Here is a 121896-nt window from a genome sequence, read left to right on the forward strand (position 1 = left end):
CCCAATCGGGATTTATAAAGTTGTCTGACCTTGTGGATCAAATATTCACGTGTTTTAATGTTTCCGACTCCATCAGAACCATTGTCACCGCAATGCTTCCAGTACTAAAGACAATTTTGCAGCAATTGATGCAAACATGGCCCCTCCTTGCAATGATTATCTCTCTTGATGTCTAATTTAAATAGAGAGGTCGGAGATATCACTGTTTTACAGTGGAATTGTCGTAGTCTTATGCCTAAATTGGATACATTCAAATTTCTAATTCATAAACTCAATTGTGATGTTTTTGCTCTATCCGAAACCTGGCTCTCTTCTCAAAATGATCTCTCTTTCCACGATTTTAATATAATATATGACAGATACGGAGGGGTACTATTGGGGATCAATAAGTGTCACTCATTTTTTAGAATTGACCTTCCACCTATTGGAGGGATCGAAGCTGTTGCTTGTCATGCAAACATCAGAGGCAAAGACCTCTGTATAGTCAGCTTGTATTGGCCTCCGAGAGCTGCGGTTAGCCGCAAGCAACTTGTTGTAATGTGCTCACTCCTTCCTGAGCCACGATTAATCTTGGGAGACTTCAACTCTCACGGAACTGCCTGGGGGGAACCGTACGACGATAATCGTTCATCGTTGATATATGACCTTTGTAACAGCTTCAAAATGACCGTTTTGAACACTGGGGAAACAACACGTGTACCTAAACCTCCTGCTAACCCAAGTGCTCTTGACCTCTCGCTTTGCTCGAATTCACTATCGTTAGATTGCAAGTGGAATGTAATCCAGGATCCCAACGGTAGTGACCACTTGCCAATCAAAATTTCTATCACCAATGGGTTGAATTCTTCTGAATCAATAAACATGGCATACGACCTCACAAGACACATTGACTGGAAAAAATATGCGGACGCGATTGCTCTAGCCATCAATTCCAGAGATGGTTTGCCTCCATTGGAGGAGTATAACTTCATTTCTCGTTTGATCTATGACAGCGCGGTTCGCGCTCAAACGAAACCCATCCCAGGTTCCACTATTCGTTGAAGGCCTCCCAATCCATGGTGGGATGGCCAGTGTTCCAAGCTTTATGGAGATATATCGAATGCATTTAAAGCTTTTCGGAAACGTGGAACCATTGAGAATTTTCAAACGTATTTAAAAACTTGATCAAAGGGAAAAAACGTGCTTATTGGCGAAATTTCGTGGGAGGTTTATCACGAGAAACGTCAATGAAAAAATTATGGAAAGTGGCTCGAAACATGAGAAATCGCTCTTCATCCAATGAAAGCGAGGAATATTCACATCGATGGATTTTTAATTTTGCACGAAAGGTTTGTCCCGATTCCGCTCCAGTGCAAAGAATTATTCGAGATATACCACAAGATAGGTGCGATCTTGATTCCGAGTTTTCGATGGTAGAATTCTCTCTTGCTCTCCTTTCATGTAACAATTCTGCTCCGGGATCGGATAGAATTAAGTTCAACTTGCTGAAAAATCTCCCTGATGTGGCGAAACATCAACAAGCGATGTTTCGCCACATCAGGGAGATTATTACTTATTCAATCGGTTTCTGGAGCATAATATTGTTCCAGATGATTGGAGACAAGTACGAGTTAGCAATGCTGTCTTGTATACGGAAATTGTTGGAGAAAATTATCTTGCTTCGCCTTGATCGATGGGTTGAAACGAATGGCCTACTCTCACATACACAATATGGGTGCCGCAGGGGCAAGGGGACGAGTGATTGTCTTGCGTTGCTTTCTTCAGAAATTCAAATGGCTTACGCCGAAAAAAAACAAATGGCTTCAGTAATCTTGGACATAAAGGGGGCCTTTGATTCTGTTTCAATAGAGGTTTTGTCAGACAAATTACAATCTCGGGGTCTGCCGCCTCTATTGAATAATATGTTATATAACTTGCTTTGTGAGAAACATTTGAACTTTTCTCACGGAGATTCGGCAGTAAGTCGGGTCTCTTACATGGGACTCCCCCAGGGCTCATGTTTAAGCCCCCTTTTGTACAACTTCTACGTAAGCGACATTGACAATTGCAGCCTAAGACAACTTGCAGATGATGGTGTGGTGTCTGTCGTAGGATCAAACGAATCCGACCTGCAAGAATCCTTACAAGATACTTTGAACAATTTTTCAACCTGGGCCATTGGGCTAGGGATCGAATTCTCCACGGAGAAAACAGAGATGGTGGTTTTTTCTAGGAAGCATAAACCAGCAAAACCAAAGCTTCAACTTTTGGGTAAACCGATCACTCATGCTATGTCATTGAAGTATCTTGGGGTTCGACTCTAAATGTACTTGGGGGGCCCATATTAGGTATCTGAGTAAAAAATGTCAACAAAGAATAAACTTTCTCCGTACAATTACCGGCACCTGGTGGGGAGTCCATCCCGAAGATCTTATAATGTTGTATCGAACAACTATTCTCTCAGTGATGGAGTATGGCAGTTTCTGTTTTCAATCAGTTGCCAAAACACACCTCATTAAACTCGAGCGAATTCAGTATCTTTGTCTCCGTATCGCGTTGGGATGTATGCCCTCAGCGCATACCATGAGTCTCGAGGTTTTGGCAGACCTACTCCCACTAAAAGATCGCTTCAATTTATTATCTCTTCGGTTCCTCATCCGGTGTAAGGTTATGAACCCATTGGTGATCGGAAATTTTGAGCAGCTGATCGAGCTAAATTTTCATTCTGGATTCATGAGCTCGTATCATGAATTCGTCTCCATGCAGGTTAATCCTTCTTCGTATATTCCCAACCGTGTTTGTTTTCCTGACTACATCAATTCCTCTGTGTATTTTGATCTGTCCATGAAGCAGGATATCCATGGAACATCAAATTATCTTCGATCGAGGATCGTTCCAACGATCTTCGATGCAAAGTATGGGGATATCAATTGTGATAATATGTACTTTACTGATGGGTCCTCTATGAATGAGTCCACAGGATTTGGAGTGTTCAACGAATTTTTTAGCACCTCACACAGTCTTCAGAATCCTTGCTCAGTGTATATTGCTGAATTGGCAGCGATACACAGCGCGCTGGACAGCGTCGCCTCACGACCTGTTGAACACTATTACATTGTAACGGATAGTCTTAGCTCTGTCGAAGCTATCCGTTCAGTGAGGCCGGAAAAGCACTCGCCGTACTTCCTTGAGAGAATACGAGAAATTTTGAGTGCTTTATCCAGACGCTGTTATGTCATTACCTTTGTCTGGGTCCCTTCACATTGCTCAATTCTGGGTAATGAGAGGGCTGACTCATTAGCAAAGGTAGGTGCAATTGAAGGCGATATTTATCAGCGTCAAATCGCCTTCAATGAATTTTATTCTTTAGTCCGCAAAAATACCATAGTTAACTGGCAACGCAAATGGAACGAAGATGAATTGGGCCGGTGGCTCCACTCGATTATCCCTAAGGTTAGCCTCAAACCATGGTTCAAAAGTCTGGACTTGAGTCGGGACTTTATTCGCACCTTCTCCCGACTCATGTCCAATCACTGTTCGTTAGATGCACTACTCTTTCGTATTAATCTTGCCGACAACAATCTTTGTGTTTGTGGCCAAGGTTACCACGACATCGAGCACGTTGTTTGGTCGTGCGAGCTGTATCTTGTCGCCAGATCGAATTTAGTAGTCACCCTTCGGGCCCGAGGAAGGCAGCCCATGATGCCGGTGAGAGACGTATTGGCTCGGTTAGACCTTGATTACATGTCCCAAATATATGTATTCCTTAAAGCTATCGATCTTCGTGTGTGATTGTCCTTATACCCTTAGTTTTTCCTTTTCCTTTTCCTTTGTGAGAGATCGGATCCCTTCTTAAGAGTAAGATGAAATGTAAATACATATTAGATATAAGATAGGTTTAAGAATTGAGTGTGATGAGTGTGATTGAGAGTGTGAGTGTGATCATTGTCAACATATCCTCATATCCCCTCCTTTTCCTGAAGAAAATATGTCACCCTTCTAAACTCGAGTTGACCGCGAGTAATCGGTTTCCTATATTATTAACATTAGAATTAAGGAAAAATGTATATATACTAGTAACAATACAGTAAGGAGTTCGGCTCCTTTAAACCTATGTAACTGGGCCTGTAAAAATAAACGATTTAAATAAAAAAAAAAAGTGATAACACAGTAAGCTAAGTTATATCTGAGTCACTCAATTTTTGCTCCATTAGATTCGTCTTGAGTGGCCTGAATTAGTTATACAAACCATATCCATTACCTGCTTCAACGAATTGAGGAAATTGGCGTATCAAATCATTAAAGTTTGGTAGCTTGACGAAAAATTGAGGGTTTATCAAGGCCGCAGTTCTGATAACTGAAGTCAAATCGCATTGAAATCTGTTTCACGAGTTCAATATAATGTCACAACAAGTCGATTTGAAGGTCAGCTTCCTATCTGTATCAAATACTTTTTCAGCTTCTTCTTCTCGGTACCAACCTAAACATCCTCAGGCTTCTTCGGAATGTCTTCAAAATCTCACAGTCAGCATCACAGTCAGCATCAGCGAATCGTTGCACGTAGCTCTCAAAACATAAGTTACCCAACATGATCAGATACTTGTCTTATTATAATGTTCGCAAAATTGAGAGCTTTCTGATTGAAAGTGCAATTGACTTTATTGTTGAGCGGTATAACAAAGTTTAGGTACAGCATAATCGGTTTAGGAACGAAAAGAATAATTTAAGCTCTTCAAATCGCTCAAGATATTGCTTAACAACTGCCATTTTGTTGCGTTACGTTCACCTTTTTTAAAACTAAGGTATCTATGTATGCGCTGTAATAAATTCAATATTGAAAATTGAATTAAAAAAAAAATCTGTAAATTCTGTATTTTTGCTGAAAATCTCTAATTCTGTATATATAAATTCTGTATCCGAAATTTGGCGAAAAATCTGTAAAATACAGAATATTCTGTATATGTGGCAACCCTGGATGAGGCTCATTTCTGGCTGAATGGCTTCGTCAATAAGCAAAATATGCGTCATTGATCAGGCAGCAATCCACACGTACTCCATGAGTCACCATTGCATCCCGAAAAAAGTACGGTTTGGTGCGGTTTATGGTCCGGCGGCGTCATTGAACCGTACTTCTTCCGTTATGATCAAGACCGGCACGTTACTGTGAATGGGAGTCGCTACCGCTTAATGATAACCGAATATGTTTGGCCCGCATTGGATGATATGTACTTGGACAATATGTGGTTTCAACTGGACGGCGCCACAAGCCACACAGTGAATTTCACAATCGATTTATTGAAAACCAAGTTTGGTGAGCGTGTTATCTCACTAAATGGCCCAGGCAATTGGCCGCCTCGGTCGTGTGATTTGACGCCGTTAGACTATTTCCTGTAGGGCTACGTCAAGTCTATGGTCTATGTCAACAAGCCAGGAACGATTGATGAACTTCATATGAATATCGATCGTGAAATTGCAGCAGTATCGGCCAATTTATGCTTCAAAATCGTCGAAAGTTGGGTTCAACGTCTGGACTTCTGCGGCCATGCAAAAGAAATCTTCTGTCTGGACTTCTGTGGCCATGCAAAAGAAATCAAGTTCCTTACATAATGGTATCAAATGTACTTTCACATGAATAAAGAATTTCATGGATATCCAAAACCGTTTTTATTAAAAAAAAAAATCTTTGTAGCGCTCTTATTGAAAACCCCCGATACTTGATATATTTGAGACACAACTGGAAAGAATCATCCTCAATAGGCTATCTAAATGCATGAAACATGATCAGGGTTTACCCCAAATTTTGACAAGTAACAGCTATATCGACGTGTAGAAAAAAAAAGATAATTGAAAATTAGATATTCCGAGATTTTTCTGATGCAAAGCTATTGTTAATATAAAAAATGAACCTGTATAGTTACGTAGAACTAACGCTGATAAATCTTACCAATGTACAAATGAAAATGTATTTTCATCTCGCAGCAATGGCCTTGACTCCCGCGTGTGGTGCAATTCGTTCTGATGTATCCAACTGTGGATTGGTTCTTTCAAACCTAGCTGCCTGACAGTCGACATTGGTCATTGTTGAAGGTTTTCGAACAATTAAAGCACATGAACTCTTTCAGATATCCGCAATAAAAAAATTATATATTTTGAACAATAATGACTGTGACTGACGTCTGCTTCCAACTCGAACTCGTTGACAGCGCGCGGCTATTTGTTCAGCTCACCTTGGGTGGAAAATGCAAAACTGTTTGTCATAGCTTGAAATTCTATTGTCGATTTGCTCATTGTTTCACATTTGTCATAAAGAAGCGATTTTTTCGGGACATTACACTGACCATGGTTGGCTAGTTTGGACTTTCCCCCCCTTTCGTTTCATGATGTGGCTGATGTGGTTTATCATAATAATGTAGGCTATGGCAATACACGGTCACCACATGACCTTCTCTGACACTTGATGGGGACTTTTTGCTGATTTGACATGCAGCTTCAATTCCAGCGAATGATACCATTTGCGACGCTAATGAGACCAATGCGAAAATAATATCCAAAAATTCAAAAGTGTAATTTTCCTAAGTTCATAAATCAATGTTGCTTATTGTGCAGAATATTCGAAAAATGTTATCAATTCTTAACTTCCCAGGTTTGTTCACAACGGCTATTAAATATTCATTGTGCTCGATAGACACTGGTTGGCCACTATTTATTTGCAATTTTTCTTCTTATCACCTTCCGTTTTCTAAGATAACCAATGAACTATTTTATGTGGCGTGTATCTCGAACACCGCGGGCAGCATCAGAAGGATTCGGACCGGTACAGTTTTGCAAACTGCGACCAAAACTAGTTTACTTCAATGAATATAAGACCTATCTTCAACGTCGATATGAATGAACATATGAATTCCTTCAACTCAACAAAGTGTCTTCTGCTATAACAAGCCACTCAAAGTGTTGAGGACGAATGAAGTTGAACGAACGATACATATATTCTAACACAAATCCATCAATCATTTCTGGTTTTTAAAAAGTGTGCCATTAATTAAGATAAAAGCACACTCCCAATTCGTTCCTCCAAATTAAGTTCGGCCGTGCAAATGCAATGAAGTTGAAGTTTAAACATTGTTTCAACTCGCTTGCTAGCTTGATTGATACAGTGAAAGTAACCCACGTACGACTGATGTAATATAATATTATCACCAGCTGAAGTGGGTGTTGCTACATCGTGACAACACCGTAATACAATTTTGTTTACAGATGACGAAACAAAAAAATTATTCAATCCGTTACAGCTAAATTATTACACAATATTATATTTTCACCTGTTTAATTACTGATTTGAACAAATATATTGTGTATTATTGAAGACGGATGCACCACAGTTACTTTTAAATTTTCACTGAATGTTCCATTGCGAGGGTCCCATTCTCTATCTTCACTCTACTCCAGCATTCATTTAGCCAAACCTGATATTCTTGACACTAATGCATCCCTGTTTAGCTTTATCGCGGCGTGTATTGAGTTAAAACCCAAATCTCTTCACTTTCTGTCTTATTATTATGTTGAATTTTGCTCCAGCTTTTCTAAGACTCAAATATGTTTTTTTTTCAACAAGGTCGATTTTGTTAGGAAATTACAACAGATCGACATGACTGATGTGTTTCGCTGTTGTGATCCTATATTTCGATTGTGAATTCCAGGGCAAGATGTAAGGGAGGGGCCCCGAACGTACACGTGCTCGAGATCAAACAAGACGAACTGTCACTTTCGCATTGGTTGAGTTGTTTAACCTAATTTCGTTCAGTTCAGCACGAGCTTCTCGGTAGGATTCGAGGCGCATGTTTTTTTTTTGCGCTGTGGACTCCGGTGGTTGACCTCGTGATCCGTCATTTAAAAAGTCACAGGAGGGTTGTGTCCGAGACACGACCGCATGGTTGACGTAGGATTCTGTTGATTTTGGATATGTTTGAAGAATTACATCGTTAAACTATTTGATAATGATTTGGTGACCCTGAAAAGGGCAATTTTGTTTGGTTGTTGGGTATTGTTTGTTCACTCCACCAGTGTTTACTGAGTGATGATGACAAAAAGATGGTAAACAGTCGATGGGTGGTGCGTATCAGATAGAAGATGCCGAAGTGGAATGAGATATGATGAAACCCACCTCCGTGACCCTAGACGAGATGCTCCCTGTGTAATGTATGGGTAAATAAAGAAAAAAAACACACCAATGTAAAATAAGATAATTACCAATACCGAATTATTATCAATAACAGTTGCCAATTTTTCTCATCAGTAAAAACATGTTACTATTCAACAATTTTAATTAGATCAACAACACCTAATACTATATGTAAAGCGTATGGGAAATCACTTTTTAGAATATTCCTTCATTTTTCCAATTTTTTCTCGCCGCATGAACTTTGCTTACCGTTTCCTTGGGTGGAAATGAACACAACAAAACAGACAGCTTAAACCGAACGACCCATTCTCGAGCGGAAACACACCTTGGTTTGTATTTATGAAAATTGAAATAAATCGTTTCATATATGAAGTCATTTTTAACACAACTGCTACCATATACAATTTTACAGTTACACTTGTGCTAAATTTTTCACAATACTCGATCGATCATTGATATTAAATGTCACGAAGCAACCAACATGAAAGTTCCAAATTTAAATTTTATTTGCTAGAATTAATCGTATCACTCACGCTAATGTGACTATCTACTGTGTCTACCCGGAAAAAGCTCAGTAGCAAGAGACTCCTCGAACTGGGTCTCAGGGCCGGCTTACTACTGGGTAATTGGAAGGGCTTCGCGATCAAAATGAAAGAAATACTCTCACCTTCTTTTTCTACAAATTCTTCTCTCTCTCTCTTTCTCTCTCTCTCTCTCTCTCTTTTTTTTATAGAGGTGAGGAACGCTCTACCAGCCTTATCTGGGAAGGGTTAACCCAGACGTCGAGTGGGGATCGCACCCACAAAAACCAAGCCCTCTACTCGTTGCCTTATTCCCCCTGGGACCACATCTAGGCGACTACTTCAGGGGGCGGCTGTGCTCATGCACTCTTCGAGTTTTCAACGCTGACTAACGTTGTCCTTCCCTTTTTCTCAACATTTTTTCTCTCTATTCGCTTTTCATTCCACTGCGCTTATGTCCTCTTCGCAGGCATCCATTTACCCGTCGAGACGTGTATCGATTAGGAATTGCCCTCCAACTTGACGCGCAACCCGTCACAGTCACCCTCGCGGGATTTCTCACCTGTCGAGACGTGCACCGATTAGGAAGCGCCCTCCAACTTGACGCGCGCCCCGTCACAATCACCCTCGCAGGATTTCTCTTCCCAGCGGAGTGCCGATTAGGTAGTGCCCTCCTACATGACGCGCACTCCGTCACAGCTACTCTCGTGGGGTATACACCATTTTGATCATGGCTTCATCCTTCGCGGTGTTTCTCCATCCAGGCCACGATCAGGCGTTGCCAGGCAGGCATTTTTGCTGTTCTCCGCGGCAGTATCCGGTTACCTGTCGAGACGTGCACCGATTAGGAAGCGCCCTCCAACTTGACGCGCGCCCCGTCACAGTCACCCTCGCAGGATTTCTCTTCCAGCGGAGCGCCGATTAGGTAGTGCCCTCCAACATGACGCGCACTCCGTCACAGCTACTCTCGTGGGGTATGCACCATTTTGATCATGGTTTCATCCTTGATGCTCGCTCCTTCGAGCGTTCGCGGTGTTCTTCCATCCAGGCCACGATCGGGCGTTGTCAGGCAGGCATTTTTCAGTCATTCGCGGCAGTATCCGATTACCTGTCGAGACGTGCACCGATTAGGAAGCGCCCTCCAACTTGACACGCGCCCCGTCACAGTCACCCTCGCAGGATTTCTCTTCCCAGCGGAGCGCCGATTAGGTAGTGCCCTCCAACATGACGCGCACTCCGTCACAGCTACTCTCGTGGGGTATGCACCATTTTGATCATGGTTTCATCCTTGATGCTCGCTCCTTCGAAACGTTCGCGGTGTTTCTCCATCCAGGCCATGATCAGGCGTTGCCAGGCAGGCATTTTTGCTCTTCTCCGTGGCAGTATCCGGTTACCTGTCGAGACGTGCACCGATTAGGAAGCGCCCTCCAACTTGACGCGCGCCCCGTCACAGTCACCCTCGCAGGATTTCTCTTCCCAGCGGAGCGCCGATTAGGTAGTGTCCTCCAACATGACGCGCACTCCGTCACGGCGGCTCTCGGGGGAGGGACTATCCGGTACTACAGCCGTCTCGATTGTTCATCTCTTATGGTCAGGCGTTATCCGCATGCTGGTCGGTCCTCCACTTCCGCTGTAGCTCGGACATGATATGTACGATTGCACTGTTTACTGCGTTCCAGGTGCCCTCGTCACGACACATTTCCTCCACGATGTTCCCAGCATGAAGGGTAGGCAGCCCCTCGCGCACTGTGGTGAATCTGGGACATTCGAATACGATGTGTTCCGGTGTTTCCTCCACATTTCCACACTCCGGACAAAGAGGCGATCTTGCGTGTCCGAACCGGTGCAGATACTGCCTGAAGCAGCCATGACCAGACAAAAACTGCGTTAGATGGAAATTTACCTCTCCGTGTTTCCTGTTCACCCAGCCCATTAGTGTCGGTATGAGCCTGTGCGTCCACCTGCCGTTTTGCGCCGCACTCCACTCTTGCTGCCACCTAGCCATCGACTCCGCCCTCATTAGCTTCCGGATTCCTCTGGTTCCCCTCCTCCTATAGCACTCGCTGTCCTCCGCCAAGATGATGTCTATGGGGACCAACCTGGCTATGACGTAGACCGCTTCTGTTGACACGGTTCTGTACGCACTCGCGACTCGCATCGCCATGAGCCGGTACGTACTATCCAGCCTCTTCGTGTTCCGCTGAGTTTCTAACGCCGCGATCCAGGCTGGACCACCGTAACGTAGTGTCGATGAGGAGACACTAGCCAAGAGGTGCCTCTTGCTGCTGCTTGGGCCAAAGTTGTTGGGCATGATTCGTGTCAGTGCATTGATTGCCTTCGTTGCTTTTTTACAAGCGTAGTCGACGTGACTGTTGAAGTTCAGTCGATCGTCGATCTGCACCCCCAGGTATTTTAGGTCTCGCTTCGAGGTTATCGAGTGCTCTCCAATTGTGATTTCTGCACGTTGCACCGCCCTGCGGTTGCTGACAATCAGCATTTCCGTCTTGTGGTGGGCTATCTGCAGTTTCACACTTTGCATCCACCTTCCGATCATGTCTATCGACTCGGTCGCGAGCATTTCGACCCGTTCCAAAGATTCCCCTGTCGCGAGAATAACGATGTCATCCGCGAAACCAATGATCTCCACACCTCTGGGCAGATTCAGTTTTAGTACACCATCGTACATACTGTTCCAGAGCGATGGGCTCAGGATAGAGCCCTGCGGAACTCCCGCCGTAGTTTTAATCTGCGCCTGGCCCGTGTTTGTCTCGTACACCAGCACACGGTTCTCGAAGTAGCTTCTCAGTATTCTACACAGGTAGTCTGGGACTTTCATCGTGTGGAGCGCAGTCGCGATGGCCTCCCAGCTGGCACTATTGAACGCGTTCTAAACGTCGATCGTTATCACTGCGCAGTATCGATTTCCTCTGAGCTTCTGTTTGGATGCTCTGTTGGCTCTTTCGACCACTATGCGAATGGCATCTACCGTGGAGCTCCTTTTCCGAAATCCGAATTGATTATCGGACAGTCCACGAACTCCCTCCGTGCATTCCGTCAGCCTATTAAGGATGATTGAAAGTTTCCCAAGAGTGTCCAACAGGCATATGGGTCTATACGATGCTGGACCACCCGGCGTCTTTCCTGGCTTGGGCAGTAGTACTAGCTGTTGTACCTTCCATCGATCCGGAAAGTAGCATTCGTCTAGACACTTCTGCATGGCTGTCCTGAACATATCAGGGAATGCTAGGACTGCCGCTTTCAAAGCTACGTTGGGGATTCCATCTGGGCCAGGCGCTTTCTTCGTTTTTAGGCGTTTGATAGCTGCAACTAGCTCATCGTTCGTCACATCTCTGCGTTCGATGCTATCCTCATCCTCTCCATATGGCGTGGGTGGCCAGGTCGTTGGGTCGTGCTGCGGAAATAACCCTTCCACGATAATTTTTAATTTTTCGGGACACATTTCGGAAGTATCGTTGAGCCCCTGAGTTTCGCCATCACCATTCGGTAAGCATTGCCCCATGGATTGACGTCCACGTCCCGACATAACTCCCTGAAGCAATTAGATTTGCTCCGCTTAATCGCCCGTTTAAGAGTGGATCTAGCCTCTCTGAATTCCACTCTCCGCTCTTCTCTGGTGTCTATGCTTGACCGTTGGAAACGTCTTCTGGCGCTAAGGCAGTTGGCCCGAAGCACGCCAAGTGCCTCGTTCCACCAATAGGCTGGAGGTCGCTTATACCTGGGTTCCCTTTTTCTTGGCATTGTTATATCACATGCTGTTGCTAGCGTTTCCGTCAGTTCATCCGCGTTCATGTTCAAGACGTCGCTTTCCACGCGTAGTGCTTCGATGAAAAGGTCCTTGTCAAAGGTTTTTGTCTTCCACCTGCGCGGGCATGTCCTATTTATCCGTACTGCCACGGAGTTTCGTTGGCCAATGGTATAACGGATGGCTTGATGATCACTGTGGGTGTATACTTCACATACCCTCCACCTCATTTTCGCCACTAACGACGGACTGCAGAAAGTCAAGTCGATGATGACTCTCGACCCTCTCGGCGGAAGGTACTAGTGGTGCCCTCGTTGCACAGGGTAACATCCAACTTGGCTAGAGCTTCTAGTAAACTAGTCCCTCTCGCGTTGGTGCATCTTCTTCCCCACTCTACTGCCCAAGCATTGAAATCCCCTCCTATAACGACTGGTTTTCGTTCGGCGAGCTCCTCGGTGAGGACATCCAGCATATAGTGGAACTGGTCCATCGTCCATCTGGGAGGTGCGTAGCAACTGCAGATATAAATTCCGTTGATCTTTGTGATCACGAAACCTTCGCGAGATCTCGAGACTACCTCCTGAATGGGATATCGGCCCATGACCTGGATGGCGGCCATTCGCACTTTATCCGTCACCCAATTGCCGTTACCGGGGGGAACGCGATACGGCTCCGCGATAATTGCGACATCACATTTTGTTTCTGTTGTTGACTGCCACAACAGTTGCTGTGCGATGTCACAATGGTTGAGATTAATTTGGGTTATCTCCATCACTGTTGGCTTGCCCTCGCCTGTTTGTACACAGGGCAATTAAAGCCTCCCGTCATATGGTCATTACTGTCCTCTTTTTCGCAGAGCATACACCTTGGTTTTCCCTTGCAGTCGCTGGCAAAGTGTCCCTCTATTCCGCATTTCCTGCACAGTTTGGATCTATCTGGCCCCAAGCAGCCTTTCGCCAGGTGGCCGAAGTTTAAACACTTGAAACATCGCTCCAGTTGCTTGGGAACAGGCGAAATGATTCTAAATGATTCTAAATGATTCTAAATTCTCTCTCTCTCTCTCTCTCTCTCCCTCTCTCTCTCTCCTTCTCTCCAGTTCGACAAATGTTCTTTTTTTTTTTATATCTGTATATTATACTGATTTTCAACTCATTTGGCTGGTTCGTCACTTTTACTTCCATTTTTGGAAGAATGTCGGGAGTGAGATTTGAACTCGTGACCTTCAGCGTGAGAGGCATGGATGTTACCACTACGCCAGATCGCCTCCAAATGTTCTTTTAAAAATTGTACAAATAATGTTATCTCAAGTCGCATTTCGAAGTTATTTTTCGATATAACTTCTGTCAAGTTTTTGCTTGTTACACCTATGCAGATGCGTTAACTGTTATGCAGACGCTACACGATTCGTCCAACGTTCCACTCGAATGTTGGAATCAAACATTTGACTGGATGCATCGTCAAATATTGTGACGAATGTGCTGCTACACGGTGAAGTCAATGTTCGATTCAATGCAATCGGTCCAAACAATCGGCGAGTATTTTGATCGAATGTTTATAATTTTTATTTACCATCAATCACGCTTGGAAACATGATGACGATGCGAGTGTTGAAATTGCTACCGTAGCAAAGGTACTGATATCGGGCTGTAAATTAAAAATGCTTGAAATCAACATTATTAAACTGCAAGATTTTGCCGAATATTTTGATTTCTATGAATCAATTTCATAGTTCCTTCATCTGTAACTTGTAAACAAACCAATCTGTCAACGATAGATTCGGACGAATTGTGTTGTGGTGTTCGTAGCATCGTGTGGCACTGGCCTAAGTCTGGTTGAATGAGTTCAGAACCCAGATGTCTCAGACGAAGGAAACAGTACGGAGGGTTCCATCATTCAGTTTAACTCTAAAGGTGGCCGTACACTGTTTGCCCGGAGGTCAAATATTTGACATTTTTTGACAGATAAGGTTTGATTTGATATTTGTACAAACACTATTTTGTTTGCCACTCTTCAATTTTCAACAGTAGTAAACAATATCAAACACCGAACATGGAAAAAATCAACTGACATATTCAAGGTAACCTAACCATGTACCGACAGGTTCAAAGAACAGACTGAAAAAATATTTTAGGCATCCAATAATTGAATATTTGCTTGTCGTGTTTTGTGTAGAATATATTTGATCAGTACACGTTGACCAAATTTTATCTGTCAAAAAGAGTCAAATATTTGGCTTCGGTCAAACAGTGTATGAGCACCCTAAACAATGTTTCATTCCTTCGACCAAAGCAGTATACTCGCTTTATATCTGGCCTCCAGAGAGTAACAGCTTGGCTGCCAGAGATGCTATAGTTCTGACGTAGGATAACATCCAAAAAAAAGAAAATATTGTGCTTATTAAATAATATTGAAAATAGATTTTGGCATTCGCCTGAATGTTACAGATACCCGAATGCAACATATACTCGAACGAACAATTACCCGAATGCGATAAATACCCGAATGCGACATTTACTCGAATGGAACAAATACCCGAGTGCGACATTTACTCGAATGCTACATTTACCCGAATGGAACATTTACCCGAGTGAGGAAATAAAAATTCCGACAAATCAGATTGTGAGTTTTATCGAATCGAGTAAATCAAAACAACATGAAAAATTAATAAAATAACGAAGTAAAATGAGAAATTGTATTAAGAAATTCGAAAAAGATGTTGAAGACTTCGCTGTGTCATTTTTAGAAATTAGCGTAGGCACAATTGACATGCCGTCTTCTTTTCTTTCTGTATTGCTCTTTGGGGCCAATGGATCATTCAGGAACGAGCATGGGGTATGGAATGTTTCGCAAATTAAGTAAGTAATTTTAACAAAAAAAAATAATGTGAATGTAAAAATATGAAAAGAATTGATAAGAAAAAAAAGATACTTACGTATTTACCACCGCAGCGCAGTTTTTATCATGAATTTATTATTTTGTGATGAAATTTATTCTGAGGTCAATGTAATGGGGCGAAGTCCTCATTTAACGAGGATAAGGAACCGAGGCGGTACCAAGCCGTGAAGGTGACGCTTTCCGAGCCGGCCGCCGACCCGCCGCACAGTGGTCCCTGAGAAAATTTTGGGGGCCAAAAGTCAGATTTTTGACATAGAACTACGTCTTTCATTAAGGGTGCCAAATCAGAAAACAGGTCACGTTTTTATGAAATAAAGTTAACCTTAATAACTATTTTTGCCGTGAACGGATTCTGGCGATTTACATGCCAAGCGAATCGTAAATTTCCTAAGATTTGTTTGATATGCTATACATTACCATACCATAGTCTGTATATGGTTTAAATTGATGAAAATTCGAAGCATTCCCATTTCCTCATACATTTGTTCTGTCCATTTGTGTGTGTGATTTCCCGAACAGAACTGTCAATAACGGGCAACTCATCGACGAGCAACGAAGGGAAACCCATAAGATGTATAGTCTTCGTGAACAAAGGAAAAGAAGAAGATTGAAGGGGAATATTTGCCTAGAGTGTAAACAGTGGATCTCACTGAGGCAAACTTCACTCTTCGTGAGGACATCGACTGGATAACACCGTTGCTGGGCGAGCTGGACGGCGAGGGACCGAATGGTTTTCTCAATGGGGGTGGAGGAGTAATATGAGAAAAGAGTAGAGTTTTCCAAGTGCCTTTTTGAAGGCTAGAGACGAATGAAGTGAAGAAGTTTGAAATCTCTTTAATTCAACAAAGAAAGGAAGGAAAGGCAAACTTTCAGTAACGTTCTAGATACAAAACAATGAACATCGCTTGTTCTTCCTTGTTTTGCGCCATCACATGTCTTCGTTTCGGACTGAGCTGTGGACGCGATCAAATTACTCACTCGTTGATGTCTCTGACATTGCAATCATTGCATCAAACTGTTTTGAGCTACACAATTGTGTGGGGAATCATCAAGCCAGGCTATCGTCGGCCTACCAAGAAAATAAATGTTCTGGAATTTTGCCTGTGATTTGGTTTCGCATGTCGGTAGGAAAACTCTCTCCACAAAGGATGACAGCTAAGCTAATCTAGACTAGCAATATTAACAGAAAGGGTGTTCGATATTGTATTAACCACACGATAGATAATAAGTTTAAATTGTCAGTGATACACGCAACAACAAACCTTTATAACACAACGCTCTTGTGAGCCACATCATTATATGCTTTGAAAGCTAACTATCGTCATCACACCTACCATCGTCACGCTAACAAAGCTCATCTAGCCACATCATTGTCAGCGTAGAAAGCTAAAACCATCATCGCGATGACCCGTTTCGAACAATAATCCCACTTATTACGCTACACAAATGTCCTAACGCAACACAATCCTCATTGTAACGCGACACAAAAGGTTTTGTTCTCGCCTTTATCATGCCAAGCTTATAAAACTGACCGAATGACCAAATAAAATCACTCCAAAAGTAGACTCGAGAGAGCTCAGTTGTGCTAAATTCAAACACGTTTCTCTATTCATCCGAAAAACGGCACGGTCGGTTCGGTTCATCTATGTGCCGAGCAGTAAAGCCTTCGACGTCCGGTGTTCATTCAAGCACCCAGCCGGTGCGTTATCAAAGGGCTTCTGTTGAGAAGAGCGCAAAACAGAGATAAGTGTGTGTATATTTAGTTGCTTCAAGCCATCGATATATGGATATTTGTGTGCGTACGAGCGTGCTTCATAACCCATACGTAAAAATAGTGCATCTTCGCTACACTGAAACCTCATTTATAATGATAAATATAAACAAGGAGGGGAGAGAGCGGGAGGGAATTATTTACGCTAGGGTATTAGTAATGAATCTCTGCTGAGGCAAATATTCATCCTTTTTCAAAGCAGTTAACATTGTTTGTTTTCTGTCATCATAGAGGCTTTGTTGGTGCCTTTGACATTCCATCAATGCATTGAACTGATGCTATGGTGAAGCAGGTGTTGAGGTTGTGCACCAAAAAAATATTTGGGGAATACCAAGTTATTCAATAAGTTATAATAAGTCATTTTTTTTTTTTCTGTATTATAGTGACTTTCAACGCTTCTGGCTGGTTCGTCACTTTTACCTTCCATTTTGGAAGAATGTCGGGAGTGAGAATTGAACTCGTGATCTTGAGCGTGAGAAGTATGGATGTTACCTCCACGCCAGATCGGCTCCACATAATAAGTCATTAATTTATTTGGGTTCGCGTGCAGATAGAGTTTATTTGGTTTATTTAGTCACCAAGAAAGTAAATGTCGTTCTGAGATGTTCTATGTGATTTGGTTTCGCTTGCCAGTAGCAAAACCTTCTCCACTAAGGATGCCAGCTGAGCTTGTATAGAGCATGTATTGTTCTGCGAGCACAAGAATGAATCATCGAAAAATTATCATCAAAGTATTCTACAATCAAAAAAACATTTCAGGTCGACCAAACTGGTAGAATGATTATTTCAAAATTTTCGTAGCATTATAAAATAATATCCGCAGTTATAAACAAGTGACTTGAATTAAACTACAGCGTAGTTCTACGTCAACAATGCGGTCGTGTCTTGCATTCTTTGTAAAACAAGCTTGACTTATTTCCAAGCGTCCGGTTTCCGTTGTTCGTCAAAAATTAGTTGAGTTTGTGTGAATATGTGGATGTTGGGTAAGATTTAGTTTAAGTATCTATGTAAAACTGTTAATGAAAAACTTCATATTTTAGAAGACATACTTGAGATCAAAGAGATTCAAATTGCAAACCTGTTATAACAAAAATTCTGCATACGTTGACAAGTTACAGAATGACCCTGAATCAGATATTCTCAATGGCAGTAGATAACGGTGTCAATATGTTGTCAGAAAGCTGAACATAAGTCATTGGCAAAATTGTACTGATGCATTCGATAATTCTAGGGTTTCATTATAGAAACCTGAAACCGCATATGTCGACTAAACAGTACTGACGGTAATACTGCCTCGTCAACCATTAGGTCATCATCATCTAACGCCATGAGTGAAGATGATGGCTACAATACCGAGCTATTCGGGGGTTCAATTGCTACTGAAATAGATACAAATCAATCTGTGTTCAATCTTCAGCTCAAAGCGCTGGATATCGAGCCTCGCCAGAAGCCTAACTTTGATTCTCATCCTGACCTATACGCAGGTTTTATTTGCTATTCCTTCGCGTCGGATATGAGTGAGGAGAACATTTAGCATTTACTGAACATGCTTGAGAGAAGAGACTCTAGTCAGTATTATCATCATTGAGCTGAATTGAGATGTCTTCGATTAGACACTGCCAACACTATATAAGTGGATGGATGTCACCACTCGGGTGACATACAATACAATAGATTTTCATTTAATTGCTTCGCAAATATTTAAATTTCAACTGTAACTGAATTATTTTTTTGTTTAGTTACGCGATCTTGCACCTCTGGTCTTTTTAAAACTAATTTGAATTTGATGTTTATTTTTCATCATAGAACTTAAAAAAATATAATTTTTCACATCGGAATTGGAGTGTTTTAAAGGATTCCTGACTAGTGGATATTCACTATGAGGATATTCACTATAATGGAAGCATTTTAACTGAAACGGAAATCTTGCTTGCTTGAACTGTTTAAAAAGTCTCTTGAAAAGTGTCCGAGAACGATGTTGATATAGAATGCACTTATGAAATAATATGAATGAATGACAAAACTATGGATATTTCCTTTTGTTTACATTCTGTGAACGCAGAGCAGAACAATAGTCAATAGTCAATGAATTAACTGTCAGTTGCTTGTTGTGATTGTGAAACTTGGCGTTGGTTCATTTTCGGTATCCCGAACAGTGTTGCCACACGTACAGATTTATCTGGAAAGATACAGATTTTTTCGTTATTTTTGGTACAGATTCTGTACGGTACAGGGTACAGATTTTCGTCAAAAAGATTGATTGGTACAGATTGGTACAGATTTTTTTCCACGTGTGAAGTTTCTTACATTCTAACAAAGAAAATTTTTTGTTGCTGATCATAAAAGTATTTACAATGCAATAATTGATCAGCTTAATAAGTACAGAATCCCGTAAATAGATCATCTGAAAGGATTCGTGTGGGACGGTGCGACCGTGGTGATGGGGATTTCAAATTCCGTAATGCGGCTAACTAACGAGTTCAAGGTAATACAGGAAATTTTGGAACTCAAGCCAGAGTTTCCAGGGTTCTTCAATAGGAATATACAAGATCTGGAGAATGAATTCCGTACCCTAAAAATAAAATTACTCCTTAAGTTTCAGGAAACGAGCATATCCAGAATTGGTGAACAAAAATTGGATGTCTAAAAAGAATTGACGGTTCGTTCGCATTTTCGGCGCTCCGATGCCATGTTTGTAACGTTTTCACTGTACCTCACTCCGATTTTTTTCTGAATATAATCAGAACAAAAATAATCTTCGAAATCAGCTCAGCAACGATACGATGAACGTTATTTTACGATCAAAAGATTTGACCAAACATCGTTGTGGCAGCTCTAAAATATTAATAAATGATAGTATGCAATCTAGATCCAGAGAAACTATGTATAAGCATCATCAAACACACGAATGACTTCCAAAGGTAAATGTAGTATTTGTGGTAAATAAATGAGTATCTTTTTCATGCTAATAAAATACATTTTTCTCTACAACGATGTAGCGGACCGGGTTTTAAAAGACAACCCGGAACCTACGGCCAGCTCGAAGAAGGCTAACAGCTCAGCTTTCCCACCCGACCTCTCTTAAGCGATTGGCTTAAGCGCCACCTCTTTCGAGGACCAATCGCCGCGTTAGTTGCCCAGCTAGAGGCCTGACAGGCAGGCCTAAATTGTATCCTTTTATCAGGATCGGGGGACGATCGAGCTGTACCAATTCCAACCAGCGAAGACTTCTAGAAGACACCCGTAGGGTACTCCGAGAGAACCATCAAACGACCAAGAATCACCCTAAAAGCACAGAATACCACAACAGGGGTTTCTCATCACAGGCAACGTTACTCTAACAAATTACCAGACTGGCACGGCCATCTGGGAAACAAAGGAGGACCACAAACAACTCCAGACATCAACTACGAAACACGGATAACGTGAAACCTTAATAAAAATAAATTGAATGTTCACAGGACATGTATTATAGCGACTTTTACTCCTAGACAACACTAGAAAACTTTCTGCATTTGGGTAGACTATGGTTTTACATATTTCTACATTTATTTGTACATTTACTTTTGCTTAAACTATGGGGACATCACATGTGCACATGGACAAACAGGGTACCTGGGGAGTGCGGTGAGGACACAAATTTCCTCACCGACTCCTTCTGCTTCTTTGCGGCGGATTCTCCACCGGTTGATAGCTTCCAGCGGGTCTGTTGAAGGCGCGATGGTAACGGCGCAGCCTTTTCTCCGACGCGTTTTGGTTCGTCGGGTTTAGCCAAGAGGAATTTCCCTATTTTAGCAAATTGTTCACAGTTAGAAAAATGTCCCTAAATTATACAATATATGTACCTGTTGTAGTCGCTTTTTTTTTGCTCGTTAAATTTTATTGAGCGTTTGTTTGCTAACTAGGGACAAATGATGGCACTGAAACAATTCAACTTTATCACCACAAAGACTTCACGTTATATAAAAAAAACTTACAATTAGCGATCGCGAACAAAACACACAATGGTTCCGCGATGTCGGACAGTTCTTGGCAAAATGGTCGAAGAACATTGTAGTCCTCAGATAAACCGCAGGGTATCTCTCGATTCAGAGCTCAAGCTCAGCCGAAGACAATTTCCCCAAAGCATCCCCTTGTGTGCATCTTGCTTCAACTAACCGTCCTTAGATACAGCCTTCTCATTTCCCTCCCCAAACTCAAGGCCACGAAAGTAAGCGCTGCGCGAACAGACACTCATTGGCCGAACAACTTTGGCGATTGAGCTTTCGCCCAGCTCCAGGGAGGTGGGATGGGAAATCTAAGCTCTTAAGTATACTTTCTGGAGTATCTTTTAGTTTACTTTCGGTTGTGACTTAGTACAGGTACACTCCAAATGTTTCAGTGTGAGTTTTTGAATTTAAATTTTTATATTTGAATAATTACTAACTATCCTAACCAATAAATAAATAAATAAGTATATAAATAAATGAATAAATAAATAAATAAATAAATAAATAAATAAATAAATAAATAAATAAATAAATAAACAATACTCAATAAATATGCACACCAATAATAAATAAGTAAATAAATAATCCAAAAATATCACATGATGAAAACAGTTGTGGCAACTGTTACATCACTCCATGCTTTAGTTACGAAAATTTAGTTGAATTGATTCAACTAAATTTTCGTAAGGGGATTCCTTACTTCCAAAATATTGTAAGAAACAAAACCGAATTATAGATTAACTATTGTCATCACAAATATTGATGCGATTCGGGGTCATATGTGTTCATCATCAGCAAGCTGACTCCTCCTCTGTTTACAGTCTACGTCCCATCATAGGTCGTATCTGCCACTGACCTTCACCGTCGTAAGACTCAGGTCTCCAGCGAATGCATATTAAATTTGATTCGACTATGTGTAATCTTTACGAAAATAAATCTGATCATCGTTCCATCCCATTATGTGTAGCACTAGCAACTCTTCGACAACTGCTTAATGAAGCTCCTCAACAAAACGTCCATTCCCAACTCAATATTTTTTCAATATTGTGTGAATGACGAGCCTAAATATCCCAATTCCCCATTTCCCAAAACAGGTTCATTCAGTCATAATACTAATTCCAAAATCATTGGACACGAGAATATTCCCGAACTCACCGCAAACTAAACTATTGTGAATAGATTTGGATACTCCGAGTTTTACTCGAGCACTCAACCATTTCCCACCCACAATGCACCCCAACCCACTGTACTGAATGTTTACACCAGAAAAACTGGTCACCATACATTCACAATGATATACCGAAACTGTTATACAACATTCACAGTATATTTTTACATCGAAGAGTTAATTGTGCCTGTGCTTTAACACTGGGTTAAATATCGAATCTCGAAACAAAGTAAGTGTGATCTGCAGTTCTATTGTGCACGCTGAATCAAAGAGATCAGAAGCTGGATCATCCGTTGGAAATTTTCCTTGGCCGGAAAATAAACGGGGGGAGTATTAATATATTTCTTTAATATCTTGAATTGTTGTGCTTTGTGTGTTTTTCCTTTCCTTTTTCCCAGATAAACTTTCGAATTTATTCTAAATTTCGACGGATATGGAATGATGAATGACGAACAATGAGGACAATGTGGACCACAAGGATCACATTTCAAAGATGGACGAAATTTTTCAAGGATAATGGAGACAATTACTTAACTAAATATTCTGGAATTGATGATGGAAGAACTACTGAAGGACATTCATTGGATTTGAAGGATGGACGGAAATACTTACATACCTAAAAGGACATCCATCTAATCATAAGGGAAGGACCTTATATACTTAAATTGATGAAGGAAGAACTACAATAAACGTACGTGGGAAATACCATGAAGAACAGGAATAATACGGTATACAATTCGAATATTGCTAATCTAAATACTATCTTATTCTACAGTTATGGTTACTATTCGTGGAAATGTGTCGAGTTAGGGATGTCTATTTTTCCTATTTCTTCACTCCCTGACATAGTCCTATAAGGATTTCTTTGATCCTTTCTATCCCATGTCGTTGGGGTAAAATGCTAAATGCTCATTCATAACGTCACCAGTAGATTGTAGATTTTGTGGGACGGCTCGACTCAGTATTTGAGGAGGCTTGGAATGGCTATTTAGATTTTTGTGCAAGCTGTTTGCTGCGTGGTCCACTAAAAGTATACATAGCTGAAATATTTTGAGGCATGGCTATTTTTCTCCTATTCTTTCATTCTTAGACATTGTCCTGGAAGGATTTATTTTATCCTTTTTCTCCCAGGTTGTTTGATTTTGATACTAAATGCTCATTCACCAGTAGATTGCTTATTTTGTGGGACGGCTCGACTCAATAGCTGAGGAGACTTTGAATGGCTATTTATATTTTTGTGCAAACTAATTGCTGCGTGGTCAACTAAAAAAAAGTCTACATAGCTGAATATTTATTTCTGTTAAGAATTTGGAAGTGTAAGTTTTTTGAGATATTTGCAATGAAATACACCAAGTCTTTTCCCATTTTCATCATCTACTTCGTAGCAATGATCACCTATGCGCCTTTTGATTTGCGCCCGAACATATTTCGGTGCCAATTTCGCACAGTATCCTTTCCCTTTGTCCGATAACTCCGTGTTCTTTTTAAGGACTTTTTCACCCACAGAATATGTTGGACAGTTGGCGTTCGATCTCAAATTGTAATATCGAGAGTGTTTTTCAAAAGCTTTCTTGATGTTTTCTCTAATTTGCTGGTATAATTCATTTCTTTCTAGAACACCTAAACCGTGAGTTTCGGAGGAATTGTCTCTCATATGACGATACTCTCTTCCGTCGGAGATCATATTCCTTCCGAACATCACAAAATATGGTGAATATTGGGTCGCCTCATGGACTGAATTTCTCATGGCACTCGCAATTGTTTGGATGTTATTAGCCCAATCTTTATGCCTGTTTTTGATTGTGGCTCTTATTGCTGTAGTCATCACTCTATTCACCCTTTCAGAGTCATTTATTTGGGGGTGGTAACTAGGAGTTTTCCAGTGCGTAACATGGTATCGGTTCAAAAGATCTTCAAACAATTTTGACGTAAATTGAGTCCCATTGTCGGTCAGGATCACTTCCGGAACCCCAAATAACAGAAAAATCATGTTTTCCACGAATGGAACAAGAGACTCTGCTGTTGCTTGCCTGAATGGCTGGATTAACACGAATTTGCTGAACACATCCGTGACAACCAGTAAACAGGTGTTTTTACCCTTCCCCGAAGCGGGTAGGGGCCCAACATAATCCATCGTTAGAAACTGCCATGGATGGTCAGCTATTTTTTTCTGCGTTACTAGAGGAGTTGTTGTATTGACATTGGTCGCTTTGCTAGTTTGACAAGTTAGACATTGCTTACAATATTTTTTTATTTCCGAGTTCATTGATGGCCAGTAATATTTTCCCTTAATTGCATTTAGGGTTTTCTCGAAACATAATGCGCTCTTTCGTGAATTTCTTTCATAATTTCGGTCCTTTGAGGTTTGGGTGGATATTGCTTCCATTGAAACCTGTGATCTTCTAGTTTACTCCTATGTTTTACAAGTTTGTAGATTTGGTTATCAACCACGCGAAAGTCGGAAAATTTTTGAGGATCACTAGAAATTTTCTTTATGAGATCCTGATAATCTGGATCAATTTGGATTGTGGAAATTGTTTCTAATGAACGTGACAAGCAGTCAGCCGTAATGTTTTGTTTCCCTTTTCTGTACTCCAGCTCGATATCATATGCTTGTATCTTTAGAGCCCATCTCATTAGTTTCGAATTTCCGGACTCGACTCCAATGGTAAAGAGCCATAATAAGCTTCTCGCATCTGTGATAACCTTGAACTTTGTACCTTCGACGAAATGTCTGAAGTGCTCAATCGCGAGTAACACACCCAAACACTCCTTTTCTACGCTCGCATATTTCCTTTGTGTGCTATTCAGTTTTTTGCTGAAATAGCCAATAATTCGAGCTTCGCCCTCAATATGTTGAATGAGCGCTGCTCCAACAGCGTTATCGGATGCGTCTGACTCGATCACAAACGGCAGGCTAAAATCCGGATTGGCTAGAATTGGGGCAGAGATTAGAGCAGTCTTTAGCTTTTGGAATCCTCGTTCTGCTGCTTCTGTCCAAACGATTTTCTTTGGTCCCTTTTTGAGCAGATCAGAAATGGGAGACACGATCTCGCTATAATCGCGAATAAATCGCTGGTAGAAACCCGCGAGACCAAGAAGTCGTCGTATGTCCTTCACATTTTTCGGTCTGTGATAATTTAATATTGGCTCTATTCTTGTGTTGTCAATGGCAACACCCTCACTTGTCAGTAGGTAGCCTAGGTAGTTAACCTGCTTTCTACAAAACCGCGATTTATCCAGTGAAATGGTTAAATTTGCCTTGGTTAGTTTTCTGGCAACTATTTCCAGTAGTTTAAGATGCTCTTCTAAAGTCATTGTCGCTATCACAATGTCGTCGAGGTATACAAATACCTGTGGCTCAAGGTCAAACCCAATGACCTTGTCCATAAGTCGACACATTGTAAAAGGGGCATTCGTCAGGCCAAAGGGACACACTTTAAATCTGTACAGACCCTTCGATGTTCTAAAAGCTGTGTAGTCTCGGCACTCCTCTTTAAGAGGAATTTGAAAGTACGCATCCTTCAAATCTATCACGGAGAAAAATCTAGCGCTACCTAGTCTATGAAAAATACCTCTCATGTCCCGCATTGGGTATGAGTCTTTTTTAGTTACTGCGTTGATGCGCCTCGAGTCCAAGCATACCCTTAGTTTGCCGTTCGATTTCCGAACCGGAACAAGGGGATTGGCCCATTCGCTTGCGCATTCTTCGATAGCGTCTAGTTGTTTATACCGTTCAATTTCTTCATTCATCTCTGCTTGTATTTTTGGAGAACATCGATACAGTGCTTGTCGTCTCGGCAATGCACCCTCTTGAAGAACGATCTCGTGCTCGATCAACGACGTGCGTCCTAAATGGTTCTTTGATGTACACGGGAATTGTTTAATGACTTCGGTTAATGCATTTTTCTCTTCTATCGTTAAATCGTGCTCAGTTTCTAATGACTCAGGGCTTACCTCTGAAGCTTCAGGGAGATCTAAACCAGGAATATCGAGTGTTTCGTATGGTTCTTGTTTTAGAGTTACAGGTATAGTCTCAATGGGATGGACGTAAAAATGGTGAGACTCAATAGTTGATTTCCTATTAATTCCTATTTGGTTTATTTCCTCTATACCATCGACTCCTCGTATCATTGGTTCTATTCTAAACGCTTTCCAGAAATTTATGCCCAAGATTAAATTGCGACTAATTTCTGGAACTATTGCTATTGGGATTATTTTGGTTACTCCCCGGAAAGTAACAGGAATGTTCGCGTAGCCTTCGCATGAATATTCCGTTTCATCAGCAGTGCAAATGCGAATCGGAGACGGTAAAACTTTGAGACCATATTGCTCGATTAAATTTTTGGAATTTGTGACGCTTATGCTCGCACCAGAATCCAATAATGCTTCTATTTCCGTTTCAAAAATTTTAATTTTAACATGAGGACACTGGCTTGGTTGAATGTGAATCTCGTGTATGGTTCTAAAAGGATTAAAAAATAATTCTGATTTTCTGGGAATCTTTTTCATAACAGGGCTGCTAGACTTCCCATTTCTGCATCCCGATTTCAGTTTCCCGAGGTCGGAAATGTAGAATGCCGTTCAGTCGTAGGCCTTCTTGGATGAGCATTGCAATTCATTGTTGTTTTCCCTTGGTTTCCGCAGATGTAACAAAAAATCACCTTCGCTTCCCTACACTGTCTCCAAAAATGCCCTTGACCTCTACAATTCCAACATAGCGGTAATCTGATCATTTCAACTTGACTATTCTTCTGTTCTTGCTGTGGTGGCCCTTCTTGGTTTGTTATTAGGTTTCTTCGCTGCCTACTCGTTAGAACATTCAATTCTTCTTCAATAGACCCCTCATCACCTGATTCTGCTTCAATATGGTGAATCGCATGCCTTGTTCCTATGGGATGTAATGATGGATCACTGGCATCGATTCGGTAATTGTATTGCATTAGTTCTTCTAACGTATTTACAGCGAAACATGCCAATTTCGACCGGTAATGTTGACGCATGTTTTCCCAGATCACTTCGAATTTCCTTCTTGGTGACATGGGTTTCGTCAAAAGTTTGTTCAGTCGTTCGATATCCGTAACGAATGCGATAAACGTTTCACCTTTTTGCTGTTTCCTATCGTAGATTTTCTGCCTATTTCCCTGATCCTGATTGGGATTTCCAAACCTGTACCGAATATTCGTTTCGAAAATATCCCAGTTCCAAAATGCTTCGTAATAAGTGAAGAACCAATTAGATGCTTCACCACGTAACAACAAGTGGATATGGCTGAAAAGATTATCCCTTGAAATCCCATTCATGCTGGCGAGAACTTTAGCTTTATAAATGAAGTCTTCCAGTGTTGTCGAACGTGTATCTCCCGAAAACGAAAGATTCCATTTTTCAATTCTTCTGTCGTAATTATTTCGATCTTCCCTGTAACCGTGTTGCATTGGTCTAGGTGGCATTTCCCTACTAACCTCTTCTTCATCACTTCTCAAATCATTTTGCTGCCCATTCGGAATGAATGGACGAAATTGTTGATTGAGCTCTATCCTATGCTGATTTGAATTAGTGATCCCAACAGGTTTTAGTATCGGTCCAGCATTTGAAGAACGAATTTGTTCCAAACAGTTTACTTCAGTTTTTCCTCGCGGCATTTCTCTTTTCGTTTCGCCTACCATGCTAGTGGTCAACTGTTGCACCATCCCTATCAGTTGTTGCATTTGAGTTTCTAAATTCTGTACCTTCAACTTCAAATCTTCGTTCGAGGGACCAACGTCACCTTCTTCCCTAGTCACACTATCAGTTTTTTCCAGTAATTTTCCCAATGGATTGCTTTTCGGAATTGCTCCTAAGCTGTCATATGTTTTCGCGGATACATTTTCTTCGATGTTTGTATTTATTATTTTGGGACTCACAACTGTTACTTCTCTATCATCTCTTTCAGGCGATCCGATTTGTTCTGGATCCTCGGCTGTGAAATGTGTCTCTTTAAGATTTTGTGCTAATAAAATATCTTTGATATTCTTACATAATGATTCCTTCATACTAATTGATCCTTCATCCGGAGCATTGCTACGTTCTGCCCTCAAGTAATAATGCTTGAGGCGCGAAACGTATCGTGCATCCGGAGCTTTATCTAATGCATTCCTAATGCTTTCGACACGCGCTGTAATTAAATCGAATTCCTGCTCTATCGTATAAGGAGAACGATATTGTCGATTTTCTTTTGCATCTTTATGGAAAAGTCTCCTCAGTAATCTTTGTTTATCATGTAATTCTTTATCCAATTCGTCACCATAATTTCTTAATTTTAATTCGTAATTTACTTCATCGTCAAGTAAATGTGACGCATACGGAAATTTAGAAGACATATTTTAATATTTAAATAACACACAATAAGCAACAACAATATAGTATAAATAGTAATAAATAACAAATAATTGTAAATATAATTTATAAATAAATAGGGAATATATAATTTGTAAATATGAAAAAATATAAATAATTCAGCACAATATTTTGCACATGCAACTCTAGAACAAACACAGCACAAATACTTTCAGAAAATACTTCAAAAATATTCCAACACTCCAGAGACTATAATAATTCTATGTACAACTATATTACCAAAATTAACCAAAAAAAAATTTATAAATATCACTAGAAATATCACGAAAAAGAAAAATTCTCTCCTCAAAAAAAACCTAAGTCACAACGAAAAAATACTAAATTTGAATTTATTTTTTTCCAGGTTCGTACTTGTCGTTGGGCGCCAAATGTAGCGGACCGGGTTTTAAAAGACAACCCGGAACCTACGGCCAGCTCGAAGAAGGCTAACAGCTCAGCTTTCCCACCCGACCTCTCTTAAGCGATTGGCTTAAGCGCCACCTCTTTCGAGGACCAATCGCCGCGTTAGTTGCCCAGCTAGAGGCCTGACAGGCAGGCCTAAATTGTATCCTTTTATCAGGATCGGGGGACGATCGAGCTGTACCAATTCCAACCAGCGAAGACTTCTAGAAGACACCCGTAGGGTACTCCGAGAGAACCATCAAACGACCAAGAATCACCCTAAAAGCACAGAATACCACAACAGGGGTTTCTCATCACAGGCAACGTTACTCTAACAAATTACCAGACTGGCACGGCCATCTGGGAAACAAAGGAGGACCACAAACAACTCCAGACATCAACTACGAAACACGGATAACGTGAAACCTTAATAAAAATAAATTGAATGTTCACAGGACATGTATTATAGCGACTTTTACTCCTAGACAACACTAGAAAACTTTCTGCATTTGGGTAGACTATGGTTTTACATATTTCTACATTTATTTGTACATTTACTTTTGCTTAAACTATGGGGACATCACATGTGCACATGGACAAACAGGGTACCTGGGGAGTGCGGTGAGGACACAAATTTCCTCACCGACTCCTTCTGCTTCTTTGCGGCGGATTCTCCACCGGTTGATAGCTTCCAGCGGGTCTGTTGAAGGCGCGATGGTAACGGCGCAGCCTTTTCTCCGACGCGTTTTGGTTCGTCGGGTTTAGCCAAGAGGAATTTCCCTATTTTAGCAAATTGTTCACAGTTAGAAAAATGTCCCTAAATTATACAATATATGTACCTGTTGTAGTCGCTTTTTTTTTGCTCGTTAAATTTTATTGAGCGTTTGTTTGCTAACTAGGGACAAATGATGGCACTGAAACAATTCAACTTTATCACCACAAAGACTTCACGTTATATAAAAAAAACTTACAATTAGCGATCGCGAACAAAACACACAATGGTTCCGCGATGTCGGACAGTTCTTGGCAAAATGGTCGAAGAACATTGTAGTCCTCAGATAAACCGCAGGGTATCTCTCGATTCAGAGCTCAAGCTCAGCCGAAGACAATTTCCCCAAAGCATCCCCTTGTGTGCATCTTGCTTCAACTAACCGTCCTTAGATACAGCCTTCTCATTTCCCTCCCCAAACTCAAGGCCACGAAAGTAAGCGCTGCGCGAACAGACACTCATTGGCCGAACAACTTTGGCGATTGAGCTTTCGCCCAGCTCCAGGGAGGTGGGATGGGAAATCTAAGCTCTTAAGTATACTTTCTGGAGTATCTTTTAGTTTACTTTCGGTTGTGACTTAGTACAGGTACACTCCAAATGTTTCAGTGTGAGTTTTTGAATTTAAATTTTTATATTTGAATAATTACTAACTATCCTAACCAATAAATAAATAAATAAGTATATAAATAAATGAATAAATAAATAAATAAATAAATAAATAAATAAATAAATAAATAAATAAATAAATAAATAAATAAATAAATAAATAAACAATACTCAATAAATATGCACACCAATAATAAATAAGTAAATAAATAATCCAAAAATATCACATGATGAAAACAGTTGTGGCAACTGTTACAACGAATGTTTTCGATGGTACAGATTTTTGGAAGAAAAAGAACAGAAATTTTTTTCACCCCTCTGGTACAGATGAAAATGCGGTAACACTGGTCTGAAATTCAACTTAAAAGATTGATGTGAAATTGATATTTCCAAGCACTGATTGTGTTATGCATCATCAAACGACTAATCACCATACTTCTGTCATCGCTTGATTGTACCACTGGTGGAGTGAACAAACAATCAAACTCAACTTTGTTTACTTTGTCAAACATATCCAAAATCAATATGCAAAAAATAACCTAACGTAATCCCACGTTAACTATGCGGTCGATTCTCGGACACAACTCTCCTGTAACTTTTTTTTTCCAAATGTCTTCACATGTCATCATACAGCCATTCCATGCCAAACCGATATAGTTGTTCTCAAATTTTTGTTATAATTGACAGTTTTGTCCCTTATCAACAAATACTAGACCCATATTTGCTTATATTTTTTTTTATTGTGGTGCCCATTTCCATTTTAGAGTGGTCCGAAAAATAATTTTTTCCAATTTTTTTCAAAAAATTACTTTTTTCAAACATTCATAACTTTTAAAATACTATATCGATTCAGATGACCGACATATCAAATTAATGCCAATTAACTGACCTTTAAAAAAAATACTACATTTGCAAAATGAATTTTGTTTTCGTAATTGATGATTTATTTGTTTTTTTTTTTCTATTATTTACATGGTTGCATATTGCATATTTTTTATATTTTTTCTTGAAAACTAAGGATTTTTTATATAACATATCCAACAATCAAAGATGTGTTCTTTTTCTATTTCAAGTTATGATTTTTCAAAGTTAATCGATGGTTCGAAACATATTTTTCCCCCTTTTCCAAAAATGACTATTTTTTAGTTTATAACTTTCGAACTACTGTACCGATTCAGATGATCGACATATCAAATTAAAGCCAACTAACCAGTTTTCTCATCACTCAAGATGGATTTTGTTATCGTGATTATTGATTGCATTTGCTTTCTGTTGTTTACATGGCTTCTAAGCTTGCCGGTTATCCGACATCGAATTTTTTTTGGTCAAAAATCGACACTCTCGGTATTTTTTTTTCCGAATACGAAGCACGAATACGTATGGTTAAGGAATTTCCTGCGAAATGTTGATTTACACGATAAAACGCCCAATGCGAAATCTTAGCTCAATCGGACTTCATTTACTAGTGTCGAAGACGTTAGAAATTTTTCATTTTTTTTTTTATTTTTCAAATAACTCAAACTTTGACCGCTTTGCGTCACTTTCCCGTAAGTCCGATTGAGCTGATATTTTACATTGGTTGTTTTTTCGAGGTATTGAACATTTTTTATGGGGCAACTTTTTGAAATTCGAGATGACCATTTTCATTGTCACCCTAGTGTACAGCAGCAAAGATGAACAGGTCAATACCCCGCCATGGTGGTGTTCGCATCGAATCCGGTGGGGTAAAGAAAAAGAGGAGTCCAGCGAGCGAGATGGTTGGACCAGATGGATCAGGTCCTTGCAAGGATCGGCGCGCCCGGTATTGAAGAAGTGCATCTATGGACCGGGTTTATTTGCGAAACAATATTGTGAATGAGATCCATCTTTATAGGATATAACATCATTGTAAATAAATAAGTAAATAAATGAATAAACAGAGACATCGGTTGAAATAGCTAGTTGTCCTGTTTGTACAAGGAAACATACGCTGAGAATTACGGTTAATCGGTTAATCATACGTTGTTTTTCAAAACGATTGCTTTGCCTCAAAATCCGAAATCAAGTGAAAATTAGGCTTTGATTCAAGCTCCTGAACCATTCTGCCATGGTTGTGAGGATGTGATTTATTTAAATGCCTGACCTGCGCTTTTACAGAAAGACCGTTAAATATGGTGGAAGAATATTGACGTTTTGGGGATGCTTCTCTATTATTGAAAATGGTATGCTACCTTATATATATATATATATATATATATATATATATATATATATATATATATATATATATATATATATATATATATATATATATATATATATATATATATATATATTTATATATATGTTGGAATGTTTCACAAGGTCAACTTTCAAAATCTCTCGTAGTCCAACTTTTCCGAAGCCGTTATTGAAAACCAAAGTTACATAAACTGATCTTCCAGTCGCTTTAGAAATCAACGTTCTACAATATTTTACGCTCCGTTACCTGCGCAACAAGCTTCGTAAATCCCGCAACCGACACTTTGGAGCCAGATCTGAACAAAATAGCAACGCCGTACGACTAATCGAAAGTGAATATAATCTCCTGGGGACAACATATGCAGCGTACGTAGATAGACTTCAAGCAGCTTTGAAGCTGAACCCGTCATCATCTTGGGCTGTTGTTAGATCTTAAAAATCATCGAAACGCATTCCATGCAATGTAGAATACGAAGGACGCAGAGCAAGCACAGCCAAGGAAGCTGCAAATTTGTTTGCTGAATTCTTCAAAAGTGTTTTCCGCATCACCTCTCCTGTATCCAATTCGGAAACATGTCGTCTTACACCTTTACAAGATGTGCACCTACCACATTTTCGTTTTTCTGCCAGAGACGATTTTGGAGCGCTGAACGATCTGGACGCCGGTGTGGATGGATTGGCGCCGTTCATTGTCAAGAGGTGTGCAGCCGAACTGGTTGCACCTATAGTGTTAATTTTTAATCGCTCATTAGCCGAGTGTACGTTCCCGTCGATGTGGAAAACTGCAAAGATGGTCCCAATCCACAAAGCAGGAAGCATAAATCTCGTTGAAAACTACCGTGGAATATCGATACTTTGTTGTCTGGGCAAAGTTTTCGAAACAGTCGTCCATCGTTTTCTGAACAATGCTGCTAAACCTCTAATTAGCGAGTTTCAGCATGGTTTCGTCGAGCGTCGTTCAACAACGTACAATCTGATGGAATATTGTAACATACTATTCCCTGCAGTAGAATCCCGTTGTCAAGTAGATTCGATCTACCTAGACTTCTCGAAGGCTTTTGACGTGGTTCCGCATACCCTTGTAGTCAACAAACTTTTAGTTCTGGGCTTCCCAAGTTGGTTAGTTGATTGGTTAAGGTCCTATCTTACTGGACGGTTAGCTTTCGTACAAGTGGATCAAAAAGTCTCTGCACCATTCGACGTTACATCTGGAGTTCCTCAAGGAAGCGTACTCGGGCCTCTGTGATGTAAACGATCACGCCCACCGTCTGTCATCGTGAAAATTATTCTTCGCAGACGATCTGAAAGTCTTCAGGGTGATTACATCAGTCCTGGATTGTGAAGTTTTGCAAACTGACATAGATCAACTTTTGTTGTGGTGCAATGAAAATGGTATGAACGTGAATATCATGTAATGCAAATTAATCTCTTTCACCCGCTGCCAAACTGCTGTTGAATTCAGTTACCATATCGATTCGACAGCTCTTAATCGGGTCAATTCCATACCTGACCTAGATGTAATAATGGACAGTAAGCTGGGGTTCAGTGAACATGTTGTGGTAACTGCAGCCAAGACATTCTCTGCACTGGGATTCATCCGCCGCCATACAGCATTCATCACAGATGTGTATGTTCTCAAATCACTACACTGCTCGGTAGTGCGCAGTGTTATGGAATATGCAGCGCCAGTTTGGGCACCGTATCACGTCTCACATTGTCTGAAACTTGAACGAGTACAGAAGCACTTCATCCAATTCGCTCTTCGCCAGCTTCCCTGGGCTAACCGTGCAGAGTTGCCACCGTACACATCACGTTGCCTTCTGATTGGTTTGGAATCATTATCGGCCAGACGTCTTAAGCTGCAGCGAGTCTTCATTTTTGACGTTCTCACAAATCGTATGGATTGTTCGGCATTACTTCAGAGTATCAACATAAACGTCCTCTCTCGCACTCTTCGTCATCATAATGCTCTTCGGCTGCATTATCAAACTATGGATACAACAATCCTTTTAGTGCATGTATCCGTGCTTTTAACGCTGTTTATGAGAATTTTGATTTTTGTATCAGCAAGGATGTCTTTGTTAATAGAATTAGGCATTTAGATTAATTTAAGTTACAGTCTGTACGTTATAATTTCGAAGACGAAGAATAAATAAATAAATAAATATATAAAATTTATGTATTTATTTATTCATAAAATAACATTACCTATGGACAGTGGCGTCGGGAAGCCTTTGCACACGTGGTGGAAGAGTTGATTTGCACCCCCACTTAAAAAGTTTTTTTTATTTATTTTATTTTCTAGTTTTTAGTACATTATCTGTTTCATTAGAATATTTATCTACAATAAAACCATTGTACTGTATTCTATCAATCAAAATATTTCATTTGATACCGATATTGAGTGGATTGCATAAAATACATAGTGTGGTCCTCAAGTCAAGTTCGTTAGTTTGATACACATATCTCAATCAACCTTTTTTTTGAGATGATATGGAATCAGCTATTTTGTAGCGGCGTCCAAATTGGATTTTTCAAGATAAACAGTTTTAAAATGACAGCAGAGATAAAGGTATGTTATAAATTCGGTCAGTTCCTATTGGTCAAATTTCTATTAATGTGGGACAACCCTACAGACATACAAACATACATACGAACAGTTTAAGCTAAATAAAACCGTTTAATAAAGTAATTTGCTATTTTGGATTTGGTTTTTGCATAATCTACTGTGACCTTCTATTCAAGCCCTTTCATTTGATGCCCATATTAATCGGGTTTTGAGAAAATATGCAGCCCGCCATTTGATAGTGGCCCACATTAATGGGGTTTTGACATGCTATGTATTCAGCCATTTGGTAGGATTTTGATGGATTTGCATTTTTCATAAATAACCGTGTTCTACTAGTTAAGCAATTTCAATTGATACCCATAATAATAGGAAAATATGTGGTCCGCCATTTGGTAGTGGCAGCCATCTTTGATTTGCATTTTCCATGAATAACTGTGTTCTACTAGTTAAGCCCTTTCATTTGATACCCATATTAACGGGGGTTTGACATAATATGTAGTTCGCCATTTGGTAGTGAAAGCTATCTTTGATTTGCATTTTCATACATAACTGTTCTACTAGTGAAGCCCTTTCATTTGATACCCATATTGATAGAGTTTTGAAGAAAATATATATATGGCGCCATTTTCTGATGGCGACCATTTTGGATTTACATTTTTCATAAATAACTTTGTTCTACTAGTCAAGCCCTTTCCTTTGATACCCATATTGATGGGGCTTTGAAAAACCCATATCGATGAGGTTTTGAGAAAATATGTGATCCGCCATTTTGTAGCTATCGCAATCTTGGATTTTCAAGATAATTAAATAAGCAGTTTTATAATGACTACAGAGATAAAGGTGTGTACCAAATTTCAGATCAATCGGTCTACAGAAAGGGGGTCAAATTTCTATTAATGTGGGTCAGCGCTACAGACAAACATGTTACAAACATACAAACAGATTACAGGGCAAGCTAAATAAAACCATTTAAAAAAATGGGTGGGTTATAACTATGATATAATCGCAAAGTTGACGTGGAACTACCTTAGCTTAGCAATCATTTGTTTGTACTGATTGAGTTTTTGATTGAAAGAAACAATTTCCGAATTCAACTGAATTCAATTTAATTGCTGTGTGAGTAAAAAGACTGAATAAATGCCATGTAAAGTCAATTCATACATTGTTATAGATTATGTTCTCCGCTACAAGTAAATTTAATGACAGTCCTTTTACGTTTGGTATGATTCCAAGGACAAAATATATGAACGGAAGAATTATCAAACGATTATTTTATTTTACATTTCCCTCTGAAGTTTGCATCTCTCAAGTTTACGTACTTCTCGAACCGCTTATTTGCTGGATTTGATGAGCTTTAGGCACTCAGTTTCGATTTTGACATGTACGTCGAACGCATATTGTTTAATCAATAGGCGTTATCGCAGCAAATGGTTATCAACATTTTGCCTAATCATCAAATGGTATGCGTAGAAATTCAGTGAGTAGAGGATATGAAGGCATATCCTTCAATGCAATCTTTAATAACCGAACCGAAGCGTTGGGTTCGTAGCCGCTTTTGTAATCTGTGTTAGTAGAACGTTTTTTGGAGTGCAAAACAAAACATACGTGTGCAGAAGTATCCCCGGCTTGCATGAATCAATAACTTCTACTTTTCATACTACAAATGCTTTAAACTTGAATGTTCATTCGCCTCTAGTGTCTGCACGGTTTTCCCAGATTCTTAAGTCTAGAAGACCGTATTACAGAAACATATTCTAAACTGTACAAAGGCAAGCGAGTATAAAAGTGCTCGCATTGTGCATTTAAAGACGATTTCCCCGGACACCTTGCCAATTTCCACAAGCTCCATGGATTTGAAGTCTGTGTTAGGGAAACACATTTCAAACGGAACAAAAATATCCCCGACATGCATGAATTTGCAACGGCAATTTCCACACGCTCCATGGATTTGAAGTATGTGTCAGGGAAACACATTTCAGTCGGAACAAAAATACCCCCGAATTGCATGTATTTGCAATGCCGATTCCCCCCCAGGCACCTTAGTTTAGAAAATTCTGTTAGAGAACAAAAGCTCTCCCTACTTCCTTGTATTTGCAATACCGATTTCTCCAACGCTGCTTGGTTTTGAAGTCTGTGTTAGGGAACATATTTCGGTGAGAACAAAAGTCCCCATACTTCCATGTATTTGCAATGCCGATTTCCCCAAGGCTGCTTGGTTTTGATGGCTGTGCTGAGGAAACAGTAAATCGGGCCAATCAAAACGAGGCAGTTAGGGCGTTTAGATAACGCTGAACATTTTACAATTATTCAATTGTTTATCTAATGAAAAATAACATTTTATTGACTGCGATAGATGCGTAGAAATATTCCCTATCGATTGATGCAAACATCTTTCCGATCCAGTAAGAAATGTTTGAGTTGTAAGCATTCGAAATCTTGCATTTTTTTCCTGTATGTTCTGTGTTTAGGTTTTCATTTTACCCCCTATATATTCCGGTTAGACGTAGTCCCACGTCAAAATAGTTGACGTTATGCTGTGTTATATGAAAACATTATAAAAGTTAGTCAATACGTCAATATGTTACAGAAATTTCGATCTAACCACGAAGCTTTTGTATGGTCATCTACTGAAATCATAAATCCAGACACCGAGCATTTAGGACAGTGTGACTGCCAATTGGAGAGTCAGGAGAAAACATATCGTAATACAGGGTTTCAAATGACAAGATTAAGACTATTACCTATATACAGCCATTCCATACCAAACCGATATAGTGGTTCTCAGATTTTCGTGAAAAGTGGTAGTTTTGTTCCTTATCGCAAAATGTTAGACCCTTTTTTGACATAGGACTATGTCTTTGATTTCTATATAGGGGGGTAACTCTACGGAAAATGTAACGATTTATTAAGAGTTTTCTAACGCATACTACTCAAAATGGTTATTGCGACATATAGGGTTGGGGAAAAAGAAATGTCGTATTTCTGATCCAAATTTGACGCTTTATTTAACATACTTTAAATTATCCAATTTAAGCCATATATGCGCCGTTTTAACAATTTGACGATTTAATTTGGTATTTTTTTTTCGATTGCACTATCCACTCGCTTCCTCCCCGACGCAACGAGCATCTTTTTGCCTGAATTCGGGCGTTAGCTCATAATGTGAGTTGGTGCGTAAAATGAATTATTCTCCATTTACCGAAAATAGGCATTAATTTTATATTATATTTTATGTTGTCCAATCAATTTGTGCTCAATTCATGTTTTTATCGTGTAGGCCTCACTACAAACAGTTTGTGTAATTGTGGCCCAGGATGTCATAATATTGAGTATGCTCTTTGGTTATGTGAAAATGCAATAAATGCATTTAAAAGGCTGCTGATTTAGTAGATCGAAAGGGTATACCCACGTAAATCAGATTATGATAGCTTGAGTAGTCGCGATCTTACAGGGCTATAGAGTTATTACAAACAATGTTCCGGACAACGTGGTAACGAAGGAGATAATGCTATTTTTATCTATAATATATTTTTGTAGTCATAGATTGATTTGACTCAGGCTTATATATATGTAGGTCTTAACTATTTAGACTTGTGTTTGAAAATGATACATGACGACTCTTTGTCTTCTTCTGCATGATTGAATGGCTTTAATGGTATTTTTGTGTACATTTTTGAACAGAACGCGGTACCGAATTCTACCACGTTATGTCATCTAACCCGTTTAAAGGATACAAGTTTATACAGGAAACGGTTTTTCCAGGGCATCCATTTGATGTATCAAAAGAGAAAAAAATACATATTTCGAACAATGAAAAACTCAATTTAAATGCAATTACTACACACAATCACAGTCCTATGTCAAGACCCCGTCCGTGCCCCTAGGCTCAGACCCATCAACTTTTTTTAATTTTTCTTAGTGGTGCACATTTCTAGCACATTTAGGGTTGTTTTAGGGGTAGGCTTTTTTCCAAAAATGATTTCTTTCAAAAATTAAAAAAAATAATTTTATTCGCATAGATCTAGTCTACTCGCAAATGAATATTGAACGAAGACTGAAAACATGTTAACTTTGAAATCATGAAATCAAAAAAGAAATAAAATAAACCTTCCGATCTTTGAATTGTAGCGGACCGGGTTTAAAAAGACAACCCGGAACCTACGGCCAGCTCGAAGAAGGCTAAATAGTTAGCTTTCCCACTCGACCACTCGGCGATTGGCTTAAGCGCCACCTCTTTCGAGGACGAATCGCCGTGTTCGATTTCCCAGCTAGAGGGCTGCCACGCAGGCCTTAATTATGTCCTTTTATAAGGATCGGGGAACGATCGAGCTGTACCAATTCCAGCAAGTGAAGGCTGATGGAAGACACCCCCAGAAACACCAGAGGAAACGTCAAACGCCTGAGAATCCCTCCCAATACGACGGAAAACCTCTACAGGGTTTTCTCATCACTGGAAATGTTCAACAACAACCCACCAGACTGGCACGGCCATCTGGGAAACAAAATGATATGCAAAGAAAAAAAAACTAAATCAACATTTAATCGATAACACAGATAACGTGAAACTCCACTGATAAATAAATTGAACGTTCGCAGGATCACATATTAGGCTGTCAAAAAAGTGCTGCGGTATTTTTTTTGAATTTTCATTTGTTCATAAAATTAGTTACAATCATCTGTTTTAAGTCAAATATGCGCCGTTTTGTTCGATGACTTGTTCCCAACGAGATGCCAACTTCATAATACCCCTGTTATAGAAGCTCGCTTCCTTATTGGCAAAAAAACTCGGATAGCCAATTTTCACAGGCCTCTTTTGTGGCTAACTTCTGACTACCTAGCTCGTTCGCCATGGACAAAAACAGGTGGTAGTCACTTGGTGCAAGGTCCGGACTATACGGCGGATGCAAAAGAACCTCCCGTCCGAGCTCCCGGAGCTTCTGGCGCGTCACCAAAGAAGTGTGTGGCCTGGCATTGTCCTGATGGAAGACAATGCGGCCTCTGTTTATCAAAGATGGCCTCTTCTTCATGAGTTCTACCTTCAAGCGTTGTTGGTTGGTTGGTTGTTGGCAGTACAGGTTGGCAGGGATTGAGCGTTTGGCCATAGGGAAGCAGCTCATAATAGATTATTCCTTGACAATCCCACCAAACACACAACAGAACCTTCCTGGTCGTTAATGAGGGCTTGGCCACCGTCTGAGCCGCTTCAGCGGGCTTCGACCACGACCGTTTGCGCTTCACGTTGTCGTAAGTGATCCACTTTTCATCGCCAGTCACCATCCGCTTCAGAAACGGGTCGATTTTGTTGCGATTCAGCAGCGATTCACATGCGTCGATACGGTCAAAGATGTTTTTTGCGTCAACGTGTGTGGCACCCATACATCGAGCTTCTTTGTGAATCCAAGCTTCTTCAAATGGTTAATAACGGTTTGATGACTTATCCTCAGCTCTTGGTCGATGCTACGGCTGCTACTATGCCGGTCTTTCTCGGCTAATTCAGCGATTTTGTCGCAATTTTCGACGACAGGCCTTCCGGAGCGTGGCGCATCTTCGACGACCTCTACACCAGAACGAAAACGTTGAAACCATCGTTGTGCGGTGGAAATGGAAACTGTATCGGGTCCATAAACTGCACAAATTTTATTGGCAGCTTGAGATGCATTTTTGCCTTTGTCATAGTAGTACTGTAAAATATGTCGGATTTTCTCTTTATTTTGCTCCATATTTGCGACACTATAACTCACGAACGACTTAACCAAACAAAACACTGTTAAGGACTTATTATAGCGCGCAAAAATACCTTTCCAACAAGCTATAGTATGACTCGATACAATGAATACAACTAGAACTACGCGCTTACAACGACACCTCGCGGAAATACCGCAGGACTTTTTTGACAGCCTTATATATATATATATATATATATATATATATATATATATATATATATATATATATATATATATATATATATATATATATATATATATATATATATATATATATATATATATATATATATATATATATATATATATATATATATATATATATATATATATATATATATAAGGATATATATATATATTCCACACTTTTACTCCTAACATAACATTTTACTGACTTTACTGACTATGGTTTTACATATTTATTTGTAAATTAATCTTTTCTTAAACTAAGGGGACATCACATGTACACATGGACAATAACTATACAATACAGGGTATCTGGGGAGTGCGGTGAGGACACAAGGCACACAAGGACTAACCACTCCTTCTGCTTTTTCGCGTATGATTCTTAGCCGGTGGGTATCGCCCAGCGGATCCTTGGAAGGCGCGATGGTGACGACGCCGCCTTTGCTTGGCGTGATTGGTTCGCCAGGTTTTTGCCAATGACGTATTTCCCAGTTCTGAATAATTAATTCACATTTAGAATGAGTCCCTAAACAACACAATGTATGTACCTCTAGTCGCTTGGTTTCACGCTTGAATAATTAAGCGGTTCTTTGGAATCTAGGAACAATGCTAACACTGAAACAATTCAAATTATAGTCACGAAAACTTCACGTTATACAAAGAAAATCTTACAAATCACGATCGCGAACAAAAAGCACAATGCCTTGCGAAGTCGGACAGTTCAAAGCAAAATCTCGCGATTCAGAGCTCAAACTCAGCCGAAAACAATTTCCCCAAAGCATCCCCTTGTGTGCATCTTGCTTCAACTAACCGTCCTTGAATATGACCTTCTCATTCCCCTCCCCAAACTCAAGGCCACTGAAGTAAGCGCTGCGCGAACAGACACTCATTGGCCGAACAACTTTGGCGATTGAGCTTTCGCCCTGTTCCAGGGAGGAGGGATGCTCTTAAGCTCTTGTAACGTTTTTCCGCTGTCAATATTTAAAAAAAAAGATTCATTGCTGAATATTTAAAAAAAACCACAACAACGACATCTATTAGGGGTCCAGTTTTCCTCAGGTATCCATTATCGATAATGACTATCGATAAGGGAACGTCGTACAGTTTCACGACGAAATCGTTTGCAAGCAACTTTCGGGCGGAAATAAGTCGCCATTTGGCATACTACGGCTTCGGCCTTCTATCTTCAGAAACTCTCGGCCATTTCGTTTGTGGAGCGGTCAGAGAGTGGAACATATTTTTTAATAGTGCGCGAAAGTACAAAAAGGTACTAGGTCAAATATACTCTCAGTAGATAGTAGAAGTGACAGAAGTAATAAAGAAAAGAGTTATTAATTCAGTTAACTTTCAGTTTGAAAAAAATCCAGTTATTAGATTAAATAAATATTTATTGTTCCGCTAAATTTAAGATATCGAAAATAACAGGTAACTACGTTCCTCTCATTCCTAATCAAAATAATCAGAAATCAGAAAGCCTGTTCAACAGGCGGCGTATGTGGGATAAACGATTTCCCAGGCTTGAATTTGTGGGATGCGAGATTCCCCAACATTTTACGTCGAAGCTCGACAGGGATTGTAAACCGCAACGAAACGGACTGACCTGACCCCAAGATCCCGTGCGGTAGCCACTCGAAGATACGGTGGTTAACCGATACCAAACCGAGCATCAACTGTATTCAGTCGGCGCACACAGCATTTTACGCAGCTAATCATTATCAGTCCGGTAAAACCCTGCGCGCAGGTAGGTGACCATTATTCGCATGGACATGACGTAACCCGTTATCACGTTACACTATTGTTCGTTATATTTGAAGTGGGGAAACAGAAGAGAGGGTGCTCCCTTGGCCGAGTGGTTAGCGTCATAACTAACATGCCGGGTGTTCGGATTCGATTCCCGTTCTGGTCGGGGGAATTTTTCGTCAAAGAAATTTCCTCCGACTTGCACTGTGATCACGCGTATTCTAGAGCTTGCCACTCAGAATGCATTCAAGGCGTGTTATTTGGCATAGAAATCTCAACTAAGTACTAATAAAAATGACGCAAGTAATACTACGTTGAGACGGCGAGGTTCCTCTAGGAACGTTAGTGCCATTGAAGAAGAAGAAGAAGAAACAGAAGAGAGAAGGATAATGTGGATTGTTACAATAGGGGAAGAGAGTAGAACGAAATAGAGGAAAAGAAGAGGGGAATAAATGTAGGAAATAAAATTATAAATAGGACTCTAAATACATTTTGCTTCTTTCATTGAGACAACATTTCAAATTAGCTTTTATTTCTTTTGAGATTTAGATATCTTCGCTCTCCTAAAGTTCTCATTCGACTTGGTGAGGTTTTTGAAAATAATTCTTTGCGCGTTCGCGAAATCCGTGCATTAGCCGGATAAGGTTTCTCGCAGGAGAGTTCACCTGTAATTGTGTGTCCTCTTCCTGACTTTCTGGAGTATCTTTTAGATTACTCTCAGTCGTGACTTAGTGGAGGTACACTGTTAATGTTTCAGTGTGAATATTTGAACTTGAATATTTTGATGTGATTTTACGAATGACTACTGATTATACTACTAAATTAATAAATGTATGTATAAATAAATAAATAAATATATCCAATATCCAAAAAGACTGTAAATAAATAGATTCCAAGATAAATATACACAACTAAATAAATATGCACACAAATAATAAAAAGGTAAATAAATAATCTAAAAACATCACATGACGATAACAGTTGTGCCAACTGTTACAGGGTATGTTATGTAAAAAAATCACTGCTTTCAACAAACAAAATTAAAAAAGTAAAAAAGTGTGGCGCACTTCGTCCCGAATCCACGTGAAATATATGAAACAAATACAATCAATAATTAAGAAAATATATTATACTATAAGAAGAGTAGCCTATTGGCTTCAATTTGATATATTGGGTTGGGGAAAAAGAAATGTCGTATATTGTCAATATATAGCAACACTTAAACATAGCTTGTGTTGTACTTATCGCATCGGGTCATACTATACGGCTATTTAAAGACGACAATCTGTGCTACAAGTGCCGTTTTGACAGTGTCGTGATTGTCCTTTTCAGTCTCAAGAAAGAAAATTCGCCATATTTTACGTTAAACGTAAAATATGGCAAGAAATTCGCCATATTTTACGTTTTTACTACCTGCGAGGTAAAACTGCAACGAAGGCGGCCGAAAAAATTCGTGTAGTTCATGGACCCGATACTGTAACGATACACCCCGTACTGGTAGGCCAATCGTCGTGGAAACCGTTAAAATCGTTGAATGTGAGCACTCGCTCGATTGGCCAGGAACTGGGTATAGACCATAAAACCGTTTGGAACCATTTGCAGAAGATTGGATTCCAAAAAAAGCTGGATGTATGGGTGCCACACGAGTTGACGAAAAAAAACCTTTTAGACCGAATTAACGCCTGCGATGCACTGATGAAACGGAAGGAACTCGACCCATTTTTGAAGAAGATGGTGACTGGTGATGAAAAGCGGTGAGCCGGTTCAAACCTTCGCCAAGCCCAAGGAAGGTTTCGCTGTGTGTTTGGTGGGATTGGAATGGAATCATCCACTATGAGCTGCTCAACTATGGCCAGACCCTCAACTCGATTCTCTACTGTGAGCAGCTTGACCGTTTGAAGCAGGCGATTGACCAGAAGCGGCCAGAAATGATCAATAGGAATGGTGTTGTTTTCCACCAGGACAACGCTCGGCCTCACACATCTTTGATGACCCGCCAGAAGCTATGGGAGCTCGGATGGGATGTCCTATTGCACCCACCGTATAGTCCGGACCTGGCTTCAAGTGATTTTCATCTCTTCCGGTCCATGCAAAACGCTCTTGGTGATACTAAGTTGGCCTCAAAAGAGGCTTGCGAAAACTGGCTATGGGTTTTATAAGGGGGGGATAATGAAGTTGCCTTCTAAACAAAACGGCACATATTTGACTTAAATTGGATAATTTTAAGTATGTTAAATAAAGCGTCAGATTTCGATCAGAAATACGACATTTCTTTTTCCCCAACCCTATGTTATGATGTTTGGAAAAAAAATATTTTTTGGAAAAAAGGGAAAAAAGTTGATTTTTGGACCACCCTAAATGGTAAGGGGCACCCTAATGAAAAAATAAAAAAAATACAGGTGTAATATTTTGCGACAAGGAACAAAACTACAACTACGAAAATCCGAGAACCACAATATATCGGTTCGGCACGGAATGGCTGTAGAAAAATTCTACTGATCACGACGAATTCCTTTCAAAATTCCGGAGCATAACATCGTTGATAATTCAACTGCTTGTCCCACAGCAAGTAAATGCCCCATCATCAATGACCCTATGAAAATAACCATCCCACGATTTTTTGGTGAATTCAATAGCAATGCCAAGCCTCGTCCCAAATATTTACATGCAATAAAATCAAACACATAAAATCGGAACTAAACACAGACAATTGTGGTCAATCAAAATGCCACTATCCGAAAAAAAGATGATTCAAATAATGTCACAGGTAAAAGTGGTATGCGGCTGCGCGGTGTTAATTTTGAGCACATGCAGCCGCCCCCAACACAGCGCGCGTAATTGATTCTGCTGAGAAGAGCAATAAACCATTCGGTTCGTCGCTCATGGGAGTGTAATCTGTGGTCATTAGGGCATTCGCATCGATTCCCATAGTGTTTAGAAATCTCGTCCAGCCTTAGTCATTCAAATGATTGGCTTGGTGCTTGGTGATGTTCTTGCACCTGCGATGGCTCGTTGCGTTGTGCATTCATCATCCATTGAACCACTCTATCGTTCACCGTGATTTTTCGTTTTTTTTTTTTTGCAGATCCACCTTTCGTGCGTGTTGGTGTGCAGATGAAAAATTCTCCGGATATGAACAACAATGGAGCTTCCGCTTTCGAGCGAGATTCTAACGTGGTAAAATGCAAACGATCATTAGCCGGTGCGCTGGGCGATGAAAGCGAACAAGTTCAAACACTCCAATGACTCCCTCGTCGAAACCCGACGGAATGATGCTACCCGTTTCATTATGATGAACGAGTCACCCTCTAGATATACACGCAATGTACGCGATTTTCCCTCCCACTTTGTCGACAATCATTTCGATTGGGGGAAAATCAGAACATCGGAATGATCTCACAGGTAAACTGACCAACACAGCGGGACAAGTGACAAGTGACAACAGGTTGTCATACATACAGATGTGTGAAAACGACACACACAAGCGCGAGAAAATCTCCAACAATAAATAGAAATCATATGCTAATACCGTGGGTTTAAAATGTGTTCTTTCACTTCATCAAATAATGGAACAAACTCATTATAGGCAGAATACTGCCATTTTTGGAATTCAGTATTTCACGAGAACTCTCAGCGGCCAGACGAACATTTCAATTGTGGCGAATAGTTTGTGCTAAAACTACAAAACTCTCCCCCCTTATAAGCGGATCACAGTGTTATACAATAAGTCTCTGCCAAGTTTACATAAGTTTTGTAACAATCTATCTGAACCATCGACTGCGTCACTAACTGGATTCTGCGCAATTGAGCAAGCACTAAATGGAATATTGTTCATGTGTTCTTCCGGAATAAAGAAAAATATATAATATGAAATTTTGTTCTGTGAGATTCAATTATAAGTGATAATCGTGACAGGTGAACATATATAGTTATTTTTGTGAAGAGATTTGAAGGTGTCGAACACAGAAGAAAAAAAATCACTGTGACAGAAAGTAAAAAAAAATTATCATTTTTTTCATCACTGCCCAAACTGTGAACATTGGATGCCCTATCGGTGTAAGTATTCATTAATTGTTATTGAAATTTTATGGTATATTGTAGAAACTCATGGAATACAACACGTTACGCGGTGTTAGCCATCACCGTAGCTTTCACCCTTATTAGAATTCATTCTACCTATCGGTCGTGTGCATACATTGAATAACACGAACGAAATGTGTGGTTTTTTGAGCAAATACATTCTGTCGAGATTAACTGTTGATTTATACAGAAGCACACGTGACTACATAACAGGAAGCAACTTGCAAGTTGTACAATCATAATATCATTTGTGTTAAAATGTTGGAAGTGCACTCTGGGCACATGAGGAAATTGAAATAATCAAATTTCAAAGACACAACTAATGTTGAACGAAAATCAAGCTCACAGTAAAGATATTTACAAACGTTTGAAAATACTGAAAACGAAAAAAAACAATGAAAATATTAGATTATAAAGAAGTACACATCTAAAAAAAAACAATGCAACGATCGAAATTCAGTCAACCTTAATTGGTTGAGCATTTTAAAACCCTGAACACCCCTGAACATCTTTTAGGTGTGTGAACATAGAATGACTCCTCTATTTTGATTTTGACGCTTGTTTTTCAGTTCTCAAAATGGCGTCCAAGAAAAAGAAGCATTGCTTGATTTTTTTTTCAGTATTTTCCTATTTGCGCTGTTATACACGCGTATACTGTCACTCAGAATACATCTAATAACAGTTCGGCTGAAAAATTTATAAGGTAACATAGTAAAACAATTTTTTTGCAAAATTCAATATTATCATTCAAAATAATTGCCTTCAAAGGCGATACAGCGATTATAGCGATCTTGCAAATATGGTATCTTTTCGATACCATATTTTCAGTACTCTTTCATTTTTTCCAAAATAAGCCTCAGTTTCGGTAATCACTTCATCATCGGTCTTGAATTTCTTGCCAGTGAGCATTCTCTCCGGGTCTGCGAACAGAAAACAGTCGCTGGGGGCCAGATCTGGAGGATACGGTGGATGCGGAAGCAATTCGAAGCCCAATTCATGCAATTTTGCCATCGTTTTCATTGATTTGTGATTTTTCCATTTTTTTTTCACAATAACGAAAGTTGCTTCACTCTCAATGGTGTAACTCACGAACCAATCAACCAATTGCTGTCAAATTTTGACACGTATCCATTGAAAGATGGTACTTTGTGATAATCAAGTAGAGTTTTGCAAGGGGCGCCATCTAGACGTCAACCTTATGAACTTTTCAACCGAACTGTTAATAAGTTATTTGGAACGAAAATCTAAACTAAGTAGTTGTTACGAAAATGATGCCAGTAACTACGGTGAGACGGTGTTCCTCCAGGAACGTTGAGGTCATTGGAGAAGAATAATAATCATAGAAATAAAACTATAAAAACAGATTCGTTTCAAGCCGACATTTATGGTTTTCATTTTTTGCTTCTACTTTTCGCCGAATAATCTCTTGGTTTTCTATAACTTGACCTAGCATAATACAAAACGTCTGAAGAAATTGGCACATGGAATATATGCAGAAAATGCAAATGGTTCAGAAAAATTTTAGAGATAAAAAATAACCTCAGACACCAAATTTCTACGAAACAAGAAACGACGAGCCCCCGTTACGTACCACCAAATGCATCATATCATAGTCCTTCTCAAAACCGGTGTTGTTGAATATTGAAAGAATATTTGGTTTCAGTTTCTATCCAAGCTTCTGCTCGCGAAAACTTGTTCGAAACGGTTTTTAGTCTTCTTTAATTCATTCGCTCCATTAGTGCACCAAGCTAGTCGGCTTAGCCTGCTCGACATTGTCTTATGTCAATCCAACATTAACATTTCTTATGCAGCAAAAAAAAACACCGGTAATCCTGAATGCTAAAGGAGCCTTTTGGTCAGTTTCTATTCAAGTTTCATCTTTCGAAAACTTGTTTCACATGGCGTTCAACCTTTCTTTATTTCATCTTATTTAACGCATCGACTCTCAGCCGGTTAAGTCTGCATGACAATTGTCTTATGTCAACTTAGCATTGTTCTGTGTGAGGAGCGGCACACGACATCGGTATTCCTGCTTGATGCCTATTGAAGGAACATTTGGTTGAGTTTCTTCTATCAAACTGGTGTCATTCTGTTATCAACCTAAATTGATCAATGTACTGATCATATCAATCCTTGTTTTCAAACGTCTTTATTGAATCACTTTTCTAAGCTATGGTAGGGTAGTGCGACATATTGCGGTATGCGGTATAAGAATGATTTGAAATTTGGGTCCTTAAGATGTTTACTCGCAATGCACAACACGATCAATTTGTCTAGTCTCTCGATTTGTATGGTACCGTAAACCGGAAGCAAATTGATCACGATTTTCAGAAACATGTAAATGTTTCCGAAATGTTCTATTTAATCTATACCCAATCATTTTTTAAATCAGTACTGGTAGTAAAGTCACAAAACGCTATAAAAAGTTTCATTGAAAAATTTCGGTAAAAGTTTTTTAGCGGAAAATTTTATAACATTCCTTCGGGGTCAAATTGATCAAACTATTGGTTTTCATTATTTCACATTTCATATGCACGAACATGAATAGAAATTCACTGATTTCTTTACCTATGATAATGTAAATGATAATTCAAGGGTTTGAGGATACCAAATCTGAATTAATGCACCTGAAGATGTAGTCGCGCCTTTCTCATATTTCGATATAAAGTAGGAGCTGTAGATCATCCAGAGATCGTCCGGGCTATGCTAATGTAGCCATAAACCCTTGAAATTGTCACCAATGAGCTAGTATTGACAAACCATTTAGTTCGATATGCGCATGATGGGATTTGGTTCTGGTGACCTGCCTCGGAAACGTTTTGATGTGATGAAAATATGTTTCGTTACCATGCTTAACACTAGAAACACCGAAACTTAGTGTATACCTATATTGCCCAAAAGCAGTCAAAATGATTGCTTCGTGAAAGAATATGTGATGTGTAAAGAAATTTATTTAAAATTATTTTTCAATAATTTTTATATCATTTACAGTTACATAACAAGTTATTAGTGAATATTAACAATAAATATAATATTTTACTTAAAAAAATCATTTTTGGACTATTTATGTATTTTTTTTTTAAATGAAGGTGGAAATCTTTTCATGTGTTTTTCAATCTATATAAATAAAAATGTAAGGCAAAATCTGTTGGTAAGCGGAACACCCGAAGAAGGGATGGTCCGATTTTAGCCTCCTGTATTTTGTTGTATTCGTCTCTTCCCGTAGATCAATATAGTGGAGAGAAAAATCGGAAAATTTTCGGAAAATCCTGAAGGAAGGTCGGAAAATTCGGAAAATTGAATTCCCACATGTTCGAAATTACATCATAATAAGCGTTGTTAGTCCATTCGATATTTGCGCTATCGAAATTGACCTTTGTTCGTAAGTGGAAATGGATTTTCAGGCGAAATAACACATTTCCATATCTTATATCTATAAATAAAATGGAAGGCCAAATGTGTTGGTAAGCGCAAAACCCGAGGAAGGAATGGTTCAATTTCAGTCATCTATATTTCGTTGTATTCGTCTCTTTCCGTAGAGTTATAAAGCGGAGAGAGAAATCGGAAAATTGAATTCCCATATGTTCTACAATTAGCTAAGCGTTGTTAGTCCATTTCATGTTGGTGCTAACGAAATTGATTTTTGTTCGAAAGTGGAAAAGGATTTTCAGACGGAATAACGCATTCCTGTATCTTCTATCTATATAAACAAAAATGGAAGGCCAAATGTGTTGGTGTGCCCTAAACCCGAGGAAGGAATGGTCCGATTTGAGCTGTCTTTATTTTGTAATATTCTCTGTATCAAACATGTATTCCATGCAACGGAGAAACATGTTATTTCCAAATGCTCGAAGAATCTTGAACAAAAATTGTGTCTGAAAATAATTTTATATTATAAGGACGAATTTTTGTAGAAGTACTAGACAATTTATAGTAAAAGGAAATTGTAAAGGGACAAAGGGTAATCCATCAATGAAGAGTTCAATGATTGGACTCACTAACGTTCACTTAGTAAGAAAACGTGGATGTTTGAAAGTATTCAAATCAAAAAATCTATTTTGGGCGGGATGAAATTCATCGGGTCTGCTAGTTCTTTTATAAATTTTCACATATTCATGCTTAGAATCTAGAACAACTACTCTTTTATTTAGTCCTCTTTTATATACTGTAAGAACATTTACAGAGTTGGAAAACGGACATGTTATCTTCCGTTTGATAAGCTGATTTGGATAGTTCCCTTTTTCATTTCCTCTAATGGTTCCAACTAGAATTGTTTTCTTTGGTCAATAATTTTGTCGCGAGTGACATGCTAGGGAAAATCGGTGGTGATATTTCTTGAACATTTTGGAAACACGTGAACATCTCAGAACAACGTGTTCACTGAGAAGCATTGATGATATTTCCCCAAATAAGAAAAACCATTCAAAACATTCATTCCAATTGTATGTCAAGTTTATTGAGTTTATTAGATTTTTACAGTATATCTGCATTTGGTTTTCGTCGAAAATAATTGCTCGTCAACTGTAATATTTTGACCTAGTTGATAGCAAGCTTGACTATTCTCAATTATCACAAAGCATATGTGGAATATTATCAAGCAAAGCATTATATGCATATAAAATTTCAATAAATGCACATATTTTAGATAATTCGATTGTTCAATCATTCCTCAAAATTCAGCAGTCTACTTTTGTGCGTTTTTTTATGCTTGATAATATTGTTATCTATTATCAACGAGATAAGACCATTTGCCATAATGCTCGTTTTTGCGTAACCTGCTGGCCCTGTAACACCCTTGAAAATACAAGTAAATGGTAACCTTCCAGGAGACCAGTTTCGTCAAATCTTGACCACACAGTACAATCGACAACTTTTCCGGTCTCCTGGAAAGTGTTTTCTAATTCTTCATCAGAGTCTGCACTGTTTAGCACCCTACACCTCTTCCTGGATATATTGATGACATTTTCATTTTCATCATTGGTGATCGATGCCTCATCGTTATCTTCAGTGTCAGATGTTTCCCTTTGAATACAATCTGCCTCATCTCCACATGATAGTTTAGAATTTATTGTATCTGATTCTACAGTATATCGAATCACCCTTCACTTATGTTCGTTCACTTTTCTAATAACTCATTTTTATTCAACATTTATTTCCTGCATTTAGGCCTCAAGAGAAATGAAATAAACAACTTGTTAGAACAAGTTTTAATGCATAAAAATTCGAATAACAATTACTACTTTACATTTTTGAGAAACTGCAACTTATCAAGTATACGCCCAAAGTGACAATTTATCATGTACTTGTATGTTATCATGTGACGGTAATCGAAAAAAATGAAAACTGGCTTCCAATACAATGCCGAAACTGGTCACATAAGAAATTTACTGAATACAGTAATAAAAGTCATTTTATTATTAAAATTCCTCAAGCAGTCAAAATGACTGCTTTTGAGCTATATAGATATAATATATATATATCTCCAGAAATGAAGGAGGGGGGAGGTAACTACAATTATTAATAAACACAGTTATATGTTGTGTAAAAAGTCACAGCATTCTAAGAAACTGTGCCATTATATACATAACAGCTTTCCTAATTGAAATTGAAAAGCAGTCAAAATGACTGCTTTTCAATTTCTTTGAATGCTTGGGCAATCTAAACAGTGTTAAAAATGGAAACGAAAATGCGGTTCAGAAAAAGATAAATTTTATGCAAGAACCATCGACGAAAAGAACCTACAGATGATTATTGAATGTAAAAAAAGTTTTAGATTTAATTGATGGATACCTTCAAAACTTTCAGTTTGTTTTCATTAGTACTTTTGATCAATTTCACCCCGGTAATCAATTTACCCCCGGATGACGGGAATTTGTGGGAATTTCAAAAGTTTTAATAGTTAGCTCTCGTTATAACTCAGATAGACCGGGATTTCCGCATCGAGCATGCAGAATGGAATAGCGACACGCTTGCCACGGTTTGTGCATCAACGTTACCGAAAATTTCCAGTGAATCCGTGCGGGAACTTCTATGGACTCTGGAATTTCGAAAACATTGTCTTCACGGTTTATCCCCTTAGTATCAGCCAATTATTCATATTTGTGAAAGAAAAAGGAAAAAAGAAAAATAGCAACTCAAGCTTCGCCTAATGACAACTTGCTCAAACGGTCAGAGCGCAAAAGCAGAATATTTGAAATTTCCTATAACCGGTCTTGCTCCTGCCAGCGAGTCTTGAACAACACGCAATTCCCTTCGAATAACAGACGCTCAATGTCCATCGTGGAACATCGCTGTTCTCACTCTAGATTGTCGCCTGTTTCAAGAGGGTCTTTCACTAAAGGTGACAAAATCCCATTTTCTCTTGCATTTGTTCTGAACATTTCTGTTCTCTTACCCGTACTGTCAATAACGAACAACTAATGTTTGTTATAAATAATGCAAATCAGGTGCTCGTAAAACGATCGCTCGAAAGGAAGCTTGCTTTGGCGTTGGAAAGAAATACAATTTCGTAACAGCTGCGAGCAGTGTTGCCACATTTGCCACACCGATGTTCAATCAAATATTTTGATTTCAAAATTGCTTTACTTGTGTTGTTTTTTAACTCAAGTTCGAAATTTATTTTTGTTCTGGTCATATTCAGAAGAAAAAAAAACTATGCCTCACTCTTCGACATATGACGAGGAGTGAGGCATAGTGGGATCGTTAGAAAAAAACGCCATCGAAGCACCGCAAATGCGAGCGAAACGTTAATCCTTTTGCGTGTCCAACGTTTGTCCACTTTCTAGACGAATTTCTGGCTAACGGGTGTTCAATAAAATATGAGAATGATTTCAATACCTTTCTGTAAAAAAAAAGAAAGAGCGTATTTTTTTTTGTCACCGAGAGAATTGCTCTCTGGGTTCCTTAGAAACGGGTTGCTCGTTTCTTTTCACTCAGGTGCGGTCAGTTCGTTCTAAGATGACGTCAAAACAACCGTCGACGCGAGCGCGTCGTAGGGTTCATCGAAACGCGTGAAAGTCAAGGAAAAAAGTTCACAGTAGACCACTTTCGGGATGAAAATGTACCGGTGAGCACTGTTCACCAAATCTTGGCATCCCGGAACGTCGATCGAAAGACCGGTAGTGGCCGTCCGGCGTTGATCATGACGAAAAAGAAGAAGGAATCTCTGAAAATCATCCCGATTTGTCATCCCGATTTATTACATTAAATGAGCGTAAAAATTACAGAAATTGCCAAGACTCACAAATACTGGTAAGCATTTGTACAATATATGGGACGGCAATATAAGGTACGGCAATATAAGATTAATACGAGCGAGCGAAACAAAAGACACGTTTCCAATAAGCAATTACTTCGCCACATATGTACACGGCCCAGACCAAGATGGATATAGTTCTCCTTCATTCTGGAAAGTGTTTTCTAAGAGTAAAATTAGAAAACACTTTCCAAATTCAATTTGTAATGAGATGTTACATCAGCACGCTTCTGCGTAACAGCATCATTAGCTATGTGGGTAGCGTGGTCATGTAAAACAGTATATCATTCTAGCCGGCCTTGGTTCGATCCCCATTGACGCCGTTTGAACTTTTTTTTGTGTGCAATCCCAAAAAAGATGAAAAACGAAAAAAGAAAAAGATGTCTGCTTTCATACATACAAACATTTTAAAGCGTTGGGGGACATATGACATTATTTTCCTTTTTGACGCTTCAATGCAGGAAATGACATGTTTTATGTCGAAAATGAAATGCTTTCTGGCAACACTAGTTTGGGTGTACAGACTCAGGGCACGTATATGACATGGTAGTCTGGACTGACTAGTGCATCAGTAAGACTAGGCGCAAATTGAGAAGCGTATAGCGCTCGTAAGCGAACGTGAGACTACCAACACGACTCATACGTGCCACAAACGTAGCGTGGTGGAGCGCATATTGAGTCGCGGTTTGGTGTAAATAACATGCCACTCGCATACAATGACTGATTAACACAGAGTTGCGCGATATACTTATTTACTAACACAATCACCCGACCAGTACAGCCATCCAGTGTCAAACCCACGGCGCTATATGATTGTTCACCAACACAACTACCACAACCGGCATGACCAGCACGAGAAACTGTGGTTCAGCCACAGCATCGCGCGAGTCGTGTCTCACGAGCGCTCCACCATCTCGCGTCATCTGGCCAATTTGCGCCGTTCTATCTGTTTTCATTAGCCACAAAAACAGGTGCTATATCGCGCCTAGTTACTCGCGCTATATGCGTCTCAATTTGCGCCTTGCCTAACAGTGAGACTGTGACGTGTTAGCTTTGCAAATATCATGGATCGGTATAATAAACTGACCAGACGTCCCGCATTTCACCAAAATGTCCCGCGTAAGATTCCGTCCCGCGAAACGTCCCGCATTTGGCAAAAGAAACGAAAATGTCCCGCGATATCAATATATTTAAATATCACAATTTGATCATGTTGATTTTCTTAAATGGATGAACCTCAAAAAAAACTTTCATTTGGCAGACTGTTCAAGAGCGCTTCTAATGCATCAAAAGATTAATACGTTGAGCTGGTTTCATCGCACCGACATTAGGCATTTTGTTTAGAGAGTGTCAACTGGAAGCGACAGCAACAAAATTGGAAAATGATTTTTATAAAAGTCCCCTATTGATCCGCAGGGACCAACTTGAGTCAGACGAAAAGTTCATCTTTGGTCCCCTAGCTTGGTCAGGGCTTAACGTTTTAAATAAGCCGGAAGAACTAATGTATACTCGACAAGAAGAGGCAGAGTTGTTTGATGAAGTATCGTAAATGAAGCGCTGGGCGGTCTTACGGAAGTTGGTCGGAACCTGAACCATGGCCGATGAAAAGATGTATGTCGGCGTGTTATTGTACCTTTTCGTGGCTTTGGTGGTCGTCTGTCTCTCCATTTTGGCCATTCACCCAAAAGTTTTCTATCGGGCGCAGCTGGGGAATGTTGGGAAGGTTGATGGTCTTCGCGACAATGTTTATCTCCAGCCGATCCATCCTCCAGTGTTCTTTTGGCATAATGGGCTGATCCCAGGTTTGACATAAAGACCACATCACCTTCCCAACTCCGGCAAGCACTTCGTACTATATATCTCCCCGTTCACTCGAAAGAAGAGCGGCTTGGACATTCCCTTCACGTCTGTCAGAGAAGGACCTTCTCCGAGAACTTGATGTGAATGATATCTTCGACGTCATCGCTTACCTGGGAAACGTAAAGTACCCGTGCTTGCCAGCCGTAAATGCTCTGATTGAGCGAATGATTTTTGGGCGTACACAAAATCTAAACCACCGAAAAATCACAACTGAGTGCCGATACTCAGAAAGAAATAATACTGATCAGTTGGACTCGCTAAACTATGGTTTATGTTCACATAACATATATACCGTTTTGTCTCATATTCCGAACACTTAAGCCATCATGGCCATCAACCAGTGTCTCAATTAATTTGATTTTTGGATACAATAGAGCCATCTTTTTCATTTGACTACAAGAAAATTGATATATAAATACATATTCATGGGAAAAACTAAAAATATGTTTAATCACTTTTGTCTCAAATCCCGAACACCATTTTTGTCACTGACTCATATTTCGAACACTTTTGTCTCAAATTCCGAACAGCAAAAATGCATTTTTTTTTAAATCATAACTTTTAAACTACTGGACCGATTTATATGATCGATATATCTAATTGAAGTCAATTAGTTAGTCTTTATTGAAAAATTTTTGTATTTATTGATTGTATTTGTTTCTTATAGTTTTCATGGTTTCGGGACCAAGGGCGCAATAACGGTATCGATACCTGTAAATGATGTTAAAATGAAGTCTATAACCCAAAGAATGTAATGATTTTGAATATTAAATTATTTATAACATTAAAGTTCAGTAAATTCACATTTAAAAATAAAGTGTTCGCAATTTGAAGCATGCTTAGAAACTTGATTCATATTCCGAACACTACTTCAATATTAATTTTAATGAAGATTTCTGCATAAAAAATCTTTTTTTTTCACATATTTATTGTAGGTTCATTCATTCTCTAACATGAAAACAACAAACAAAATAGTTGAAAAAACTACAAAAAACTTAAAAATGAACGATGCTTGTTTTTTACGGAATTTGCTAACGCAAACATTTTATCATTGGTTTTGACTGTCAATTTGTTGCAAATGTCTAATATTATAAATTATAGGCTGTATCGATACCTGTAAATTAACTATTTATAACATAAATATTTAGTGAATTTACATTTAAAAATGAAGTGTTCGGAATTTGAGACTGTTCGGAATATGAGACAAAACGGTATATAACGTTTTGTTTCTTGTGTCCCGCGTTAGACCTCTGACCATCTGGTCACTTTAGATATAATGAATTTGTCTAAATAAGTTTATTTATTTTGTATTTTAACAAAATGTATACATTTATTCATTGCTGCGTAAAGATAATCTATTTAGATTTTTTTTCTAATCAAAACCTAGGGGAAATTGTGGTTCGGTTATTCAGAGTTTACCTTCTTGAAGCTCTTTGTAGCTCTCCGATACCTCCTACTGCAGTGCTTGAATTAAGCTATCAGAACTAGCAGAATCACTAGGTTTTTCATTAGAGATATTGATAGTGCTGCTCCCGATTTCATTTGACGGAATATCCCTCTTGGGATAGTCATGTTTCGTCCCATTAGAAAACTGGACCAATTCTGCGGATGTTATGGATGATTTATGATCTTTTACTCTTGCTTGATGTCAATCAAGATCTTTCGGCGAGCCGTCTGGTTTTGATTTTCCGAGGCATTAGAATCGTTGGCCTTTCTGACAGTAGGAACAGCTAAACATAAACAGTTGTGTGTAATAATTGTAACTATAATAATGATTTGTTCAAATTTACCTGTTTGTATCAGTTTTCGACGATATTGTACTTCCAAGTCATCGATATGAATGAAACAATCTGGACTGAAGTGAAGCGAGCAAATGTACATGTTTTTAGTATTGCTGTTTGGGTCCTGTCCAAAGAATCGAAGCCATTTCTTCCGAATAGTCACATCCCTTGGGGATCGATGGAAAGATAATTTGTGGGATACGTTTTCATAATTCGAGTTGGACTCGAGCCCGGGTATCAATGACCGAACGCTCACGCATCTGGGTGTCACAAATCGAGCCAAAGAGTTGTCTGAAAATTCGCCGTCGAGCCACCGTCAAAATACCACTTTGAAAAGCAACACAGAAACAACGCATCCTGGGTACTAGTTCCATTATTTTAACTTTGATGGTTAACTAACTCCTCTATCTCACGTATTGATTTTCAAAATCATACCAAAGTAGCCGGAAATCCTTTTCAAATAAAAATGGCAAAGAATTATTTTTCGAATAGTGAATTCAATCGCAACGAATGGGAAGAAGGTGGTCCCAAAACTCGTCTAGGATCACTCGTGTTTTATACCGATAGATCTAAAATTGGTAAATCTACGGGAGCTGGGGTTACTGGACCAGGAACCGACATGTCAATTCCAATGGGACAGTGGCCTACAGTTTTTCAAGCAGAAATACAACCTATTCTAACATGTACAAATATTTGTTTGGCTAGAAAATACAGGTATGCCAATATCAGTATCTTGTCAGATAGCAAAGCAGCTCTTAATGCAGTAAAAGCATACACATGTCAGTCAAAGCTAGTTTGGGAATGTATTCTATCCTTAAAACAACTAGCTACTACTAACGAAGTTGATCTTTACTGAGTGCCTGGTCACTGCGGTATAGAAACTAATGAAAAAGCCGATCTCTTAGCAAGATTAGGATCTTCAACTAAATTCGTCGCCATTTTGTGGATTATCTACATCATGCATGAAATCTGAGCTCAAAATCTGGGAAAAAATCAAAGCCAACTGGAGGGCTCTCTCAACACCAAGACAATCCAAATTATTCATCACATCTTGTAACAGAATAACACGCAACCTACTCAGCTTGAATAAGGCAGATTTGAGTACATTAACCGGTCTGTTGACCGGACATTGTCCGAGCAGGTATCACCTTAAAAAAATTGGAAAACTGGCAGATGATAACAATGTGTCAATGCAGTACACTAATTCAGCGGAGACTGCGGATTCTTGGAAAGGGCATTCTTATGCCTAACGAGATTTGGTCTGCTGAACCAAAACAGGTAAGGAACTTCATAAAGGAAGTCATACCTTCGTGAGGAGATATACAAAGTCCTGGTGCGACTATCACTTATTCCCTGAGCGATAGAACGAACTGACACTGCATACATAGCAAACTGGAGTGCTCTACAATAGATCAAACTAATGGTCGCAGTGGTACAATGCTCCAACAGAAGAAGAAGAACATCCATACCTCTCACGCTAAAGGTCACGAGTTCAATTCTCACTCCCGACATTCTTCCGAAATATGGACGGTGAAAGTGACGAACCAGCCAAAAGTATTGAAAGTCACTATAATACAGAAAAAAATGGTGTAGCATTTTACTGCACTACTTTATTCGAACCATTTTTTCGAGCGTCTACACCAATCTTTACAACCTGTATTTTACAGAACACGGGCGTCTAAATAAGAATTATGTTCAGCTACAACTATGGTGAACACAATTTCCATTGAGACTTACGGTATCCGTGTTCTGTCAGAAACAACCTTTGAAGACTGGTGAAGACACTCCAAATAATCAGAGTCTACACCAAGGGTAAACAATCAACTGTCCGGAAAAAAAACAGAGTGAAGAGAAAATTAGTTCTTGGTGGTTGACTTTTTGAATAAAACCATAACTAAAGTTTGAGCTGTGACTAAAACCTTGGTTATTTGTCCACAGCTTCAAATCCCTTGTCGAATCACGATCTTCCTGGCGAATTTGTCTGCGAAAAAGAACATAAATTTGATGGGGAAACTCCTCAGGCCTTATAGAATTTATGTCCTGGGAGCTGTCCAAAGTCCATCTTCACGTACGATTCGTTCCGACAGTTCCGTGTTTGCCTTAATTGCTCTGAATACCTTCAACCTCAGTCAACCTCACAAAAACAGTTATACGTTCATGGAAACATTTCGGCACATCATACACGGTCTATTTAGCCACTTCCAGCGATTTCGCGATTTTAGTACCTGGTCACGCCGTATTTTCAATGTTTTCGATATTTTCAATGTTAAAATTTTTTTTGTTCTCTCTCGGCTTACATTCTGCAAAACTTTTTCGATACAAACAGGATAAGCTTGAAATTCATACCGTCGAAAGATACAGGGATTTCAAACAATTTGCTGTCGAAAGATTTCAAATACGCCTACTACGACCGCTGTTATAAAATGAACAGTGACTCCGGATTCTAACTGAATCAAATCTTAGCGAGAGCTTATTCAAGGTCCCACTACAATTCTGCTCACTCTGTAGAGCAAATGGGATGTGTTTATGAACGCTGACCTATTCCATGAAACTGCAAAAATAAATAGAATCTTTCGTCGGAACCCTCTCATTTGGATACCTTAGTTCCGCTTTCAGATTTAAACAAAGAAAAAATGTCAAACTAAGCGGAAGTGACAAGTAGGTGTTCAACAGTTCTATTACGTAGAACACTGGTACCCGAAATTAGTCTGCGAATAACAGACAACACTACTTACATTGATGTTTCCCAGCATTTACTGGTCTAGGAGGTACGCAGATACTATTGAATCATATGAGATTTAGAAAACTGCCAAGAGAGAATCAGAGGCGAGTGTGGGATTTTCTGTTCCTGATAGCGTTTTTTCGGTATTCAACAAACCATCAATTTTGGAGAGCAAAGACCACAAAGAGAGGGGAAAACCGGAACCAACTTCCGCTGATTGGAACTGTTAATTTGTTACGCTTTGTGGTTTCCTGCCTACAAGTACCAACATGCCGACAGGGGGAAGGAATGCGTGATGCCATTAAATAGAATATAATTATATCATTTCAATGTACGCTTCTGACTGGGCTTTTGGTCTGGTGGTTCAGGTGGGTGTTCCGAGAGTCATCTCTTGATTCTGCGAGCCATGGCGCTTTCATTCGGTCCGTTCTGGAACATCTCTTTGTTTGGTTATCTCTCTGTCGTGTCGTGTACGTGATATGGTGTTGGGGGAACCAACGGGCGGTGGTAATTCATAGTTGATTGAGGTCAAAAACATTTCGGTTCTGTGACAGACCATAACATGATTCTCTGCTGTAGTTGAACACAGTTGGAATCAACACCAGACTTATTACTGTTTGGTCATAAATGTCGCCTCGCGTGAGGCAGGCTTCGTCTGAACGCCATTGTGTGGTTTCCAAAATGTTCATCAGAATAGTCAATTAATGCATTCAAATTGGCCTTTTCACTCTTGTGATCATTATTGAAGGGAAAATTTATGAACGTGTCACCGCAACGTGGAAGTGTTGCTGTGGGAAAATCGCGCTTGCGTTTGATTTTTTATTGTAGTGAGATGTTTTCTACACGTGAAGTATTTAAGGGAGTATTCTAGTCTGGAAATTTGAAAAAAAAATCAATTTATTTTTCTTCATATTTCAGTAGTTTAGGCATACAAGAATATACCCTAGAGAAGACTTATCGAAAATCCTATTATTTACCGAGCTAGAGCCATTTTAGTGATGCGGTATCTAACTTGGTACGGCCATAACAATGAACTTCAAACGCGTTTTTCTCGAAACTAGTTTTTTCAAACTGGCGAACACGATATCTCAAGTTCTACTTAACCGATTCATGTCAAATTTATATGGGTACAATCTGCAGGCATCTCCCTATCTTTATGAAACTCTAAAAAAAATTTCTATTTTTAAAAAATCGGAAAACGTAAGAAAAAACGTTTTAAACCGCATCAAACGGCCACCATTTTGCCAAAAAAGATATTTCTGACTTGTCCGAGGTTCATGCGATAGCGACATCTTTACTGATTCAGAATCTGTTCGATTTTTATGTCTCAGGTAACCAGACGGGCTGGAATCGTGTACGCCAAGACACAATTTTTTTTAACCCTCTCACTTCATCAGCTCTTAACTATTCTAGTTAGGAAGGTTTTTCTCCGTTCAATTTTTTTTTTATTTTTTGACCCCATTTATTTATTTATAAGGCTCATTAGCATTTTAGCTGTAACAGAGCCGGGTTTTAATCGTGTACATGTACATATGTTTTTTATGTTTCTATAAACTGTAAATTACACAGTAGTTAGTAGTAGCCATTTAGGCGTTAAGTTTTCTGTTCCATTACATTATGGTAAATTACACTGTAGTAGCCATTTAGGCGTAAGGGTATTCTATCTGTTCTTCCATTGTTCAGCAGACCGGACAGCGGAGACAGTTGATATTGATCATTGCTGGGCTATTTATAGAACAGCAGCCGGATGTTTCTTGCAGATCTGAGCAGTTCTATGGATGAATCGATCTAATTTCGGCCGTGGATCGATCTCCATCGCTGATGATGTTTTCGTGGACGTAGTTATTCTATAACAACACAAAGATGGTCAATTGAGGGTCTTGAGTTTGAACTCACGACCGATCGCTTAGTAAGCAAACGCGTAACCAAGTGGCTACGAAGACCCCCCTGATAGTCACCTTATGTGTGAAGAATTTAATGACTTTTGAGTCACCCTGTACTTCAGTAGAGCTGTCGCATGTCAAAATAAAAATAAAAACAGAAATTACTCTCTCGATAGCCATTCGGCCGTAGTTCTGTGCGCATGGTATCTAAGGAATTTTCGTGAAATTTAGTTTATTTAATCTGATAAAGGGTGTTTCACATCAAATTGCATCACGGAAAAAACGCTGTAGAAATTTAATTTTTAGGAATTATATCTTCAGCTTTCGCTTATAATCAGATAAGAGTGTATAGTTCACGTTGGCCTTGCTTCACTGTCAATTTTTCTTAAATTTGGAAAAATGTCGTCGAACGAAAAAGAGCGTCGTGAATTAATCCTGCGCACTCATTTCGAGAATCCGGAGTTGTCACATCGGGACATCGGTAAGATGCTGGGAATCGTCCAATCCACGGTCAGCAGAGTACTAAAACGATACTTCGAGAACCTAACCATCAACCGGAAGGTGAAGAACGGCAAAAATGGATGCTCCGTCAGTGAAAAAGATCACAAGCGCGTAGTTAAGCAGTTTAGACGTGATTCGAGAAGTTCGGTCCGGGATGTCGCCAATAAGCTGAATTTGTCAAGTTCATTCGTCCAACGGACCAAGCAGCGGGAGGGCCTGCGTACATACAGGGTTCAGAAGGCTACTAACCGCGACGAAAGGCAAAACATGGTGGGGAAGACGCGAGCCCGGAAGCTGTACACCGAAATGCTGACGAAGCCGCATTGCCTGGTAATGGACGACGAAACCTACGTCAAAGCGGACTTTCTTCAGCTGCCGGGCCTGTTGTTCTTCTCCGCAGAGGACAAATTCAGCGTTCCGGAGGAGATTCGCAAGCAGAAACTATCCAAGTTTGCCAAAAAGTACATGGTGTGGCAAGCGATCTGCTCTTGCGGAAAGCGGAGCGCCCCCTTCGTGATGACCGGCACGATAAACGGGCAGGTTTACCTTAAGGAGTGCCTACAGAAGCGCTTACTACCACTACTACCACTATTGACGCAGCACGAGGGCCCGACCATCTTCTGGCCGGATCTCGCTTCGTGCCACTATTCAAAGGACGTGTTGGAGTGGTACGAAGCCAACGGGGTCACCATCGTGCCAAAGGAAATGAACCCGCCCAATAGAGAAATATTGGGCGATTATGAAGCAGGCCCTCCGGAAGAACCCAAAAGTTGTCAAATCGGAGGCGGACTTCGAGAGAAAATGGATTTCTGTTCAAAAAAAACTACAACCTGACGTTGTACAGAACCTTATGGACGGGGTAAAGAGGAAGGTGCGAGCATACGGGCTTGGGCTCGAAGTATGAATAAAAAGAAAATGCCAAAAGTTGTTTAATAGTTTTTATTTTACTGTCTAAAATTTTCAAAAGGATCGGTCCACTGGGCGAATTTCTACAGCGTTTTTTCCGTGATGCAATTTGATGTGACACACCCTTTATGTTGGACAAATCATCAGTTTAGACGACTGTTCACATATTCTAGGAGAGGTGAACAGATATTTTGTTTAAACTCAGCGATTAATTAGACATTATTTTCATGTTTGGGGGCAAAGTGGTCATAGGTGAATAACAACTTACAATGTTCTGTTTACTAAAGCTGATATACCTCATCACATGCTGTTCTTGAAGAAGATCCTTTTGTTTTTGACCCTGGATAAATATGCCATTCCAACTAAACCAAGCCTTATTATGCGGAACGTTATGTGTTTCTTACTACGTTTTTGTATGCAAGATAAAATTTAAATTGTGGCTCTAGGTGAATAGGCCAAGCTTATTCCATGCATGTACCTACTATAACAAATGTGATTTGAACAAATTTGGACGAAAAAAACGCATAAATCTATCCCATTTAGCTTGATATATACGGGTGACCACTTCCAAGCACAAAAAAATGTTCAATTTTTCACCTTTTTTCCTAATGATGTAAAGTGTACTATTTTGAATTTTTATAATGAAAGCCGTTTGCTATCTTGAAGAACAATGAGTTGAACTATAATATTCTTCGAGAAACGGGAATTAAATCGGTATGTGGGTGCTGAAAATGGGCATAATCCTTAGGATGACCACTATGCCCCCACTTCCCCTACACCTTTTATTGGTGTCATACGCCCCTCATTCGAGCTAGCTTTTAATCGATCGCCAGATGATTATTTGGCACGTATTCGAACCTCTGGATTATAACACTTACAAATATTGTAAACATCATGCTTATACACTATTTGAGTCAGATTTACATAGCTAAACCATTAAATTAACGCATTTCGATGAACTCAATTCTGATCATGAGTTGTCCAATTCAATTATGATGTTTTATCCACATGATTTCTATGGCAACCGCTTGGCGCGTTGCAGTTTGTTTATTGTGTCCTTCGCGCATAGCAGAAATAAAGTTTCTCTGTGTTGAGCGTGTTGAGGGTAACACTTTTAAAATGCCCAAGGAGAGGCAATATTCTAAAGAAAGCCTAAATTATGAATGGATCAAACAAGTAAACTGAAGCAATGATGAATGCAACATTCACTTGAGAATTCGAATGTATTCATTCAAAAATTGTGATTTCTAAAACCGGACAAACCATAATCATTTTTTGGACAAACTATGATCAGAGGTGTTCAAACCATAATCATAATTTCTCTTTGAAGAAAGTCGTTAAAAAACATAAAAATTTGAGTATAGTATTAGCAACTAGAGACTTGTGACTTTTCAAGAAACCCAAACTCGTATCGATTATATGTGATTTTCATGAAGAAAAATCGATTTCTTCTTCTTCTTCTTCAATGGCACTAACGTTCCTAGAGGAACTTCGCCGTCTCAACGTAGTATTACTTGCGTCATTTTTATTAGTACTTAGTTGAGATTTCTATGCCAAATAACACGCCTTGAATGCATTGTGAGTGGCAAGCTCTAGAATACGCGTGACCACAATGCAAGTCGGAGGAAATTTCTTTGACGAAAAATTCCCCCGACCAGAACGGGAATCGAACCCGAACACCCGGCATGTTAGTTATGACGCTAACCACTCGGCCACGGGAGCACAAAATCGATTTACATTTACTAGTTGCGGAAAAACACCCCAAATCGGACAAACCAAGATCATTTACCTTAGAAATGTGAGGGATTTATACACATGATGTTTTTCCCGCGCCACAATATGTCTAGCCTACTAAACTTTTTTTGGGTGGTTGTTTCTGTAGCTGTTGTTTACTGTGACGATTTATTCCGGTCACGATTCAATCGGGCCCGTACCTCTGGAGTGTGTTCTTTCCATCCGCGATCTCGGTGTGATTATCGACAACAAACTTCAATTCAACCAACACATCAATGTAACTACCACCAAAGCGTTCGCAGCCCTAACATTTGTTGACGTATTACCAGCAACTTCCAGGATAATTACCCGTGACCGGAATAAATCGCCCCAGAAAACGCCAACAGGAACAACCGCTCAGAAAAAAAATTAGTTGGCTACAAATATTGTGGCGCGGGAAAAACGTCATGGGTATAAAGCCCTCCAGAAAAGGCGTAATTTCTATTTCAAATTTATTCTGGGGCGAAGTCCCCATTTAACGAGGATAAGAAATCGAGGCGGCCAAGATGACGCCAAGACGACTCGCATCGACCACCGACCGCCTTCGGAAGCGGCGATCTTTCACACACAAATCTGTGTTTCACTGATTGCCCGGTTAGTTTGAAACACAGGATTCGATCCTTTAACAATGTCAGACCGAGCTTTAGCGAGCGTCGGAGGGCGTACGATTGCCCGGGGCTTTACCTTTGCCCATTAATGTTTTGTTTTGAAAAACAATACCCTGCCACAATATTCCTAGCCTACTACTCTTTTTCTGAGTGGTTGTTTTCTGCAGCGATTTATTCCGGGAACCGATTAATTCGTCTATTGTTCTCGCAAAGGCAAGAAAGGATCACTGCTTCTAGAACTGCTTCTACAAAGTCAAGGGTTAATGATTTACCCTTTTCAGGCTCACCGAAACCTTCTAATAAAGAATGATTTATGAAATTTCTTTGCCTACATAAATAATATCCGAAATTATACGAAATGAAACGACAAGCAAATTAAATTAAATAAAATTAAAAAAAAAATAAAATTAAAAATGCGTAGGAAACATCTGTTTCTCTAAGACTGAACGTCAGCGTGGGATTGTACCCGAAGAAATAATCCAAACGATGTCAACTGGGATCGAACCTTGACCGGCTGAAATGCAAGGCTGTTTTACACGACCACGGCATCCCGATTTATCACAGAGAATGTGCTACTCCCCAGCAGCGACATAGTGAGGGTAGACAGCGCGATTTCTTCACTAACTATGGGTTTCTGATATTCTGAGAAAGCTGCTCACTTATACAAAAGTTCACTTTGAGCAGTTTATCCGTATTTAGAAGGTTAGGAACAATCTCTACCAGCTTCGCTTATTCGCTAGTCCAATCTCTGCATTGCGTGCTTTAACTGAAGCAAAATGATCCTCAATTGCATTTGAATTATTTAAGATGTGCTAGCGATTCATTTTCGATTGAAAAAATTGCCAAGCCATTGAGTCGGTCTTGGTTCATTCTATAACGCAGACAATTTTCAATCAATTTACGATTGCTGAAACTATGTTCGCACGATGCGCGGTCTATGCCATTTTTTCTTTAGTGTAAACCAGACTAGCAAACTCTTTCATTCCAGCAAAAAATTGCTCAAAAATTGAAGACGTATGAAGAAGTATGCGTTCTTATAATGCAGCTTAAGAAATATAGTGTGTTTCAGTTAGAATTTGGTCGCTTATTTTTATTCACTTCAGCGACCCTAGTTGTCACATTGAGAAACTATTGACAGCGTTTTGACCCGGGCGGTTTGTTTTTTCAGTAGTACAGAATTCGTCAAGGTTGAAGGATACACCCAAAAGTTATCGACGATGGAACGCGAAAGGCAAAAAAAAAACGCACAATCACATTGAGAACCCGAAGTGGTCGGGAGGAAAGATTGCAAAATTCCTCAAGTTTCCAAAACCGACTGTAAATACCGTACTCAAACGTTACCGGGAGACGTCGAACACCGATGAAAACTTGAAGAAAATGAAAGAAATTGTGCTTGAAAATCGGCATACCAACTTGAGAGAGATGTCTAGTGAATTTGGCATTGCATATGGAACGGCACAGGATATTGTTTTGGGTATGAGGCACGTGGTAGGCTCGTTCCAAAGGACCTGAATTTCGTGCAAAAACATCAACAAACAGTTGCTGAAGAGATGATTTCTCGCGTAACTTTTGAAAAGGTCCAATGTAATATTTTCGTCAACTCGAGAAAAACGAAGTTGAAGACCCGAACATTATTCCGCGAATTGTCTTAAAAGTTATCGATCTTTATCGCTCCTCTCACCACTAGCGATCAAGAATAGCTCTCCAAAACCAATTGTAGCTGTTGTTCCGTGATTTGAGTTTAAAGTTGGAGCCAAGGAGCGAAAAATGTTACATTGGACGTTTTGACTGGCCGCGTTTGCACATTGGACATATTACGTTGCACGATAAGAATTTGAAACTCACTACTAAACAACAATCCAAAAATCAGCATTTCGTTCTAAAGACAGATTATTATTGTTATCACCCGTTGAATTGAACTGAAATCGATAACAACTACTGTAAGAAACAAAAACTCAAAACGACCGAAGTACGACTTCGTGTTGTTTTGACTGCTTTGTTACTTCGGACGTTTCGGGCATCGGAGGAAAGTGGCGTCCGAAGTAACAGCCGGGTGCTTAAAATCCGAATCTGTACATTGGATATTTTTTGTATCGGCGATAAAAAGATGAAGAAAATAGATACGTGAACGATTGTTTTTGTAATGCATTCAATGATTGAAGACTAATAGCGTGCATCTATTAACTCGATTTGTTTACATTTGTTACATAGGACCTTTTCAAAAGTTACGCGAGATTTCTCAAGCCCAAAGTGATCCAACCTTCGTGAAACGGATAATTACGGACGACGAGACATGGGTCTATGAATTTGACATAGAAACAAAGCAAGAATCGTCCGAGTAGTGCTTCGAAGACGAGAAAAAACCGCGTCAAATCCACTCAAAAGTGAAGGTAATGCTGACTGTTTTCTTCGATTGTCAACGCGCAGTGCACTATGTGCACCGAGCTAGAAAGTCAACAAAGAATATTATTTTTCCGTTTTGAAGCGTTTGAGAGATGCTGTACATTGCAAACGACCAGAAATGTGGGCCGACAATTCTTGGATTTTGCATGATGATAACGCGCCATCGCACCGAGCCAGAATTGTACTGAATTATTTAACCAAACATCAAGTAGAAACCACCGAGTAAGCACCGTATTCACCTGATGGCCCCGTGCGACCTCTTTTTGTTTCCCCAGTTGAAGTTGCCACTTCGTGGAAAAAGATTTCAGTCGATCGATGAGTTCAAACAGAATACGACGTGGGAACTAAAAGCCATCCTTTCGTTGGCCTACCAGGGATGCATGGAGGCTGGGTCAAGCGTTGACACATGTGTGTTGCATCAGATGAATAGTATTTTGAAAGAGATAAAATAAATTTGCCTGAAATTTAACTCTATTTTGTTTTATTTAAAAAATCCCGGTACTTTCAAATAGTCGGTAACAAATTTTACCTTGTCAAGGGTGGGGTAGGTTCAAATTTGTCTACGCAGATAAATTTGCCAATAAGTTGATGATTTGGCGAGAGATCTGTAGTTGTGGAACGAAGACAATGGTTGTCATCACTGGGGTAACTATTACAAGGAGGAGTGTCTTCAGAACAGCATTTTGCCATTCATTCTATCACACAATGGTCCTGTGAAGTTCTGGCCTGATTTGAAAAGCTGCCATTACAGCCGGGATGGCATCAAGTGGTATATGGAGAACAAAATCGACTTCATTGAAAAAACTATCAATCCACCAAATTGTTCGGGTTTTCGAGAGATATTGGACAAAATCAAAAGCAAATTGAAGGCAGAACCATAAAAAAAAATTAACTGCACCACTTTTCCAAGAAGATATCAAAAACAGTTACCAGCAGTACTGTGCAGAAAATGATGGGTGGTATCACACGAAATGTTCGAAAAGTCATCCGAACAGATGACGAAAAATTTTCATGTTTTTAAACTTAAATTTGATAAACCTTCAAAATAACATCCTTCCCTTTTTTGTATGTTATTTCTATGCTGAGCAATGTCCTACATTATGCGACCAAATTCTAACTGAAACAGGCTTTAACTGCAAATCTTCGCACGGCTATTCGCGGTCTATTTCGGCGCCCCTCTGTATTGGCTCCATGCATCTGTTTTGCATTGCATGGAGAGGCGCCCAGGTATGCGTAGCGAATAATCAAAAGGGTATTGATGTAATGTGGTGTTGGGTGTTTCATGTACGTGTATTAATGTACGGACAGAAGCAACTACTCATGATGGGTGTTTTTTTCTCAATTGAAAGATGAAATATAATAATTGGGAAATATAATTGTAGGAAAAAATGCTATTCAAAATTCATGGATTTTGGCGCCCAAAGGGCCAGCGCCCCCGGCTAAAGCCGGGTTTGCCGCCCCCACACTACGCCACTGCTCCCCAATACTGATATATCATTTGTGTAATATATATGCTATAGCAATATAAAAGCAATCTAAACGAGCGAAATAAGAGACGCATTGCTAATAAGCCCGCATTAAAGCTTTTCGAATACTTTGCCACTTACACGGCCAGGACCGAGAAATATATAGATTCACGTTTATGCTCTTCTTTTTACTCTTAGAAAACACTTTCCAGCTTCATTTTATAATGAAGTGTAATATTATAACACATTCATATGCCTATGGCTATGTGGATAACGGGGTCGTGTAGAACAGTCTTGCATTCCAGCTGGCCTTGGTTTGATCCCCGTCAACATCGTTTGGACTTTTTTTGGGTACAATCCCAAGCTGACATTCAGTCTGAGAGAAAGAGATGTCTGCTCCCATTCATACAAACATTTTAAAACTTTTGAAAAAGGTGGCGTTATGGCGTTATCTGCCATGAATTTTGCTGTATTCGAATGACAATTCTTTGTCATTTTCATTTTAATGTGATTCCCAACGTATGGCTACCTCGAATGGCTCGGAGGAAGCCTTAAATAGGACCAATTTTCGTAGCAATATAAGCGTATATCAGTGAGAACGTGGCGTTGTCTTCCAAGGCGTCAATCGTCTGCAGTTTATCGGCTTAGACCAGAGACTTCGCATAAGAACTGTATCGGAATGTAATTAGCAACATTAATAATGATTCTATTCAAAAATGGATGAACTTGTTTTAGTGTGCATGAAAGAAAAAGTTTGTTTACATGTCAACAAAAGTTTGTGCAATCGATTCATTCCGTTTAAGTTGTTCGTTTTCGATATGACTAGATCATGAGACAAGAAAGAAAATTCTGCACAATTGATGTACTCAAAAGTGTACTACCTTCAACCAAATCGCAAAACGATCTAAAGTGCACCACACAAGTGTGAAAATATCATCCACAAGTGTGACAACGAGTTCTCCTTGAATGATATGCCTAGATCTGGTAGAAAACCTGGTTCCAGTCAGACCATGTTGGACCGTACAGTAGTGACTTACATCAAACGACACCAACCACCAGTATTCAAGAACGCTTCCAAGGCCGCAATTCTGCACAAAATCGACGGAGGAGGAGGTAAACGATGCTGAATGCACGATTGCGCTAGGAAAATTTGGAGAGAAGGTTCTAATATGGCAAGCTATTTGTACTTGCAGTCTGCGGTCTCCAATCTTCTTCACAAAAGGTACAATCAATGGTCAAATTTACAAAGATGAATGCTTGAAGAAAAATTGCTGCCCCTCTATAAAAAGCATCAGTCTCCTCCTCTCTTCTGGCCAGATTTGGCATATGTACATTACGCTAAGTCAATATTACAGTGACTCTCAGACAACAATATCCAATTCGTTTAGATAAACATCAATCCACCAAATTGTCCAGAGATCCAACCATATGACGATACTGGGCGATTGTGACTGGGAAATCTCCAAGGAGGAGGTTTCCCAGTTTCCCAAACCATGGAGGAAATCAGAAAAACGGCAGCATCCAGGAAATGCACAATAGCTACTGTGCAAAATTTGATGAAAGGTCTTTCGTCAAAAGCGCGTTCGTTCTATAGAGCATAATATTTTGATTTATGTCAGCTGATCTTCAATAAACCAAAAACAAAAGTTTAAATAATAATCGAGTTTTATTTTTATTCACGATATGGTATATTTTTTTCAAGACTTTTCGATACAGTCCCTACCTAATCTCATTATATTGAAGTCTAATTCAAGGGTCCATTGTGCGAATAACTGTACGCTCGATGTGGCAAGTTGCATCCTTTTGTTGAAACCTAAGAGATTCCCCATTAAGGGTGCACAATTATGATACAAAAAAATCCCCTGAACATGGCCGGTAGCGGTGTGAAGGTGTAGTGGTCACTGTTACGTTCAGAATGGCATTACTTTTAGACCAACGATTCCGCCGGATCATAAAGCGCACGAAGTATTGTCACGCGCTGTCCGTCGATTCTGACAATGCGTGTGGATTAAAAGTGACCCACGAACTGTTTATGGTTGTCCGAAATAATTGCTCTGATGCACGATTTGTTTCGACCGTAAAATAGACGAGAACAATGATGAGGTTTTTGAAGAAATCTGCATGAAAACTTATTTATGAGCGTCAGTTGTCAAAATGGCACATATAAAAAAATCTTGCAAGCTGTCGGGCTGGTCGGGATAATTGAGAGTGGTTTCGAGCTGCCCATTCATTCTCAGTCCAAACCTCGGAATTAACGTCTTTCTGGGAGCCAACCTATTTTCGTTTTTTTTTCTAAGGCTCCTGTGGGAAAACCATGTACCTTATTAATTGCGCATTTACGCATTCCTTAAAATTTCGGTTTTCTTCTGCTTCTCCTGAAATATTTTTCATGCAGGTCTTTGGATCTACACTTCATCATAACTATGCAAAAATAATGTTGTAGCAATACGCTAATCTGTATATTAAATATTCCAGATTACTGACTGCCTAGCCGAGAGGTAATGAAATGGTTGAACAGTGCAAGAATCGCTCTACCCGTTGGATAACCACTGCCTTGATAAGCTCAAAATATCACGGTTGAACAAAAGTATGCAATTCTTGCAACCAATCACGACAAAATACGTAAATAATGAACAGCAGACAAAATAGAAAAAATACCATGCGTAAAAAACAAAAACTACTGCCGGGGGCATCCGACATCGTCGTGATTACATTGATAGCTAGGTTAGCGTTAGTATTAGGCCAGACCACCTGTAACAACGGCCAGGGCCGGGTGTTGTACGAAAGACTGCCAAATCAACAGTTGCAAGGATTCGATGACGATGTCGTTCGAGATTCGGCTCCGCCGTTCCGAGTGCTGGAGAAATGTCAGGATCTCTGTTTGCGAGATCGTACGGCGTCCACCAATTTGGGCCGTGCGTGTACGAGTTTCGACTTTCAGCCCGGAAGCAGAATTGCTTCGTTCAGTGGAAGCGCAGAGTACGAGGAATCTACGTGCTATCTGACGCGAGAACAGGCCGCTCCCGAGGGGATCGGAAATCTCATGCTGGTCCCGAACAGTGTCCACTTCACGGAAGTTTGTTTGACATGTAAGTGTTCGCTGGTCTCTCGAAAGATCCAAGCTGTTATTGATGGTTGGTATTTTGTGTTGCAGCAAGTCGACCCGATCGTGAGTGTCCCAGTCGACGATATGTATTCGAGAGACACCCGAGGAAAAAACTCAAACTGCCAGTCTCCGATATCAAAGAAGTTACAGCCGCAAATCGCTCCGATTGCGAGGATAAGTGCCTCAACGAATTCTCCTTCGTTTGTAGATCGGCAAATTATGACTCAACGCTCCGAAGCTGCTCAATGAGTCGTTTCACTCGACGCACACACCCCGAGTTGTTGGAGGATGATCCGAACTCGGATTATCTGGAAAACACATGTTTGAATGCCGAGCGGCGTTGTGATGGACTGGTGGTCTACGTTAAGGAGGAGAACAAACGTCTGGGAGGTCCCTTCGAAGTGGAAATTTTCAACAATATGACACTGGAGGAGTGTCAATCGCTATGTTTAAGGGCTGAAAAGTATGTGATGTTGTCGGTACATATTGACATTTGCTAACTTATTGATTTATTTAGATATTTTTGTCGATCGATCGAATTTGACGATCAAACCAAACAGTGTATCCTATCGGAGGAAGACTCAGTCTCGCAGAAGGATGATCTCAGCATCAGTTCCAGTCCCACACATCATTTCTATGATCTAGTGTGTTTGGACAATCGTAAGTATTGCTTGAATCATGCTTTCGCTTGTATGTTCTATCAGAAATAACTGTAAGATCACTCCCCATCAAAGAACCCCCCGGGTCGTCAGAAGAACTTCATTCATCTCCAGATTCATTCAGTATCCTTTCGTTGACGCATACTAGACGCAGGCATTATCGCACGCCAATTGCATTTACCAATAAACGCTATCAGCACGCCATGAATGATTTCGCTTTTGCTGTTTCAATATTTTGTATCTAAACCCTTCCGTTGATGTTCTGAGTCGGATTCGAAAGCGTGGGAGCTGAAGTGTCCAAGAGGCTCTATTCAACCTGACATGCACTTTGTGTTAACCCCCTGTTTTCTAGATGGATTCTCCACCTCTTCTGACGATTCTTGAATTTGAGTTGATTGTTGTGTTGTTTACATCTTGCACGAGTTTTGTTGGAGTTCAACACGAACACGCCGGGGGGTTCGGGGTTAGATTGAATGACGTGAAGTATTGTAACGCACTGCCTTCCCATTGTTGTGTCATAATTTAGAGCGCGGGTCCGACTATCCGGACAATTCGGTAACATCGCATTTGTTCGCTAGCGGCAGACGTCCAGATACCGCCTTTCAGAGGTATCGTAACTCTAGATTAGGTGGAGAGTTCCATTCGGAAATAACTGGTAGGTCGTTGAGTGAGTGTCTGGACGAGTGCCTTCGGCAGACCAGCTTCCAGTGCCGTTCGGCAGTTTACAGTGACCGCTTTCGAACCTGCCGGCTCAGTCGATACAATCAACGGGATGGAATGCGCATCATCTACGATGCAGATTATGATTACTATGAAAACCTAATGCGTAAGTATCGGGTAGTTGGCATAGTCTCAAAATATGAATATTTTTTATTAATTTGCTTAAAGCACATTTAGTCGGCGGCGACACTGACACAACCAACGGAAGACCTGATCCAACAGACTGGAGACCACCTTACGGCGGTATTTTGACTCCGATTGTATGAAAAAAGCCATTCCTTCCTCATGGTTTAACTTTTTACCCCATTAGATCGCGACTCCGATCGTCCTCCAAATGACAGGATGCCAGGGAGGTTTCCTCCAGGTGATCGATTCCCGCCAGGTGACCGCTTTCCTCCAGGTGACCGCTTCCCTCCAGGACCAAGACCCGATTATGGTGGTAGGTTTTTTTTTTTAATTTTGTTCAAAATTAAGTAAATAACACAAAACATCGAACATACACAACACTAGACACATTACATACTTAACCTGAAAAAGCACTAAGAATCGTGCCAACATTGTAAAGCACCCCGCATTTGTCACACTTACAGGTGATCCTTTCCCTGGTAGCTATCCACCGACGGATAGGTACCCTGGACCGACTGAACGTTATCCAATGGGCCCTGTTACAGATCGGTATCCTCCCGATTTTGATAGTAGATACCCACCAGTATACGACAACAGATTTCCAGGAAATCGCTACGGGCCAACAGATCGGTACCCGGATCGTGAACCTGACATGTTCCCTGGCCATCCCATGCGCTATCCTCCTCCGCCTCCTCCAGATTCTAGATATCCTCCCGATTCCAGATACCCTCCTACACCCGATTCAAGATACCCTTCTGACCCAAGGTATCCCGTAGATTCCAGATACCCCACAGACACGCGCTACCCATCCGATCCTCGGTATCCACCCGATTCACGATACCCACCTGACTCACGCTACCCATCCGATTCACGATACCCACCTGCTGACTCTCGCTATCCCCCTGTTCCAACTCCCGACTCGAGATATCCGCCACCGGTTCGACCAGATTCGCGCTATCCCAGCGGTCCTCCACCCGACTCTCGATATCCATTGGCACCTACCGGCACACGCTATCCCCCTGCCCAGTACATGCCCCATATGTATCCCGACTACCAACCGGGATATCCACCTCCACCGAGAACCCCTCCAAACCGTGGTTACACCACTGACCGCTATCCACCACCATTGATACCGATCGAAAACAATCGTTATCCAGCACCAGAAACACGATATCCCATGGAACCCATACCAGCACAGGGTCGGTATCCGACCTCACCAAACGTGTCACCATTCCACAAGTACATGAATCGTCGACCCGGTAATGAATCGTTCTCTATGTTATAGTAACTAATTAAATGTGTACCATTGTTGTAACCAAATAAGTCCAAACTAATCAAATACATAATTCAACAATTGTCAGAATACGACCCTTACATGCCCTCCTACGGCCCCGATCATGGCTACGCCCCGTACTACCCACCGTCAGGCTCGGGACGCATCCCACCCCCGATGCCAGTGCCAGCGTTCCCAGAGCGCGATCGAGGCTACCGACGGCCGGGAATGCCGGACACCCCTAGCTATCCGTTCGAGGTTCCCTACGGACCGTCCAGCTCCGGATACGATAACACCCTCGGTGGAGGCGACGGATTTGGTGGCTTTGGTCCGCAGCGTCCGTACGAAACCCGCTGCGATGGATCGGACAGCTTCAAGCAGATGGCTTCCAAGCGCAAGATGCGAAAACAGTACATCCGACGGGTCATCAACGCACCCTCACTTGGCATCTGCCAGCAGGAGTGTGTCTCGGCGCGGGACTTCATGTGCCGTAGTTTCAACTACCGCGACTCGGCTCCCTACGAGACGGAGGGCAACTGCGAGATGAGTGATCGCGACTCGCGGGATTTGGATATTCCCACCAGTCAGATGTTCGAATCGGACAGTTCGGATTATTACGAGCGATCTGTCGGCCGAGCGGGTGGTCAGGACGAGTGCTTAGATGGTACGTTTTAGATGAACTTGTTGGGGAGGCTTTGTGTGTAGACGCTTTTGGTTTTGCAGTTGGACAAATATGTAACGAGGATGGAATGGAATTCACGCTGAGAACGCCTGAGGGATTTGTGGGTCGCATCTATGCGTACGGATTCTATGATCGATGTTTCTTCCGTGGAAATGGAGGCACAGTCAACGTTCTGAGAATAAGTGGCCCCCAGGGCTACCCCGAGTGTGGCACCCAAAGGGTACTATTGCGCATTCCTATATAGGGTGAAATAAGATGGAATAAATCGTATCAATACATTTCAGTACGGAGATACCATGACCAACATTATCGTGGTGCAGTTCTCAGATAATGTGCAAACGGGTAGGGATAAACGATTCAATTTGACGTGTATGTTCCGCGGTCCTGGAGAGGCTGTGGTTACTTCCGGATATATTGGAGCCGGGTAAGTTGAATGTTCTCCAGACAGGAAGTAATGATCACACAATGCATGTAAATAGTACAAAACAATGCATGCAAAATATCATAGTAAACTTACATTAGCGATAGTAGCATAGCTACTAACAACTTCCAAGCCACAAACCTTTGGCTATTTAATTTTGTAACGCACGACGAATCGATCACTCGAATCCCTCACTTGCGCTACAAGATCGAATACGGCAAAGGAACTTGATTTCCCTATTCTGAAACATAGTTTCAACGAAATTGACAGATCTGGCAGTCCAATACCGATCGAGTATCTTCCGGCCGAGAATTCAATGAGCAACAAAGTACGGCTTATGATTCTCTACCAAGGACGACCCACGACGACGATCGCCGTTGGCGATCCGCTAACCTTCCGACTAGAGTCGCAAGATGGCTACAGCCATGCGACAGATATCTTTGCTACGAACGTTGTCGCTCGCGATCCCTACTCGGGAAGAAGTGTTCAGTTGATCGATAATTACGGGTAACCTCTAATCGCGTAAGTAGTGTTGGGTTATGGTGCCTTATTTCTTCGGTACTTGTAGGTGTCCGGTGGACAATTTGGTTTTCCCAGAACTGGGAAGATCGCGTGACAATGACGCACTAGAGGCCAGGTTTAATGCCTTCAAAATACCGGAATCAAACTTTTTGGTATTTGAAGCAACCGTGCGAACTTGTCGTGGAGGTTGCCAGCCGGTAACAGTTTGTTCGATAATTCCCTTGAAAGCCATCCTTCACGCTGATTTGTTTCTAGGCTTACTGCCCAGGACCGAGCGGACGCTCGGAACCATCGTTCGGAAGGCGGAAACGATCTGTTTCTGAAGAGTCTACCGAGTTCGATGGAACTGCAGAACCTTTGGTTGGAGATAGCATAGAAAATGATGATGAAGTTGCTATTGTCAATGGTACTCTTATGAACGATAACAGGACTGATAAAAATAGCACAAACGCAGGAGACGAGACTAGCGCGAACGATCTTGATTCCAACGGCAATGAGATGCCGGAACATGTACGGGAAATGATTGAGGTAAACTATTCATTGAACTCATTTCCTAGCTTCCGATCAAAAAGTAATTAAAAGTCCCGTGCCCTTCATACGCTACAGGTATTCCAGTCACGCGAAGAAATGCAGCAGGATACAGTGGCTAGGAAGATGGTAGCCCCACAGGAAGCCGTCTGTCTGACCAACTCGGAATATTACGGCCTGCTGAGCGCGCTTATTCTGCTTATGATTCTGTTAGTTAGTATCACATTCGCATCGGGGCTGGCCTATCGACGCTACTGGAAAATATTTTTGAAAAATCGATCGCTAGATCGAACATCCCCAGTTAATTCATTCACACCTTCGGCTTTGCACAACGTTTCCGGGAGTCAGTTCCACGCATCGGGTAGAGGTAATTCAACCTCTTCACGATGCGATGCTCGGACGCCCGGATTATCCCTCTTTGGCACCGGACTGCAGAAAACCTTCGCCACGGGGTAAGTCATTGTGTTTCGAAACAATCCCAAATTCTGAACATCACCCCACTTCCAGCAACTTATCTCGGATGTGTCAAATTCCTGTGATGAATCCAATGTCGAGATCGAATGGCTCCAAAAATGAATTTGATGACCCCAGCGAACCGATTTACACTGACCCGTCCCTCTTCGAACGCTCCAGGTAAGTTGAGAGAGTAATCCTTCATTCAAAATTTTGGCCCAAAAACAACTGCATTCTAAAATCTTCCCTCCTTCCGCTTTTATAATTGCAGAATATAAACCACTTTGAACCCCTTTTTCAGATCACTGCGCAGCATCGCTGTTGACCAAACAGACGCCCACAATGTTTGAAAATGAAATGGAAAAAATATCTAGTGATGTAAACAAAAAAAAACAGTAATGACGATGTCTCTGATGATAGTTTCTAGGCTAATATTTTAGAAGAATAAACAGCAACAATAAAACATTAATAAGACAAGTGAGAGGGGGCTCATACATAGAAAAACTGTGATGGCTACGATAATAGCAAGGGACCAAAGAAATTGGTTGAATTGAAAAATTTGCTCTGCCCAATTTGTGAATACACTTTCCGATCGCCCCCATGAAGGGCGAAAGGTCAATTTTGAAACAGTTAGAAACCAAAGACAAGACAAGTTTGGTTTGACATCTCTGGCGTGTGTGTGTCTGTACAATCGTCGAATCTCTTCTTAATTTATTCGCTAAAGTTTAAGTAATTAGGGCGCATCTAGTGGTAAGATAATCATTTAGAGTTATAATGCTGAACAATTTACACTATGAGACCATAACGTACGAATCTAATCTAAACAGTTAGCAGTAATAGTAATATTTTTCGCCCGATACACGGCTGAGATAGATGAGTGTTGAAGAATATATTACTCGTAAGACAATTATATCTAATCAAATTGAATTTTTCCCATAAGCGATGGCAATCACACGATGCTTACTGTCGCGTGTCTGGGTGATTAGGACTACTCTAAAATAAAACATGCATATCAAATAGCATTGAACTTTGAACGTGTTTCATAACTGAAAGAAATGTAAATCATCGCTCATCTCCAAAGATGCACGTTTGATAGCTAATCGTTGAACAAGAAGCTAATTTGTAGCAGAACTTTCTTCGCGTATATTTCATAATGTCACGAACGAACGTTCCGCGGTCCTGGAGAGGCTGTGGTTACTTCCGGATATATTGGAGCCGGGTAAGTTGAATGTTCTCCAGACAGGAAGTAATGATCACACAATGCATGTAAATAGTACAAAACAATGCATGCAAAATATCATAGTAAACTTACATTAGCGATAGTAGCATAGCTACTAACAACTTCCAAGCCACAAACCTTTGGCTATTTAATTTTGTAACGCACGACGAATCGATCACTCGAATCCCTCACTTGCGCTACAAGATCGAATACGGCAAAGGAACTTGATTTCCCTATTCTGAAACATAGTTTCAACGAAATTGACAGATCTGGCAGTCCAATACCGATCGAGTATCTTCCGGCCGAGAATTCAATGAGCAACAAAGTACGGCTTATGATTCTCTACCAAGGACGACCCACGACGACGATCGCCGTTGGCGATCCGCTAACCTTCCGACTAGAGTCGCAAGATGGCTACAGCCATGCGACAGATATCTTTGCTACGAACGTTGTCGCTCGCGATCCCTACTCGGGAAGAAGTGTTCAGTTGATCGATAATTACGGGTAACCTCTAATCGCGTAAGTAGTGTTGGGTTATGGTGCCTTATTTCTTCGGTACTTGTAGGTGTCCGGTGGACAATTTGGTTTTCCCAGAACTGGGAAGATCGCGTGACAATGACGCACTAGAGGCCAGGTTTAATGCCTTCAAAATACCGGAATCAAACTTTTTGGTATTTGAAGCAACCGTGCGAACTTGTCGTGGAGGTTGCCAGCCGGTAACAGTTTGTTCGATAATTCCCTTGAAAGCCATCCTTCACGCTGATTTGTTTCTAGGCTTACTGCCCAGGACCGAGCGGACGCTCGGAACCATCGTTCGGAAGGCGGAAACGATCTGTTTCTGAAGAGTCTACCGAGTTCGATGGAACTGCAGAACCTTTGGTTGGAGATAGCATAGAAAATGATGATGAAGTTGCTATTGTCAATGGTACTCTTATGAACGATAACAGGACTGATAAAAATAGCACAAACGCAGGAGACGAGACTAGCGCGAACGATCTTGATTCCAACGGCAATGAGATGCCGGAACATGTACGGGAAATGATTGAGGTAAACTATTCATTGAACTCATTTCCTAGCTTCGGATCAAAAAGTAATTAAAAGTCCCGTGCCCTTCATACGCTACAGGTATTCCAGTCACGCGAAGAAATGCAGCAGGATACAGTGGCTAGGAAGATGGTAGCCCCACAGGAAGCCGTCTGTCTGACCAACTCGGAATATTACGGCCTGCTGAGCGCGCTTATTCTGCTTATGATTCTGTTAGTTAGTATCACATTCGCATCGGGGCTGGCCTATCGACGCTACTGGAAAATATTTTTGAAAAATCGATCGCTAGATCGAACATCCCCAGTTAATTCATTCACACCTTCGGCTTTGCACAACGTTTCCGGGAGTCAGTTCCACGCATCGGGTAGAGGTAATTCAACCTCTTCACGATGCGATGCTCGGACGCCCGGATTATCCCTCTTTGGCACCGGACTGCAGAAAACCTTCGCCACGGGGTAAGTCATTGTGTTTCGAAACAATCCCAAATTCTGAACATCACCCCACTTCCAGCAACTTATCTCGGATGTGTCAAATTCCTGTGATGAATCCAATGTCGAGATCGAATGGCTCCAAAAATGAATTTGATGACCCCAGCGAACCGATTTACACTGACCCGTCCCTCTTCGAACGCTCCAGGTAAGTTGAGAGAGTAATCCTTCATTCAAAATTTTGGCCCAAAAACAACTGCATTCTAAAATCTTCCCTCCTTCCGCTTTTATAATTGCAGAATATAAACCACTTTGAACCCCTTTTTCAGATCACTGCGCAGCATCGCTGTTGACCAAACAGACGCCCACAATGTTTGAAAATGAAATGGAAAAAATATCTAGTGATGTAAACAAAAAAAAACAGTAATGACGATGTCTCTGATGATAGTTTCTAGGCTAATATTTTAGAAGAATAAACAGCAACAATAAAACATTAATAAGACAAGTGAGAGGGGGCTCATACATAGAAAAACTGTGATGGCTACGATAATAGCAAGGGACCAAAGAAATTGGTTGAATTGAAAAATTTGCTCTGCCCAATTTGTGAATACACTTTCCGATCGCCCCCATGAAGGGCGAAAGGTCAATTTTGAAACAGTTAGAAACCAAAGACAAGACAAGTTTGGTTTGACATCTCTGGCGTGTGTGTGTCTGTACAATCGTCGAATCTCTTCTTAATTTATTCGCTAAAGTTTAAGTAATTAGGGCGCATCTAGTGGTAAGATAATCATTTAGAGTTATAATGCTGAACAATTTACACTATGAGACCATAACGTACGAATCTAATCTAAACAGTTAGCAGTAATAGTAATATTTTTCGCCCGATACACGGCTGAGATAGATGAGTGTTGAAGAATATATTACTCGTAAGACAATTATATCTAATCAAATTGAATTTTTCCCATAAGCGATGGCAATCACACGATGCTTACTGTCGCGTGTCTGGGTGATTAGGACTACTCTAAAATAAAACATGCATATCAAATAGCATTGAACTTTGAACGTGTTTCATAACTGAAAGAAATGTAAATCATCGCTCATCTCCAAAGATGCACGTTTGATAGCTAATCGTTGAACAAGAAGCTAATTTGTAGCAGAACTTTCTTCGCGTATATTTCATAATGTCACGAACGTCACGCAGCAGAAATTGCTCTCTCCACTGCCTGGCATCATAATGTGCAAATCGATATCATTTGTCGGTCTCAAGTGAAGTAAGAAACTAGTGCTTGGTGGATTACTTTTCGGAAAAGTAATTGTTGTAACGGAATGAACTTCAAGATACTATCTATTTTTCTGATGGTGAATTATGCCGTTTCGATTGAACCGGTCGATTCCCTTATTGTGCGGAATGCGAAGGTGAGTATTTTGTTTTCCAATGATGCATTGACGCACAAAAAGAGTACTGTACAATTGAACTTTCGTGAGAAAATACTAAGTTAACGTTGTCGAGAAATCAACAAATGTGTATGTTAAAATGTGTTAGATTTAGTTCAAATATGTTCCGTTTCGTTAGATTTTATTAATATAAACCCTTTCTTATGGAAACTGTCGTGTTGTGTAGTCTAGCGTTGTCCTGATGGAACACATTTCTTCCATTGATATACAGGGTCTTTCAGATGAAACGCTCACGCAAAAAAATCGAACAGCGCCTTATTTTTTTTTCGCTCCGTCGATGGTAACATTGCATGCCCCACTTTAGGACGATTATATTCGGCTACTCGTTCAGTCTGCTCGGATGGTTTTTAATGACAAGATGTATAATTAACAAGAACGTATATTTTTAGTGAAATCGTATTACTCGAGCAACCGAAGCCTTAATAAAACTTTGTCATCTTATGGTAAGAATTTCAACATTTCTCTGCGTCGATTACTACCTCTGGCGGTACGTGAAGGACCGTTGCAATGTTAAAAAGGCCACAAAATTTGGAGGAACTTAAAGAGGAAATAAATCGGATTTTGAATAGCTTCGATGTCGTGATGTTAGAGTTGTGCATGAAGAATTTTGTTCACCGTTTAAAACTCGTTATCGAAAAAGGGGTGGTCACATCGAAAATGTCCTAAAATAAGCTTTATTTCTGGTTTTAAAAATAAAAATCGGGTAGAAAACATTCTAATCTACAATTGTTATGTATCGGCTGTATTATTTCGTGAGGCTTACTGACCAATTCAATACTTTGATTGATCAATTGAACACTGTTCACAAAATAATTCTTGAATTTTTCCGCTATCATTTGTTCTGAATGTTCTTCTGAACCTTCGAAAGTTTTGGACCGCGATAAACTATTCTTAGTGTTAAGTAAATTTTTCAATATTTTCCATAACTCCTTACTGTTATTCTGATGTTGATCGATTTTCCTCTGAATATATTCACATCTAGTCTTTTTCAAGGCTTGTGAATACATGTTCCTCGCGGAGGTGCACCTATACCAATAATTCTCTAAATTACTTCTACGAAACTTCACGTACTGTTTATCTCTTTTACGTTTGAGACGTGAGAGTGATAAAGAGTACCAGCTGTTCGTATTTTTCAAATCGATTTGTTTTTCAATAACTAAGCAATGTTAATGTACACACTTTCAATAAATTAGTGAGAACAGCTGCCTTCAAATCCAAATTGTCAGTTATTGCAAAAGAATCGAGATTACTCGCGACTAGATGAGACAGTGCTTCTTTTGAATATTTGTTCCAGCACTTGATTTTAACATTATTTTCTTCACGTTCACTCTGTTCATTCTCAATATAAACGAAAATTGTCTCATGTTCCTTAATTTTAAATTTGGTCTCTATCAAAGAATGAACTGTGTTAAAATTAGTGAAAATTTGATCTATCAAAGTTCTACTGTGTCTAGTAATTCTAGGTTCATCGGAAACAGTCTGTTTCAAGAAAATCAGAGAGTTGTTTCAGTTGTTTCGAGTTCTGCACGTTGAGCCAATCAATGTTGAAATCACCAGCAGTAATATTTAATTTGCTACTATCGAGGAAATTTTCCCACCAGTTTTCCAAAATTTCAAAAAATCGCAGGTCACTAGAACTGGTGAATGATATAAAATTCCAAAATTTCCCATCTGCAAACCCCTTTCAACTGAAATTGCCAAGAACCAATTATTTTCAACAGATTCGTTTATCCGAAAATTGAATTTAATCGATTCTTTTGCGTAAATAGCAACTCCTCCAGTATGTCTGGAGTGTGATAGGCAAAAAGCAACTTTGTAACCCGGGATATTATATTGATGAATTCTCTTCAACAATATGAGTTTCTGAGAGAAAGACTAACCGTGGACGGAAGTTTTCTACGACATGTCGCATTGCAACGTAATTCGTAGAAAGTCCAGCTATATTGAAGTATATTAATTCTAGCTTCCTGTCACATTTTCTTTTCTTGAGTTGCTATTTAGTAGGAAAAATGTTGCTTTTATTTTATCTGCCGTTGGCTTAGTAATCATTCGTTTATATTGATTAAATTATTGATTGAATGAAACAATTTCCGAATTCCATTGAATTAAACATATTAGCTTTATAAGTAAAAAATTTGAACAAATACCATGGGTAGGGGGAAATCAAGGTAAAACCGACACCCTAAGGATTTCCACATATTTCCGAGACCTCCCTTGTTTCTCCAAATCGTTACAGAACTTTCTTCAAATGTACATGAACCATTCTACAGTATCTGTTGATCAATTTTTGAGTGGAACTCGAATTTTGATAAAAAAAAACAAAAATTGATGTTTTTAGGTGACATAAATGGGAGTGCGGTTGAGATCGACACTCTGTCGGGTAAAACCGACACCTTTAAATAAACGAATGAAAACATGTTACAATAATTTCAAACCATTAAGAGGGTATCTATATATTATGTGGACACTTTAAGTGAAGAGTGGGGAAATAGTTGCAAATTGTATGTGATTGGATTGTTCAACTTCAAATGATGAAAAAGCAAACAAATTCATGTAATTTAACTGCAAGAAAAAGATGTTCTGCTTCTGGTCCAGAGTACACACGAGATTTTTGATCCCAGCGTAGATGAGCATCCACGTGAGATGTGCCGATGGGCGATGAACGAAGGGATACCATGAGTTCTGTCAGACCTTTTTGTTGGCATGCCCGATTCAACGTTGGTTTTGGCTGTTTTATCAGTCCAGTTCTGTCGTTTTTTCTTCCAAATATATACACGAGGCATCTTCAAAAGTAAGAACGCATTTTTCCTGTCAGTGAAACACAAACCGGGCGTCGGTATTACCCTTACTGAAGGTGTTGGTGTTACCCCGAATGGAATCGAAATTTCAAAACAATGGTTTCGAGCATCGACAAGCAACAAAACCACCTACCGTCTCACAAAATGCACTGAACAATGATCTAAGATAAATTAAGCTCAATAAAGTTCCGACTAAAACACTTAAATTCCTCTGGCTAAATTTTACACGGACTTACTCCTGTTTGCTAACCGGTTCTGTATTGTTGTTTGTTTTGACAGCAAAGCGACTTCCGTAGCTGCAGGGTGACTAGAAACAAAAGAAATGACAAGTGTGTACAGGGGACATCGGAAAATTTTCAAAAAATTGCTTCTAACTGAAGAAAACAGGAGTGTCGGTTTAGTATCTAAATTATGGTTTTCCCAGGCTCCTCAGTTTAGAAGTACGTGTTAGGGAAACATATTCCGGTCTGCACAAAAACAAGCGAGTACAAAAGTACTCGCCATTCGCTTGTATTTGCAAAGCGGATTTTCCCAGACACCTTGGTTTTGTAGCACGTGTTAAGGAAACATATTTCGGCGTGAACAAAAGCTCCACCAACTTGCATGTATTTGCAATGTCGATTTCCTCAGGCTCCTTGGTTTTGAAGTCTGTGTTGGGGAAGGCGTAAATCGGGCCAATCAAAACTTGGCAGTTAGGGCGTTTAGATAACGCTTGAAATTTTACAGTTATTCAATTGTTTATCTCATGAAAAATAACATTTTATGCATTGTGATAGATGAGTAGAAACATATCCTATCAATTGATGCAAACATCTTTCCAACCTATTGAGAAATGTTCGAGTAATAAGCATTCGAAATCTTTCATTTTTTACTGCATGTTTTGTATTTAGGTTTACATTTTATTCCTCATATTTTCCGATTAGACGTAGCCCCACGTCAAAAACGAGAGAGCGGAAAAGCATAAACGAAACTTCCTGGCTTCCGTTAGAATAATTTACCGTTTTACCGTCCATCCTAACTTCCCAATCGAGATTTATAAAGTCGTAGTCTTATTTCTAAATAGAATACAGTACTCGTACGGTAAGTGCGCCGGGAAATCAACCCAATTTTGGAGCTAACTGAGCTGCAAATGCAAAACTGCAAATTGAATAAAACGTCTATTATTAATAGATAAAAGGGATACAGTCCAGTTAACGCACGTCCATTTAAACATAAGTCCAGTTAACGAATGAGTCTTGTACGCTTAAATTTTGAATTCAGGAAAATTAATTGTAATCGTCCGAAACCCGGCTTTCTCCACGAATTGATCGCTCTTCCCGCGTGAGATTCATATTATACACTTGGTTGATGATAACGTGCTATTGGGGATCAAAAAATGTCACTAATTGACCTTCGACCTTCTACTTATTGGCCGTTGCTTCTCACCTCTACTTTGTCAGCATGTATTATACTCCGGGAGCTCCGGTACATCGCAAACAGTTTACTGACATGTGCTCACTCCTTCGTGAGTCACGATTGATCTAGGAACTGTCGCGGAATCGCTTTAGGAGAACAGTACAACGGCAAACGTTCATCTTTGATGTATAACTTGCGTGACATTCTTCCAAAAATGGAAGTAAAAGTGACGAACCTGTTAAATGTGTTGAAAGTCACTATAATAGGGAAAAAAATTGAAGAAATGGCGACATTTTTTGTAAAAAAGTTGCGTTTTGTCTCAAAAATCGAGACAAAAACATTCACGAAATTTTTATTTTTATCAAACGGTTTTATTTAGCTTGCCCTGTAATCTGTTTGTATGTTTGTAAGTTTGCAACAAGTTTGTCTGTAGCGCTGACCCACATCAATAGAAATTTGACCCCCTTCCTGTTGACCGATTGATCTGAAATTTGGAACACACCTTTATCTTTGTAGTCATTATAAAACTGCGTATTTCATTATCTTGAAATTCAAGATGGCGGCCGCTACAAAATGGCGGATCACATATTTTCTCAAAACCTCGTCAATATGGGTTTTCCAAAACCCCATCAATATGGGTATCAAATTGAATAATGTACTAAAAGCTAGAAAATAATTAGGCAAGTAGCAGTTAGCAGTTATCGCACCTCCCCTTCATTAGTCTAGGGCATTGATAAGACTAAAATAAAAGCGTGGGGCACGTTGGATTTCCATTATTCATCCACAATTAGCGACTTCATCATATGTCCCACGATTTTATTTTAGTCTTATCAATGCCCTAGACTAATGAAGGGGAGGTGTGATAACTGCTATCTGCTACTTGCCTAATTATTTTCAAGCTTTTAGTACATTATTATGTTTAATCACAATTAAACCGTTTAACTTAAAAAGTTTTTTTTACTTATTTTATTCAAAATAACAAAAAAAAACAACGTACGATACCAAGAAATCTAGTGGAGAGTCCGGGAAAAACTATTTCATAAAAATCGGATGAACCATTCCGGGGATCGAAGTCCCACCAGTTTGCAAAACTTTGCTTCTAGAAAAACGCTATTTAAATTTTGGATCCACGTTCCTTAGGCAAAGACTTAGGTCCACTAATTGACTTGTAGCTTTGGAACGGAGCATCGGATAAACCTGGGACAAAACATATAGTAGATATTTCAGAGTACTTTTTAGGCCAGAATTTTTGAAGTTTCTATGTTGTACTATCCCCTTAAGGGGGGACCCCTGTCTGTAAGGTCGAAAAATAATGAATTTTCGTGGATTTTTTCGGATGTTATGAATAAAGTGAAGCGTTCGAGTGTTTTGTTTATTGTTATTTTTACAATTGCAATTTTATTGTAATTATATGTTTGAAGATGTATTTTCCATTTTTTAAGTGTATGAATAATGATTATTACGCTGTTGATGCGTAGATGTTATCTGAAAATTTGTACCTTGATGGTAGTATCAGTTTCGAAGCAACGGGGTGTCGCAGAACGTTTTCCAATAAATATTTGAAACTTTAGGACAATACCTAAAGCGTTACAATTTTGACATATTTTCGAATTTTCAAAAACCCCTAGTTTTTTTAAACTCGAAAAATTGTCTAAATGGCTGCCATTTATGATAAAAATGAGTTGTTTTTCATGAAAAATCTGAGTTTCTAAACTCATGAAAAATCGAAAAACGGCTTTAGATAATTCATTTTTACATGCTGATAAAAATTTCAGCCAAATTTGTCGAGTAGATCCTGAGATATCGATACCACCAGCTGAAAAAACATGGTTTCGAGAAAAACGCGTATAAACATTCGAACAGCAATACTATATCCCTTAAGGTGATCTCATACTTTTTACTGTAGCTTTCCAAGTAAATCCAATATCGAAAAATCCTTTTAGGACAACATTTCTGAGGACATAAGTTTTCAAAAATGCAAGAAAAAACGATGTTTTCGACCTTTCAAACCGGGGTCACTCCATAATGCTCTTCGATCTATCGGACGGAACCTATTCCAGGCAGTGTTTGCCGATTAAACATTTTTCTGAATAATTCGCTTTCGTTTGCTCAAATGTGATCTTGCAGACACAACGACACAATAACAATGAGGCAGACAATTGCGGGCCAACGGTGGTACGCGCCGGCGGGAACGTGTTAACCCTTATAAGGCCGTGGCAACTGTATTGCCACCCACGAAACATACTTTTTTCGCTGCACTTGGAATATTATTTTAATATTTTATTTAACCAAAAACTTCTAAAGATATCTGGCAATACTCCATTTTTGACGTAGAACTACGTCTTTTATTAAGGGTACCAAATCAAAAAACAGGTCACGTTTCTATGAAATAAAGTTCACTTTAATAACAATTTTTGCTACGATCGGATTTTAACGATTTGCATGCCAATCGAATCGGAAATTTTCTAAGAGATGTTTGATATGCTATATATTACTATCCCATAGTCTGTATATTGTTTAAATTGAAGAAAATTGGAAGCATGCCCATTTACCCATACATTTGTTCTGTCTATTTGTGTGCTATCCCGAACAGAGCTGTCAATAACGAGCAAATTATCGACAAGCAACGAAGGGGAAACCGTTAGATTTAAAGTCTCCGTGAACAAAGGAAAAGGAGAAGAACGAAGGGGAATATTTGCCTAGAGTATGAACAGTGGATCTCGCTGAGGCAAACGTTCATATTTCGTGAGGACGCCGACTGGACAACAGCGTTGCTGGACGAGCTGGACGATGAGGGATATCAAGCGCCTTCCTCAAAGCTATTGGGGTGGAGGAGTAATATGAGGAAAGAGTAGAGTTTTCCAAGAACCTTTTTGAAGACTAGAGACGAATGAACTAAAGAAGTTTAAAGTCTCTTTAATTCAGCATGAAAAGGAAAGGCAAACGTTCAGTATCGTTCTAGATACGAAGCAATGAACATCACTTGTTCTTCCTTGTTTTGCGCCATCACATGTCTTCGTTTCGAACTGAGCTGTGGACGCGACCAAATTACTCACTCGCTGATGGCATTACAATCATTGCATCAAACTGACGCCATTGCATTAATGTTTTGAGCTACACAATTGTGTGGGGAATTATCAAGCTAGGCTATCGTCGGCTCACCAAGAGAATAATTTCTAGAATTCTGCCTGTGATTTGGTTTCGCATGGCGGTAGCAAAACTCTTTCCACCAAGGATAACAGCTAAGCTAATCTAGATAGGCAATATTAAAAGAAAGGGCTTCTGTTGATAAGAGCGTGTAAATTCGTTGAAAATGCAAAAAGGTGAAAATTTTTTCATTGTAAACATACTATTGAGGATATATTGTGTTAGATCATGCAGTTTTCTCAATAAAATAAATGGTGTATTTCATGAAAAATTCAATTTTTTTTCGTAAGACAATATAAAAAACATTTTTTCTCGCTGCACTATTGTTTTGATTTATGCATAATCAAAGGCGCAATAAAGTGAGTTTACAAGGCAATGTGTATGTGTTATTCATCATGTAAGCATTGTGTTCTCTGAAGTTGGAGTCGATTCAGTTACCTAGTTTTCACGGCTTTATAAAGGGTTAATGTCCTATTCCTACTATCCTATCCTACGGCTTAGGTCGGGCGAGTACGGCGGATGCACTAATACCTAACACCCCCTAGTTCCTGCGCCTTCGTTACTGTCTCTCGCGCTCTATTCGGGGCGCAATATCGTGCAGCAAAGGTACAAGATTCCTAGTAGCTGAGACATAGGATCTGTCTAACTTCTTGACCACTATGCTAAACTCCTTATATTGGTGCCGATCGACTGTCTCGCGTGTATCCAATAACTCCGATAGGTCAATCTATGACGATTCCAAAATACGCTTCAATAAGATTCCAATTTCATGACTAGTAAGAACAGCAATAGGGGATGGAATTAGTCTCAATTTATTCTTTTCGTTTGATCTGGTACCCTGTTTTAACTAATTGCAACTAGATTTCACCTCAGATTAATGAAGACTTCTGGGATACTCATTCCCAGGTAGGGGAAGTGGGGTCAAATTGGTCACTGGAGGCAAAGTAGTCACCTGCTTGTTTGGTAGTATAACTATCGACTATAGCTGCCTTATCGACAGTCACCTTAAGTTCGATGAGTTTCATCACTTTTGAGTCACCCTGTACTTCAGTAGAGCTGTCGCATACCAAAATATAAATTAAAACAGATGCCGCTTCTCGATAACTATTCGGCCGTAGATCTGTGCACATCGTATCTGAGGCATTTCTCGTGAAATTTCTGATCTGATATCTTGGACAAATCATCAGTCTGATTAGCCAGGATAGGTTGACAGATATTTAGTTTAATCTCAACGGTTAATTCGCATAGAAATTTCTTTTGATGTTTGGGTGCAAAGTGGTTAGGGGTGAATAACGATTTAAAATGTTCTGTTTACTAAAGCTGATATACCTTATCAATTTGTGCTCTTGAAAAAAGGGACCCCTTTTGTGGCTTCAACCTTGGAAAAACATGCCACACCAACTAAACCAAGACGCATTATGCGAAACGTTATGTTTTTCATACTATATATTTGAATGCATGAGAAAATTTAAATTACTACTCTAGGTGAATAAGCCTTTCACATTTCATAACTGTACCTACTATTTCAATAAACAAATTTGGATCAGAAAAACGCATAAATCTATCACATATGTGTGTACGTGTTTTTTTTTTGGCAAGGAGATGGATATCTTCATAGACTCCCAGTCACCATGTTGACTGGGTAGTGTGAGATTTTTACTCATTAAAACCACCTCCTTGTACTGCATGCCTGATCCCCCGGGACCAACATTTGGTATTACTTCGGGAGGGGGCTGTGCTCTTTCACACATCTCTCTAGATTTGCTATGCTGAATCTTTGCTCGTCCCTCCATCTTCGTTGGAGCGTCGTCAACATTTTTGTAATTGCACGATTCACTGTATTCCACGTGCTTTCGCTTCCGCACATCTTTTGGACGATGTTCTGAGCATTTAAGTCTGAGCTGCTAGCGAGGAACATTTCTTCTCTTTCAATAGCAAAACGGGGGCAGTCGAAAACCACGTGCTGTCTCCTCTATGGTGTTACACTCTGGGCAAAGCGGTGAACTTGCATGGCCGAATCTGTGCAAGTACCGTCTGAAACAACCATGACCAGTTAGGAATTGCGTCAGATGGAAGCTCACTTCTCCGTGTTTTCTTTCTACCCAGTTAGTGATGTCGTCTTCGACCAGAGTGATATCGATCAGGATCATTCCGGCTATCACGCAAACCGTATCTGCAAATATAGTTCTGTAAGCGTTCGCTACTCTTATCGCCATTATTCGGTATGTTCTAGTCAGCAGCATGTGATTTTGTTGACATTCAAGCGCTGCTGCCCAAGCTGGACCACCATATCGGAGTATTGATGTTGCTACACTGGCCAGGAAGCGTCTTCTAGCTTTATCGGTCAACCAGTTTCAGTTATCTGGAGGTACTTGATACGGCTCTGCTATGATCGCCACATCACATTTGGTTTCTGATGCGGCTTGCCATAGCAACTGTTGTGTCGTGTCGCAGTGATTTAGGTTTATCTGCGTTACCTCCATTCATTTATTGCAGCCCACGCCCTGTTAAAGACCGGACATCTCGAGCATCCTGTAGCGTGATCGGATTCTTCTTCTGTCGTGCAGAGCATGCATCTTGAAGGCTTAGTACAAGTTGTGTGAGGGACACAACATCTTATACAAAGGCCCGATCCATCTGGTCCTTTGCAGTATTTAGCTTGGTGGCCAAAATCCATGCATTTGAAGCACCTCAATACTTTCCGAATAGCTCTCAGGGAGCATACAGTCCATCCCACTTTCATTTTGCCAATTTCCAGCAACTTGGTAGCTTTATGGTTGCTGTTTGAGCAACTTCAAATGCCTTCCTCAGCCGAATTGTTGGGGAGACTTCTCCCAGCTCGAACTGTTTATTTAGGGCTCCTCTCAACTCGGCTTCTGTAGTGGTCTCATCCAGGTTTCTGCATTCGACCTCTATTTCTTGGGACAGAGCTCTAACTTTCCCTGTTTCTCCCAACGATTTCTCAAAAAGCTCCTTAAAGACCGCGCTTCTAATCGTTGGGTCCTTTTTCAGTTCGAAAAGCATTTCACCTTTTTGGGTGCGCCTCACTCTGGCCTCGTTTTCTCCGAGATTTTTCAGAGACGGATCTAGTTTTACCTTCCGAAGAATCTCAGCATAGGTCGCAGTGCCCGCTGCAGCCACAATCAGATCATCTGGCTTTGACCTCTCCTGCCTAGGCTTGGGTTTGTCCTTCTTCTTCTATTATTTTCTTCCTTTCAACTTTTTGCCACTCAATTATCTCTGTTTTTTTTTTATTCTTTTCTTCGTTGGCCACCTCGCTACCATCTTTTTGTTTTTTGGCAGCTCTTCTGCCGTTCTACGCATAGTTGTCCCATGTTCCAAAATCAGCAACTGAGAAAAACGCAATCAAAGTTTTCTAGCACATTTGTCTACCAAAAGCTTTAAGCATTTCAATTTAGCAATGAAATGTGATGAGATCCCCTCACTGATTCAATCAAGCTTGATTACGGGTTTAAAAATTCATGGTGGGTCTGTTATGCCAAGAATATCAATATTGAACAATTGAACTTGATGTTGTTTTTTGATATACTGGGAACAAACAATATTTTTTTTGTGTTTTTCCGAAAGATTATACATAGAAACACCGTTTTATGAAGATATGAGTGATCTGCAACACCTTCGCAGAATATAAATCTTATTGTTATTAGGCATTCGCTAACAAGGTATACACGTGTTCTGTTAAACTTTTTCTTATTTGTTTGAGAATTAGTTCATTCTTCCAAACTTCTTCAGCCCTGCTGAAAGTCTGACATGAAATTCTTGCACTTGAACCGTGTAACATCCGTTCATATTGGCCTAAAGCGATGACTCTGCCATCACTAAAATAAAGCTGAGCCGCAGACAATAAAATCTGCCAAATGTCAATTGACAGGGTCATTGTAAGCTCTGCGCCAGCTCATCTGGGGGACCCCGCGTCCTTAACAATGGACTGATTTGAGCAAAGGAGAGGTCGCGTCCATGAATGGGGCAACTACCGTCGCTCAAAAGGATAGGGCATAATTGTGCTCGGCCTGTCGACATTGTTCCCTTTTGTCCGTTTTATGTGGTCTTTCTTTCTGTTCGTGACCGTCTCCGGAAGTAGAAGTGCGCGTCGTGTAAAGTAAATGTTTTAATTTAAATATGTAGATAAGTGTAGTTTTCAGTAATGTTAAGTGTTGTTTGTTTATTAGGTTTCGTATTACGTCCACGTCGTTGATAATTGTGGACGTCGTTAGAGTTTAAAAAGTATAAAAAGAAAAGGTAATGAGAAAAATGATTCGAATGGGGACGCCACGGTGGTTAACTTCTGCTGGTCAGGTCCGACCAGTGGGCCTTTTCTTTATTATCTACAGTCGAGGACGCAGAAGATCGAAGAGGACACGACAGGAAGAGGCCCTACGGAAGGGACTATCAGTACCGTTCCAGTTAAGAACCGAAGGCCATCTGATTAGGGAACAGAATTTTCCTCCAACGCACGCCGAAAACCATCAGACCGCAAGTACCGTGTGCTTTAAACCCCCCCGAAATATATAGAAATCACTACCATTACCTTCAGTGTCATTCCCTTTTAACAAACAGCCCTGAACATACATTCTTTGACGTTATTCCGGGCTCATAAAGGTAGCCGTCACCCCTCGTCCGTAGTCGGTTGTAGAGAAGGTTTCACCACAGGAGCCTTGGGAACGGTAGCAAGAGAGGCTCCCCACGAGTGACGCGAGTGGCTTTATTTAGGGTAGATAAACGGGAAAGGGTAAACTCCTGGGAAATTGTGGGTTGTGTGGTTCTTCTTGAGTCTGAATCAGCAGTTTGCAACGACCCTGAGTAATCGCGAGCAGAACCAATTACAACCGATTCATTCGATTTGGACCTACAAAAAATACATGGTGGGATAGTTATGAATAGAATATCAACATGGGACAACTGAGCTTGATGTTGTTTTTGAGAACTGGGAACCGGGATCAAACTATATGTTTTTTGTGTTTTTCCGTAAGATTATGCATAAAAACAACGTTTTATGAAAAAAGTGAAAACCGTCAAAAAGTAACATGGGACAACTATGCGTAGAACGGCAGTCTCCTCTCTTCAAGAGTTTGTCTTCTCCTTTTGGTAGTTAATGGGGTCGAGTCGCCCATTGGTTTCAGGACCGCTTCTTTCGACTCACTCTGCGTAGCTTCTTTCAGTGCATTCTCCGCCATTTCAGCTCTCGTTCTCCAGGATTGCTGTTCACGTTCAGCGGCTGCAAGCGCCGATTTGATCTTGATCGTCTGGGTCCTTATGACTGCGTGAACGTTACTGCGAGGCTTAATGTACTCGTAAAGTTCCTCCGATGACCTCTTGGCTTCACCAAGCTTAGATCTGCCGTATTGCAGAATAGGCTGCTCTGTGATGTAATTGTCACTGCTGGGTGTTGGTGCTGGTGATTGACTCGGCGGCGGTGATCTCATCACCTATCCCCTTCTGGTAAAGATGCCTACCTCTTCGATTTCGCTCCCGACTTTGCCGCTCCCACTTTGCCGCCATTAGGTGGCTATTTTATCTCCAGGCCAAAAAATGTTAGACTTTCAACTTTTTTCTAATGATGGAAAATGTACTATTTTATGTTTTATAGTAAAAGCCTTTTGCTCTCTTGAACAACAATAAGTTGAGCTACAATATTCTTCGAAAAACGGAAATTGGAGCGATATGTGGACGCTGGACCTATTCCTTAGGGTGACCAATATGCCCCTACTTCCCCTATCTATAAAATGTGCAAAGATTCAAAACATTCGGAGTTTTAGGAAGTAGTATAATTTCTTGTAGTTTTTTTTCGGACTATACGTCGACTCAAGGAGACTTAAAGCAAAACTTCCCCTAAAAGTTGTTGTTCAAATAGTCATTCTACGAATCAATTGTATTATATGTTGTACAAAGTTCGCACCTCATCGGAGCGTTGAACTTATACTCATCTTAAGGTGAAGGTGGAAGCTAGCCACAAATGGCTGCCACAATGGCGCTCATTTCTTTCATCTCCCTCCCTCACCCCTCACCCGAAAATCAATAATTTTGCGAAACAGTGTGAAGAAAATTATCGTTTTCGCACACTTCCTATCAAGCAATATCAACCAAACTCTAATCGATTACTCACAAGATATTATATTTTCATCTGCTGTCGCACTGTATGGTGAAAAACGTCGGAAAACTCGAGTTAGTGCTCTGAAAGTTAAATTTTCATTTTTCAATCTTCAGCAATGGTTTTGTTTGTATTGGTGAAAGCATCGTTATTTTTTCGACACTGATGCCAGACAACATCATCGAAACAGCTATAAAAACCACTCAATAAAAGTTATTCCTGAGTCATCGCGTTTCATGTCATGAAAATCAATAGAATAAAATTGTGTTGATATCAATACAATTATTATTTTTTCGTTTAATGGGTCTATAATGTAAGATTTTGCAAATTTACCATTGGGTAAGAAAATTGTATTGCAGGGCTCGGAACACTGCCACGGCTGCCTATACTTTCAAAAACAGTAAACGGAAAAGTATTACATTCAATCAAAATGCCTCGGCCAACGAAGAGAAGGCTCTCCGACGTGAATATGTGAAAACAATGCGATCAACGAAGGAAAATATTAAGGAACTAGCTGACCCGGCAAACGTTGTTTTGCCATAAACATTATTTGGTGAAAAATATACGTTTGCTGTTTTCAGTATGGACGGCTAAATTTATAACTGCTAGAACCCGTTCATAAATTGAAAACCAAAGATACGCCAAACAACTTTATTGGAGGTGATGTACCGATGAATTTGGTAGCGCATTATTCCGTCGTTGTCATTTCATCGAGCAGAATTCACATGGGTATTCTGAATTTGAAACACAGCCATATTGTTTCATTTGTTCACGGACTTGCAATTGTATTTATTGCTCTTCATCGATTTGCAGAACTCAACATTAGTATGAGCATTGAATGTTTTGCTCAGCTGAGGCGAGTATGGTACTACCCAACGATTGTGAATGTGCTGCGTTGTTAATATTTGTGCATGGTTGTCCGCCATTATCAGTACCTCTTCGTTGATATATTGGACATCCACCTACGCTTGCGTTCGTGTCGTTGGGAAAATGCTTTGTACATTTTTCATCAAGGCGATAAAAGTTTTAGATCAAGATCGGGCCATGAATCATGTTTGTGGTAACAGTATCGTACAGTCACTCATAATCCATCATTAGTAGACTCGAAAATAATGTTAAATTGTTAAAAATTGAATGTAAATTATTACTCGATATTGTTTACACACTATAGGGTCATAGTTCTGATGCAAACTTAACTATTTATCTATAAATCTCCTTGCATTTCTGCGACAATTTTCGTTCAAGATTTTTCCCCATTTGCAGAGAATGTGTTATTCTATTAGATAGAACTCATATTAGAGCATATTTTCGTTTTTTTTCGGTAGGATCTATTTTCATTGTAATTGTGGTTTTAAAATCGTGTTTATTTCACCCGGAATATCTCTTCCTTTTTCGCACGGAACACGAAACACGAAGCTCAATGATATCTATATCGAATTGCGTTTCAAGCTTGCTATATTTGTACAGCCCGATTATATAATATGGCGATCGGGTTGATGTTGTAACTGGTCATCGAAGGCTTCATTTTTTGTTTGAACAAACATGATGGTAATAGCAAAGGCAGGGTCGGCGTTGCTCATGATAGCGTCTCGCAAGTGAATGTATTTTTCCTCACTGTTTATTCTGTCGTAGGAATCGCAGTCGTTCACTTTCTACCTCTCTACCGTTCGCAAGTAATTCTACGATCAGACGGCGAACGTAGGGAACTTTAGGAACGTTAGTATCATTGAAGAAGAAGATGTATGCCAACGACGAACTCCAGATTATTATTTCTTCTTCGAATCACGATTACTACCAGAATTCCAGCAAAGTCTTCAACAACATGCGCATCTACACACATGTTGTCCAGTTGTTTTATCAGAATTGATGATTGGTATGATATGAAGAATTTAAATAATTGATTGTGCTCATTCAAAAAGGCTTCCAGTTCGCCGACAATGCACCTGGTTTTAGCCGAACTGATGTTACTGGAGCATGTGTGGATGATAGTTCGATGAAGCGGACGTTGCCATCTGTCATTGAACAACGTGAATATATATTTGTTCTGTTTGGAAAATCGCTATTAAAAATATGTGATGGCAGTGAAAATTTAAGGTTACATGCATTTTGATAACAAATTTAGGAAGAAAAAATACAAAAAAATAAGAAAAAACTTTTTTTTTCTACATAGGGTCACCCTATTCGATATTAAACATACGGTAATCGGTATCCTAGCGGTATCATATATAGTTTACGAACTATTCTCATCCTTACCAAGTTTGTTGAGCATAATTTCATAAAAATCAGTCGAGCCGTTTTGAAGGGGTTCGACCACGAACATCGTGACACGAGATTTTTATATATAAAGATATGCATTGCCAATTTTTTCGAATTTTTCTAATCATCTCAAATATTTTCCAAAGTACTCTATCATTCTAAATTGGGTGAAGATAAACTCACAAAATATATGGACGACGTAGATCTGATCAGCCGCTCTCCCGTGATGATGAGTTATACGTACGTGGGAAAAACTCTTTTTTATATATAAAGATTATGAACATCGAGTTACTATGCGGAAGAACTTGTTAATACAAAAAGAGCCCCAATTCGCATGTGTTATAGTTTGCTCATGTTACGCTCGCGTGTAATCAGAATTTTACTTCATATGCAAATGCACCTTCTATATATATTTATATTTGCAATTGTTCATCGGAACATATCGTTCATACATTTTACTTTTGTATTGAATTGTTTTTTTTTTCAAATGTATTCGAAAACTCGTGTCAATGAAGCGCCACACAGTCTGATAAGTGAATTGATCTATTTACGTGTGCTTTGCTCTTCTCTCACAAACACTATTACCCCATTTTTACACGTGGGTTTACCTATACTACTACAATGGCTGACTTCCACCTTCACCTTAACATGCAGAGAAAAGTTGATGGGTCTGGGCCTAGGGGCAGGGTCGAGATCTTGACATAGGACAGTGATTATGTGCAGTAATTGCATTTGAATTAAATTTTTCATTGTTCAAAATCTGTAATTTTTTTCTCTTTTGATACATCAAATGGAAGCCCTGAAAAAAAACCGTTTCCTGTATGTACTTGTATCCTTTAAACGGGTTAGATGGGATAACGTGATAGAATCCGGATCCATATTCTGTTCATAAATGTACATAAAAATACAATTAAAGCCATTACTACCAGTTTCTTCGGTTTATTCAATTATACAGAAGAAGACAAAGAGTCATCATTTATCATTTTTAAAACACAAGTCTAAATAGTTAAGATCTACATAAATATAATCCTTAGTCAAATAACTCCATGACTTCAGAAATATATTATAGATAAAAATAGCATTTTCTCCTTCGTTGTCACGTTGTCCGAAACATTGTTTGTACGTGGTTGTAATAACTTTATAGCCAGGTGATGTATATTTAGTATCCTATGGCCATGAGTGTTCTTTTGGAAAATTCGTGTAGCTGTTGTAGTAGATTGATCTCATTGGGTGCGGAAATCGCTTTGCTGTTAAAAAAAAACAACAAAACATAACCGGTTAGCAAACAGGAGACAGTCCATGTAAAATTTCGCTCGGTGAACTTAAGTGTTTCAGTCGGAAAATTTCGGAAAATTCGATTCTCTTATGAGTTTAATTTATCGTAGATCATTGTTCAGTATAGTTTTCGAGACGGTAGGTGGTGTTGTTGCTGATCAATGCTCGAAAAGATTGTTTTGAAAATTCGAGTCCATTCGGGGTAACACCGACACCTTCAGTCAAGGTAAAACCGACACCTGGTTTTTGTTTCACAAACAGGAAAAATGTGTTCTTACTTTTTGTAGACGCCTCGTGTTTATATTCGAATAACAAAACGGCTGAGCAGAACTGATAAAACAGCCAAAACCAATGTTGAATCGAGCATGACACCAAAAAAGCCTGACAGAGCTCATGGTATCCCTTCGTTCAACGTTCATCGGCACATTCCACGTGGACGTTCACCTAAGCTGGGATCATAAAGTGACCACATAGTATATAGATAACCTCTTAATAATTTAAAATTATTGTAACAAGTTTTCATTCTTTTCTTCAAAGGTATCGATCTCACCCGCATTCCCATTTATTTCATCTGAAAACATTAATTTTTATATTCTATCAAAATTCGAGTTCTACTCAAAACATGATCAACAGATACTGTAGAATCGTTCATAAACAGTTGAAGAGAGGTTCTGTAACGATTTGAAGTCGAAGACACATGGTAGATCTTGGGAATATGTGGAGATTCTTAGAGTGTCGGTTTTAACCTTTTTTCCCCTATAGGGAGCATAATATTAAAATCGCGACTACTCAAGCTATCATAATCTGATATGCGTGATACACTTTCGATCTTCCGAATCATCAGCCAGCTGAATTAATCAATTGCATTTTTTACATAACCAAACAAAATGCTCGATATTATGACATCCTGGATCACAATTACATAAATTGTTAGTAGCAAGACCTACACGATAAAAACGTGAAATGAGCACAAATTGACTGGGCAACTCAAAATACAATAACTGATCAATGTCTACTTTCGGCAAATGGAGAATAATTCATTATATGCATCAACTCACATTATGAGCTAACGTCTGCATTTAGGCAAAATATTTCTCGTTGCGTCGAGAAGGAAAGCGAGTGGTTAGTGCAACGAAAGAAAACATACCCATTCGAATCGTCAAATTTTTCTCACTATATTCACTGTTCATGTTTTAAGCATAAAAATGCTGGATAAACTTCCTGTCTAATGATATATAACACAACATATGTCGCAATAACGATTTTGAGTAATATGCGTTTGAAAACTCTCAACGAATCGTTACATTTTTCGTAGAGTGAAATCCCTCCCCCCCCCATTTTTGAAATCAAAGACATAATCCTATGTCAATATAACAAACGGACTTATTCATTGAATTTCTACACAACATTCTAGCGTTCGTGCTCAAAAATAGAATATTACGATAGGTTGAGACAAAGATGTCGAGACTTTCCAGGCGGAGGATATCTCGTGATTGTAGACCACGTGAGTACACAGCATTCTAGCCAGTAAAATGTTTAATCCCGCTGAATTTAATGTATTATTACGTTCATTAACAGTCTGCGAAATGTGCCAACGGAGACCGAGGACTGCATAAATTCAATCGAAACGATTTCTACTACGTATGTCACCCGGAAGGTGTGATGATTGGGATGTGCCCTACTGATATGGTATCATGATTGTTGTGGCTTTTGATTGGGTTATTTAAAGCAACTGTGTTTCTACAGGTTTTCAGCGAAATTGAGAAGAAGTGCGTTCAAAAGAATGAAAACTCGACACCTACGATACGAATCTACGATGAGTCGAAGGATTGTGGTGTGGTGATTCCAAACTGCAACAGTGCTGGTGCGTTGGTCAGATTGACATTTGTTAGGACCAGATAAATAATATTCGATTTTCTTATATCCAGGAATTTTCTCCGTCCCCTCCAATTGCTCCTACTACTACGACTGTCAACAGTTCAACTATGATTATCATCAGTATGTATATAAGTGTCCTCACCAGACGATGTTTCATCCGGATTTGCATCGCTGTACAACAATGACTCGATGCTATGTAGACATATAAGGATTTACCATAAAGATAACTTCAGTAACATGTTCTTTTTTTTTGTAGCCCGATCATTATGACATTTTCGATCGATTTGACTATGATTACTTTCCTCGATGTGTTCTACCAGGTCAGTTTCGGACATCAAAGGACTGCAGTCTGTACTATAGGTGCATACCAAATATGGATGGATCGTTTTTCCAAATTAGATATGAGTAAGGAGGATTCAGAAATGTTTTTAAAAAAAAATGCAACTATTGCGATACTCTTTGTTATTTTAGGTGCCCCCCAACAATGTTTTATGACAGAGAAACGGAGCGTTGTGAAATGAGACAATCTGATAAATGTGAATACATAATTTGGGATGATATCATAAACGACTATGCTTCGAAACATAACATGTCGAACAACATCGACCATCTTCAGAACACGACTGTAATCAGCACCATAAACACGACGATAGCTACCAGTTCCCCGCCAACTCGAGTGATAGAGACAACTGAACAAGCGACGATGACTGACGAGTCTATTGCCACACTATCCACACCAATCAACATAAACCAAATATCGAGTGAAACGAATGTTCAGGATGATACAAGTTCTACTATTCAGTACAGCGATTTAACGATATTCACCGATCTGTATCAAACTAATGAAACCACCGACGAAAATAGGTTTGATTTGAGTCGCGTTGCGTCTACTAGCGCAGTAACAACACAATCCGAAGACATTACCCTTGTATCTACACTGGAGACAGATCCAAGCACAACGAATACAGCACTTCCCGCTTTACAAACCACGGATGAACAGACATTTCTTGCAGAAAGCTCGCAATCCTTCACAGACACTGTATCGACGGTAGCTCCCGAAAGTTCGACCGAAACAACGGAAGACAACGTTGAAGAACCCACTCGAATGCCATCTACTTTTCTAACCAACCAAACCCAATTAACCACTTCAAAACCACCTATGCAAACGACAGTCGTCGCTAGCAGCTCTACAACACTTTCTGATTCTGATGGCTACGAGCACTTCACATGGGATGATGAACATTGGTCCAGACGGCCTCACAGTCGGACCACAGCAGAGCCTAGGGTCCAATACCACCCGGAACAGCAATCATTCGAAGAAACTGATTCCGATTATTGGGATGACGGGAAGGAGCACAAATTCCCGGGAACTGTAATATATTCGACTATCGATGTGACTACTGATGCAGAAGTTAGTACACCGAATGTAACGACCTCGAGTCCTGGTGAATCAACACGGCAGACCACAAATTCCGGGATAAGCACGACAGAGCGCAAGGGAGTCTGTCCAACCGAATTATCCACGACCGATTGCGATACTTCTTCTGATCCCGAACTTCCAACAGATGATAAGCGAACACCGGGTCATACATTCCCCCTCGATTCGGATGAACTCACTAGTCCCAACAAGGAAGAACCAGTTGTATGCTTCAATAATGATGCCGGTGGACTAACGTGTGATGGCATACGGGGTAAACGTGGAGGAAGTTTCGTAATTCCCGGGTACATAATACGCTATCGTCAGAGAAAAAACGAAGGACTAGCGTCGAAGCCAGGTTTAGATGCAAAAATCAACCTACGGCTGAGCTACCCCACCTCGTACTTAATTGAAGCTATCGCGAGGCAGCGAAGTTCTTGAGAAAAGAAAAGCTTGTAATTCATTGTAACGAATATTTATTGTTGCTAGCGGTAAAATAATAATAATATAGTTATGTTAAAGCAATAATAACTCATGTAATCTAGCTCAAACTGCTGCTCTTCTGAGATTTTTGTCCAACTTTAGCAGAAATAGGAGCTGGCAATTCTACACCGGCCTTTTCATAGATCTTAGGAATGGAGCTAGAGGGTATTACTGTCAAAATTTTATCAAACAAGAGTGCGTGTATATTAATAAAACAATTATTTAAAAAATCTCTTCTTGAAGTTCAAATATCATAAAATACAGATAAGCTTCTGGTAGACCGAATCCGAATTGCCGGTTTTTCGCCATTTTTTACTTTTTCTTTTAATTGACATTAGATTCTGTAGATTGTTCATCTCGCCCACTTTGTTCGCAGCAAAACTCCAGTTGATAACTAAGGCATTAAACTGCTTCTCGCTTCCAATGGATGTTGGGTCTTCTCCAGCTTCCGCTTCTGATATTGGAAAAGATATACCGTTTTTATTTTGTTGATATTCAGTAAATTTGGTTTTAAAATAAAGTGTTCGAAATATGAGTCGAAACGGTACAATGATTGTTTGCTTTTAATCTTTTGCTCTAACCTTGCAAATACGAGAAATGGGAATGATTGGACTGGATTGTAGAAAAAAAAACAACAAAAGACATCATCATGAGCAGTGTTGCCACACGTACAAATTCATCTGGAAAGGTACAGATTTTTCCATTTTTTTCCATTATTTTATTTTATTAGATTCTGTACGGTACAGAGTACAGACTCTCGTCAAAAAGTACAGATTAGTACAGATTTTTTCCGCGTGGGAAATTTCTTACTATTTTGAGATCAAAACATTTGATTAAACATCATGACGGCAACTCGAAAATTTTAATAAATGATAGTATGAAATTTAGATTAAGAAAAACTACGTATAAGCATCAACAAACACACGAATGACTTGCAAATTTAAATGTAATATTTGTAGTAAATAAATGAGTATTGTTTTCATGCTAATAGAATAGCATGCACTTTTCTCTACAACGAATATTTTCGATGGTACAGATTTTTGGTACAAATTTATGGAATAAAAAGTACAGATGAGAAAGATTTTGAACTATTCTGGTACAGATTTAAATGTGGCAATACTGATCATGACCATGTCGAGAATCTGGTCTTAATTATGGTGCGGTTTTCCGAATTGCGCAGACTGATTGGATGATTCTGCAAAGCTTCAGAAAACGATGTTTTCGTTTGGACGCCATTTTGATAACTGAGGAGCAAATGTCGAAATCAAAAAAGAGGCATCATTCAGCACGCACACACCTACAAAATGACGGAATTAAAAAACCCGAGCAAGATCTCTCTTACACCACAAACTTATACATTGATACGAGCAGGATTTATACGAAAAAGCAATAATCGATGGAAAATTATATGATTTTCGCGATACGAAACATTTTCCGTTTCGCGCACATCCAATATTGGATACGAAAATATTCTACTGATGGGGAAGAATAATCTTCAGATGCTTTCCTGCTAATTGCACTTAATTGGAAAATCACAAAACCAAATAAATTTGATTGCAGTATTATATGAATAGAAAAAAATAAAACAAACTCTTTCGTTTGAATGTAATTTTCAATTCCTAGGGGAACTGGCAGATTAATTCTCAACAACGATGACATCTTTCCGAATTCTTCTCGATGCTGGATAACCACCAAACTAAAAGAGTTGCGCGCGTGTATGTGTGTGTGGCGGCTGCTTCGATGCCTCAAGGCGAACCAAGTTTCGATGCTGGTACTTTCTTGGTCGCCTTTTCATGTGGAATCCTGATGGATTCCCTTCTGGCCTAAGGTGCACAAACAGGCTCTTGGTGACACCGTTCATCAGCGTTTTCATGGAGTTAGCTTCAGTAGAACAGCGACAACATGCTCCAATCGCTGTTCAATTATAACTGAGTGGATTTCCGAGCGGCGCTTGCAGACTGCGTCAAATTTAGGACGAAAGTATTTTTCAGGCGTTGATACAGAGGAACTTGTATCAGAGGTGGAAGTATTCAAAACGCAGATGAAGGACCTGTTCCCTGACCTGAACTCTTCGACGCTTTTAGGCATCTTGAACATTATTCTAAGTTATCCTCTCGAAGTACATAGATTATCCTAACATCGAGACGGTGCTACGAATTTCCCTGGCGCTTCCAATTGCAGTGGCATCGTGCGAACGCAATTTCAGCAAGCATTAATTGATTAGAAATTATCTGCGTTCTAAAATTAACTAAGACCGATTTAATGGCTTGGCAATTCTTTCAACCAAAAAAGAATAGCTAGCAGACCTTGATTTAGATACAATCAGTTGTGGATCATTTTGCTTCATCAAATGCACGCAAGGCAAAGATTTGACTAAAGATTAAGCGAAGCTGGTAATTATGTTTCTAGCCTTCTAAATACGAATAAATTGTCCAAAGTGAACATTTGTATGAGTGAGTAGTTTCCTCAAAATATTACAATCTCAAAACCAGTGAGAAAATCGAAAAAAGAATTATTTTTTGGGGCACCATTATCATAGTTTGCCGGTGGCATAGTCTACCCTCACTACGCCACTGTCCTCAAGCATTTAACACGTAGACGAATTAAGTGGTTATCATACCATTTCGTTCAGTTGGTTAGTGGGTATTAAGGGGGTAGTACACTATCTATCTATATATATTAGGCTGTCAAAAAAGTCCTGCGGTATTTTTTTTGAATTTTCATTTGTTCATAAAATTAGTTACAATCATCTGTTTTAAGTCAAATATGCGCCGTTTTGTTCGATGACTTGTTCCCAACGAGATGCCAACTTCATAATACCCCTGTTATAGAAGCTCGCTTCCTTATTGGCAAAAAACTCGGATAGCCAATTTTCACAGGCCTCTTTTGTGGCTAACTTCTGACTACCTAGCTCGTTCACCATGGACAAAAACAGGTGGTAGTCACTTGGTGCAAGGTCCGGACTATACGGCGGATGCAAAAGAACCTCCCATCCGAGCTCCCGGAGCTTCACCAAAGAAGTGTGTGGCCTGGCGTTGTCCTGATGGAAGACAATGCGGCCTCTGTTTATCAAAGATGGCCTCTTCTTCATGAGTGCTACCTTCAAGCGGTCCAGTTGTTGGCAGTACAGGTCCGAATTGAGCGTTTGGCCATAGGGAAGCAGCTCATAATAGATTATTCCTTGACAATCCCACCAAACACACAGCAGAACCTTCCTGGCCGTTAATGAGGGCTTGGCCACCGTCTGAGCCGCTTCAGCGGGCTTCGACCACGACCGTTTGCGCTTCACGTTGTCGTAAGTGATCCACTTTTCATCGCCAGTCACCATCCGCTTCAGAAACGGGTCGATTTTGTTGCGATTCAGCAGCGATTCACATGCGTCGATACGGTCAAAGATGTTTTTTTGCGTCAACGTGTGTGGCACCCATACATCGAGCTTCTTTGTGAATCCAAGCTTCTTCAAATGGTTAATAACGGTTTGATGACTTATCCCCAGCTCTTGGCCGATGCTACGGCTGCTACTATGCCGGTCTTTTTCGGCTAATTCAGGCCTTCCGGATCGTGGCGCATCTTCGACGACCTCTACACCAGAACGAAAACGTTGAAACCATCGTTGTGCGGTGGAAATGGAAACTGTATCGGGTCCATAAACTGCACAAATTTTATTGGCAGCTTGAGATGCATTTTTGCCTTTGTCATAGTAGTACTGTAAAATATGTCGGATTTTCTCTTTATTTTGCTCCATATTTGCGACACTATAACTCACGAACGACTTAACCAAACAAAACACTGTCAAGGACTATATTATAACTATAGTATGACTCGATACAATGAATACAACTAGAACTACGCGCTTACAACGACACCTCGCGGAAATACCGCAGGACTTTTTTGACAGCCTAATATAAAAATGGATTTCAGTCTGTCTGTCTGATTATTATGGACTCGAAAACTATTGAGCCGATCGACATGAAAATTGGTATGTAGGGGTTTTTGGGGCCGGGGAAGGTTTTCGTGATAGTTTGAGACTCCTCTCCCCTCTCTGAGGGGGGCTGCCAAACAAATGAAACACAAATTTCTGCATTACTCGAGAATTAATCAAGCAAATGGAGCCAAATTAGGCATATGGAGGTTTTAGGGTGCAGTGAATGTTTCTATGTTGGTTTACACTCCAACCCCCTCTCTAAGGGGGGCTGTCATACAAATGAAACGCAAATTTGTGCATTACTCGGGAATTAATCAAGCAAATGAAACCAAATTTGACATGTGGAGGTTTTAGGGTGCAATAAATGTTTCTATGGTGGTTAGACACTCCTCCCCCCTCTGTAAGGGGGGGCTGCCATACAAATGAAACACAAATTTCTGCATAACTCGAGAATTATTCAAGAAAATGAAACCAAATTTGGCATTTAGGGTGCAATGAATGTTTTTATGGTGGTCAGACACTCCACCCTCCTCTCAAAGGGAAAACTGCCATACAAATGAAAGACTAATTTCTGTATAACTTGAAGACTAATCAAGTAAATGAAACCAAATTTGGCATGCGAAGGTTTTAGGGGACACGGAACGTTTCTATGGTGAATAGACACTTCTTCCCTCTCTCTGAGGGGAGGTGCGGGACTGCCATACAAATGAAGCATACATTTCTGCATAATTCAAGAACTAATTAAGCAAACGGAACCAAATTTGGCATGTGGAAGTTCTAGGGGGCAAGAAACATTTCTAAGGTGGTTCAACACTCCTCCCATCTTTCTAAGAAGGGGGGGGGGGTGAGCCATAGAAATGAAACACAAATTTCTGCATAACTCGAGAATTAATCAAGAAAATGGAGCCAAATTTAGCGTGTGAAGGTTTTGGGGGCACGAAACGTTTCTATGATGAATACACTCCTCCCCCCTCTCTAAGGGGGACTGCCATACTAAGGAAATACTAACTTCTGCATAACTCGAGAACTAATCAAGCACAATTTGGAATGTGAGGGTTTTTTGGTATAAGAAATGTCACCCCTCCCTCCTCTGGAATGGAGAGCGGGTCCCATGAAAAAGTTGCACATATTTCAACCAAAAATATTCCAATCAAACATGACAACTGAAAATTTTCGGAAAAGTCTGAAGGGAAAAGGGAAGATTCGGAAAATTAAATTTCCTTATGTTCTACAATTACATAGTGACAAGCGTTGTTAGTCCATTTGATGTTTACGCTAACGAAATATCTTTATCTTCTTCTATCCATACCAATAAAAATGGATTGCCGAATATGTTTTTTTTTTTATTAAATCGTTTATTTTTACAGGCTCAGTTACATAAGTTTAAAGGAGCCAAACTCCTATCTGTATAGTTACAAGTATATATAAACATTTTTTATTAATTCTAACGTTAATGAAGTAGAGAACCGATTACTCGCGGCTTGCTCGAGTTTAGAAGGGTGACATTTTGTTTCAGGAACAGGATGGGATATAAGGATATGTTGACAATGTTCACACTCACATTCATCATACTCAATTCTTAAGCCTATCTTATATCTAACATGTATTTACATTTCACCTTATTCTATTGTTAGTAAGAAGGGATTTGATTTCTCGCGAAGGAAAAGGAAAAGGAGAATAGAAGGATATAAGGACAATCACACACGAAGATCGATAGCTTTTAGGAAGACATATATTTGGGACATGTAATCAAGGTCTAACCGAGCCAACACATCTCTCACCGGCACATTTTGCTGCCTTCCTCTAGCCCGAAGAGAGTTTTCTAAATTCGATCTGGCAACAAGATACTCCTCGCACGACCAAACAACGTGTTCGATGTCGTGGTAACCTTGGCCACAAGCACAGATATTGCCATCGGCAAGATTAAAACGAAAGAGTAGCGCGTCTAACGAACAGTGATTGGACATGAGTCGAGAGAAGGTGCGAATAAAGTCCCGACTTAAGTCCAGACTTTTGAACCATGGTTTGAGGCTAACCTTAGGGATAATCGAGTGAAGCCACCGACCCAATTCATCTTCGTTCCACTTACGTTGCCAGTTAGCAATGGTATTTTTACGGACTAAAGAATAAAATTGATTGAAAGCGATTTGACGCTGATAAATATCGCCTTCAATTGCACCTACCTTTGCCAATGAGTCAGCCCTCTCGTTACCCGGAATTGAGCAATGTGAAGGGACCCAGACAAAGGTAATGACATAACAGCGTCTGGTTAAAGCACTCAAATTTTCTCGTATTCTCTCAAGGAAGTACGGCGAGTGCTTTTCCGGCCTCACTGAACGGATAGCTTCGACAGAGCTAAGACTATCCGTTACAATGTAATAGTGTTCAACAGGTCGTGAGGCGACGCTGTCCAGCGCCCAGTGTATCGCTGCCAATTCAGCAATATACACTGAGCAAGGATTCTGAAGACTGTGGGAGGTGCTAAAAATTTCGTTGAACACTCCAAATCCTGTGGAATCATTCATAGAGGACCCATCAGTAAAGTACATATTATCACAATTGACACGCCCATACTTTGCATTGAAGATCGTAGGAACGATCCCCGATCGATGATAATCTGGAATTCCATGGATTTTCTCCTTCATGAACAGATCAAAATGTACAGAGGAATTGATGTAGTCAGGAAAACAAACACGGTTGGGAGTATACGAAGAAGGATCAACCTGCATGGAGATGAATTCATGATATGATCTCATGAATCCTGAATGAAAATTTAGCTCGATAAGCTGCTCAAAATTTCCGATCACCAATGGATTCATAACCTTACACCGGATGAGGAACCGAAGAGATAATAAATTGAAGCGATCTTTTAGTGGGATTGCGCCTGCCAAAACCTCGAGACTCATGGTATGCGTTGAGGGCATACATCCCAACGCAATACGGAGACAAAGATACTGAATTCGCTCGAGTTTAATGAGATGTGTTTTGGCAGCTGATTGAAAACAGAAACTGCCATACTCCATCACTGAGAGAATAGTTGTTCGATACAACATTATAAGATCTTCGGGATGGGCTCCCCACCATGTACCGGTAATTGTACGGAGAAAGTTTATTCTTTGTTGGCATTTTTTACTCAGATACCTAATATGGGCCCCCCAAGTACATTTGGAGTCGAACCAGACCCCAAGATACTTGAATGACATAGCATGAGTGATCGGTTTACCCAAAAGTTGAAGCTTTGGTTTTGCTGGTCTATGCTTCCTAGAAAAAACCACCATCTCTGTTTTCTCCGTGGAGAATTCGATCCCTAGCCCAATGGCCCAGGTTGAAAAATTGTTAAAAGTATCTTGTAAGGGTCCTTGCAGGTCGGATTCGTTTGATCCTACGACAGACACCACTCCGTCATCTGCAAGTTGTCTTAGGCTGCAATTTTGTGTAAGACAATTGTCGATGTCGCTTACATAGAAGTTGTACAAAAGGGGGCTTAAACATGAGCCCTGGGGTAGGCCCATGTAGGAGACCCGATTTACTGTCGAATCCCCTTGAGAAAAATTCAACTGTTTCTCACAAAGCAAGTTATATAACATATTATTCAATAGAGGCGGCAGACCCCGAGAGTGTAATTTGTCTGACAAAACCTCTATTGAAACAGAATCAAAGGCCCCCTTTATGTCCAAGAATACTGAAGCCATTTGTTTTTTTTCGGCGTAAGCCATTTGAATTTCTGAAGAAAGCAACGCAAGACAATCATTCGTCCCCTTGCCCCTGCGGAACCCATATTGTGTATCTGAGATTAAGCCATTCGTTTCAACCCATCGATCAAGGCGAAACAAGATCATTTTCTCCAACAATTTCCGTATACAAGACAGCATTGCTATTGGGCGGTACGAATTGAAGTCGGACGCGGGTTTTCCGGGTTTTTGAATAGCTATAATTCGCACTTGTCTCCAATCATCTGGAACAATATTATGCTCCAGAAACCGATTGAATAAATTCAACAAGCGATGTTTCGCCACATCAGGGAGGTTTTTTAACAAGTTGAACTTAATTCTATCCGTTCCTGGAGCCGAATTGTTACAAGAAAGGAGAGCAAGAGAGAATTCTACCATCGAAAACTCGGAATCAAGATCGCACCTATCTTGTGGTATATCTCGAACAATTTTTTGCACAGGAGCGGAATCAGGACAAACCTTCCGTGCAAAATTAAAAATCCATCGATGTGGATATTCTTCGCTTTCATTCGATGAAGAGCGATTTCTCATGTTTCGAGCCACTTTCCATAATTTTTTCAATGACGTTTCTCGTGACAAACCTCCCACGAAATTTCGCCAATAAGCACGTTTTTTCCCTTTGATCAAGTTTTTGAATTGATTTTCAAGGTCCAAATACGTTTGAAAATTCTCAATGGTTCCACGTTTCCGAAAAGCTTTAAATGCGTTCGATTTATCCTGATAAAGCTTGGAACATTGGCTATCCCACCATGGATTGGGAGGCATTTGACGAAAAGTGGAGCCTGGGATGGGTTTCGTTTGAGCGCGAACCGCGCTGTCATAGATCAAACGAGAAATGAAGTTATACTCCTCCAATGGAGGCAAACCATCTCTGGAATTGATGGCTAGAGCAATTGCGTCCGCATATTTTTTCCAGTCAATGTGTCTTGTGAGGTCATATGCCATGTTTATAGATTCAGAAGAATTCGACCCAATGGTGATGGAAATTTTGATTGGCAAGTTGTCACTGCCGTTGGGGTCCTGGATTACATTCCACTTGCAATCTAACGATAGTGAATTCGAGCAAAGCGAGAGATCAAGAGCACTTGGGTTAGCAGGAGGTTTAGGTACACGTGTTGTTTCCCCAGTGTTCAAAACGGTCATATTGAAGCTGTTACAAAGGTCATATATCAACAATGAACGATTGTCGTCGTACTGTTCCCCCCAGGCAGTTCCGTGAGAGTTGAAGTCTCCCAATATCATTCGTGGCTCAGGAAGGAGTGAGCACATGTCAACAAGTTGATTGCGGCTAACCGCAGCTCTCGGAGGCCAATACAAGCTGACAATACAAAGGTCTTTGCCTCTGATGTTTGCATGACAAGCAACAGCTTCGATCCCGCCAATAGGTGGGAGGTCGATTCGAAAAAATGAGTGGCACTTATTGATTCCCAATAGTACCCCTCCGTATCTGTCATCGCGGTCCAAGCGTATAATATTAAAATCGTGGAAAGAGATATCATCTCGCGAAGAAAGCCAAGTTTCGGACAGAGCAAAAACATCACAATTGAAGTTATGAATTAAAAATTTGAATGTATCCAATTTAGGGATAAGACTACGACAATTCCACTGTAAAACAGTGATATCTCCGACCTCTCTATTTAAATTAGACATCAAGAGAGATAATCATTGCAAGGAGGGGCCATGTTTGCATCAATTGTTGCAAAATTGTCTTTAATACTGGAAGCATTGAAATGACAATGGTTCTGATGGAGTCGGAAACATTAAAACACTTGAAGATTTGGTCCAAAAGGTCAGACAACTTTATGAATCCCGATTGGGAAGTTGAACTGGACGGGAAAACAGGGACAGTTGGGGTTTTTGATGTCCCCTCGAGTGCTGGGCCATTCGAAGGTGAATTATTCCCACGGAAACCAGGAGGAACCTGATTTTGTTTGTCCGCTGCACTCGATTTTTTAGGCATGCTAACAGGGGGTATCACCGGAGGGGCTTGTCCTTGAACTTTGGGAGTGGTCACATTTTTGCGCCGGGGATTCCCTTGGAAAATGAACGGTGTGCCCCCGTTAGCTGTGTCCGCTTCTATTTCGTCAACGGGCAACGTGGCGAAGACATTTTGTGTGTTGATTGGTTGTTGTTGTTGGGCCAGTGGAGAAGCGCCCTTTAAAATATCCGCAAAAGTGCGTTTCGAGCGTTCCTTCAAAGAGCGCTTCTGTTTCTCCCAGCGACTCTTGTAAGTTTCACAAACTGAGAGCTCGTGTGGGGATCCCCCGCAATATGGACATTTATGCTCAGTCGCACTGCAGGATTTCCCCTCATGTTGCTCTCCGCAAGTGGCACAGCGCTCCTTGTTGGCACAATAATCTGAAGTGTGACCAACTGACTTGCATTTTTGGCAAGTCATGGGCTTTGGCACGAAGAGTCGCACAAGCAATCTCAATTTGCCCACCATGACGTAGTCAGGTAGAGCGGAACCAGCAAAAGTTACTCGAAACGAGTCTGACGGCGTGAATTTAGTTTTTCCCTCTTCTTGGGATACTTTTCCTAGTTGGCGGCTGTCCAAAATTTTAACACCCACCAACGGGAGCCTTTTAAATTTACCAACTCCTTCTTTTATCATTTCGCACGTCAGACCAGTTTCAGTTACCACCCCCGAGATTTCTACGTCATGGGAGGGCACGTAGACGCGATACTCTAGGGAGAATCTCTCGTCGATCACAATTGCATTCGCGTGTTTCCGATCACTCACGACAACACGCAGTTTGTTCGGTCTAACCTTAGAGATTTCGACCACGGAGGAATATAATCTTGCCAGATCTTTCGAAACCTGAATGACATTAATTGACTTTCCTTTTGGTTTAGGCCGGAAAAAAACAACCCATGGACCAGCTCCAAGTGCATCGTCTGGATAGACCTTGACACGAGGAGAGGAAACAACTGAGGGGGAGGACGAGGTCGATTGTTGAACGGGAGCGGGATCAGTAGGGCTGGGAGGCAAGTTCGGTAGTAGAGCGGAAGCGGGAGCGGGAGATTGAGGGGGCGAAGAGGAAAAATTTGCCAATTTTCTTGAGGGAGGCTTGTTAAGGTAGATTACCTCTTTCTCTGAAGAGACATCTTCTGAGGGGGGAACGCGTTTAAGCGACTTCCCAGCCCCCGTTGTAGCTAGTGAGGAGGAAACAGTAGTTTCAATCTCCATGTCAACATGACCTTCTGCCATTACGGCAGATATAAAATAATATAATTTTTATTTTTTTTTTTTTGTATTTCTAAACCTAATATATATTATACCTAAATCGCACACCAATGCGAATGAAATGAAACGGTGTCCCAATCGAACCGCGTGGCAATCGCTCGGCACAGATGCAACGGTATATCGCACCACAACACGATGATGGAATCGATGACGATGCTAAAGCACACACAGCGATGATACGGCACACGCACCGCGTCCGCCGTGGAGGACTTCTTCCTCACGCTGGTAGTGATTGCTGCTCTCCTCACTCGCGCAATAAAGAGAACCCCGTTAGGGCGAAATAACTTCATCAGCCACGAACTGATAACGGTATAATCTCCACTCTATAATAGACGCGAACAAATTTGCGACCGATATCTTCGGACTGCGCGAGCTGAATGCCGAATATGTTGATAAGAGCAAAACTCGAGGAAGGAATTGTCCGATTCAGGGCTGTCTTTATTCTATCATATTTCCTGTATTCAACATTTATTCCATGTAACGGTGAAACATGTTATTTGCAAGTGATTCAAAAATCTTAAACGAGAATTGTGTCAGAAAATAATCTGATATTATAAGGAAGAGTTTTGGTAGAAGTACTACGAATTTTAGGTAAACTCAACGGGGTCGATTAGAAGATCAATCAATGAACAGTTCTGCGATTTGACCCATGAACTTTTTTTTTTCCAATTCATTTATTTGTAAGGCTCAATCGCATGAGCTTTGCGGAGCCACTAATTCATGATTTGTTTTTACAGAATTTCAACTTAAATCTATGTTTAGTAGGTTTCGACCGATTACTCGCGGTTTACTCGAGGTTAGAGGGGCAACAATTTTTGTGGGATGGATCAGGTTAGGGATATGGATATGAGGTATCGTTGTCTCAACCGAGAGTTGCCGCACGCACTGTAGCATTGTGCATAAAGACCAGGGATAGCATCTGGTGTTCGACTATCTGTCGAGGGGGGGCGACGGTGAGATGAGGGGACAAGACAAACAAACTAATAACGAAAAAGAAAAAAAAACACACAAAAGCATTAAATTCTTATGCTAGTCCGTTTCACAAACATATAGATCAACTGCATATAGCAGATGTCGCGAGTTCCCAACACGTCTCTAACAGGAACATAGGGTTGTCTTCTTTGGGCCCTAAGGGCATTCAAAAGGTACTCTCTGGCTGCGTAATTATCCGTACATTGCCAAACTGCGTGATCGATGTCATCGTAACCGTTTCCACACCGACAGACGTTGCTTTGAACAAGATTTATTCTGTGGAGATGCACATCTAGTGAGTAGTGGTTGGACATAAGTCTACTCATTACACGAATGAAGTCACGACTTACGTCCAAACCTTTGAACCACGCTCTCGAAGAAACCTTGACCCATGAACTTGCGCGTAGTAAAAAACGTGAATGTTTGAAGGTATTGATAACAAAAAAACAAATTTTGGGCGGGACGAAGTTTGCCGGGTCTGCTGGTAACATCATAAAAAGTATGTGATTTTCGCGTTTTTTTTTTCAACGATGATGACTATGATTAATCTGATATCACAGTTTTATTAAACATATATTACTTAACAAACAAAAAATAAATTGCAGCCAAAACCTTGTAAACTGGTGGGAGTTCTACAAGTTTTTCTAGTGGACCGATTTCAACCAATGATGTTTTTACGTAGTCTTGGATATATTTTCTGTCATCATAAGGAGGATTTTTTCTCAAAATATTGATTGTTGACGAAATGACGACATTTTTTGTAAAAAAAAAACCGTTTTTGCCTCGAAAATCGAGACAAAACCATTCACCAAAATTTTATTTTTAAAAATACAAAAAAAATCCTACGTGCGATGACAGGAAAGTTAGTGGAGAATCCGGGAAAAACTATTTCATCTGAATTGGATGGACCGTTCCAAAGGTAGAACTCCCACCAGTTTGCAAACTTTGTTTTGAGGAAAACGCGTCTTAAATCTTAGATCCGCACTCCTTCGCAAAGTCTTAAGTTCACTAATTGGCTTGTAACTTTGGAGCGGAGCATGGGACAAACTTGGGACAAAAACTACAGTACAGAAGACTTCCCAGAAGACATTTTAGGCCATAAATTAATTTTTTTTTGTTTTAAATTTCCATAGTGTACTACCCCCTTAACGCTCAAAATCTTGTTGTTCCGAGGCAACGTTCTCGTTTTCGAAACTTCGAACACCTCCATAAAGAAACGAAAGACCTAGTCCTACGCCAAAAAACAGGACTAATCAAACAAAACGTTTTTGTTTTGAAATGTATTTGCAAGTATATTTACAGGCCTATATACAGAAGAAATATTTTCCTCCTTGGACGATGCCTTTCACGTCTACTTGGTGTGAGAATTACTGCTTTAGGTGAATTGAATATTTTTGGTGTCAACGCGGATCATCGACAACTCTGCTTCACGAGTTCAATATGATTGTTTGCAAAATTTTGATTAAAGTAATGAAACTATATAACAATCAGAAATTACGCTGAAAAAAAACCTAAAAATCGAACATTGTTTGTTGAATCCGTACAGAATAAGGAACAATAGCACTCGCACCCCTATTAATAAATGTTGTTAAATTACAACTCTGCAAAAGTGAATGATAATCAAACCGTCTTCAAAGAGTTATCGACTCCCTTCTTCAAAGAGTAAAATCATAAGGTTTGAAACTTTCGCGAAAGCTCTTCACAATGACCTCCTCTCCGGCCTTGTCCAGGTTGCACTGCCGCCAATCGATCTTCTCCTCGCAATTGAGCAAATTATCCGCACAAATTATCTCACGACCAAAGTGCAACGGGAAGTTCTTCATCTGTTTGGTGTACATAATCGTATCGTCGGGAAGATCCACTACAAAGTAAGGACACTTCTGGGGTAGATCCGCAGGGGATGAAGGTTTCGCCGCACTTTCCAGCGTAATGTTATGCTCCTCTGATTTGTCCTCCAAAACGTGCTTGATTTTCCACGCCACGTTGTTGTCAACTCCGATGGCGTTGATCTGAAGATGCCCAGTTTTGTAATTTCTCTCGTATAGGAAAATTGTCTCTTCTCTGTCCTTGAAGAAATTTGTAAGCGATTCCTTGAATCTATTCAATTCATCCCACTGAGCCGCGGACAACAGCGACGCGTTTTGGATATGGGTGATCGAAAGAATTAGAATGTGAGTTTCATTTATCGGACCTTTCGCAAGGGCCAGATAGAAATGTTCCCCGACCGATATGATCAAATGCTTTTCAATCGTTCCCGAACTAAGACAAAACCAACATTTCTCCTGATCAAAGGAAGGTCTTGCACGTTTCTGTTCGTGATTGCCGCTTACACGATTTCCCTGACCTTTCCGTTTCCGCGCGCTGTCGTCATAGGTGTTCATGTCGTAGAAATATTGTGAATTCCGGTCCCCTTTCAAATCCTTCCCACTTTCGCTGATATTCATATCAACATACGGCGAAACGGTCTCGTCTATGGTTTTCTGAATGAGCTCAATAACTCGCATTTTCTCAACGGGCATTACATTCAACGCATAAATATGCTTTTTCTTCTCCGTGTTGCCAAAATCTGCAAGCGCGATAAAACGAGTTGCCAGTTCCATCTGAGTATTCTTGTCGGGTTTGTTCCTGAAATAAATCCATTCGTTAATTCTAAGTCACATGCTAAAATGTTTCATATTTATCTACCGATACGGTGGAGGTTCAAAATATTCCCCATTTAGGGCGCACAGGTGATATCTTGGCTTTATCGCGTCTGCCAACCAGGCGATTCGTTTCGAACCGTTTTTCACACCTTCCTTAATCCCAGCTGGCCATTGTGAGGTCACGAGCAAATCTACTCCGCGATAATCTCCCATGTTACTTTTGCTGGCTACTGAGAAGTCCCGCACGACCGTAACGTCATCATTGGTAAACTTCCATTCTGGCACAGTTCCACCCGTGCTGTCCGCTTCCACTCCACTGACGTACGCAATCTTGAGGCCGCTGGACGTGCAGTAAATCCCTCGTTTACCGAGATAGGTTAGATTCGGACAGAGATCTCCGTCCTGCAAATCGCGGTAAAATTTTGCCGAGAGCTCATCATTGGGGCCCAAGATGTATATCGGAATAGGAACTAAAACATTCAACAGTTCGTTTATGATTACAAAATAAGCATTATATCCTATTGTTTTACATACTACTCTTAAGTTTGCTCTTGTAGTCGTTGAGATCATCTGTTTCGGTGGACGAACCGAAGAAGTTGCCCACACACAAAACCAAATCGAACGGACCGGTCTTTTTGTTTACAGTTTCGATGCGCGCGAAGAACGACTTCAGCCTGCCGTTGACATCACCGACAATCAATCTGAAAGCGAGAATGTTTAGTTTGGTTAAATTCCGAAATTCTTGCAGCTACTTACATTCTCTGTTTGTTATCCATCTCAGCTTTCCATGGAAATATTTAAGTTTTAAGAAATTAAAAACCAGTAACCTATTGTTGGTATGAAGCAGAACTCAAATGATCACGACGCGCTTCAACGAGCAGTTGTCAAAAATCACTCCCTTTGGGGACGGAACTAAATGCACGATTGAAAGACAGATGTCACTAATTGAGGAGTAACCAAAAACAGTAGAGCCCCGATTTTTTAGCGCAATTGACCTAATATCAGGGACAGACATACAGCTGTACTAGCGTTGTACGTGTACAGCGTTGTACAGGTACCATCGTAGCATGACAGACATACTTTGGTTGTACATTGCACCGCATGTCAAACTGACAATAAGAAATTCGACCAATTTTCACCACATTTTTCAATGAAAAAGTTCTTTATTTAGCGTCTGAACTATCAAACACAACAAACAAGTTTTCAATCTGAGTTATTAACCCAAGAGAAAGTCAATAAAAAGAATATTTACCAAGTGTTTTGATTCAGTTTGTTCATGCTACCTACCACTAACCGTTTGTGGCGCTGCGCACAGTACAACTGTAGTCATGTACCACGGTGAAATAGGTCGGTACAGATACAGCGATTGTACCGAGATGCTTGCATGGTTCTAGCGCTGTACATGGTGACAGACATACATTTTTCGAAGTACAGTGCAAGTACAGTTGTATGTCTGTCATAAGTATAAGACAAGACGTGACAACTGGCTTCCTACTCTTCTTTCTGCATTTTCGTCAACCAAGTGCTAGATAATACCAGGGACAGACATACAGCTGTACCTGCGTTGTACGTGTACAGCGTTGTACAGGTACCATCGTACCATGACAGACATACTTTGGTTGTACATTGTACCGTATGTCAAACTGACAATCAGATATTTTTCCAATTTCCACCACATATTTCAATGAAAAAGGTTTTTATTTAGTGTCTAAACTATCAAAAATAACAAAAAAGTTTCCAATCTGAGTTATTAACTTAAAAGAAAGTCAATGAAAAGAACGTTTATCAAGTGATTTGATTCTGCTTGTTCATGCTACCCACCACTAACCGTCTATGGCGCTGCGCACAGTACAACTGTAGCCATGTACAGCGGTAAAACAGGTCGGTACAGGTACAGCGATTGTACCGAGTTGCTTGCATGGTTCTAGCGCTGTACATGGTGACAGACATACAATTTTCGAAGTACAACGCAAGTACAGCTGTGTGTCTGTCATAAGTATAACAGGGAGCCGAGCCACGCGAGATGTGAAGGTAGCCAAATGTTATAAAATTTCGGAAGATTATTTTCCCATAAGAGAAACATGTGTTCTTCGTATCATGTATTATTAGAGCTGTACAATTTTTCATATTAATTATAAAATCGGGTGTCATATTTTAAACAGTTAGTATTTTCCTGTTATTTTGGTAACCAAAACAAATTTAAATCCAGAGAAAGCAAAAAGAAATAGAAAACGTAGATTTGATAACAGGAGTATGATATGTTGAAATACATTAATTGAATGAAAATTAACTTCTCCGTATCGAATTAATGTTCAATATGAATGGAAAACTTTGTTTTCTTCATATGGTAAAATAATCTCTTACAAAAATGGTATCTGAAGATAATTTTATATTATAATAAATTTTAATGAGAATATCGGAAAGTGTATAGAAAATGGGTTAAGTTATGGTAAGGAAGACGTGCTTCAAGTAAATAAACAACGCCAAGTAAAAATATCATTCAGATTTTGACAAATTTAAAACTGCCTTCGGGCCGGCTAATCTGATGTGGTGAGAGTAGTAAGCCTTGTTAAAAACTAATTTTGTTTCCAGGTGTCAACATTGTATAGCTGTCATCGCGGATACACTTCATTTCGTTTTCACCGTGAAGTGTATACGGAAATAAGGCCTTATAATTCAACTCTGACATCGTTCAAAAACTAACAGCACTGTACAATGTTTCCCTCTCTTCGGGAATTGAACACAGGACGTAGCAGAAACGAAAATATACAAAGAATCCATCATAGAAATTTTTGCTAAATTGAAATATGAATGCAACTATTAGTCAATTTTGAATATATTTGGCAACACTGTGAAAATGTTGGAAATCCCATTTTAGTATATTTATCTTTGTCAACTGTTTTTCTCATCAACCAATCAGGAGTCGAGTTGCAAGTGGTCCGAGTTTGACAGAAAAAGTGGTCCGGAATCGGCCCCCTATTGGCGATCTAACGCAAAACGTAAATGATCGTTGAGACATCTGGATTTTGTTTTTGAACTAAGAAAATGATGCTAATATAACCTAAAACTCAAAAACAAATCACGTATATTTTACTTCCGGGCTCTCCAAGGTAGTTCTCACATGCAGGAATCGTGCATTTTTCTATTTGTGTTTGATTGTGTTCTCGAATTTCCTTCTTTAATTCAACCATTGTCAACATTTTTATAGTTTTCACTACTGAAAGAGGTAAATAAATAACATGTTATATACAAAATTGGGCAGCATTAAATTTCTTACAAACTCATCGCAATCAAATAATCTTTTATGATTATAACATTGTAATTTATGGAAAGAACTACAAACCTTCCATAAGCTCACATGGCAAAATTTAAAACAATCATCACTGTCACCGCAGCGCCGCCTAGGTGTAGATTTGTACGTTAGATCGCCAATTGTCATGTCTAGTCTCAGCAATTGAGGAATTATCGTTAGATTTACAACCAGATGGCGCAGTAAACTGATGATGTTTTGTTTTGACGTGGGACTACGTCTAACCGGAGTATTCACGCTTATTCCGGATCTCGAACGGGTTTGAAATTTTGTAACCCGTTCGACTTCGGTTAAGCACATTTATCAATCCGTTCGACTTCTAATTATTTCGAAATTTGTTTTTTTATCAATACAAGTATGCCAAATTTGCAGACATGCTCATAATTTTATTGATATTTTATTATTGTTGGAAAATCTATTCTGTTTTAGACTTATATTTTCAGTTGCAGACTGCAGGGATATGATATTTCTTTTCTTTATGGGTTGGGTCAATTCTCTGCGTTTTTTTTTTTTGCGATTCTCGTGGTTACAAAGGTAGCTGGCAGATATTTATACATTCTAGATTTTCGTCGCAGACTT

At 40.0% G+C, this 121896-nt stretch overlaps 4 protein-coding genes across 10 annotated transcripts; 3 read left to right on the forward strand and 1 right to left on the reverse strand.

Annotated features, from left to right (window-relative positions):
- Nucleotides 1-46484: 46484 nt before the first annotated feature.
- On the forward strand, nucleotides 46485-79588 carry LOC129770333 (uncharacterized). 7 transcript variants are annotated; one of them, XM_055773076.1, is made up of 17 exons: nucleotides 46485-46914; nucleotides 72572-73185; nucleotides 73251-73665; nucleotides 73720-73862; nucleotides 74388-74687; nucleotides 74750-74824; nucleotides 74892-75020; nucleotides 75172-75966; nucleotides 76069-76644; nucleotides 76704-76882; nucleotides 76947-77086; nucleotides 77354-77590; nucleotides 77652-77802; nucleotides 77861-78133; nucleotides 78188-78585; nucleotides 78641-78766; nucleotides 78858-79588. In XM_055773076.1, exons 2-17 carry the CDS (start codon nucleotides 72726-72728, stop codon nucleotides 78862-78864), a joined length of 4404 nt encoding a protein of 1467 aa, XP_055629051.1. In that variant the 5' UTR covers nucleotides 46485-46914; nucleotides 72572-72725; the 3' UTR covers nucleotides 78865-79588. The 7 variants fall into 7 exon arrangements, with proteins under 7 accessions (XP_055629051.1, XP_055629048.1, XP_055629050.1 ...); XM_055773073.1 differs by having other exon boundaries at nucleotides 78888-79588; XM_055773075.1 differs by having other exon boundaries at nucleotides 78212-78585; nucleotides 78888-79588.
- A 172-nt stretch (nucleotides 79589-79760) lies between these two features.
- Nucleotides 79761-82307, forward strand: LOC129770335 (uncharacterized). The gene is made up of 7 exons (XM_055773081.1): nucleotides 79761-79805; nucleotides 80073-80309; nucleotides 80371-80521; nucleotides 80580-80852; nucleotides 80931-81304; nucleotides 81360-81485; nucleotides 81607-82307. The coding sequence occupies exons 2-7, from the start codon at nucleotides 80119-80121 to the stop codon at nucleotides 81653-81655; spliced, it is 1164 nt and encodes a 387-aa protein (XP_055629056.1). The 5' UTR covers nucleotides 79761-79805; nucleotides 80073-80118; the 3' UTR covers nucleotides 81656-82307.
- A 269-nt stretch (nucleotides 82308-82576) lies between these two features.
- Nucleotides 82577-103649, forward strand: LOC129770666 (uncharacterized). The gene is made up of 7 exons (XM_055773628.1): nucleotides 82577-82693; nucleotides 101127-101216; nucleotides 101291-101401; nucleotides 101459-101576; nucleotides 101641-101786; nucleotides 101847-101995; nucleotides 102062-103649. Exons 1-7 carry the CDS (start codon nucleotides 82604-82606, stop codon nucleotides 103446-103448), a joined length of 2091 nt encoding a protein of 696 aa, XP_055629603.1. The 5' UTR covers nucleotides 82577-82603; the 3' UTR covers nucleotides 103449-103649.
- Nucleotides 103650-116630: 12981 nt separating this feature from the next.
- Nucleotides 116631-118892, reverse strand: LOC129767443 (CWF19-like protein 1 homolog). The gene is made up of 4 exons (XM_055768345.1): nucleotides 118764-118892; nucleotides 118542-118708; nucleotides 118051-118477; nucleotides 116631-117990 (listed from the first exon to the last, which is right to left on the reverse strand). The coding sequence occupies exons 1-4, from the start codon at nucleotides 118781-118783 to the stop codon at nucleotides 117021-117023; spliced, it is 1584 nt and encodes a 527-aa protein (XP_055624320.1). The 5' UTR covers nucleotides 118784-118892; the 3' UTR covers nucleotides 116631-117020.
- Between the last annotated feature and the right edge of the window lie 3004 nt (nucleotides 118893-121896).

Source organism: Toxorhynchites rutilus, chromosome 2 (assembly GCF_029784135.1).
Source record: "Toxorhynchites rutilus septentrionalis strain SRP chromosome 2, ASM2978413v1, whole genome shotgun sequence".
Classification (NCBI taxonomy): domain Eukaryota; kingdom Metazoa; phylum Arthropoda; class Insecta; order Diptera; family Culicidae; genus Toxorhynchites; species Toxorhynchites rutilus.

Excerpts from the sequence above, each read along its gene's own strand:
- LOC129770333 (XM_055773073.1), top strand. The coding sequence starts at position 72,726 with ATGAACAGCAGACAAAATAGAAAAAATACCATGCGTAAAAAACAAAAA. Across the intron at positions 76,645-76,703 it reads TCAGGACGAGTGCTTAGATG|TTGGACAAATATGTAACGAG; the intron begins GTACGTTTTAGA and ends TTGGTTTTGCAG. Across the intron at positions 78,767-78,887 it reads TCCCTCTTCGAACGCTCCAG|ATCACTGCGCAGCATCGCTG; the intron begins GTAAGTTGAGAG and ends CCCCTTTTTCAG.
- LOC129767443 (XM_055768345.1), bottom strand. The coding sequence starts at position 118,783 with ATGGATAACAAACAGAGAAT. Across the intron at positions 118,709-118,763 it reads ATGGATAACAAACAGAGAAT|ATTGATTGTCGGTGATGTCA; the intron begins GTAAGTAGCTGC and ends TCTCGCTTTCAG. Across the intron at positions 118,478-118,541 it reads CAAGAGCAAACTTAAGAGTA|TTCCTATTCCGATATACATC; the intron begins GTATGTAAAACA and ends TGAATGTTTTAG.
- LOC129770666 (XM_055773628.1), top strand. The coding sequence starts at position 82,604 with ATGAACTTCAAGATACTATCTATTTTTCTGATGGTGAATTATGCCGTT. Across the intron at positions 82,694-101,126 it reads TTATTGTGCGGAATGCGAAG|CGTTCGTGCTCAAAAATAGA; the intron begins GTGAGTATTTTG and ends ACAACATTCTAG. Across the intron at positions 101,217-101,290 it reads ATCTCGTGATTGTAGACCAC|TCTGCGAAATGTGCCAACGG; the intron begins GTGAGTACACAG and ends GTTCATTAACAG.
- LOC129770335 (XM_055773081.1), top strand. The coding sequence starts at position 80,119 with ATGAGCAACAAAGTACGGCTTATGATTCTCTACCAAGGACGACCCACG. Across the intron at positions 80,310-80,370 it reads CAGTTGATCGATAATTACGG|GTGTCCGGTGGACAATTTGG; the intron begins GTAACCTCTAAT and ends CGGTACTTGTAG. Across the intron at positions 80,853-80,930 it reads ATGTACGGGAAATGATTGAG|GTATTCCAGTCACGCGAAGA; the intron begins GTAAACTATTCA and ends CATACGCTACAG.